General features: G+C 33.6%; 12 protein-coding genes, 2 long non-coding RNA genes, 2 other non-coding genes and 3 pseudogenes across 21 annotated transcripts; 7 read left to right on the top strand and 12 right to left on the bottom strand.

Annotated features, from left to right (window-relative positions):
• Window positions 1–308: 308 nt before the first annotated feature.
• On the top strand, window positions 309–3,125 carry LOC146908627 (pentatricopeptide repeat-containing protein At2g22410, mitochondrial pseudogene; annotated as a pseudogene). Its single transcript, XR_015017740.1, has one exon. The product of XR_015017740.1 is annotated as a pentatricopeptide repeat-containing protein At2g22410, mitochondrial pseudogene (transcript).
• Window positions 3,126–11,502: 8,377 nt separating this feature from the next.
• On the top strand, window positions 11,503–26,527 carry LOC146908626 (K(+) efflux antiporter 2, chloroplastic-like). 2 transcript variants are annotated; one of them, XR_015017588.1, is made up of 21 exons: window positions 11,503–11,695; window positions 12,103–13,746; window positions 14,028–14,199; window positions 14,285–14,375; window positions 15,361–15,497; window positions 15,600–15,659; window positions 15,769–15,888; window positions 18,158–18,226; window positions 19,416–19,481; window positions 19,679–19,768; window positions 20,929–21,033; window positions 21,730–21,858; window positions 23,027–23,236; window positions 23,562–23,711; window positions 23,901–23,954; window positions 24,028–24,086; window positions 24,504–24,676; window positions 24,749–24,925; window positions 25,096–25,152; window positions 25,688–25,762; window positions 26,120–26,527. XR_015017588.1 is itself a non-coding variant. In XM_085722881.1 (21 exons), exons 2-21 carry the CDS (start codon window positions 12,176–12,178, stop codon window positions 26,246–26,248), a joined length of 3,588 nt encoding a protein of 1,195 aa, XP_085579007.1. In that variant the 5' UTR covers window positions 11,503–11,695; window positions 12,103–12,175; the 3' UTR covers window positions 26,249–26,527. The 2 variants fall into 2 exon arrangements, 1 of the variants encoding a protein (XP_085579007.1); XM_085722881.1 differs by having other exon boundaries at window positions 24,610–24,676.
• Window positions 26,528–29,475: 2,948 nt separating this feature from the next.
• LOC146908625 (uncharacterized) lies at window positions 29,476–32,183 on the top strand. The gene is made up of 2 exons (XM_085722882.1): window positions 29,476–29,806; window positions 31,784–32,183. The coding sequence occupies exons 1-2, from the start codon at window positions 29,596–29,598 to the stop codon at window positions 32,005–32,007; spliced, it is 435 nt and encodes a 144-aa protein (XP_085579008.1). The 5' UTR covers window positions 29,476–29,595; the 3' UTR covers window positions 32,008–32,183.
• Window positions 32,184–34,123: 1,940 nt separating this feature from the next.
• On the top strand, window positions 34,124–37,511 carry EMB3127 (Amino acid dehydrogenase family protein). The gene is made up of 5 exons (XM_085722878.1): window positions 34,124–34,411; window positions 35,176–35,504; window positions 36,309–36,545; window positions 36,685–36,852; window positions 37,003–37,511. Exons 1-5 carry the CDS (start codon window positions 34,261–34,263, stop codon window positions 37,171–37,173), a joined length of 1,056 nt encoding a protein of 351 aa, XP_085579004.1. The 5' UTR covers window positions 34,124–34,260; the 3' UTR covers window positions 37,174–37,511.
• Window positions 37,512–38,611: 1,100 nt separating this feature from the next.
• On the bottom strand, window positions 38,612–42,735 carry PMM (phosphomannomutase). Its single transcript, XM_085722877.1, has 12 exons — window positions 42,429–42,735; window positions 41,982–42,077; window positions 41,508–41,552; window positions 41,308–41,374; window positions 40,912–40,988; window positions 40,735–40,770; window positions 40,579–40,634; window positions 40,404–40,503; window positions 40,205–40,300; window positions 40,025–40,114; window positions 39,001–39,052; window positions 38,612–38,828 (listed from the first exon to the last, which is right to left on the bottom strand). Exons 2-12 carry the CDS (start codon window positions 42,048–42,050, stop codon window positions 38,773–38,775), a joined length of 744 nt encoding a protein of 247 aa, XP_085579003.1. The 5' UTR covers window positions 42,051–42,077; window positions 42,429–42,735; the 3' UTR covers window positions 38,612–38,772.
• On the bottom strand, window positions 39,331–39,903 carry LOC146908623 (uncharacterized). The gene is given in 2 exon segments (XM_085722880.1): window positions 39,331–39,559; window positions 39,562–39,903. Coding segments are annotated over 2 exon segments (288 nt in total). The 5' UTR covers window positions 39,758–39,903; the 3' UTR covers window positions 39,331–39,467.
• A 3,163-nt stretch (window positions 42,736–45,898) lies between the features above and the next one.
• On the bottom strand, window positions 45,899–48,879 carry LOC146908621 ((+)-neomenthol dehydrogenase-like). Its single transcript, XM_085722874.1, has 4 exons — window positions 47,656–48,879; window positions 47,159–47,218; window positions 46,856–47,035; window positions 45,899–46,517 (listed from the first exon to the last, which is right to left on the bottom strand). The coding sequence occupies exons 1-4, from the start codon at window positions 47,920–47,922 to the stop codon at window positions 46,140–46,142; spliced, it is 885 nt and encodes a 294-aa protein (XP_085579000.1). The 5' UTR covers window positions 47,923–48,879; the 3' UTR covers window positions 45,899–46,139.
• A 111-nt stretch (window positions 48,880–48,990) lies between these two features.
• Window positions 48,991–51,492, bottom strand: LOC146908620 (short-chain dehydrogenase/reductase 1-like). Its single transcript, XM_085722875.1, has 5 exons — window positions 51,233–51,492; window positions 50,759–51,005; window positions 50,275–50,316; window positions 50,011–50,184; window positions 48,991–49,526 (listed from the first exon to the last, which is right to left on the bottom strand). Exons 1-5 carry the CDS (start codon window positions 51,250–51,252, stop codon window positions 49,149–49,151), a joined length of 861 nt encoding a protein of 286 aa, XP_085579001.1. The 5' UTR covers window positions 51,253–51,492; the 3' UTR covers window positions 48,991–49,148.
• A 1,008-nt stretch (window positions 51,493–52,500) lies between these two features.
• Window positions 52,501–55,686, bottom strand: LOC146908619 ((+)-neomenthol dehydrogenase-like). The gene is made up of 5 exons (XM_085722876.1): window positions 55,278–55,686; window positions 54,515–54,761; window positions 53,783–53,824; window positions 53,513–53,686; window positions 52,501–53,074 (listed from the first exon to the last, which is right to left on the bottom strand). Exons 1-5 carry the CDS (start codon window positions 55,295–55,297, stop codon window positions 52,697–52,699), a joined length of 861 nt encoding a protein of 286 aa, XP_085579002.1. The 5' UTR covers window positions 55,298–55,686; the 3' UTR covers window positions 52,501–52,696.
• Window positions 55,687–56,171: 485 nt separating this feature from the next.
• On the bottom strand, window positions 56,172–62,808 carry NAD-ME2 (NAD-dependent malic enzyme 2). Its single transcript, XM_085722873.1, has 19 exons — window positions 62,537–62,808; window positions 61,619–61,715; window positions 61,346–61,464; window positions 61,083–61,250; window positions 60,189–60,317; window positions 59,970–60,030; window positions 59,601–59,704; window positions 59,442–59,525; window positions 59,219–59,325; window positions 58,962–59,064; window positions 58,531–58,638; window positions 58,288–58,353; window positions 58,095–58,167; window positions 57,923–58,009; window positions 57,697–57,751; window positions 57,540–57,611; window positions 57,112–57,174; window positions 56,789–56,903; window positions 56,172–56,550 (listed from the first exon to the last, which is right to left on the bottom strand). The coding sequence occupies exons 1-19, from the start codon at window positions 62,657–62,659 to the stop codon at window positions 56,479–56,481; spliced, it is 1,806 nt and encodes a 601-aa protein (XP_085578999.1). The 5' UTR covers window positions 62,660–62,808; the 3' UTR covers window positions 56,172–56,478.
• Window positions 62,809–66,246: 3,438 nt separating this feature from the next.
• On the bottom strand, window positions 66,247–70,378 carry LOC146908616 (uncharacterized). Its single transcript, XM_085722872.1, has 2 exons — window positions 70,119–70,378; window positions 66,247–66,610 (listed from the first exon to the last, which is right to left on the bottom strand). The coding sequence occupies exons 1-2, from the start codon at window positions 70,302–70,304 to the stop codon at window positions 66,533–66,535; spliced, it is 264 nt and encodes an 87-aa protein (XP_085578998.1). The 5' UTR covers window positions 70,305–70,378; the 3' UTR covers window positions 66,247–66,532.
• LOC146908617 (small nucleolar RNA snoR135) lies at window positions 67,077–67,221 on the bottom strand. The gene has a single exon (XR_015021007.1). It is a non-coding gene; the product is annotated as a small nucleolar RNA snoR135 (small nucleolar RNA).
• A 4,475-nt stretch (window positions 70,379–74,853) lies between the features above and the next one.
• On the bottom strand, window positions 74,854–75,509 carry LOC146908615 (NAD(P)H-quinone oxidoreductase subunit S, chloroplastic pseudogene; annotated as a pseudogene). The gene has a single exon (XR_015017587.1). The product of XR_015017587.1 is annotated as an NAD(P)H-quinone oxidoreductase subunit S, chloroplastic pseudogene (transcript).
• LOC146908614 (uncharacterized) lies at window positions 74,854–79,252 on the bottom strand (annotated as a pseudogene). Its single transcript, XR_015017586.1, has 6 exons — window positions 78,914–79,252; window positions 78,730–78,823; window positions 78,410–78,531; window positions 78,161–78,310; window positions 76,699–76,791; window positions 74,854–76,495 (listed from the first exon to the last, which is right to left on the bottom strand). The product of XR_015017586.1 is annotated as an uncharacterized LOC146908614 (transcript).
• Window positions 79,253–83,705: 4,453 nt separating this feature from the next.
• On the top strand, window positions 83,706–87,662 carry DGD2 (digalactosyl diacylglycerol deficient 2). Of its 2 annotated transcripts, none has more exons than XM_085722787.1 (5): window positions 83,706–83,893; window positions 84,332–84,632; window positions 85,020–85,286; window positions 86,379–86,728; window positions 86,871–87,662. In XM_085722787.1, the coding sequence occupies exons 2-5, from the start codon at window positions 84,351–84,353 to the stop codon at window positions 87,364–87,366; spliced, it is 1,395 nt and encodes a 464-aa protein (XP_085578913.1). In that variant the 5' UTR covers window positions 83,706–83,893; window positions 84,332–84,350; the 3' UTR covers window positions 87,367–87,662. The 2 variants fall into 2 exon arrangements, with proteins under 2 accessions (XP_085578913.1, XP_085578912.1); XM_085722786.1 differs by having other exon boundaries at window positions 84,291–84,632.
• A 1,235-nt stretch (window positions 87,663–88,897) lies between these two features.
• On the top strand, window positions 88,898–91,077 carry LOC146908612 (uncharacterized). Its single transcript, XR_015017556.1, has 3 exons — window positions 88,898–89,248; window positions 89,388–90,103; window positions 90,193–91,077. It is a non-coding gene; the product is annotated as an uncharacterized LOC146908612 (long non-coding RNA).
• Window positions 91,078–96,952: 5,875 nt separating this feature from the next.
• LOC146908611 (uncharacterized) lies at window positions 96,953–97,750 on the bottom strand. The gene is made up of 2 exons (XR_015018996.1): window positions 97,642–97,750; window positions 96,953–97,034 (listed from the first exon to the last, which is right to left on the bottom strand). It is a non-coding gene; the product is annotated as an uncharacterized LOC146908611 (long non-coding RNA).
• A 6,560-nt stretch (window positions 97,751–104,310) lies between these two features.
• On the bottom strand, window positions 104,311–118,603 carry LOC146908609 (uncharacterized). The gene is made up of 4 exons (XM_085729283.1): window positions 117,293–118,603; window positions 117,009–117,187; window positions 106,638–106,734; window positions 104,311–106,188 (listed from the first exon to the last, which is right to left on the bottom strand). Exons 1-4 carry the CDS (start codon window positions 118,601–118,603, stop codon window positions 104,311–104,313), a joined length of 3,465 nt encoding a protein of 1,154 aa, XP_085585409.1.
• Window positions 112,967–113,073, top strand: LOC146908610 (small nucleolar RNA R71). Its single transcript, XR_015020756.1, has one exon. It is a non-coding gene; the product is annotated as a small nucleolar RNA R71 (small nucleolar RNA).
• Window positions 118,604–121,896: the final 3,293 nt, after the last annotated feature.

Here is a 121,896-nt window from a genome sequence, read left to right as displayed (position 1 = left end):
GCTCACTTCTTCATTTTCAGTTATAGATGTCATATTCTCTACTTTCATTCCACAGTTTGGATAGTTCATTTTGACAATCACTTTCACAACTTTTGTTTATGATTACTCCAAATTTACATGAAAAGGTGTGCACTAATTCAAGAAACTTTGGAAATGACATTTACGTGTGTACACTTGGTATTTCAATATTAGATAGAGAGTACAACGAGCAAGGGGAATCCTTTGTAACTAGTATTATTCCCCGGACATTTTCTTATAGTCAAGAGCTCAACCAAAACATGAATAAAAAATTGTGTTTTAGAACATTAACATTTTTTTTATTATTATAAGAACTATATTTTCAGACCTCACATATATTATTTGAACAATTATCCTTTTTTTATTTTATTTGTTACCTTGTTTAACGCATGTCCAATTTGAAAAATTGTTTCAAATATGTCATCATAACCTTTTAAAAAAAAAAACTAAATTGATTTTAAGTTCTTCAATTTCATAACTGAAGGTTAGTATCTTGCTCTGTCTCAAACATGATCAGAGAGTTACTTCCTACAGACCCTATCTCCATTTTCAACCTTCTCAAATCCTATGCACTTTCACCTACAAACATTCTCAAAGCCAATGAACTCTTCCGCCAAATTCCCAAACCCACTTTATCCCATTGGAATCTCATCATCCGTGGTTGGTCCCAAACCAATCAACCCATTGAATCCATTCGCAACTACAATCTCATGTATAGCCATGGCTTATTTGGTAACAATCTCACTTACCCTTTTCTCCTCAAAGCATGTGCACGCATTCCGAACGTTTCATGCACTACAATGGTTCATGCTCGTGTTTTGAAACTTGGGTTTGACTCTGATTTGTTTGTTTCGAATGCGTTGATTCATGGGTATGCGGGATTTGGTGAACTGGGTTTTGCGCGTAAAGTGTTTGATGAAATGTCTGAAAGGGATTTGGTTTCTTGGAATTCGTTGATTTGTGGGTATGGTCGGTGTAGGAAGTATAAGGAGGTTTTGGGTGTTTTTGAAGGAATGAGGATGGCTGATGTGAAGGGTGATGCTGTGACGATGGTGAAAGTTGTTTTGGCATGTTCGGTTTTGGGTGAGTGGGGTATTGCTGATGCTATGGTTGAGTATATTGAGGAAAATAAGGTGGAGGTTGATGTTTACTTGGGAAATACGTTGATTGATATGTATGGACGGCGCGGTATGGTTGATTTGGCTCGACGAGTGTTTGATCGAATGCGGGATAGAAATATAGTTTCTTGGAATGCTATGATCATGTGTTATGGGAAAGCAGGAAACTTGGTTGCTGCAAGGGAATTGTTTAATGGTATGCCGTGGAGGGATGTGATCTCGTGGACTTCTATGATCACTGGTTACTCTCAAGCGGGTCAGTTTGGAAAGGCAGTGAGGCTTTTCCAAGAAATGATGGTTGCTGAGGTGAAGCCAGATGAAATAACGGTTGCCAGTGTGCTCTCTGCGTGTGCTCATATTGGCGCACTTGATGTTGGGGAGGCTGTTCATGAGTATATCAGGAAATATGACGTGAATGCTGATATTTATGTTGGAAATGCTTTGATTGATATGTATTGCAAGTGTGGTGCAGTTGAGAAAGGATTGTCGGTGTTTGAAGAGATGGGGAAGAGGGACTCAGTATCGTGGACATCGGTTATTGCAGGCCTTGCTGTTAACGGTTCAGCAGATTCCGCACTTAATTTATTTTCACAGATGTTGCGGGAAGGTATTAGGCCTACTCATGGAACCTTTATTGGAGTTTTGCTGGCCTGTGCTCATGCTGGAGTGGTTGATAAGGGGTTGGAATATTTCGAAAGTATGGAAAGAGTTTATGGACTAACACCGGAAATGAAACATTACGGTTGTGTTGTGGATCTTTTGAGTCGATCTGGCAATTTAGAAAGGGCTTATGAGTTCATAAAGAGGATGTCCGTGGATCCTGATGTTGTTGTATGGAGGATATTGCTGAGTGCTTCTCAGGTTCATGGAAATCTACCCTTGGCTGAGATTGCCACAAAGAAGCTTCTAGAGACGGATCCTTCTAATAGTGGCAACTATATATTGTCCTCTAATACTTATGCAGGGTCCAATAGGTGGGAAGATGTTATTAAAATGAGAAGACTGATGGAGGAGAGTAATGTACATAAACCATCAGCTAGCAGTTCCATAGAAATAAACGACTCAGGCAGTTCTCAAGATACACGTTTTGAAGTTCAAGAGAAAACTAAATTATTGAGTGATATGTAGAAGAATCATTTATTGCTTTATGAATTGATTTCTTTTGTGGGACACCAGGATAAATAGAAGGGAAAAAACAAGTGGTCTTGAGATTTACACCTGACTCTTGATGGCCTAATCGTCTTCGATTTCTCACAAGTGACTTATATCCGTCGCCACATGGTACATGTTGAGTTGCTTGTTGTGGATTAGAGATTGAATTGCTAAACAAGCAGAGGATTAATGATGCCTGGTTGTATCTAACTGTTAAGAATGTGTCTTATTGTACCTTGCTCATACTGAAATCACCAGTGGCTGCTGTTACCTCATATTACCGCTTCATAATGACTCATCAAAGTTGCAGCAGAAGACGACAAACCTCTTAAAAAAGACTGGCCATATAGCAGCTCGAGATAATGACATTATGGATATCATCAAATTCATGAGGCAAAGGTTGTTTAAGCTTCTGCTTTCTGTGATACCATTTTATCCACTTGGGTATTGAAAGGGCAGACATCTTGACTCTTTTTGAACCCATATATTTACTTCCAGTCCAGTCCCATCTTTCAACTGTTAGTAACTAGACAATGCTGCCCTCAAGTTCCAGGATATATACAGTATGAAACTTATATAAATATACAATACTTCATAAGAGAAGAGATACTAGCACGTCCAATAACATGCTCCCCAAATTTGGATATAATTTTTTGTATAAGCTGTTCTTGGCACCATTTGAACAACGATTCTTGTTTTTTATTTTTGGACAAAATCATTCTTGGTTTCTTTTGCATGATTTGTCTTCTACAACTTATCAATGTTGTATTGTGATATACTAATACTAATACTAATTATGGACAAATGAGAGGAAACAAGTTATTATGTTGGCTGTAACTACTGCATGGTTTTGTTCCTACTTGCTTTTTTTTTCATTGTTACGTACACAAAACTAATGTTCACTGTTGAGAACATATCATTTCGCATAAACTTCTTCGAGAGTGGCTTATGTTGATGGTTCTTGTTTGGTTTACCGTTTAGGTCTGAGTGATTAGTTTCATAAGAGATGTGACTTGTATACTTGATGTTTCAAAATTTTGGATGAAGATGTGTCAATATTTTGATGGTCTTAGGCTATATTTGAATTGATGAAATGGAATGCAATAGGATGGTATGAAATGTTGTGACGAAGTATTTCATTATTTGGATATTTTTTAAAAATCATGAATGAAATCTAATGGTATCCATTCAGTCTCATTCCATTGTTTTTCCTCACTGTGTTCCCTCTCCTATTTGAAGGGTATGGAATGGAATCACTTACTAATTAAACTTTATAATTTTTTGGGTTAATTATGTTTCTAGTCCCTATAAAATAGCGATCTTGTAAGTTTAGTCCCTACTTAATTTTAATAGCATTTTTAGTTTCTATAAAAAAAAAATTACTTATAATTTTAGTCCCTGCTAAAACAAAGTTTGATTAATTATCCTTAAACTCTTAAATTTTTGAACGATTTTTTTGAGACAAGATTAGAACACTATGAAAGGTTCGTTTACTAAAATTTAGAATTTTCTGACATGAAATGAATTAAATATGAATTTTTTAAAACGACAAAAGTTAAAGATAAAAAGTAATAAAATCTGGATGTAGAAATCAAATTTTGCAATAATTTTTTGCGGACGAACTTTTAGTAATGTTCTAAACATGTTTGCAAAAAATTGTTCAAACATTTAAGCGTTTAAGCATAAATTAAACAGATTTGAATTGAGTAGGGACTAATACTCATGCAGAAAAACAAAATTAGGGACTAAAAATGCTATTAAAATTAAGTAGGGACTAAACTTACAAGGTCGCTATTTTATAGGGACTAGAAACATAATTAACCCTAATTTTTTTAAGGGTTAATTAAGTAAGTTTTTAGTCCCTGTAAATATTCACAGTTTTGTTTTTAGTCCCTACAAAATAAAATCACACTTTTTAGTCCCTGTGACATTTTTCTTAAGCATTTTAGGGACTAAAAATGCTGATGGAAAACTTTTATAGGGACTAAAAATGTTGTTGGAAAATTTTATAGGGACTAAAAATGTTGATGGAAAATTTTATAGGGACTAAAAAGTGTGATTTTATTTTGTAGGGACTAAAAACAAAATTCTGCATATTTATAGGGACCATTTACTTAATTAACCCTTTTTTTAATTACAAATTTATCCTTATATATTCTAATCCATTCTTCAACACTTGCTTTATTCAAGTTGAGACAAATCAAACAAGATGAGTGAGCAAACCAAAAAAAAAATTCAAGATGAATGAGTTCAACTAGTGTCTACTAAGTGATAATATTATAACGCAGTAATTAATACTTCATTATTTTTTTGTCAAGTAGTTTATTTAGAGCTGTCAAAACGGGCGGCCCGGCCCGTTTAGGCCCGGCCCGGCCGGGTAACGGGCTTTTTAGGGCCGGGCTTAAAAGCCCGGTTTGAATATGGGCTGAAAATATAGAGCCCGAGCCCGGCCCTTTACGGGCTCCCGGGCTAACGGGCCAGCCCTGGCCCGGTGGTTCCTCTTTTTTTTTTTTTTTTTCATTTTTTAAAGATTGAACATATTAATTTTTTTTGAATAAGCTAAGCACCACAATATACAGATACAAGTTGAATAACCATAGCAACCAAAGAAAACTACCAAAAAGCTTAAAAACTGTTAGGCACCTAGCACAAGTTGCACAACACATGCTGCAACAAACGCATGAAAATCTGCTACAATAACATAGCAGCAGCACAAACATTACAAAGTCAACAGCACAAATACTAATAATTAACATAAGAAATTTAATGATATTAATTAACAGAGTACAGCAGCACAAACACTACAATAACAGAGTAAATCTGGTACTATAGAGATTGAACATATTAATTAACATAAATATAATACCAATTATCCATGATTATCCAAAATGACCAAGATTCTAAATTCAAAATACTAATTATCCAGAATAACATAACAAAAGTTTTAATGATTCAAAAAGTCACTCCCAACAAAGTCACTTAATCATCAGTAAGGTTCACAACATCCACACTGTTTGATGCTTGTCCACTTCCATGAGTTTCTTCTTCTTGATCGTCATTGTTGTCATCATATAATTCTACAAATTAAGAAATTTGATTGTTAAGCATAATATTATTCCAACAAAATAGGATGTTCCAACAAGAAGTGCATAATATTCTTGAAGCAAATGGCCTAGAGGAATATTAAAAAAATAAATAAAGAAAATACTAATCTTATCAATACTCTCAAGTCTCTAACCAGTACAGGATAAGTGGTTATATTGATATTAATTTTTAAGTGATTAATTTACAATATAACATAACAGTATTCTATCATAATAATATAAACAATCACATAACATAACAGTATTCTATCATAATAATATAAACAATCACATCTAGCTTAAATGTGTTATTCATTGATTTGATTTAACATCTATAGACTAACCTCAATGAAAAAAGTGGTTTATTATTTGTATTAAAGTGCATCTATATCAGATCACAACCAATTTCTCATTCCTTCATTTCCAAGCAAAAGTTTGTGGTCAAACTACAGCAGCCTAATCAAATCCCATTTGTGTCACCTTTATCTTGATGTAGCACCTTAATCATCAACAAGACAGCTAAAATATACCCTCATAGTACTATTACTGCTTATGTTCATGTAGCCAAAAGCCTTGCACCTAATTATCACTCACTATTACCTACCATCTATAAAACCACTCTGCTACATTACACTTCCACAAACCAAACTCACAGCAATAAAATCTTAAACCTATCATTTGCATTTTTCCAACAACAGAAAAACTATCTAGTTACTTCCAAATTCAATCACAAACAAGAAGATGAAGCAAATCATCTTCTTCACACTCTTAGTACTTTTTGCTCATGTCTTTTTTACCACTACAGCTCAATCACCTGCTGCAGCACCTAAAGCCGCAGCAAAACCTGCCCTTGCCACGCCAGCTCCAGCAACAGGATTGGACTAGTTGTGATAGATTTGGATAGTTTTCATAATGTGAAACATTATATGATCTGGCAGCAACATTATATTTCTCACTAGGCAGCAACATCAGCTTTCAAACCATTGACTATATTAACTATAAAACAATTGTAAAAATGATAGAACTTTAAAAATTATACCTTCAAAACCATGTAACCAGCTACGTGCACACAAGAGAGCCTGAACAGAATCATCTTTCATTGAACTTCTATACTTATTCACCACTCGAGCGCCAATACTAAACGCAGATTCTGATGCCACTGTTGTTATTGGAATACTCAATATATCGCAAGCCATCCTTGCAAGATTTGGACTTCTACGACTTCTTTCCTTCCAAAAAGCCAAGACATCAAATTCTGCACATCGAGGCATCCGCGGCTCATCTAAATAAGTATCAAGTTCAGATTTTCCAGTGTTGTTGCTTGATTGGCTTTCATATTCCTCAAATTCCTACAAATCACCCAAACAAAAACAATTTGAGTTCATACAAACAAAAACAAAATAATTAATAAAAGAATAAAATAAAGAAGGAATATATGAACTTACATCATATGAAGATGACACAATTTGAGTTCCTCCTCCATGGCTAGTTTGGACTTGTGAAGAGCTTAGATTAGAAGGAATCCCATTCTTCACATACTCGGCAAAAAGCTTCCCCAATGCCATCCTAATATTTTTCAACTTCTCCTCAGTAGTGAGTGGGTCAAGTTTTTCATAAGCAAATTTCACAAAGTTTAGCTTTTTGGTTGGATCAAGAACAGCCCCAAATGCCAAAACATCACTATAGTCACTCCAATACTTATCAAATTTGTCCTTCATCCTTCCAGCCATTTTTTGAATCAAAGGATCTTGACTATTCAAATAAGATCTTATAAGGCACTCTATCTTCCATATTTCACCAAAGTACAAGTTTGATGTAGGATATGAAGAGCCGGAAATCAAGTTTGTGATATTGTAAAATGGCTTCAAAATATCACACATCATTTCAGCCCTTCTCCACTCCTCACTTGTAGGACAACACTTAAAGTTTGAATCGCGCAAACTTAAGCTATAAAAGGCACGACGATAAGCAATCGAACTCTGAAGCATTATAAAACTAGAATTCCATCGAGTAACACAATCTAATCTCAATCCGATGGTTGTATCAATATCACCAACAGTTCTAACACATTCATTGAAAAGTAATGTTCTACTTTCTGTTACCCTCACATAAGCCACACTTTGTCTAATCTTATGTAAAGCATCACTAACTACCTTGAGTCCATCTTGAACAATGAGGTTCAAGATGTGAGCTGAGCATCTTATATGAAAAAATTCTCCATCAAGCAACAAACTATTTGATAGCCCTAAATGTTCTTTCAAAAAGTTTTGCATACTGTTGTTTGAAGAAGCATTATCTAAAGTGATGGAAAAAATTTTCTTTTCAATGCCCCAATCATCTAAAATTTCCAACACCTTCAATGCTAAATCTCGCCCAGCATGTGGGGGTTCCATGTGAGCAAATGCCAAAATCTTACTTTGCAATTTCCAATTCACATCAACATAATGAGCAGTTAAAGAAATATAACCTTCATTCGTGCATGCAGTCCAACAATCAGATGTCAAGCAAACTCTCCCACGAACGTGAGCTAACTGTGATTTTAACTTTTGTTTCTCATCAGCATAAACATTCAAAATCTCTTTGGCTATAGTATTTCTACTAACAAAAACACAATCATCATTCAAAAACTTCTGGTATTCTCTAAAGACCCTCCACTCAACCATATTAAATGGCGCACCATGTGTAATCATGATTCTAGCTAAAATTTCTCGATTAGCCATAGGGTCAAACTTTTTCTTTCTCAATTTTCCTTCAGCATCAATCATCATTTCACCCACATCATGATTTCTAAGACTCTTTCTACAACTATCTTTATGACGCTTCAAATGACTAGTTCCGGCCCCTGATTCACAAGTCAATAACTTTTCACACCCCTTGCTTTTACATTTCTCTACTCCGTCTACAATACCAACTTTCACAAAATATTGCCACACTTCAGATGTTAGAGCCTTACCCTTGCCCGTAGCCTTGTCCTTAGCCTTGTCGTTAGCCTTGCCCTTACGCTTCTTATTCTTCGGTTCAGAAGACACTTCTTGTGCATTTTCATCAAATCGTGGTACCGGTGGAATTTCCTTATCTTGGCTCTCAATTACCCCATCAACGCACATTTCATGACTATCACTATCCGTATCCGCCATATTTCAAGCACAAACAGATTGTAATTCCTACAGTATTATATGACAAATTATAAGTCAAACTAAATGTAGAATAAGGACATCTAAACCAAATTATATGTGGGCCTTTTGAGTTTAAACATGGCATTGAAGAGCTGAGTGCCTCACAATAAAATTATGCAACACCTCTTAACATAAAATCTAAACAATACTTAACAAAACTAACAAACAACGACCCAGATTTCTAAAACTTGAAATTAACACAGATAAACTAAAATTAAAGGAAAAATTTAAGAAACAAAAGTTCAATACAACAAGTCCCAACATAAAATTTAAACAATACGTATTTAATCATCAAAAGAGAATAATTGTTTGCCAAAGGTAGCAGATTGATTATAACCGAAACATACTTAGCATTGAAATTAAAAACAAAAGTTCAATAAACCTTACATCCAAATCAGTTCATTAGAAAGCTTCTCTAACCCTGACCTAACACACAATAGAATGAAGAAGAAACAAAGAAGACGAAGAAACGGAGTTGTTGAAGAACCTGAAGAAGACGAACAAACGGAGTTGAAGAAACCTGAAACGAACCTGAAACGAACCTGAACAAGACGAACAAACGGAGTTGTTGAAGAAGAAGAAACGAAGAAGAAACGAAGAAGAAGAAACGAAGAAGAAGAAAACGAACCTGAGTGAGAGAGGCCGCCGTTCAATTCAACTTCAATGTTTTTAGGGATTCTACTTTCTACTTTCTAATTCTATCTTTGCCTCTTTGCCTTTGGTTTGTTTTGTTCATTAGGTGAGTCCGTGAGTGAGTATTTGGAATTGAATTGGGCCGGATCTTAATAGTAATTTGGGTTGTCCAGTCCAGTGATCCAGTCCAGTCTAGTGAAAAGAGTAAAAAATTATATTTTTTTGCGGGCTGCCGGGCTGGCCCGAGGCCCGACCGGGCTGGCCCTACCGGGCTCCGGGCTTTTTCGGGCCGGGCTAAAAAGCCCTGAATCGATTCGGGCTCCAAATTTTCGGCCCAAGCCCTACATTTAATTCGGGCTTTCGGGCCGGCCCGTAAGGCCCGGCCCGTTTTGACAGCTCTAAGTTTATTGCTAAGGATTTCACCCCATTAAGATGAATAAATGAAAAATTTAGGATTCGAACCATGACTTATGCATATTACAATGTCTTTATCAATTGAGTTATGTTCACATAACTAACACTCTATTGTCTATTATTAAAATAAAGTATTAAATAATTGTTGTATTGCACCTAAAACAAAAGTTTTTTCTTACTTTCAAAAAAAAGCTACAACGTTAATTTTTTTTTTTTTTAGGTAAGTTACAACGTTAAAATGTAAATGAAAGTTACATTTTTTTTCAATGTGCTAGACATGTTGAAGGTGGAGTTTAGGTGACCTAAACGATCAAACTGAGCTAGACACGCTGAAGGTGGAAATCATGTGACTTGAATAATCAAGCTGAGCTAGACATGCTGAAGGTGGAGCTCATGTGACTTGAATGATCAACCTGGAGTAGACATGCTGAAGATGGAGTTGAGCTTGATATGTTGAATAGTCAATGTATAATAAAGATTGCGTGGTATGGTCTTCCATACCTGTCCAATTATTCAAAAGACCATTAAACCTCGAATCGATAAGTAAATTGGTCTAATTACTTCCATTTCTCAATGGAGCCTTCCTTCGATGGACTCTTATAAATGCAACATTGATGTTATGGTTTATGATAACCAATACTTCATGTCTATAGAGATGCATATACGTATCAAACACACAAAAAATTATGACGATTTATCGACCAGTGTTCCTTTTTATTATTCGATACTAATTGACGAATTTAATGGATTGGACCTATTTTGTTAAGTAATCAAAATCTTAACACAAAGTTATAAAGTTGTTAACCAGTTAGCGAGATCAACTTAGTTCACAACTAGTCCTATTTTTATACTCCTACCTCCCACAATAAGTGAGTTTTTTTTCCTAAAATAAAAGTGAGTTTTTTGTAAAAAAAAAAATATTGTCTTAAAATAACTAACCCATTTCATTTTTAAATGCAATATTAATTACTTTTTTCATTTATAATTATAATTAATACTACTTTCATCACTCTTAATTCAATATCTTCCACTTTGCATTTATAATAATGGTGAATGCACCAATACTAACGTCAAAAAAAAAAAATGCACCAATACTTGACAAAATCACTTAAAACTATTCTTTTTCTATCATTCACTTGTACATTTCCCTTTTCGGGTCTTGTTAACGAGTGCCCCCGTGACACTAGTTAAGGAACCTAAAAAAGGGAATTTTAAAGTAAAAATAACACTTTTTATGCTTTTGAGGAGTTGACAGCACAAGTTTCAATGTAATATTTTCTACATTTGATTCCTTAACCAATGCCCCGGGGCACTGGTTAACATTTCCCTTTTCTTAATACTCTCTGCGGTCATAAATATAAGAGAATAATATTTTTTTAAGTTCATTAAATTATTAATGTATCTAGTCTATAATATAAACTAAATACATCATTTATTCAATGAACTTGAAAAAATAATTTTCTCTTGTATTTAGGATAAGACTAGATTGAGTATATGTGAAATAAACAAATGACTCAGGCGGAGAGAATATCATATTCAACCTTATTTACTTCATTATCTTAAATAAAAAGAAGAAGGAATTTTTTAATTTTGTACTCTATTTTCTTTCACTTTACAAATCCTTCCTATTTCTTTTTCTTTTCAAAATCAAAACGTAGAGAAGACAAAAGAGCTTAGGAATATCCCCTCATATACCCAATGGCCGTTTTTGCAGGTATTTCAAAAATTTAAAAAGGGTCATTCACCTTCAAAAAGACAAACAATATTGACTTATTATTATTATTGATAATATTATTATCAATTAATATTATCTATTATTACATTTTCCTTCACAAAAAAAAAAAAAATCTATTATTACATTTATTTATTTTTACATATAAAAGAAAGTTTCAGAGTTTTGATTCTTCTGACAGAAAGCAAATGTGTCACTAGCTTATTGCAAAACTAAAATTTCTGAGCAAAGGGAAAAGAAAAAACAAAAAATCAACTTAACTAACTCACAGCATATTAACCAGCGCCGTCGTCATCGTTCGTATCGTCTCTACGCCGGCAGCTTCCACCGCCGTCTCGCCGAGTTACTCCGTCGTTGCCGCCGTATTAGGTTCGTTCTCCTTCCATTTCTTAGATTTCGCTGAACTGAGCTCCGAACTTCGAACACTACGTCGTTTCATATTTTCTATATCTACATTTCTTGATCAATCTTCACACTCTTCGATGCATTCCTACACACTTGCAACGTATTCTCTCTCAATTTGTTTCAATTTCGTTTTCTCACCAAGTTCACTGTATTATTTGTTTCTGATGAGTGAGTGAATGAATGTTGAAATTCTGTTAGATTTGATAGTGTTTTTTGATAAATTGCTGATTTATTACAAAAAAAAGTGTTAGAAAACGTTGTATTTGAATTTTTCAGTTATGAAATTGTGATTACTGCATTACAAAATTTGGTGATTATTTTGCTTTGGATGAATTCGTACATATCTGACTTTGTTATTTTTTTTGCATTAGGTTATTGATGAATTTCTGATTGGTATTGGTGAAATTGTTTCTGTGAGAGTTGAGTTGTGCAAGGTTGAGAAATATGAATATGGATATAGGTTGTAGTTTGCCACCGTCAAGAATTTTACACGGAGGCGCAGAAACTAGTTACAGACAGAAATATGTAGGTCAAGTAGGTTGTTTTAACTTTAGAAGGAAGGGTTTTGGTTGTGGTTTATTGGGTAAAAGTGTTTTGAGGTCGCGGTTTAGTGTGGAGAACAAAGTTAGTTGTGTTTCTGCTTTGAATGATTCTGGTGGTGAGTTTAAAGTTTTGAACACAAAGAGAAGTGTGTCATGTAAGAATGAGAAACTTCTTATGGGATCTAGAAAGATTTGGTTGAAGTGTCAGGGTAATGATTCTTTAGCTTATGTTAATGGAAATGGCCGCAATGTTGATTATGTGGAAGGTTCGGGTGAGGATGTAGGGGTGGTACCTGTAGCTGGTGTTGAATTGGATGTTTTAGGGGAAGAAGAAGAAGGAGAGAAGGTTGAGAAGGAAATAGGAGTAGTGGAAAAAAATGTTGATGAATTGAAAGAACTATTGCAAAAGGCCTCGAAAGAGCTTGAGGTAGCGCAAATAAATAGTACTATGTTTGAAGAAAAGGTTAAAAAAATATCAGAGACTGCCATTTTTTTGCATGATGAAGCAACCCGATCTTTGAATGATGTTAATTCTACCCTTGACAGCATTCAAAAAGTTGCAAATGAAGAACATATAGCCAAAGATGCTGTTCAAAATGCTACAATGGCTCTTTCATTGGCCGAGGCAAAACTTCAGGTAGCTATAGAGTCTTTAGAGGCCACAAAAGAAGTGCATGAAAGTTCTAATGAGAGTGATGGCGATAAGGACTTGACAGAAAAGGAGAGCACACTTTTCGTTGCGCAAGAAGATATAAAGAAATGCCAGGATAATTTGACAAATTGTGAGGTAGAGTTGAGGCGCTTGCAAAATAAAAAGGAGGAGTTGCAAAAGGAAGTTATCAAATTGCAAGAAATTGCTGAAAAGGCACAACTGGATGCAGTGAAAGCTGAGGAGGATGTTACAAACATAATGCTTTTAGCGGAGCAAGCTGTTGCGTTTGAACTTGAGGCTACACAACGTGTGAACGATGCTGAGATTGCTTTACAGCGAGCTGATAAGTCTTTTCAAAATTTGAATGCTGACGCTGTAGAAACTATACAAGTAGAAGATGTCGTTCTTGTTTCCGAGGAGAACATGGTTGAAAGTTTTTCTGATGATGTCACAGTTGGTAGTGACAAGGATTTGGCCACAAGTGATGATGCATCTTTGCCTGCCAAGTTACCACCTGAAACACAATCTGAAAAAACCGGCCAAATTTTGGAAGAACCAACACAGTTGGATTATATAAGTGATAATGAGAATGGCGTCCAAACAAAAAAGCAGGAAACACAAAAAGATTTCACTAAAGATAGCTCACCATTAGCTCCCAAAGCATTATTGAAGAAGTCATCTCGATTCTTTCCTGCATCATTCTTTTCTTTTCCTGAAGAGGAGGCTGAGTCCACACCAACATCGGTTTTCCAGGGCCTCATACTATCTGCAAAAAAGCAGTTTCCCAAGCTAGTTCTTGGATTATTGTTAATGGGAGCAGGGTCCGTATAATTTTCATATATCTTATTCTTTTATTGTTATCTATTTCAAACTTTCTAAATATTAGGACGACTTTTTTAAGATTTATGGACAATATGATTTACAATATCAAGTACAAAAGGATTTCTCATATATATACGATACATGTCACCTTTAATTGAGTTGCTCAATAAATTTAAAGGAGACTATATTGTGCCTTATTGCCATGTATATTTATATGCAAAGATTATATACAATGAACATATCCAGTATTCAACATCTGATGGATTTTTTTTTATTTCAGAGCCGCTGTCTATGCCAATAGAGCAGAGAAAAATGCTCAGCTCCTTCAACCGGCAGATGTCATTATGACCAGTGCTGAAGAACTTTCTTCTAATGCAAAGCCTCTCTTTAGAAAACTCCAGAAAATCCCCAAGAAAATTAAGAAGATTATTGCGTCGTTACCTCATCAAGAGGTTTGCTTTTCTTCATTCTTTTCGCTTAATTTGATGATTTATTTTATAAATTTCATCTAACTGTAGCATAAAATATTTATCCCAGGTGAATGAGGAAGAAGCCTCCCTCTTTGACATGCTCTGGTTATTACTTGCAAGTGTTATATTTGTTCCAATATTTCAAAAAATCCCTGGAGGTAACTCAATTACCATGATTTCTGAGTGTTGAATTGAACATAGTCTCTTACAGTATTATCAAGGCTGCTTGTCTATGACCAGATGTTTTAGACATAATGTGATACGCCACCAAACTACACGGTTGCTTCGATGAAACTTCGATGTATAGATAATCTCCATTCTATTTGACTCATTGTTCTGTTTCTTGATGATAACCGATTATGAACATTGTTTTCAAAATTGGATTGGTCCTTGAACTGGTAAATAGACTTGTTTTTTATGGTTTTGAGCTCTGGTGAAGGTTGAAGAGGGTTTTAACATGCCTATATATATTCTATAAACATATACTAAAATATTAAGATTTATAACATACATACGCATATACATGTATGTAAGATTGAAGCATCACTGAAAGAGTACAATACATGTAAATATATACAATTGATAAGAATAGTACGCTACCTATACAATACATTTATATCGATAAGATATAATATTCTACAATAAATAATCAAGTTTAGCAACAGATAAATACAATAGTATTCTAAAATTTCCTTCATTTGAAGGATTTAATATATAGAATGGAATGTGATATTTAAACATCAGACATATTTGGCTTATGGCACCAACATTTTGTTTGGTCCTCATTAAACCATCTCCAGTTTGTATGGTTTGACTGGTTTTCTGGTTCAGAATGGTTTCCAAACACAGTTTCGGAGGCCTTATTAGACCTACCATTGGGCTGGTTCATGGGTTTCCTGCTCTAACTTTCTGATTTGGTCAGAGTTTGTAAACTATGGTTATGACATTATGAAACTGTTATATTTCGGGAAATTTTTTACTTCACTTAAATAGTAAATTGGTGCTTTCATCAGAAGGTTCTAACCATTATCTGGATGTGTTAAATATCTTTTTATTATAGCTGGGCATATACTAAAATTTCTTGTCCTACATTCACATTTCATTGTCCTGATGCTATGCTCTCTATCTTGCAACAATGTTTAGGTAGTCCTGTTCTTGGCTACTTGGCTGCTGGTATCTTGATTGGGCCTTATGGTCTCTCCATCATTCGTAATGTTCATGCGACAAAAGCAATAGCTGAATTTGGAGTTGTTTTCCTTTTATTTAATATTGGCCTGGAGGTGGGGTTTTCTATAAGTTATTGTTCTACCTTAACTTCGAACATCACCATTATCAACTAACCAGGAGTTAAACTGAAGATTTGAATTGCTTTGTTGTTTTAGCTCTCTGTTGAAAGGCTTAGTTCTATGAAGAAATATGTTTTCGGATTAGGTTCTGTGCAGGTGATTGGGACCCTCCATCTTCCATCCTTGTTATTATTGTTCACCTTAAATTTTTTGTTACACTATAGTGCCTGACGATTCATAGCATGTATGGCTACAACCAATATAGGTTTTGGCAACTGCTGGAGTTATTGGTTTGGTGGCTCATTATATCTGTGGCCTACCTGGCCCTGCTGCTATAGTTATCGGGAATGGTCTGGCTTTATCATCCACCGCCGTTGTTCTGCAGGTTAATAAACAAATCATTATGTGCTTTAAATTTTTTATTTTTCAAGGGGATTTTATCTCTGACCTTGTGATATACTTTCACACACTAGTTAGTTTAACATCGCTGCTTACCGTTTCTTGTCACGGTCTGATTTTATAATTTTATCATTACGCTTCCAATGTTTCAGTAGAATTTCCCCCAAAATTCATTTCAATTTAACCTGTTCAACAACATACATACACATATCTAGAAAGTAGAAACATCAACCAAAATTGATATCCTTAATCTATATATTATGTCAGTCTTAACTCTTAATTACCTAAAGGCAACTATGTCAAAGAACATATAAAAACTCTATTTTTATAAACATTTAAAATAAGAAACTATCCTTATCTATAGCCTCATTATACTGGTGTTGAACATAACACAAACCACCGCAAGCCATGAAGACCTGTTGATAAGAATAATGACTTGGTAAGATCATCAAATCTCACAAACCTACTACTTTACTACTTGCAAACCTAAAGGAGAGAAATGGGGTAAATCACACTAACTTGGTGAGGGAATAATAAATAAAGTTAACATACAAGAAGGTGAAGGTGCATGAGTATATACACCCTAACATAACTCAAGACGTAATGTAACTAAAGGAATACAAATTTATTGTAATCCGAATATATTATGCACTCCTATGTCATTTCGTTTCCTCGCTAATGACAAATGGCGTTCTAACATTGAAAGCCATCATGGATATTTGACACTTGTAGTTAGAGCAAAAGTGATAATTATATCAAATCCATCAATGCCAAGAACATTCCTTTCTAGATTTTGATTACAATTCAATGCTATCAGCAGTTAATTCCAATGAACAAACACAAACCATATACTCATCAAAACCACAAATTTTAATAATTTAGCAAAGTCAAAATAAATGAGAACCATGGAATATAGGTTGGTGAAAAATAAACAAATTATTGAAGTAATAAAGTAGGGTTTCAAATAAATATTAAGGGAAAAAGAATGAAGACTTCATGTTATGATTATGGTTTAACATAATTGGTGATTTGATGAAAACAACTAAACACTAGCTCTTATTATAGTAATATATAAGACTCCATATCCTAATAAAGTAGGGAAACAAAGCATTACAATAACCAATAAAACATAAGGAAACCAATCCTAAGATAATCTTTGTTACTTTAAAAAGATATTTAGATATTATTAGTTTTTTTTATCATTTAACATTCCCTCCAAGGCTAAAGCATACTAACCTTTTTGTATCATATAACTTAATTGAATAGAAGATCCATATTCTTGGAAATTTTTGTCTCTTTCATTAAGAGAAATAATCAAATAAAAACATCACTATGTAAATATTCGCAAAGCACTTTGAAGAGCCTACTTAATCTCTTCCAATGACTCGAGAAAAATAAGCTAAGTTGTTCCTGTTTGGAAATCATCCAAATGGAGGTTGTGGGCAACACAGTGATGTAGCTACAATAACTCTTGCATTTGGAGTTGGAATTTAATTCTATGGCGAGTAAACTTACTAATTCTTCTATAATTTTAAAATATCATTTGTAAATATGAAACAATTTTTATAACCTCAATTCTTTCAAAATTAATTCTTTTAAGCTTTATTCTTTAAAATGAATTCCAGTTTATGGAGCACAAACACTGCTAGTTTTAGGCTCCGTGTGTTCTTCTTCTTACACGTATTCAAAACAACACCCTTACAACGACGTGTCAATAGTGTCCACTAGTTTTGTTTTATTTCATTTTTGCTCTGACACACCTTCAACACAGGCGAGACGAGTAACTATTTTATGATGTATTGTGTCATAAGCATAATGTATGTAATGACTCTTAACTGTAAACAATAGTATATAATATTTATTATGCTATATAGTATTAGAAATATAATTTTTATAATCTAAAATTTTGATATGTATAAAATTTACAAAATAGAAACATGAGTATACACTAATTTTTAACATGCATGAAACTGTTCATTTGTTTCTATTTATTTTACAAGTCCTGTCAAACTTTTTAAAAAGAATTAAAATGTAATTTTTTTTTTTTGCTAATAAATGCTAACAATTTTCTTGTAGCTTGCATCTGCTAATAAATGCCTGTATTTGTAACAAATACTTTTTGTTGAAAGGTTTTGATGAGTAAATATATGCAATGAAGATTATCTTGTCATTAAATAGGAAAAGACACTGTACGTTCTGTCTATATTTTTTTGAGTCTGCCAAGCTGTAATAGTTTCAGTGAACTTGTTTTGCAGGTGTTGCAGGAAAGAGGCGAGAGCACATCACGGCATGGGCGAGCTACATTTTCTGTTTTACTTTTTCAGGTAATTTTGCTTCTTACCCATCTTTATGGATGCTTAAAAAATTTCTCGTCAAATGTTGTAGTAAAGTTTACAGAGAATTTAATTGTGAAACATAGATGGCGGAACTTTGTCTTATGAGTGAGTGGTTTTTGTATTTTGTTTCAATACCTCATACCGTTGTCTGTATCTTCCAGCTTAACAAGATCTCCCATAGTTGCAGGAGATGTTATTTGAGTGATCATATCAATATCATTGCACAGATCTGCCATACCGTTTCCGATCTTCCCATCAAGCTTTTCACGTTCTAGTTTATTAGCAGGGTACAATAGTGGCGCTATTGCGGCATCGCGCTTCGTTGCCACAGGTGGCCGCTATCTAGGGTTCTTTGCACCACATTTTGGTGTTGCGATGAAAATCACAACTTTTTGCGTGCTTTTGGAGAGAAAAGTGGTAGTGGTCGCTGCGAGATCCTTTTGCAGTAGCTACAATGGGGGTTTGGATCCTGTGGGTAAAGGTGAAACAGAAGTAGTCAAAAGAGGGGAAGTGGTTGCATGTGGGTGAGAGTTGGTGTCAAGTGCAGAAGAGAAAAAGGAGGAATTGTGGTTTCTAGATTTTTGGGACTGCTGAAGCAGGGGCTACAGCAATAGGGAGTAGGAGGTGTGACTGCTACACCTACACTTTTCTGAAAGGAAAAAATTAGAGTGAGGAGGGTAAGCTGATGGGGGAAAGGAGAGGGTATGGGTTTTTGTTTCTTTGATGCGAGAGGGATGTTGGGTCATTCTGCACCCCCAAAGTCTAGCTTAAGTTGTATTGCTATTGTTAATTATGAATATATGTCATGGATTTTGAGTGTATTTTATTTTATTTTTTTAATTTTTGAGCTTTAATATACAGATAATATTGGTTGTTTAATTGGTAACTTTTTTTTATTAAAAATAGCTGCCACCACAGTGTGCGCTATCTTGCTATAGTGTTTTTTGGGTCAGCTGCTACACATGGCTATCCAAGATTTATAACTAATTATTTTGTCAAGATCCTCAATAAGCATCCTTCACTTTGTTTCTCTATCTGGTCAACTGTTTTGTGAATTTGAAATTCCAGATTTTGCCTGTTTTTTTTATTAGATCTTGATGCCTTTCATTTCTTTCTTCAATCGTTGTTGCAATATTTTGACCCAAAATTTATTTTACTCTTATTTGTTTCTATTCAGGATTTGGCTGTCGTAGTCTTACTAATACTCATACCTCTTATTTCACCTAATTCTTCCAAAGGAGGGGTAAGATTTTTCTAGACACTCCCTTGTCATCATAAACTACTTATTTCCGATAGATACAATATATTGCTGTCATGAGGTTTAGCTGTTTTGAATATGTTTAAGTTGCACGAACCTCGGTGGAGAGTTAGAACATTTATGACATGAAAAGTTCAATGATTTAATTTGTCACGTATAAAAGAGGCAATCTTTGTTTTCAGGTTGGTTTTCAAGCCATTGCTGAAGCTCTTGGACTGGCTGCTGTTAAGGCAGCAGTTGCCATTACTGCCATAATTGCAGGTGGACGATTGGTAAGTGGTTTTCAAAATTGACATGTGAGATCTCATCAGTACGACTTCTAATTATTATTACATAATCCTAGTCTTGTAGCTGATGCTTTTTTATACTCGAAGGAAATATCAATTTTTCTTGTCCTCATGAATCGCTATATCTATTTTTGTTTTACTAATATTTAGTTGAAGTGATTTTCAAATCAATTGTGTATAGGGCATAAAGCTTGACCATCAATTCTACAGTTTCACATGAGATATAAATCCCCATGTGAAGCACCATTAGATATTGCAATAATATAATGTGCCTGGTTGTTTATAACGCATGACCTAGTGCTTTAGGCCCAGAAGTTTGCATATTATAAAATATATTTTCCGTATTATGACAATTCTTGTATAGTGCCACTGTGGTTAACCAATTTTTCAAAAAATAATGTTCCATGGGTTCGAATCGCATGTGTGACTATTTAACAATTTTTATTTAATCTTTCTTACTAAAAAAACGGTCCGTAAATACTAAATTGCATTTTGCAAGAATTGAACACATGATCTACATTAATAAAACCTAGTTGCATCCTTCAAAAAAAAAAAAAAAACCAGTGACATCACCACAATCACAAATTACAATTGAAGAAGTGTTATCACTATATCTTGTTTACATATACCTTTTTTTTTTGTCACATTTACTTATTAATAATAAATACATTATTTAACCATTTTGACATCTCAAATAATGGTTAAGTTCTACTATAGTGTGTGTGTGTGTGTATATATATAACAAAAATTTATATAACTTTAAAATTTACACATAAAATATCAATTTTATAACAAACAAATAATACAATTTTAAAAAAAATTATCATTAATTTAATAAAAAGGCCTTATTTAACAATTTTCTTTAGGCCTCCAAACACGTTGGACCGACCATGTTATAACGGTCGAACTTATGAGGCCGTGGTGAAAGTTTCTTTATAATTTTTGTGCCTTGTGTTAGTGGATTAATGCTGTGGCCATTTGGGATCCTAATGATAAAACATAAATCATAAAAAAGCCATTTGTTCAATGGACAAGTGATATTCTCTTGGGGTTCAATAGGAAGGCTTTGGATAGTGATACTTCATTTGCAGATATAGGTGTGGGCTTTGGACTGAGTTTCTTCATCTTCTTCTTCTTCTTTACAGCTCCTTCGGCCAATATACAAGCAAGTCGCAGAAAATCAAAATGCTGAAATATTCTCAGCCAATACACTTCTTGTTATTCTTGGGACCAGTCTTTTGACCGCCAGGGTACGTGATTATCCTATTGCTTTGCTTTTCATCCCTTCCTTAGATTTTTGACTAGCTGAAGAGTTTCTTCTAGTGTGTTTGTTCATTATAAAAGCAACTGTTCATGTTTTATGCAGTATTATCTTAGAATAATTTAAAAAAAAAAATAGAAGGCTAACCAAGGTTTGATTGTTTGGTTTAAGCACTACTCTGAAAACTGAACCAACTGGTCGGACCAGCTCAATGTGAACTGCTCCAGTAGCTTATCCAGTCAAGCCTGTGTACTGCTCCAGTAGCTAATCCAGTCAAGGCTTCATTATTGTAACTAGAGAACTAGTGTCATGACCGATCAAGCCTCTATAATTGAAACTGTTATAGAATTTGTCTCACCAGGCATTAGATATTGACTGCTTGAATTAATTACATTTTGAAAATTGAACTTGTTCAGATTTTTTAACCACAGGATGCACCAGTTATGGTGTTGTTTGAACCACAAGAAATTCTATATTTTTTTAAGGTTCAATACTGTTAAATGTTAATTATATATAGAATAATAATATAAGAAATGATAATATTCATGTGTGTGTCTTCTTGTTAGACCATCATACCATAAAATCCGATTCGATGACTGGTCTAATGCTCAAACCTTAGGGTTTAAGTTCATTATTTGTGTCCATTAGCCCGATTTTGACATTTTCTCCTTTTTTCTTATAACAGGCAGGACTTTCCATGGCATTGGGGGCATTTTTGGCTGGTTTACTACTGGCAGAAACTGAATTTTCCTTACAGGTTGAATCTGATATTGCTCCATATCGTGGCCTTCTTTTGGGGCTCTTCTTTATGACGGTAGGTGCTGAATATAAAAAATTCACAAATTTACTAATTGTTTTATTTTATTTGTTCATGTGACCAACATTGTTTTCATTTTGAACTATCCTTACAATTTCATTATGATGTCAATAGTTGCAGACAGTTACTATTGATGTGACTACAACTGTGGTTGTCGAGTCCATCATTACTGCAATGTTGCCCCTGTAATTGTGGCAGCAAACTTCATTTTAAAACCATCTCGTCAATTACCTATATATGTGAATTATTCTTATAGGAATATTCACAAGCAATGAATTGGCCGTTAGAGAAATCATACATTAGAGATGAAATCATACATTAAATTTTGTTCAAAGAGCAGAGTTGATTTTGTGTTATACGTGTCCTCTTCTGAAAAAAACCTTATGCAACAATAGTACACTAAATAATATTTCTTTCATTAGATAGAAAAATTATTTCCTGCATTTAATGCAAACTCTACAGTTCATCTGCGTCTTCTTGTTTCCTTTCCAGATTGAAATTTGAAAGATTAACCCTCTTATGTCCATTTTCATTATTCACCATAAATGATTATGATCAGGATTTCATGCCACTAAGTTATAGTTCAAAATGGAAACCAAGTTAGATCCTCCAATGAAGAAAAAGCGAAAAATTATTTGAAGTTGAAAAGTTTAGATATCAAACTTTTTCTTTTGCTGGGTCCATACAGAGTAACTAACTTCTCTAAATTATTTTATTAATTTAGTTTTGGATTCAGCAACAGTTTTGTGAAGAAGAGTTCAAAGTTTAAGATTATAAAGCAACTGAAAAAAGAATTCAAGTAGAGTATTTTTTAGTGCTAAATTCAATAAATTGTAAATGCTTCTTGTGGACTCATAGTCTCACAAAAGCAAAACATATGTAACAACATTAACTGAACTTCATCACACTTAAGTGGGATTTGTGTTGGAGATATAACTTCATATTATTACTAGAATGAAAACTGATCTTTTTAAAGCAAGCTGAAGGGTTGATCTAGAACCTAGATGTAACAACTATGTCGAATTGGCCAGAAAAATATTGATTTTTGTTGTTGATTTGTCTTTGGATTCTTAGTATTATTGTTGCAAATGAGTTAAATATCAAGTCAACTTCAATGTGTAAGTTGTGTAACCAATAGCAATTATTATATTTTGTGACTTTTCAGGTTGGAATGTCAATCGATCCAAAACTTTTTGTTTCAAACTTCCCAGTCGTCACGGGGACATTGGCACTCTTAATATGTGGCAAGACTCTCTTAGTTTCTTTGATGGGTAGAATCTTTGGGATTTCCGTCATTTCTGCTTTAAGAGCTGGACTTCTTCTTGCTCCTGGTGGAGAATTTGCATTTGTGGCTTTTGGGGAAGCTGTTAATCAGGTTTTTGTTTTTGAATACTGTTTTCCTTACCAAGAATCTGATTTATTAATACTATTTTGCTCTTGATCTTTATATTAATGTAAAATAAGTCATTTTTCTGGACTTAGTTTAATAAATGGATAAATAATAGGTGCTGGTCAGAGTGCCAGACAAGTGCTGAAAAATTAAATTTGGATATCGTTGCCTTTAGTTTTGTTTATTATCAATCATCATTGTAAGTTGAAAAATACAAAATTATTCGTGTATTAGTAGCTGCGGAGAAGTTTCGTTTTCTTGATGATATGTAAAGAAAACTATTACCTTTTGCTAATTGACATTTCTGCAGGGCATAATGTCTTCCCAGCTATCTTCTTTGTTGTTTCTTGTTGTGGGCATTTCAATGGCCATCACTCCATGGCTAGCTGCAGGAGGTCAGCTGATTGCTTCCCGTTTCGAGCAGAATGATGTTAGAAGTTTATTACCTGTAGAAAGTGAGGTAAAATCTCTTAAATTGGTTGCGGCCCAGTAACTTTGTTAGTTGCACATGGTCATAAATTTTTAGCCTTAGAATCTATGAAGCACCTACTCTGACACGGACACCTGTAGTTTTGCCATTTACATTTTTTTATTTGGAGTTGACGTACAAATTTAGTAGTTACTGAATTTCGGATGTCATCTTTTACAGACAGATGATCTGCAAGATCATATCATTATTTGTGGATTTGGACGAGTTGGCCAGGTAAATTCTCTATATTTTGGTTTGATTGGTTAGTTTACATAAGTGTGCTGTAATTTTCCTTTGTTATTTTCAGATCATTGCACAACTTCTTTCCGAGCGACTTATTCCATTTGTTGCACTAGATGTGAGAAGGTAACACAACATCCTAATTGAAATTTTTATCCTTTTCTTGTGATTGTTCTTATGGATGAATGATTTGATGTCTATTACTATGTTCTTAAGCTTATAATATGTTACGTTATATCTTGGGAGTTAGTTTATTGTGATTTCCCTATTTATTTAGGATCGAGTCTACATATCCCTATAAATAGGGATTAGTGTTTAAACTTTTTTGTATGAAGTTAGTATCAAGTTATTATCAATAATATTCGAAGTTCTTATTATTTTTCTCATCCTTTTATCTAAAACATATATCTTCAACACTTTTCGATACTTCTTTTATCTTAAATTTTCAAGTTGTTTTATAATAGGAGTAGTTTAGATAATAGATACTCTTCTTTAGTATAAGTCTTTTTGAGTTCAATTAACGCCTTTGACTTTCGTTCAAAGGTTTGCAGGAATAAATTTTCCATCTTCCCTTGATGTCTGTGCAATTTTGGATAGGACACAGAAGATGATGAACTAACTTGCTATCCATATTTGCCAATATTAACAGTGAAAGAGTGGCAGTTGGGCGAGCACTCGATCTCCCTGTGTACTTTGGAGATGCTGGCAGTCGAGAGGTAGTACTTGCAACTTAGGTACATGTGTCACATACTTGTCGTTACCTGATTTTCTTTTTAACGGATGACTAGGTCCTTCATAAGATCGGGGCCGAAAGGGCATGTGCTGCAGCTATTACTCTAGATACGCCTGGAGCAAATTATAGAACTGTTTGGGCTCTGAGTAAGTACTTCCCAAATGTGAAGACTTTTGTTCGCGCCCATGACGTTGATCATGGAGTGAATTTAGAAAAGGCCGGAGCTACTGCGGTAATATTTTCATACCTACTTCTAGTATTCATGTTTTAGTTACCTTACAGGGCAGTTCCAAAACTGTAGGAAAAGAGTCATGCTCTTAATTCTTGCTTTTTTTATAGCAAATTGAAAGCAAAACTGGCTTTTAGTGGAATGATTACTGTAGAATTTTCTGTCATTTGCAGGTGGTCCCAGAGACCTTGGAGCCAAGTCTTCAATTAGCAGCTGCTGTGCTTGCTCAGGTAAATCAAGTTTCGTTGAATGCTCTAACCAAATGCTCTGAATCCGGTGGAGCCAAATCTTGACCGTTAGATCATTATATGATTTGGATTCAATGATGTGGATTTGGCTGGACAGGCTGTACAAATTAAGAGGGTCTGAGTTGATTTTTTTTGCCACATAAATATTGACCAAATGAAAATATTTTTGTCTCACTGTCGCTGGTAATATGTGTTAACACTTTTATTTGATTATGACATTATTAAGAGATAAAAGATCATGGTCGTTTCTTCTTGAAATGAATTCCTGGTTACACTAGCTGAGAATTTCCCTTCTCATAATAATTTACTGAGGAACAATAGTTGTACTTCATAAAAAATATGAAGAGAAAAAAAAAAGGAAATGAATATGTCAGGTAATGTTTAATGTAGGCCTTCTGAGAATCAAATCATTCAAAGAACAAGTTTTGGTTATACCAGCTTATATGAATATATGAAACAATAATATAGCATGGAGATCTTTGGCCTTCCATTTTCTAAGCATTCTTTCTTTCTTCAGGCTAAACTTCCGGCATCAGAGATTTCAGCAACTATAAATGAATTCAGATGCCGACATCTAGCTGAGCTTTCAGAGGTATGCATTCTGAATCACCAATCTAGTCCTTGAAATAGTAGGTCGTTGTCAACTTAGTTCCTGGAACTGAAGAGTTTATGAATGATTCTCAAATTAAAATCCTCAATCACATTAGTCCTTGCTACTTGCTATACAATTTCAGTGTCTAAATTGACTGATCCAAAATGACTAATATGATCAGAAAATTTTAATTGTAGGGACCATTTTAAAATACTAATAAAATCAGGGACTAAATTGATTGCACAACATTATTTTAGAGATTAAATTAGTGATTCTCTCTTTTAAACTAGTTCAAAATCATGAAATACTCAAATGATGTATGAATGAATGTATTTTGTTCTTTTTTTATTTATGCAGCTGTGTGAAGCAAGTGGAAGTTCTCTTGGTTATGGATTTACAAGAATTATGAGCAAAACCAAATCTCAATCTCCAGATGCATTAGATTTAGATGATGCCCAAGTCTCTGAAGGGACACTGGCAGTATGAACTTACCTCACGAATACAAAGTAGAAAGCAGAAGAAAATAAAGGTTAGGGAAAAGGAAAAAAAAATGTGGGAAAAAAAGTTGTATAGCAGATTGTAAGTTTCATTATGTACAGAAATATAGCTGGATAGAACGAGATGCCATATATTTTCATCTCATTGTCATCTTTTCTCTCTTGCCGGAAAATTTTGGCTCCAAAATTTGTCAAATTCCTGTCGAGAAAAATTTCTCTGTTGCTGCTTTTTGTATATGCTGATAGCGTTTGTTTGCCTCAGTTTTTTTGGAAGACATTGTCCCCCATTTTTGTATTTTTATCACTTTCCAATTCGTTTCTTACAAATGGAGTTTCAATCATAGGAAATAATCGCAATTGATGAAGATGAAGCAATTAAGGGTGGTAGATCCACTGTAGAGTCTCTCAAATACTTGGATGTTGTCTGGCTCTCATGCCTTTCTTCACAATAGGTTTAGCCTTTCATGCTCAGGGTTTCATTTGCTTATTGGCTTAAATGTACTTTTGGTTCACCTATTTTGAGAAAAATGAAAATTTGATCCCCCTATTTTAAAAGAGAAATGATAACAAACAACATTTTGTCCCCCAATTTTGATTGAGTTTTGGTCTCCTACTACATTTTGGAGTCAACTTAGCTTATGTAGCATTGTCCATCAATGAAGTGGTGGTGCCTAATTGAACGGTTTTTTTTTACATGTCATTACTAATTTATTTAATTCAATAATAAATATTTTAAAACTACTCCCTCCGTTCCTTTATAATTGTCACTTTTGCATAAAATTTTTGTTTCTAAATAACTGTCGTTTTCAAAGTTCAAAGTATCATTAAATGTGGTTTTGCCTATATTACCCCTATATATTTATTACAGAGAGAAAAATGTATGAAATGAAGTATTAAATGATTAAGGTTATTATAGGAAAAAGATAAATTGTTGTATCAAAAGTAGTAAAAGTATTTGTTGTCTCGGTTTGTGTAAAAAGTCAAAATGCGACAATTAAAAAGGAACAGAGGGAGTAATAAACAATTATATTAATATTTTAAATCTAATAAACAATTATATTAATCTTGATCATCTTCATCAATTGTGTTCATCTTCAATCCAGAAAATTTATTTAAAATCCCAAATATTAAAAATCACCTTCATTAAAATCATTAAACTCAAACAATCAAAATTCTTCAAGAATCTTTAAAAACATCGCAAAAAATCAAAATCCCCAAATTTGTTTCCACTCATCTCAAGAACTTCAAGGTCAAGAGCTGATTCCTTAAGAGCATTAGTTATAGCAATCGCTCCTTCATGATTCAACTAGTTTGGATTTCGACCTATCCAAGAAATTGATCACAAAATCACCAAACTCACTAAGTTACAACTCGTCGCTGAATTCCACCTCACCGTATATGAAAACCAGAAGAAAATATGGTTGTCGAAGTTCTATTCATGTCATTATCATTTTGGAAAACCAAATTTCGACTCAGAGAATAAACTTCGTTTTAACTCGGTGTGCAACAGGAGCTAGTCTGAGTCAGTGGAAAAGTCAAGCTCGTTTGAGGGAACCGGTGGATTATGTTGCACATGAAGTTTATGTGGGGATTTTTATTTTTTGGGTTATTGAAGATGAAATTTTTATTTGTATGAGCTTATTAAATTTGATGAAGGTATTTTTTAATTTTTAGTTTTTTTAAGAAATTTCTGAATTTATAATTGAAGATGATGAACACAATTGATGAAGACAAGACAATGGAGATTAATAAAAAAAATTGAATAAGAAAGAATTGTTATTTAGTATAAAATAAAATACTTACTATTGAATTAAATAAATTAGTAATGACATGTAAAAAATTGTCCATTTAGACACTGACACGTCATTAATTGTCCATTTATTCTTTTGTTGCCCGAGTAAGCTGCCAAGTTTATCATTATCTTTTTAAGTAACTTTTAAATTAGTTATTGACTTTATTAATATTTTAAACTAGTCATTCTCTTTGTTAAAAGTTTCTCGATTGAGTCCATAGTCATGAGACAAAAACATAAGTCAAAGATTTAATTGAGAAACGTTTGATAAAGACAGAGAGTAATTAAAAACTAGACTTTTGATCTGTGCGTCGCACGAGTTTCTTCGACTATAATATGGACCAATAAATAATCTTTAACCTATAAGATCGTTGATATGGTAGAAAATATTTTCTTCAAAAAAAAAGGCAATCGGATAGGAATAAAATTGGTGTGCAATGCATTTTTTTAGATGAAATTTGTTAGGTTAAATAATTGCAAACCTAATAAAGCAAATGAGCGTGAAAAAGCTAGGTTAAGTTGTTGCAGACGTAACAAAATTAATAAATAAGGATAATAACATTGCGATGAATTAATATAAAAATATAAAAATAAAAATAAGTTACAAAAGACAATAAGCAATTTGATTTACTCAAATTTTATACATTGTGACAAAAAATTATTGGGAAAATAGTCACTTTAGTCCTTGAATGAGGAACGAATAGTCACAATAGTCCCTCAATGTATCGAAATTTCAAAATAGTCCTTGATTGTGTATTTTGTTAGTCAAAATAGTCCTTGATATTAAAATATTTCGTCAATATTGTCATATTAGTCCTTCAACAGACTTACTTATTATCATATTAGTCCTTATACATACTTACTTATTGTCATTTTAGTCCCTATATAAAAAGAGTTATTGTGAGCATTAAAAGATTATTTAAGCGTTAGGGACTATTTTGACTAATAAAGTGGACAATCAGGGACTATTTTAAAATTTTGATAAATTGAAGGACTATCATGACTACTTGCTACACATTCAGGGACCAAAGTGACTATTACCCCAAAAATTATTACACCCTTGTTCAAATAAATAAAAGGAGAATTAGTCACTTTAGTCCCTGAATGGGGAACGATTCGTCAATTTAGTCCCTGAATGCAGATAATATGCAAAACAGTCCCTGCATGGTCAATTTCAGGGACTAAAGTGACTAACGAAGTCTACATTCAGGGACTAAATCGACTAACGGAGTCTGCATTCAGGGACTAAATTGACTAACAAAGTCTACATTCAGGGACTATTTTGCAATTTATCTGCATTCAGGGACTAAATTGACGAATCGTTCCCCATTCAGGGACTAAAGTGACTAATTCCCCTAAATAAAATTCTTACACCAAGATTAGGAAAAAATAAAATAAAATAAAACCCGACCAAATTTTTTTGAATTGAAATTCAGATTCTTACAAAGCATTCGTTATTTGGTGGAGTTAATAACCACTTAGAAAAATAAGAACAGCGTCATTTCTGTGTTGTTATTGTTCAACTTGAGTATTTGAATCTGAATATGGCTCCAGAATTGTCGAAAATCCATGAAGCTGTTCGGAACTCCGAAGATTCAGATTCAGGTTCGGATGAGTTGGAGAGGTTAGAGTCTGATTTGAAGGAAATGGCGCACAAGATTCTTGAATTTCGCACAACTCTTCCGGATCAGCTCAAATCCACACTTCTTTCGGTTCTCGAATCCCAAAGACCTTTTCTTCCTCAACTCCATTCAGGTACATTACTCCCCCTTCTATTTTCTAGGGTTTTCTTTTTCCTTTCATGGGTCAACCAAAATTTGATTTTCTTTTTCTTCGTATTTTGGAAAAATCCATTAATAAAAAGCCGATTTTTGCATTTAAATGGGTGACCCAATAATTGATGTTTGGAATTTAATGTTGTCTTGAGTTTGATGATTTCTGTTTTTGGGCCATGACAGTTTACTTGTATTTGGTGTGAACTAAATTTGTGTATTCCATTTTAATACGATGAAGCATGTACCCGGACACGGCACAAACGGGTGCAAGTCAATGCTATAAAGTTTATGAGATTCTAAGTTTATTCAATTTATGTGTTTTTGGTTATGGGGTTTTATGGAAAATTTAACTGGTTTGTTTGGGTTTTATTCTTGAGTGGGTAGGTAATGCATATTCATTGCTTTCATTTGATCATAGCTACCAACAGCTTGTGCACATTCACATGAAAAAGTCCATAAATCTACTGTAGTATTTAGATTTTTACCATTGTTTGAACCTTTCTTAGAACACGATGTTTTCCATTAGATCCTAATGAACTAGCAATCTGTGAATTTGATGATTCAGAATTAGTACAAAAAATGGATGGACTTTTTTATCATCCCTACAAAGAAGTACCTCATCAAACATCTTTGATAGCTGAAACCTTGTTACTTCTAAGAACTTCCCCATCTAAGATATCAACACCATTCATCAAATGGCTTCTTTTTTCCATTCACGATCCTCTAAAATCCCCAGCCATAGTACCCTCGTCATTCATCCTCCAAGCATCACTTGGAGAATTGAAAACAACTTGTGAGTCTCTAAATGGACCATGAGGTATTTTATCATAGGTGTTGTTTTCTGGTGAATCATAATCAACTAGAGAATTATCAGTGGTGTAATTGCACACTCATTGCTGTTTTTAAAGTGCATGAAAAGTATAACACATTTAAGTAGATTTAATTCAACTGTTCAGCATATTATTTTTATTTTGTGCCGGTTTTAGGTTTTCTGCAAATCCCTAAATATTTTGATCATCTGTATGTTGGTAAAGCTAAGTTTTTTTATGTAAAGATTATGGTGGCATGTGTGATGAACTTGTTCTACATCTCTGCAAAGCTTATTTGCAGGGGATACTATAATTTGCTTTGAACCGAACATGAAAATTCTAAGATACTGATTTAGCAATAGTTATTTGAATGACCTGTTGGTTATTATCGTTTTAATCTTCCATATGAAAAGTAGAATAAAGTTATCATTTGAACTTGAAGTATCTTTCACTTTCTTAAAAGTAACCCTGCATTTTGTCACCGTCAACTAGTATGCGTAACCAAATATGTTATTGCCTTTGTCTGTTCTGAAGCAATACTTCTAATCTACCTACCTGCCGCCTGACTTCAAAACTTTTCCATACAAGTTTTGAGTGATAATGAGATACAATTTGGAAATTTTCTCTATTGGTACTTAATCTAGCATCTAGGGATCACTTGTTAATGGTAAGTTGTTGATGACTATAGTGATGGACTGATGGTTTAGACTTCAAACTTTCTTATATCTCTATCTGGTCCATATAGTTGACTCTATCTTGTTCGAAAAGATTTTGATTGTTGCTGTTAGTGTAGTGATGGTTCAAACTTAGTCGAAATTCCAAGTGCATTTTAAATGTTATCATTTAAACAAAAAGTTCAGTTTTCAAAATATTTGGAGAGTTGGCTGATTATATTTTGTCAGATTGTATATATAGACTTTCTGCATTTTTTTTCATCTTTCCTGCTACCTTTTTTTAATCTAAGTGTCTGCATTTGTTTAACTATATGCATATTGCATTCTATTATTGTTACTGTGATTCACTATATTGGCAGCAGAAATGATCTTGTGCCATTTGGTGGTTAAGACTTGTTCTTTGTGTTACACCTTTATTTAGTAATTTTTTTCCAAAATGTATTTAATATGTTGTCCTTATTTACATTATTACAGGTGCTTCTGATCAAAACATTTCTAGAGAGGGAAGTTCATCTACAACAGAGGATCCAGAGAGTGCTGAGAAAGTAAAATTACTTAAGGAAAAGATCTCAAGCAATTGCGCTGCTATGCCAATAGTTTTGAAAAGGATGAAAGATTGCATTACGAAAATTGAAAAGTTAGATTCATACAATGCTGCAAACATACATCAAGGCTTCAAAAGGAAGAAGACTGGATAAAGACCAAGGAACTTGCTAGTGTAGAATTGTACGCAAAATCACTATTTAATGAAAGCGATATTGTTTTGAAGAGGAAGATAGATATGTCGCATGTTTTTGTAATGAATGTAAATTTGGGATAATACAATGCGTGGTTTTGAAGAGTGAAATGTAAAAAGTGTGTTTCATTTGGCTAAGAGTATATCTAGTATGAACCACATGGTGGTTGCTGATTAAATTTCTTAGTTTACTACTATATTAGCTAGCAAAATTCCTTAACTAATATGCAACTATATACTCTGAAGTTTTGGAGAACCAAAAAAAATTCTGAAGATTTGGATTTATTACAAATTAACTAAGAAATTATATAGTCAACCATTATTTACAAAGAGTGGTATTCTATCATTTATAAAGAGTGGTGGTTTATGATAGAATCGCCCTTTTTTGAAGTGTCAATGTTTGAATGAAAACTAGTTTCGTATCTAAATGCCAACATTATTTTGAAGAAGAAAGAATAGGGATGAACAACTTACCTCCATTCTTTATTATTCCGAAACATTCGGAATCCAATTGAAAATACCTTTTCCTAGTAAAGATTCATTTGATACCTAAAGAGTTGTCTAAAATAATAATTAATTTGATTGAAGTAAAAGAGTATAAATTATATACGATGCATGCATTTGATATCGTAAAGTGGCATATGATAAAACACAAATATGTTGTTTTCTGAAGTGACATAGCTATCAATTTTAGAGTTATTAGTTAGTTTATAACTTGGTTTTTCGAAATAGAGCCAGGCGATTCAGATTTGTCGATTAATTTAGTTGATTTTCAAAAGACTAGTGCATATTGGTTTGAAGTTTACAAAGCACATTTATAACAAAAGTGTTTTTTCACATATAAATGAAGAGAAATGCTAGGGACACACTCTCTAACACTCTCTTTTAACACACACCAATAATAATCAAACACATCATCCCCTCTTTACCCACTAACCGGTTATACAAGTTATTAAATTTCAAAAGAAAATAAAACACCTGCAGCCAAATTGAAACCCAATCAGAAAACAAAAAGGAACCAAATTAGATTAGAGAACCCATGGACAGATCAGAAGGTGACACTAAGGTTGGAATTTTGACTACCGCATCATTCCGGTGAGAGAGAATCGTTTTGCAGCAGTGGATTTTCCGGCGACAACAATTTGGATTTTCTGTTTCATATTTTTGTTGTTGTTAACATAAATTATACACCACTGAGTTTGATTTTGTTGTTCAATATGCTTCAAAATTTGTTCTTTAATTTGTTGCGAACAATTGAGACTTTTTGTTGATGCTATTTATGCTTTGTAGGACAAGGGGAACAAAACAAAGAAAAGTGAGTGAATTCCAGAAAAATAATGAGAAAAATTAGTAGAAACTTGATCATAAGTGTAAGCAAATTAAAATAATAAAAATAACAACTTGAATGTTCAGAAGCAAGGCAAAATGCACAGCACAAACGAGAAAGAGGGTGAAAAAGAAATGAAAAGAAAGGCACCGAACAGGAAGAAAGAAAAAAAAACCAGTTTTTTGTTTTTAAAGGTTTGCAACTTATTCAACAGGTTGCCGGTTAAAATGATAAGTAAAGTGGATGATGTGTTTGATTATTATTGGTGTGTGTTAAAAGAGAGTGTTAGAGAGTGTGTCCCTAGCATTTCTCATAAATGAAAATTGATTTCATATTTGGTACACTCATTAAAGGTTTGTTTGGATTGACTTAATTAAGCTTATCTATCAATATAAATTTTGCGAGACTATTTGAGAGAACATTTTGAAAACAGCTTACGACATTTTTTCGTAAGGCTTTTTTAGCTTATTTCCATAAGTTCTTCAAAATAACTTATGAAAACAGCTTATATCATATACAAAGATAATTTAACTCTATTTTATCATTTGTTGATAAAAATAACATATGTCCGATTATACATAAGCACTTATCACAATAAGTGATAAGTGCTTATGTTGTAAGCTGTAAATAAGTTGTTTATCCAAACAGGTCCTATGTCTATTATTGGGCTTATGTAAAGACAGTCTACTGCTCTAGCAACAAGGCCCAGTTACATTGTTTCCCCTTTTGATCATCCATCGCCTGAGAGAGGGAATTGGATTCTTTGAGAGTGAGAAAATCGATACAAAGTTCGGAGAAGGAATCATTGCACAACAAAGCAACAAAACCTATAGATTATTATTATTACTGAGTCATTGTTTAAGGAGAAGGAATCACACTCACACAGTAATGGCTTCTTCTGCTTTGACTCATTGCTATTCTTCTCCTTCATCCACCACTGCTCTCTTCCTCCGCCGCCAACCCATTCATGTGGGTCCCACCTCTCTCCGCTTCTTCACCATTCACTCTTCTCCCTCTTCATCCCGTCTTCTCTCCATTGGTATAAAGCTCTCACCTTTACTCTACTCTTCACTTTTTAGCTTCTGGGTAATCTTATTATTTTCATTAATCTTTTGCTAGAGTCGATGTTAGTAGTTGTACATAACAAAAAATGGTTTTTTTTTTTTTTTTTTTTTTTTTTTTTGTGTGTCTGGAAAAGGGCATGATCCATTTAGTTCCAAAATTTGAAATCCGAAAGGGAGTACTTTAAATTGGATGGCTTTCTGGAGTCATAAATTATGAGTGCTTTGGGGTGTTTACGGAACACTGCATCCACTTCAATTTGGCCGCGGGCTGGTGTTAGTGTAAGAAGTCATATGTCTGAATTAACTGCTTATTAGATTTAAGATTATGACTTGTCAAAGTTGTAGGCCTTCTTATAGCATGTTTGGAACCCCGTCCAAATGCCTTTCATTTGCGCATCCAGCGGAAGCTAGGAATCCTGGCTTCTTATATTCACAGAAAATACGATATTGGGAAGCAAGAAATGTATGCCAAATGCGAAATCAAACACACCATAAATAGGTTGGAGTCAATATATTCAACTTAGTTGTGGATGAATGGGATTTGTTAACTTGTTGTCATCGCTTTGATATTGTATGTTCATAAGTCGCCCGATACAATGCTAATTGTTTTTTCCCGGTGCCTATATGTGTATATTTTATTCCCATTCATGCTCAAATTGTTGTGTTTTTCCTCTGCATGCTATTGACCAGAAAAAGGTTTTGTTAACTTGTTTATATGTTTTCATATGACTGTATGCAGCTGCTAGTGCTACTGAGGCTTCTTCTGCCAAGGTGATTGATGGAAAAGCGGTGGCAAAGCAAATCAGAGATGAGATAGCAGTTGAAGTCTCCAGGATGAGAGAAGCCGCGGGTGTGATTCCAGGGTTAGCTGTTATCCTTGTCGGAGATAGAAAGGATTCTGCTACTTATGTGCGTAACAAGAAGAAGGCTTGTGAAACTGTTGGAATAAATTCTTTGGAAGTAAATTTGCCCGAGGATTCCACAGAAGAAGAAGTTTTGAACCATATTGCAGGTTATAATGATGATCCTTCGGTTCATGGCATTCTTGTTCAGCTACCTTTACCATCTGTATGCTTCTAATTCTCTAACTTTATTTTCTTTTTAAAGCTGTTATAGTTATCTTCTTTTTTTTTTTTTTTTTTTTTTTTTTAATTTCCTTTATTCTTTGATAGTTTACGTATTGTTATTAATTTTGTTAATCTCAAGGGATTCAAGTAAGGTCCCCTTCCCTTGTATATATAGCTGTACACATTAACTTGTAAAGAATACAATCATTCAGAGTATTTGAGTAAGAAAAAGTATGCTAACTTGTGTAATTAGCCTATTTGTATATTTGCGCCAAATATTCAAATTGGTCACATGATAACATTAATAACTATTAGAATTTGTGTTGAGTCCAACTCAACCCATAAAAATGGCTTGTAAGGTGATGGGTGCCTCCCACTTGTAAACACTTTTTTAGGTCATATCTCATTCAATGCGAGACACTCAAAATTGATTTGAGTTAAATTCAACCCCACAAATTTGACTTGTAAGGCAAGATATGTCTCCCACTTATAAACACTTCTTCAAGTTATTTCTCATGTGGACCTGAGTAGCCTCATCCATATAGAATTTGGGTGGAGCTTGACTCAACCCCACAAAACCTACTTATAAAGTGAAGGATGTCTCTCACTTATAAACACCCTTTCATGTCATGTCTCATCCAATATGAGATTCCCAACAATAACTTACTCGTATATGAGATTCTCAACAATAACTTACTCTTCTAGGCTTGTAGCTAAGTTTACTATAACCTAAACCAAAACTTCAATTCATAACCTAAATATTTTCTTGTGGAAGTTGAATTGATTTTCATTGATCTTGTGACAGCATATGAATGAACAAAATGTGTTGAATGCTGTTAGAATCGAGAAGGATGTAGATGGTTTTCATCCATTGAATATTGGTCGGCTTGCCATGCGAGGGAGAGAACCCCTGTTTGTTCCTTGTACACCAAAGGGATGCATAGAACTACTCCACAGATATGGCGTTTCTATCAAAGGAAAGAGAGCTGTTGTGATTGGCCGGAGTAATATTGTCGGAATGCCAGCTGCTCTCTTGTTGCAAGTAATATCTCATTGCACCAAACTCAATTTTTTATTTAACAGTTCAAAACTAGTTTTGTTTGAGTATGAACATTTGTTCCTTTCCTTTTTGCTTCAAACGCATGCATTTCAACTTCTTTATATGTTTCTTATGTTACTAGAGGGAAGATGCTACTGTCAGTATTGTTCATTCCAGAACTACTAACCCTGAAGAGATCATTAGACAAGCAGATATCATCATCGCTGCTGTTGGCCAACCAAACATGGTTAAGGGAAGCTGGATAAAACCCGGTGCAGTCATTATCGATGTCGGAATCAACCCGGTTGATGTGAGTAAATTTTATTTCATGGTCTAGTTTATAGCATGCTGCTTGTACTGTTTCTAGGATGATAGGATGAATGAACAGATTCCACATTTGATGCTTAAATTTTAGGATGATGAACAAGTTATACATTGCGCTTTCTTGTGTTTGTGACAGGATCCAAGTAGTTCTCGAGGTTATAAATTGGTTGGAGATGTTTGTTATGAAGAAGCCGTAAAAGTTGCCTCTGCTATTACACCTGTTCCTGGAGGTGTTGGTCCAATGACCATTGCAATGCTTCTACAAAATACGCTCATCTCTGCAAAAAGAATCCATAGTTTTGAATAATAATCTAACAAAATGATGTATATCATTAAGAGCCATCAATTTTTGTTGGGAGTCTTGGATTTTGTCTTGCCTTATGATTTTATTCTACTTTGATAAAAAGTGGGAAGAGGAGGAGGGAGTTTACCATTACCATATAGGTTCATTTGTCCGGAAAAAGTCCCCGTCTATGTCTAGTTAGAGTACACAACTCAATAGTACTAAAGTAGACGTGTTTGTGGAAAAAGTTGTAATTTAATGAAAAAATTTATAACTCAAATCAATCTTATTGATCTGGTTTTGTTCTGTAAAATTTCTGAATGCAAGTATATCTAAGTACTGGGGTCTTACTCTTTTTTTCATCCATGCTCTTTGGTTATAAAGAAAAACATAAGTGTGTGCTCAACCGTTTGTTTATTATTTATTTACTTCTCTGAGATTTATTTAGTACGGTGTGCCTACATTGGCTGTGTATAAAGGTTGTCCTTTTGCCAAATTTCTAACTGATTTTGCTTGTAGTCTTTAGCTTCTTGAGCTTGACTTTCATCCTTTTCAACAAACATTTTGTGAAGTAATGGTTTTCAGTTGTCATACCTACGTACTTCCTAGTTGTGTACACTTTCATTGAAAATGCATGTTTTTTGCATGATCATCAAGTAGGCGTGTATTTGAGGAATTTTGATTCCTTGCATTCAAGGAAGCCTTCATTCATTACTCGGATCATTAGATTAAGAGTGAGGCTCTATCTGCCCCCAATTTGCTGCAAAAACATCTCACATATCGGAAGCTACTTGGCATGATTTTTGGAATCGGCTTTTCCCCGGCGGGGGGGTAGTACAAAAAAAAATTCTCCAAGATTAAACGGTTTGCATGGGCTTTATTTTTTGAATCGCATGGTGCTTGATATGGCCATCCAAATCGATACTCTGACTAGTCTATTGACTTGTGAACAAAATATAATTGAATGAAAACTCTTTTTTTTTTTTTAATTATATCGAAAATGTGAAGTGCTGCAAGAAAATACAATATGTGGTCCACTTTAACCCATGCATTTTGAGTGTGCTTCCACCATGTTGATCTCATAATGATAAGTTATTGCACAAATCTTAGTTTTCCAAATATAGATTTACATTGTTCAATGGTAAGTTTGGGAGGAGTATTTGCATTTTCGTCAACCGAAGACAAGTTATTAGAAACTAATGTCGACTATAGAATAATATATGTTTGATGTTGTAGAATTCATTTAAATATAATCTTGAGCCTTCACATGGATAGATGTTAATATTTTGCATGATATGGACCCAGTAATAGTATCCCACATATTACTACAACACTTAAACCAAATCAAACCTTGTGGAAAGCTTCTTTTGCATGTTTTTATCCTTTTAAACCAAATTAAACCTTTTGGAAAGTAGAGAAAACCATGACTTTGGGTAATTAACAAATTATTGAGAAACCCAAATTTAATTGAATGATATGCTTCTTATTAAATCCACAATGTGAAGTACCATGATAAAATTACAATCAGAAGATATAATTATATTCGAATCATGCGGCCCTCTCTGTAAATCATTGCTCCATGTTGTTTCCAGTATCAATAATGATATGCTGACTGCAAAAATCTTAATGTCCCAGGAATAGAGATGTACACTGCTTGATAGTATCTTCAGGGCTGGTAACTGAAAAACAATCAATATTAACGCATAAGGTTCGCATGGAAAACCGTTTTTAACTTGCATTTATCTGGTTTTTAGTTTAATTATAACAACAAAATCAAAATTTTCACCATGTAACTGAAATTCGGTCATTTCTACACAAGTACATATGATGATACAATTTAGAGCAACATACCTGTGTGCCCGATAGTCCGTTCAGATTCATAAATTTCATGGTCATTTCCACCCTGCTCAGTGCAAATGAAAAAAAAACAGAAGTTTAGGAAATTAATAGACGAATTTTGTTCTATATCCCTATACAATGATTAGGGAAGCTTTTTTATTTTTTTCTGGTTGCAATTTCCATTGACATCATAAAACAGACAACACACACAAAGATGCCAAGATCTAATTTATAATTCCAGTGATGGATAAATAGAAAATAACAGCAACTCCAGTTCTAAGTAGAAAGAAAATATGTCGAGTCTCACAACTCAAAGTCACAAAGTTAAAAGTTCTTAAAAAATTAAAATCATCCGGGCATCAGTATCATTCCAATACAATAATCTAATACGGTGGGGCAGATGGATGCTGATCCTTCAGCAATACTGCAACACAGAAAGGATTCTAAACATTTCAGCGATACTTAATGAAGCCAGTTTCCTAGGCATTCCTTGGAATTGCTATAAGCACTGCCTGCAACACACACGAGAGTTCCCACACACACGACAGGTGCGAGAACCAGGTCCATAGGTCTTGGGGTGAGAGTTCCACACATTGGAGTGACCCATGGCTGGCCTTTGATTTGTTCCTCGGCGATTAGGGAAGATGGGAATTGAATAAAGAACCCTATTCACTTGCGCAGTCATATATAAGATGAACTGCTTGTAGAAGCTAGAAATTGAGCAGTGAAACAAAAATGATAAATCGCTTACAAAGTGAGCGACCGTCATCAACTAACTAAAGTTTTGGAGATATTTCACCATTATATTATTAATTATCTTTAGAGTCTCCTCTAGAATGAAGGGTTCATTCTAAAAGATAATAGAGTGAAGTGATATAGCCATAACCATTGATTGATTTTAGGTAACTAAACTAAATTGCCAAATACATTCTTGTTACACAAATTTCTGCCCCAATTCATAGGAATGCACAGAGGTAGGAAATGTAACAAGACAGACATTGATTTCGAAGTATTTCACCATAAATTATGGACTGACCTTGTAAGTTTTGTCACCAAAAAAGTGGATCTCATTGAAACCATCAAGGTATCTCAAGCAGTATGTTTTATCCCAACCTTGAGGGAAAACCTGTAGAGTGCATATATATAATAAGACCTGTTGGCTTATCACTTAACCAAAAAATAAATTCACCATATCATTATGAAGATCATCACTTACATCAAAGCTTATCTGTCCTCCAATGGAAAATGTCAAGTTAAGATGAGCAAACTTCTCGCGAAGTATAGAAACCATTTTTGAGCGTATGTTCTGAACCTGAGAAATCATTGCAAATTTTCAGGACAAAATTAAACCTTCAGAATTTCAAATTAAAGAAAGCAAAAGTTCTTGTATGATAAAAACTAAAATAGATCATCACCTTGTCATACTTCTCAAACTCATCTCTTTCTTCTTGGCTACAGTTTCGCCCAATCGGTGACACATTCAGCATCCCACTACGGAACTCTATAAATGTTCCCCTAAAATTTTTCTTACATAGATCAGGATTAAGAAGCTTGATATAACAATGTGATTAACCACTGAATCTCACTAACCTCTTAATAGGGATATCCAAGTCAGCAATGTAATGAAGAGTAAAATTAATAAATTCCTGCAAAATACCCTCTGTTATTAATGATTCATCAATATTAACAACTCATCAATTTAATGATGTCTAATGTTTTGAATAGGAATAGAAGTATAGGCCCTACCTTGAGCTTTTCGTCCCCAACGAACGTCTTCAAGCTCTGAAAGAGAGAAATTCACAACTCATCATGGTGTATTGCACAAAACGTTAAGAACATAGGGCATTAACCGAATCTATTTGAATACATCCCTGGTCATGGTGGCAATTTTATTCAATTATGGATTGAGTTTGTGTGGTGTACCTGAGTTCCAATGAGCTTTCCTTGCTTATGAGCCACAAGACCATTCTCAGAAAATACATAATCATAGTCAGTGGTAACTGCAACAGTCAAATAAGGACAGGACATTCAAAACTAAAGATAGTAGATCATCTAAGATTTATGTTTTCTCAAAGATGAGGAAGAAAAAGGAAGTAGGGTATGTAAAATAGAATTGTAACAATAATTATCAGCTTAGATCAGCGTACATAATTCCAACCAATTTTGGAGATTGGAATAGAACACAGAAGAACGAGAAAAAAAAAAGAAGATGGAATTAATTAGTAATTTGTAATGAAAAGAAAAACTAAAATCAAGAATTTTCAAAAAGTGGCTTCCTACACTGCAGCATCAGAAACCAAAGAGATACTTATCGCTAACCTGTCTGGCCAAGTTGCTCAGATATCTTTACGAGATCAGAACCCCCAACAACTCCAACTGTTACAACCTGTGTGACGAAACAATGCAGGATTCAACAACAAAAGCAAACAACTTTAGAAACAGGCTTTTGCATGATGGAGAAAAAAGGCATCAACAAACTAAAAACATGTAACGAAAAAAAGAAATCCCAAATCACATACCTTTCGTAGGTCTTGCATGAACTTCAACATCTCTGGAGTAACCACCTAACAATTGAGTAGGCAACAGTAAGTAGATGTGATCCAAATCCAAACAATAAGAAATAATAAATCCACATTTTCTAGTCTCGTTCAGCAAGGAGAAATCACAACATTTTAAGATGAGCGGACTGACGAGTAACGTTAGATGACTTAACAGCAATGTTACCAATTACGGATCATGCAAAATAGCAGTTTGTTCAAATTCTGCTATGCTATAGTGTTATAGCACCGCTATAACGTGGAACAATACTAATTTGTAAAAATTCTGGTAAGTTATAACGCTACAGCCGCTATTTGATTTTGACAGTACTGCTTAGCAGACAATAGATCTGATAACATTTCAGAACCATATAAAATTGCAGCATTGCTAAATTGATCACAACAAAATAACTACACTAATGGAGTGTCAATATCTGTAGTAGAAGAATGAAATACCTTCCTTGGAGCTGTAAGAGTCCCATCAACATCAAACAAAGCAATCACACCAGGATTCAGGGAAGCCATTGTAACTTGTTAATCAAGCACCTAAACCTGCAAAATTTTGAAGCTTTTTCATCAACCTTGAAGCAAAAAGGAATTTTAGTACGAAAAAACGAATCAGAAAATGTGATTAGGAAGCAAAACAATAGAACACCACTGTGCAAGCAACTAAGCAATGAACACTAATGGAGTGTCAAAAACAGAGTGAACAGTTCCATAGATGAGACAAGAGATCAAATTTCAAAGTAGTGAAACAAAAAGGTTGAACATTGTTCAAAATTTGAAGACACCCATGAGAAAATAAAAATGACCCAAGTTGTGTTTGTGATAAAAAAGAGATAAAATTGGGGAAAAGGTTGAAACTTTGCAAATGAAGAAGTAGAATTGAAAGGTAAAAGTTACCTGGAATGAGAGAAGGTAGAGATTGAAGAAGATGAATGTTGAATGGGGTTTATATAACAGAAATTGGATGAGATGAGATCTGATTCTGATATGAGAGAGACAAACAGTGGAAGAGAAGATTCAAGTGGGTCCCAACAAAGCGGGAAAAAAACATGTGCCTACGTTGTCAAAAGGAAACGTGAAAGAAAATAAAGTTGTCGCTGTTTTCTTCCATTCAGAGCATATTCGGATGAAAATTTAGGATATTTAGGGAAAGTTTTCAATTTTGACAGGTTTTTTTCCATGATAGATTAGAGGTTGTTTTTCATAAAAGCTTCTAATGGAGTTAACAACTAATAAGGTTTTAAGAGTGACATGGATTGAATAATCCACTTGTTAAATTATCAGAGGTTAAGTTGCATCAACACAGCATTATATGTTGACAATATTTACTACAAATAATATTCAATATTTATGTATTTTAAATCAATGCTTAAAAAAAAAAGTATTTTAAATCAAATGTATAAAAAATGTCACGTACTACTCACTCGTTTCATTCAATTCAATTTAATATAAAGAAATTTGCTTTCACTTGGAGGGTGTTATTGGGAAATGGTAACCGGTGTCCTGGGGTATTAGTAGACCATCCCCAATGGTGGTGTCTTTACCAATTAAGACACCGTACCTAATAGGTACCCTCATTGGGGAATTTTTTTTTGGGGGTCTCTTAAGACCCGGGGTCTTATTTAAGACCCCCAACTTTAAACGGGACCCGCACGCTTTTAATATTAAAAAATTGAAATGTAGTGATATAAAGTTATTGATAGTTGATTAGTGGGTCCCATTTAAGAACTTTGTGTGAGATCTGGGTTGGAGGAATTGAGTGCTTATTAGGTACTACTATTAAAAAAATAATAAAAGAGTGATGTGTACGTGTGGGACCCTTTTAAGTACCAAAAAATGGGTGTCTCCATTGTGGATGCTCTAAGAACATTAAAAAAAAAAGAAATTATATGTCCTCGTAAGCTTAACCCAGTTGTTGATAGGAACAATGCATAATATATGCAAGGTTCAGTTTGAACCCAACGACCACAAAAAAAAAATTATATAGTAGTTAATGCATTAAATTTTGTGAAATCAATCCATAAAAAGTAAAAAGAAAAAAAAGTTTCCTTTAACTAGTGCTCCGGCCTCCGGGGCATCGGTTAGCATGACCTTATTATATACAAAGGACGAGTTTGAAATTAGAAGGATTATCCAGTTATTTATTTTAGGAGGTGAATTTTTTTTTTTAAACAAGGAGGTGAATTTACTTTTGAGGATCGAAGGAGGTGAATTTATAGTAAGTAGATTATTGACAAAAATAATAAAGAAATTTTATATAGAGTGATTAAGTTATACAATTGAGTCATTTGTTTCAATTGAGTTAAGTGGTTCAATATAAATGACTCAGTGGCCTATCAGGTTGGTCCTGTACCAATTTGTAAAACATTGATCATGCTATCATGTTAAAATTATTTGTTTATTTTTAAATAGTCTATTGGATTCAGTGGTATAGCTTATAAATAAACACTATAGAGTCATGAGAAAAAATTATTATCAGATCGGTTGAGGGGAAATATTTTGCAATTTCAAAACTCTATGAAGTGTAGTAACTTCTACATGAAGTAAAGTTGGAAATTTCTCATTTTTGGTGCAAAGAAAAAAAATCCTAAATTTCTGTGTGTAAGTTACAAACCTCATTTTAAAAAGTATTGATTTTATATCTACAAAACTTACACCTCTATTTTAGACATCAAACTTATTAGAGACGCCTTTAAGCGGTGTCTAATTATACTTGTTTTAACTCGAAAACCTATTAGACACGTCTTAAACATGCGTCAAGAGACTAGATCAACTCTTGTAGACACTTCTCAGACATTTATAACTCTAGATTGGATCTCTTACTATCTTTTGAGACAAATAGGAAAACGACACCTTTTATCATTTTTTTTAGGCTCATTATCGTAGGATTAATTAGTTCTTATAAAAGGCATGATTCGTTCCTTTATTTTCTGATCATTTATCTAAAGATTGCATTATAAAGTATTCATCTTAGTGTTGGTATTCTTTTGCGGCAAAGTCATTATCATTGCATAATAATAATAACTTTGTTTTTAGAAGGCTTATATAAAAAATACTTTGTTTTTAGAAGGTTGATATATTCATATATAATTGTCAACATTGGTTTTTGTCATGTTAATGTTAATTATATACATACACACACATGATTAAAAATATGTATGTGGTGTTTCAGTGTCCTATATTTTGAACAAGAACACAATGTCCTTACATGTTTCATATTTGATGTTTGTGCCAGAATCTATGTTTCATAGTTCTATATTAACTTTGAAAAATAACAATTAATAGAGAATAAATCCAAACAAAATTAGGAAAGAGTTTGCTAAAATTTTTAGACTAGACTAAAAATAGAGAGCGTATTTGACAAGTAATAAGGTAAGGGAAAGTAATTGTAGCATTTGGAAGGATTTTCAAAAAGCCAAAAAATGTTGCGTGCATTAAGCCAAAGGGAAGTTTGGATGAATCATGACGCTAGTAATAAGCAGTTGCATCTTAACAAGCACTTTTGGCTTTAAGTAGGAAAGCAACTTCTTAGCAACTTCACTTCATTGTCTTGCTTCACATTAAGCCTCTCCTTTTTGTCAGTTTTCTTACAATAGTGGACATTCATATTTCTCACAAATCTGTTGGAAACAAAGATTGTGTGTGTTTGATTTTACACAGTAAAAAAAATAAGGCTATTAAAATTGATTTGTCTTGATGGAATTTGATTTTAGTAGAATTTCATATCTTTGATTATAACTAGACAAAATGGATTTTGTCTTCAAATATTATTTTAACTAGCAGTGGTACATTCATCAACAAAAAAAAAAATAGAAGTGGAAGAAAGTAACTTTTGGATTAGATGAAAAGTTTACTATAAGTTTTACATTAAATTTAGTCTCTTTAAAGTTTAGATAAAACTTTAAACTTGGTTCTGAGATCAGTTGTCATCCTTGTGGTTGTCGATTCGAGACATGGCATCATAAAGTGTAGAGTAAAACATTTGCACATAAATCACTTCAATTTAAAGTAATTAATTTTACAAGTGAAGTATATTCAAATTCTTGTACGGTAAATGCAAATTGAAAAGTGTATGTTTAGATGAGCGTGAGTTTAATAAAATTATGATGGTACCATGATTTTGTTAAAACTCTAAAATGTAACTTTTACTACAATCGTGGTGAACATCGTAACTCCCCTCCCCAATGAATTATGGTGTGGTACCATAATTTTGATAAAGGTCTAAAATGTAACTTCTACCACAATTGTGGTGAACATGTAACTCCTCTCTCCGATGAATTTTCTAATTTTTACTCACTGTATGCATTATATCTAAAACTAAGATATCTCAAATCAATAATGTCACTATGTAGTTCACCAATCACAAATACTATTAAAAACACATTTAAACATTTTGTATTAATATCTGCAATTCACTATAGTAGAGGATTGTTCCCATCAATCAGCCATTTTATTTTTGTTGTGCTAGGTTCAAACTTGATTTCCTAGCTAGCATGAATATGGCCAATTATTCATTCTCTTGAATACATAACCTATACTTTTGATCAAAAGGGTGTCCCTTCATTTCTAGCATGGAAGAGCACTATTAGGATAATAATCAAATAATGATCAAAAGGATATTACTTCACCCTTAGTAAAGAAACAACCAGAAGGACCATTATTTGACAAAAGTGCTAACATTAAAGGAGTTTCAACACCTTCATCAATGCTTAAGTTTCCAATATTGTTATTCATATCAGTCTTGACAAAACCAGGACACACAGAGTTTATGTGGAAATGAGGATATTTCTTGGCCATTATCCTTGTGTAAGCATTTAAAGCTGCTTTTGACATTGTATAAGCAGAAGCAAAAGTTGGCCAGCCTTTAATCTCTAGTGATCCTTCTTTGTAATCTTTCTCAAACTCTTTTAGCACCTCATCTATTTTTTCCTTTGTTAGGTTGTCAATGTCATTAAACACTTTTCTAGCCCACTCATTTGATATATTCTGAAACAGTTAAATAATAATAACAATAATAAATCACAATGATTATAGTGAAATAATCAACCAGCTTTTAGACATTGATCATCATGTGTCTCTATAGTTCATCTGACCATAGCTCAGTTGTTAAACTATCGTACTTTATATTAATTCAACGATTGAACTATGATCCGATGATCTATAGAGACATGAAGAATCCAAACAACATATTCTAAAAATAAATAAATTAATCATGAACATTGTAGTTTAAATAATCAACATTAAAAAATGATGCCAGTGAAATAATTTTATCAATAATATCAAAAGACTTTTGGAGAAAAAAATATCTATAAAAAATATTGTACTTTCAATAGTCCTGCTCTGGAGGAAACATTGACAATTGTTGGAGAAGTGGATAGTTGAAGAAGGGGAACAAGAGCTTCAGTTACTCTTTCTACTCCATAGAAGTTTGTTTTCAAACATTTTTCAGCTAACTCATAGGTTTCATACCCTATTTCCTTGGTATCAACTTCTGCTCCATTCCTCTACAATAAATTAATATTATGTTTCACTTTTTAGTCCTCCATCATATATAGACCTAACAATTTTTTATTTTTTTTTATAAATAAAATACTTGTTATTTTTAACTGGAAGGGAAGAAAACCAACCTTTCTAAGTAGAGCATCACCATCTATTAATTTGCCCCCAGGAACACCTGCATTATTCACCTGCATCAATATATAAATAGTAAGTTTTTTATACTTTTTTTAGCTAGGATAACTTTTGTTCCTTCATACCCAATTTCAAGATTTCTTGTAACTTGGTCAATAGTGTGACACAACATGCAAGATGAATAAGTCATTAAATAATGTGACAATAGTGTATAACATTAATCACTATATTAATTTTTTTTGTTATATTGATTCTATCTTAATTTTTTTAATCCAATGTATCTCCGCATACAACTGCAGAGACTAATCTTTCGAAATAACTGAGATTCATTTAAGGGTTTGAAATCTCCTAGTAATTTTTTTTTCATATGCATTGGCCAGTGATCGAACACTGGACCAAATGCTTATGAGACCTAAGCATCTACCACTTGTGTCGACGAGGTTGGTAAAATGCATCTATTTTTTATTGTTGTTCAAAACTATCATATTCATACCAAGATATCAAGTTTCCCAAACATAGTTTTAATGAAAGAAGCTAAAGATGCAACACTAGCAGGGTCATCAACATCAAGCTGATGAAAAACCACAAAGTCATAGAGATCAAACTCATTTTTGAGTCTTTCTACAGCTTCCAATCCCCTCTCTTCATTTCTAGCTGTTAACACAACCATAACACCACTTGAAGCCAGTTTCTTACATATTCCATAACCAATTCCCTTATTTGCTCCTGTCACAACAGCATACCTGACAACAAATTTCATAAAAGTAAAATTAACTATGTTGTTACAAAGTATTTGCTATTTTTTTATGTATACAAAGATTTCAATTAAACCAAAAAAAAAAAAAAAAGGGAACCTTTCTGTCCCCATTATGTAACACTTAGGAGGTGATAGTTTTTCCAAAGTGATTGATGAATCTAAATTTGTTGTATTAGCACCTATTTCTTACAAGCTTGTCCCTTATATAGTATCATCAAAATGGTGAACCTTCTTTTAAAAAATAATTATGTTAGTTGGTTACAATGACATATGTTAATATGGTTTTTAAAAGAGTATATATATCTGGAATCAATTGCCGTTTGCATAAATATTGGTAACGGAAAGATTGAAATGTCATAATAAAGAAAATCACAACTGGGACTAACTTATGGAAATTAGAGTAAGAAAATTAATTAACTATGATTATATTACTGTCATATGTACTCATTATTCCAAGGTTATATTTGGCCTAGGTGATCATTTTCCTTTTGGATTTGGATATTTTGGACGGCAATTCTCTCCCAAACGAGTAGTCATTTGAATTTTAAGGCTTAAATATTTTTTGGTCTCTTAACTTATATGTGAGGTTGGTCTCTCAATTTTTGAAAATATCAATTTAGTAGCTACAAATCATACCTTAAACCCTCAAATCCTAAATGTATGCTAGCTACAACCATATTTTTGGTACTTGTTTGTGGTAAATGTTTATGTGTATTATATTGCATATTTTAAAAAAAAGTATTACAAACATACTTTTTTTTTTTCTTCATGAAATAGAATTTAAATTAGGGGAGACAAGTCCTCATGTAGGTTTTAAAGAGCTACCAACCTCATTGAAGATTTACAATAAAATTTCCGTATAATCTACCAATTGCAGAATTTAAGGTCAGGGAGATATGACCTTATTATACCGCCTCATAATACAGGCTTAATTATCGTATCACATATGTATATACGAGTATCTGAATCATATCACACCTGTATTCATAGCTTTAAAATTAATTCGGATTGGTTTATAAAATTTCATAACTGAGGATGTGTTCATCTAATGTCCTAAACATTGCAAGTCCATTAAAACATGGCAAATATGAACTATGATCATGCAAAAAGTGAACAATGTAAAATGTCAAACATTTACACTTGTCCACAATGTACTATGACAAGGGACATTCTCTGATATTTTATTATTCTATCTGCATGATTGTAATACACTTCATATACAAAACCATTCAAAAGTTTGATATTTCTTCCCTAATAAAAAAGAGGCCAGAAAGGGAACCTTCAGGAAGCAGTGCTAATCTCACAACACTAGCAGCACCTTGGTCAACAGGTAACATGCCAGTGTTTTTGTTGATGTCTGTTTTAACAAAACCAGGACACACACAATTGATGCACATGTTTGGATACTTCTTGGCTAAAGCCCTTGTGTAAGAATTCATTGCTGCTTTTGAGACAATATAGGCAGACATGATTGTTGGCCACCCTTTGTTTTCAAGTGAACCTTCTTTGAAATCTTTGATAAACTCTTTTAGTACCTCATCTATTCTCTCTTCTGTAAGATTTTCAATATCATCAAACACCCTTTTAGCCCATTGATTTGGTATATTCTGAAACATCACCAAAATTTTGCATATGTTAAGAAGGTAATGTAAAAACATATTTTAAAATGGACTAAAGTTAAAAAAAATATGTTAAGGACTGAATCATCGATTTAGTCCCATCAAGCTGTACAACATTGTCAATTTAACCCATAAAATTGTTAATATTTCAAAATAGTCCTTGAACTTTGAAGTCTTTGATCATATCAGTCGTTTTGGAATTTAGTCCCTGAAATTTTCTACGAAAGGCTAAGTTCATGTTTGGATTGGTAGAATCATGACGAGCCATTACAATTTTGACAAAAGTTATACTTTGAATTTCAACAAACTCACTGTGCCGTTGCGATTAACAAACTCACCAACAATCCAAACATACACTATCAAAATTATATTGATATTGTGTTAATTTAAGAGACTAATTGACAAAGCTAGCAATTTCAGAAACCAAATTGGTGAATCATTCAAAAGATACCTATGGTACTCTTGATTGTACCTTCAATAATGCTGCTTGGGAGGAAACATTAACAATCTTGGGAGAATTGGATAACTTGAGAAGGGGAAGAAATGCCTCAGTTGTTTCCTTAACACCATAGTAGTTTGTTCTTAGGGAATTTTCAGCCATCTCACAAGTTTGTGTCAGTTTCTCCCAATCAACTGTTGATCCCACCTGCATTCATGTTGAAGAAATTCAAAGCTTTGATATAGAGGCTTCACATACACCAATGGTAATACTAGTAAATAAAATAAGAACACTAACCGTTTCATATGGATTGACACCACTAACTCCAGCATTGTTCACCTACAACAGAATTTAGAATACTTAAGATTCAAAATATTCACTCATATAAAACTAAGGATAAGCTGGCTTGTCATGTCCTTTACTTTACTTTTTGTGATATCATAAAACTTATTACTATTTTGCCATCTATTATGGACAACTTAGGGAAGTGTGTCTTGAAAATCGTTCGAAATTTTAAAAACCATCTGTGCTACTCGCTGTAAGTAGAAACTCACTAAATCAGTTGTCCTCCTCACAACTTAGGTGGTGACCCGACCCAATCGGGTGTCAGGTATGCAAAAAACAAGGAAAACAAATATTAGTGCTTCAAAAGCTATCTAGCTTATATTCTTTTTCTCTTATATTCTCCGTGGAATTCACCAAACACAAGATTCTCAATTTTAAAATAAAAGCCATGAAATTAACAGTTAGAATATTCAGTATATGTCTTCTTGGTTCTTACCAAGATATCAAGTCTCCCAAACTTTGCCTTAACAAACTCTACAAGTGAAGTAACACTAGCAGGGTGAGTGACATCAAGTTGGTGAAACATAAGTTGGTCAGAGAGATCAAACTGTTTCAATTTCTCAATGGCTTCATGCCCTTTTTTCTCATCCCTAGCTGTAAGCACCACCTTGACACCATTTGAAGCCAACATTTTAACACTCTCAAATCCTATCCCTTTGTTTGACCCAGTAACTACAGCATACCTGAAAAGCACAAACCTTAATTAAACAATTCCATATATATAATGCTACAAATTATGCAAACATACATAGGAAAAGAAGGATAAATTGAATCTTTGCATGTGTGCTGATTGATATATATATGAATTTTGTAAAAAAAAAAAAAAAAAGTTATTTAGGAATAATTAATATAGCCCCCAGAAAAATGAAGTAGTTCAAACTGGTGTAAGCAGGCTAATATTAATACTAACCTTAGTTTTGCTGCTGCCATAGATGCTGAAATTCAATGAATGCATGAACCAAGGAGAGGGGTGAATAATGTAATCTAATCAGAATATAAATAATTAAAATGAAAATCCAATTTAGTCATGGACAATTTTGTTGTGTCAGTCTAATTTAACCTTGGACTTAAAATAATATCAAACTAATTTGTCTTTTGGAAATGATGAAATGTTAAGAGACTAATTTGTCTTTTCAACAACTTCATTGTTCTTGATATACATGTGAAAATTTGGTAGTGGTTGTGGCAATACTTGATGACAAGTTACTAGACTAACCACCACACGTGAGGAAATAGACGACACAAAATCCAAATTAAAGAATGTTCCACCTAATCTCATTGAGATTTTTATACTCATTTTTTTCTACTTTGATATTGTTTTCGTTTTTAAATGAATATTTGTTTATTAGAAATATGTCATTCCAACATAAATACACTATTGACTAATTCTATCTTATGTGTTTATGTCTCTCGTTTTAAATAAAAGTGTTCATTAGATTAACCATGCATTTATACAATTTTATTTAGAGATATATTATTTGAACAAATATTTTAAAATAATTTATAGAATAACAAAAAATATATAATGTAATGTAGGTATTGACATAGACGGTCAGAAACTAAATTAATACAAAGAGAATAAGAATATAATTTTTTTTTCCAAAAGTTATCCTATAATAGTTTTAAAGATATCATTTATTTTTTATTTATCACATCTATATCAACTTAACAAAATATTCAAAAAAGTACTCATTATTTCAAGGTCGTATTTGGCTTAGAACCTAGGTGATCATTTTCCTTTTCGATTTTGATATTTTAGACGGTAATTCTCTCCAAAGCTAATAATCATTGGAATTTGAAGACTAAAATGTTTTTTGGGTCCTTAACTTATACTTGAGGTACAAGCTAGTCCCTCAATTTTTAAAAATAGCAATTTGGTCACTCATCATTTTTAATTTAATTTATAAACCTTTGACAATATGTATGTTATTTGTATGATATAATTATCAAATTTTAGAACACCACCTAAATCATATCTTAAACCCTCAAATCCAAGATGTATGCTACAACTAAAGTTTTTTTTTTTTACTTGTTTATAGTTAATGTATATGTATTATTCCATATATTTTAAAAGTTATTACAAATATTTAAATTAAGGAAGACACACCCCATGTAAAGTTAGAGAGAACCACCAACCTCATTGACGATCTAAAATGAAATTTACGTATAACCTATAAATTAAGAAATTCAAGGTCCTGACCTTATTATATCTCTTCATAGTACATGCTTAATTATTGCATAGGGGCAGATCGAGTCCCTATGAACCCCCTTGACTTAAAAAATGTAAATATACCCCTGTATATTTTGCAATTTGAACTCCTCAGTATTGTTTTTGCACCCCTAGATATGGTTGCAATACATTTAATAAAACCATTCAAAAGTTTGACATTTCTTCCCTAATAAAGAAGAGGCCAGAAGGGGAACCATCAGGAAGCAGTGCTAATCTCACAACACTAGCAGCACCTTGGTCAACAGGTAACATGCCTGTGTTTTTGGTGAGGTCTGTTTTCACATAACCAGGACACACACAATTGATGCACATGTTTGGATACTTCTTGGCTAGAATCCTTGTGTAAGAATTCAAGGCTGCTTTTGAGACAATATAGGCAGACATGATTGTTGGCCACCCTTTATTTTCTACTGAACCTTCTTTGAAATCTTTGATAAACTCTATTAGTACTTTATCTATTCTCTCTTCTGTAAGATTTTCAACATCATCAAACACTCTTTTAGCCGATTGGTTTTGTATATTCTGAAAAATTACCACAATTTTGTCAAATGTTGAGAAGGTAGTAATGTGAAATCATACTGTATAACATTGTCAATTTAGTCTATAATATTTTTAAATATTTCAAAGTAGTTCCTGAAATTTGAAATCATTTATCATAGTGGTCTTTTTGGAATTTAGTCCTTGAAATTTTCTGAGAGACCAAGTGTATGCTTGGATTAACGGTGAGATTGCCAGAAACACGATTAATCATTGTGATTTTGGCAAAAGCTAAACTTTGGAGTTTCAACAAAATCATTGTACCATTGCGATTTTAACAAATTCACCAACAATCCAAACATACACTAATATTTTATAATGATTTTGTTATTGTGTTAATTTAAGAGACTAATTTGACAATTCTAACAATTTCAGAAACTAGATTGGTGTCTCATCCAAAAGTTTTGGTACTCTTGTTTATACCTTTAATAACGCTCCTTGGGAGGAAACATTAACAATCTTGGGAGAATTGGATAACTTGAGGAGGGGAAGAAAAGCCTCAGTTGTTTCCTTAACACCATAGTAGTTTGTTCTTAGGCAATTTTCAGCCATCTCACAGGTTTGTGTCAGTTTCTCCCAATCAACTGTTGATCCCACCTGCATTCATGTTGAAGAAATTCAAAGCTTTGATATAGAGGCTTCACATACACCAATGGTAATTACTACAAGAGTAAACAAAATAAGAACATATACCGTTTCATAGGGATTGACACCACTAACTCCTGCATTGTTCACCTGTAACAGATTTAGAATACTGAAGATTTCAAGAGATTCACTCATATAAAACTAAAGGATAACAAAGAAGTTGGCTTGTCATCTATTATAAGAAACTTAGGGAAGTGTTTCATGATCTACTATGAGTCGATACTTGAAAATGGTTACTCTAACAATGACCTGCGCCGCTCGCTGTAAGTAGAAAATCATGATATTCTTTGTCTTCACAACTGAGATGGTGACCGAATTGGTGTTGGTTCTGCAATGCCTCAAAAATCAGCTTATATTCGTTTTTCTCTTATTTTTGTTGAATCAACACCAATATGGAGAAAGAAACTTCTATTTTAAAGAGGCAGCGTCGATCAATCGAAGTTTTGAACAATTTTCAAGCATCATTCCACCGTAGATCACATGTGACACTTCTCCATCCAAACAATTTTCTCTATTATAACCAAATAGCAACACACATTTGTGTGTCCTTTTTTTCTATTGGTGGCGAGATTGTCAAAATCTATCTCGATGAGCAGTGTGATTTTGGCAAAAGTTACACTTTGCTGTTTAAGGATTCCCTAAAGATTCACCAAACACTAGATTCTCTCTTATTTTCAATATACAAGCCATCAAATTACTTTTTTTTCCTCTGAAAAAAGAAAAGTATTGAAAATGAAATCCACAGTTAGATTACTTAGTATATGCCTTCTTGGTTCTTACCAAGATATCAAGTCTCCCAAACTGTGTCTTAACAAATTCTACCAGTGAAGTAATACTAGCAGGGTCAGTGACATCAAGTTGGTGAAACATAACTTGGTCAGAGAGACCAAACTGTTTCAATTTCTCAATGGCTTCATGCCCTTTTTTCTCATCCCTAGCTGTAAGCACCACCTTGACACCATTTGAGGCCAACATTCTAACACTCTCAAATCCTATCCCTTTATTTGAGCCAGTAACAACAGCATTCCTGAAAAGAACAAACCTTTATTAAACAACTCCATATAAAGCTACAAATTATGCAAACATAAAAAAAAGGGGCAACCCGGTGCACTAGAGCTCCCGCATATGCAGGGTTCGGGAAGGGGTCCCACCATTTGGTGTATTGTACGCAGCCTTACTCTGTTTTACATTTTACACAGGGTCCGGGAAGGAGTCCCACCATTTGGTGTATTGTACGTAGCCTTACTCTGTTTTACATTTACATTTTACACAAGAGGCTGTTTCCAGGACTTGAACCCGGTGACCATTCAGTCACATGACAACAACTTTACCAGTTGCGCCAAGGTTACCCCTCAAATCTTTGCATGTAGGAAAAAAATTATGCAAACATACATAGGAAAAAAAAAATATTGAATCTTTGCATGTAGGCTGATTGATATGAAAGAATTTTGTCCAAAAAAGAAGAAAGACATGTAAGAATAATATGGGCCCCAGAAAAATGAAGTAGTTCAAAGGAGTGTAGTAGACTAGTAGTCATACTAACCTTAGTTTTTCTTCTGCCATAGATGTTGAAACTATGAATGCATGAACTTAGGAGAGGGAAAATATAAATAAATAGAATCAAGATCCAATTTGGTCATTGACCAAAAATAATATCAAACTAATTGTTGATATTTTCACTCAAACTAATCTTACATATTATTTTTTGTAAAGACTATTAGGCCGCGAGAAAATCGTGAGAAATCAAACTGGATTTTCACTCAAATAATTAATAGAAAACCAAACATTACAAAAAGGATCTAAGCAACATCAGAAAAATATAACATTACATTGATGTTGGACAACTAGCTAATTTTTCTTCTTATGTCCCTTATTTTAGCCAGACCGAGTTATATTCAATTCCTTTGAAGTTAAACATCTTGGCATTATAAGGTATCATACTTGTCTCAAACTTTGTCCATATTGAAGTATTTTATGCCCAACAGGAATAATAATGGTCACAACCTACTAGTTGTCTGTTCCTTAATATTCTTGAACTAAAATATTGATATTGGTCAATTCATGCGACTCCTTAATATATATTTTTTCAATAAAACATTCAGTTTGCTTAAAAAAAAAAAAAAAAAACATTCAGTTCTTATTTTTTGGTTTGTTAACATTCAGTTGTTTAATTGTAGTTTTTTTATTTTTATTTTATTGAGAGTCAAATAAGAAGTGGATTGCTGCACTCATGTATCAATCTTTATTTGTAAGCAAGCCTGTAAAACTGTTTTCAATCAAAATTAAGAAGAAAAAATCTTAAAAAGAGATGAAACAGCATTGAATTTTTTACAACTAGGGTGACTATGTAATATGCCAAAAAAAAATGTATATTAATTGGAATCTAATATAAAGTCAATAGCATGGTCTATTCCTAGACAATAGTAGTTGTGTTTGATTTTGTTTTTCAATGCACTTACCATTAGATTGAAATTGAAATATAACTAAACAACTGTGTTTTTTTTTATGCTAAACAACACTGTCTATCACAGTGTGGAGCTTCTAAAATAAAAAGAAAACCAATAAATATTAAATCAAAACTTCATTACTGATTACACAAACAATTTACGGCTGCAACAAAGGGACACATTTTTTTTCTTCTTCCTTCCCCTTCCCCTCCATTATTCGACCTTCAACTCCCTAAACCTTGTCAGTCATGAATTGCTGTGACTAAATATGAATAATGCAAGGCCTTCACAGAAATTTCATTTTTCATGAACGAGAGGGCAATACTCAGGGTACCACATATTTCCTCTGACGTACTCCACAGTATCATCCTGAAATGCAGCCAAAGCAAACAACAATGAGTTAGCAGCAGCAGAATATGAGTAAAACCAGGGTAGTATTGACATAAGAACCATATATAAGATAAAATAAGAGGTTTGGTCAATTTTGCAATGGACTGTTTCTAATCATGTTTGGATTCACTCTTCCCTGATAGAATACAAATTATATCAGTCCACTCAACCAGAATATGCAATGCATGATTAGTGAGTAATCTGAAAGTTTTCATACTTCTGACATATGTTCAAGTTCTTTGGACCCAACACCCCCGTGTCCTTCAGCCAGTCCTTCAGCAATTGCTGCACGTAGAACAGCAGCCCCGACCTCTGCTGTAACATTTCGTATACTGCAGTGCAAAAGTAGAAATAATTTATTAGCTTCCACAAATAACCATATACATACCATTATTTCTTTTAAAAACTTGTGTCGATAGTTTTGTTTCTAAACAAATTGATTTTTATTTTTCTAAGCAATTCAGAAACGTGCTAAGGAAAAGGAGAGCCAAGAAAAAAAATGAAAATCAAATGATAACAAAAAAAAAAATGGAACATTACCTATCAATGGATGGATACAAGATTCCTTTTTGGATATCTTCCTCTGTCATGTATGAAGCAAGGCTGTCAGGATGACAGTATGTTAGTAATATATTTAAAAGGCATTGAGTGGCATCGCATCAGAAGGGTAGACAAAATCCACAATTAATCTAAAAACTAAAAATATTAATAAGCTTTTCATCACATAATTTTAGAAGAAATGTGCTGAAAGTAGTGTAGAGCTAGTGGCAAGGGACTGCCGTGTATGTTAATATTCTTATTTATTACTTCATACAAACAAAGTCCCCACCACACATCAAGACATGTAGAGAAATTTTCAAAGAAAGGAGGTAGGAAACAGATAAAAATGATTAGACAATAAGTGAGAAGGTCAGAGTGCTCAATTTTTTCAGCATAATGCCAAGCCCTACAATGGCGCCAAACTATACCATTCAGATGCTGCCTGCAACATTCCATCTGTTATATGATGAGCACCAGACAGAAGTGATCCCAAGCCAATCCTGAAATGGAAGGTTACAATAGAAATTACCCCAACATTTTCATTCAAAGGCATGATTCATGAAAATTTATAAGCTCACACCCTACCCTGGAAACAGGTACATGTTGTTGGCTTGATTTACATGGCCAACTCTTCCATTTCCTGTACAAAAATTATTTTGGAGGTAATGGTAAAAACTAAAACATAATTCTGAACAAATCAACCAAACTTTGTACCACAAGATGTATATCCTATATAGCCTCCATATCTGAGAAATATATGAAAATGACAAGATACTTCCAAGCCAAAAAAATAATATTAAGAGGTAATTACCAAGATCTACATTTTCAAAAGGGCTTCCACTTGCAAACACTATGTTTTCTCCAGCATGATTAAATGCATCAATAGCAGTGCACTCAGCTGTACCAATAATAATAAAAATATCAGAATGAAATACATAGACATTAGCAATTGTGAGTGCTGAATAAGCCTTGTACAAACAAACCATTCATAGTGGGATTAGACATGGCAAAGATAGCCGGTTTTGTTGAAACAGATTCTCTCATTGCCTTAAGAACCTGAGTTGAATCCCAACAATTAAAATAAAGAAATCCAAACATGTCTATTGCATTTAATTGTTGAATATACTTCACTGAAGAAGAAGAAGAAGACACTGTCAGAGTATAAAAGGTAATTACCTGCTCATTAAAGACACCACCAACCCCAGACAATCCAAGCAGCACATGTGGCTTAACCTTCTTAACCTAAAGATAATTGGCATAAAAAACAGCATGCACATGAGTATCTTTAACTAGCATTATTTAAGTATCTTCTTATACAAACATGATTATCTATGGTGTCATAAATTCTTAATTTATTTTATTCATAAATAACAGACTTAAGCCAATGGAGTTTTCCTTAAACAAATTCAGGAGCATTACCACTTCAATGATACTAGCACCCTCTGCAAGCCCTTCAAGGTCTCTTGGATTTTTAGCAAATGGAACTGCAGCTGGATCTAGATTACTCCTTTCTGTCGTGACAAGACCCTGCATTTAGGTATCACATCATTATTGACAACTTAGATGATGAATCTTATCAACAATGGCTGAATAGGATAGGTACAATGAAATAACATAATCCAAAACAGATATGCCAAAATGCATATAATTATCATGCCGTCAAAACTATAAATGAAAACAAATTAAGACAGATTTTGACGATAAAAAATTGAGGATATTTGGATTACAGAAAAATGAGCTAATAATCATGAGGTAACATCATATAGAATCATGAAGATTATTATGGATTAGGTTCTTCAACTTGAAGCAATAGCAATGCAACTGTGCAAAAAAAGACAATGAAAACATACATTTTTATCAATTAAGAAAAATTGACTTTTTGCTGCTGTTTCGCTGCACCCAGACATCCTTGAAACTGCTTGGACAGCCATGTTAAGAACGCCAAGCCCTGCACTGCAAGTCGGGCAAAAAAATATCATGTAAGGCAGGAGCGAGCAGTTTTTTGGCAGCCTTGTTAGGCAGAAAGTAGCGATAACAAGAAGCATGACGGAACAATAAAACAAACTGGACACAATAAGGATTGCATCACAATAAGTTTTGCAAGTACCTCCCAGCTCCAACTATAACTATCTTTTGTTTCGTAAAATCAGACAACGGTCGACCTTGGGATCTTACAGTTCCCAGTAGTCCAGCAAGTGCAACGCCAGCTGTACCCTATTGGACAATGAAAATGATGGCAAATCGAGATTTCAGTAGTTACTTCAAGAACACGGCTCCATCACTTAAATGATTGAACATTTTCAACATTAACAAATATATCACTTATTCACCTGTATATCATCATTAAACATGCAAAACTTATGGCGATATCGTTTCAGGGTTTCAAAAGCCCACTTCATTTGGAAATCCTCAAACTGAAAAAATAAGTCATTATCAACCAGTTGCTAATGTAAACATCAAGAGCAACATGTTCTAAAAGAAATGCATACCTGCACAATAGCCTTCGGCCATCGTGCGTGAACAGCTTCCATGAATTCATCCACAATAGACAGATACTCTTCACCTTCCAACCTAGGTTGTCGAAGTCCTAAATCTGTCACATGAAAATCATGTCAGAATTTTCACACAGTAAACTACGAAGAATTAGCATGTTTGCTTTCTTCTTGCTCAAGAGACAAAATAAGTGGCAGAGCCATTATAAAATATTATTTAAATGCGATCACATAATCTAGGATGCTGAAAAACATGAAACCTTCCTCCAGTTTGTAAAGCAAATATGTCCCCCAAAAATGAGAGATGAGACAATATAACAATAGAAATACGCAAATTAAATATCTAACAGAATGAATTCAACTCACAAAGGCGATCATCAAGTAGCTTTTGATTGTTTGTTCCAACATCCAACATGATCGGAAGTATCTGCCACAGTTGGGAAAAAAGCATACAGCATTAGTTAACGAGAGTTGCTGGCCATACCAAGTTCCAATTAAAAATGAAAACATACCTAAAATAAAATACACAGGTTGAGGAGAAATTAAAGATACATGGAGAGTGAGTAAGGGAAAAGAAACACATACTCTTTGTGGGTTGATACCGGCAGCTGCAACATACATATCAAGTTTTCCTATAGGTATTCCAATGCCTTGAACTCCAAGGTCACCTAACCCAAGAATACGACTACCATCTGTCAAGACAATCATGTCTACCTGAAACAGGGAAACATGATAAAGACCAATTCTAACAAATGAATAACAAAAGTCAGGAACAAGAATGTTACTCAATGAACCAGAAACTTCCTACGTTGCAACAAGGCATATAGTCACATAACAATGCATCCAGTAACTGGGACATTTACCAATGCAGTCACATAAAAAGATAAGAAATGAAGTAAACAGATTCAAAGCTAAATACCTAAATCGTTGAAGAAGTTCTATAAGTTTTAAAATGAGTGCCAATTTTATGCATGATAGGTGTTTTGAGAGTACAGAAGAACATATTTACATAAAGAAAGAATAAAATAAACTAACCTCCTCTATATTTTCCTATATTTACCTACCTCCCCTCTATTCTTACCTACATGCACCTTACTCTAGGTCGGTATATTATACAAAATTCAAAAAAATAAGAATATAAAAAGAAAGTATATCAAGTTACATGTCTAATAGAAGTCCTCAATTCCACTAATAAAATAAAAAATATTTGGCGCAGCTAACTGGATCCATAACAAAAAGGCAACATCATGCTCATTTGAATTACACTGTATCCATCAGGAAGTTAAAATTTTACTAAATTCATCGACAGAATTAAAGTAACTGCAGAATTTGTTATATTCCAACCCGCACAAACTTGAACAATACTATGTAGATGTTCCAGCCCGTAGAAGGGAGTAATGAAAAGAATATGTCACTTCCATTTCAATTAAGAACTGAAAGAAAAAAGATATACAGTATTTACCAAGATCAATTCATTACCTGAGGAGCTGGCCAGTTATAAATCATCGACATCATCTCTCCTTTATCTTTGGCACTAAAATACATTCCACGTGGACGCCTATACAACCCACAATAGTTTTGACACACTAACCCAACTGTAGGAGTGTAAATTATTGGAGCAAATTCTTTGATGTTATCAATAAGTGCCTGAAGAGAATGAAAGGTAACAACATAAGAACCATTTGGAAATAAATGTTACAAAATTTTGTCACATAACAACCTAATTTCATCATCAGACTCACTCTGTAGTACAATGTCTCATTCCTGTCATGTAGTCTATTTAAGATCCTCCATTTGGATAAGGAAACAATTTTATCTGACTGACCATGGGTATTCTTCTCCAATGATCTATATGAGCTCACTGGAAAATTAAAATAATAATATGTTATGGCTATCAAACAATAAATATTAAAAATAAACATGAAGATAATGACACTAGCAATGTAGATAATGCAACTTTAAGATAGCCAGAACATAGATGCATATAGTATTAGAAGATGATGAATAAAACTTACTAAAACGATCATATTGCTCCTGAAATGAAATGATACGAGGAGGAAGGAGGCCTCGAAGCCCCAAACGATCCCTTTCAGTTAAAGGAAATCCGGTATCCTACATTTCGAGAATTCAAAAAAAAAAAAAAAAAAAAAAAACAGTATTAAATCAAAACCAATGGTTAAGAACAGGCATCAGAAACTTGAAATTCTACGCGGATAGTACATATTTGTTTATCTAAATCCTCAGTATCCAGGACCAGAAATGACAATGAACCTTAACTAATTTGAGGTGAGTTGAATGGACACATATAATAGCAGAACTTTCCCAGTGTCTATTTTCTCATGCATAAAACTAATATCAGTGTTCAAACTTCAAATCAGCTGAATCAAATCACAAAATCATCAAATTTTGGGACTTCAAATGAACATTGACAAAAAACAAAAGTGATTATCGACAAACAACACTCAGAGCCCCATTTGTTATAGCTTTTTTTTTTCTTCCATAAAAACATCATTTTTTTAAACAAAATAGTCATTTTTAGATGCTTTCATAATCATATGTTTGTTTTAATCTAAAAACTGCTTCAAATAAACTGTTTTGAATAGCTTCTCCAGAAAAACACTTTTTCCATAACTGATTTTATTTTTTAAATAATAATTTATTTTCATAGTGGTAAACAAACACAAAACAACTTCAACATTCTAAAAATCTATCAAAATCACATTTTTTTTTTTAGAATCTGCAACAGACAAACCTTCAAAATAACTACTACATTTTTCTATCAAATCAATTAACAATAGAAATTCATTCATCAACGTAATCAAGAACTAAAATTAAAACAATTACAATCTCAAAACAGTAATCAAAAAATAAAAACGAAGATAGAAACATAGTAATGGAGAACTCAAAAACAAGTGAAGTTAAAGATGATGAACCTTATTGAACCAAGGATCATGAAGAATATCAGCACCACGTTTATGAACCATACACGGAGCAGGTATCGCCGTCGAGAACAACCGCGATCGCGATGATGCAGCCAAACGCGTCACCTTCCACATTCTTCCAAATCAAAGAGATTTCGCACCTTTTTCACGTTGCAGGTGAGAATTGAGGTAGGTGAGGTGTTATCAGAGAGAGAAAGCGAGAGCGAGAATTTATAGAATGAGGAGTGAGAAACTTTCTCTCTCTGCGTGTTGTGTGTGTGTGTGTGTGTGTGAGAGAGGTGAAAAAAACAGTTTGATTCAGTTGCGGCAGGTGCTGCCCGATATTGATACGGGCAGCGTTGAAATGTAAAAGAGGAAACTGCCCGAGAAGATACGGGCAGAGGAGAATAGGGTCAGTGTTGTAATGTGAAAGTGACTAACCAAATAGTAAAATGATTGCAATAACGTGTAACTATCGCTTTTCTTTCTTTCGTCATTAACTATTTAATATTGATTTTCCGTTTTTAAAATGATTTTATATAATATATAAATAAATTGTCAAACCGTTTTTTAAGAGAAATAAATAGTCAAATTGTGTTTAGGAAAATAATTAATATTAAACAAAAAATGATGGAATGATGGATAATATATAAAAAGGGCAGTTCATTGAGTAAAAAAACGTGGATGATAATATTTAGAATGTTCCTCTAAAATATATATACATATATTTCAAATGTTAAATTAAGTAAGAAAATTTAGAGATATTATCACTAACATAAATGGTCAAATAATTTTATATATGTGTAAATAAATTGTCAAACCGTTTTTTAGAAGAAATAAATAGTCAAATTTTGTGTAGGGAAAAAAATTAATTTTAAACGAAAAATGATGGAATGATAGATAATATAAAAAAGGGAAGTTGATTGAGTGCTTGTTTGCTTCTGCGTTTTGCAAACCACGACAACTCACCACGTTAACTTAAAAATTTCAAATGATAGCTTTTAGAAATCACTGCAATTTTGCTTTAAAAGTCTTGCAGACGTGCGTTTGTGGTTGCAAATTCTAAACCAAACAGGAGTTGAGTGAAGGAAAAAAAAATGAATGATATTATTTAGAATGTTTCACTAGCAAAATAATATTTAGTAGTATATTGACTAATTACTGTCGCCGTAAGATTAACTTATTGGTAGGAACAATACATAATATATGTAAGGTCCGGGGTTCAAATCCCGGCCAAAAAAAAAATTGACTAATTACTATGACTATTGAAACCTTTTTTAGAGATAGATCATTGGAATTATAAAATATTAAATTAAATGAAATTTTTTAGAGATATTATCACTAAATATAATAGATTTTGTTAACTTCAACATATATATATATATATATATATATATATATATATATATATATCGAAACAATAATATTTTTTACTTATATTTCATTTCATTCCAGATGAGTGTTGTAGTTAATTTTTCTAGTATATAGTTTAAACAATATACTAGAAGAAAAAAAAATTAGCTTGACATATAGTTTAAAAATTGTACTTTTTTATATTAATGCAATACTATTGGTTACCAATATAGTTAAAAAAAAAGGGAGTAATATTATTATTTTTTTTGAAGAAAAAATGGAGTAATATTATACAACAGTGATTTTTCATAGAACCTTCGTACAAACACAATCTTAAACAAATTCATACCGATAAAAACAACTAAGCGGCTACGGCGCGATCCATGGGGAGGTACATTGGGTAACACTTTTTTGAGGGATACATTGTGTAACACTTGATCTTAAGTTTTCATCCTAGTTTCATTTCGGTTCCTTTTCTTCTTTTCTATTTTCATTTTATTCAAATCAAATATGTTGAAATCTGGAAATATTGATGCATCTAGTGTATTACATGAGCATATGTACCACATATTTTATTTCAATATAAGGTAAATTTGTATGAGGCTACGATATTTGATTTTACATAGACAAAACATGTTGGTTTAAACTCTCAATTTTGACGACAATTTTGCTATAAGCTTCTTTTTATGAAGAACTACATATATTATAGTTAGAGTTTTAAGTCGTCTTAAATTTTTAATTAGTTTCGTAAGTACAATTGAGATGATAAAAGTATACTGAAAATGTTTAATACACTTAGACGTATGTATGAATCTACAATTCTTTATTTTCCAAAACTAATTGTGTATAAATTTTGCCGCTAAACATTTAGATGAAAAAAACAATATTCTTAACCATTTTGATCCCTAGAAGTATGAGACATTTCTCCACCTTAGAAAGCATAAACTATTCAAAGCATAGTTTGATCACTTTTTTTCTTCTTCTTCTAAATTACCTATTTTAGAAATATGATATCACTGTCAAGCACTCAAACTCATGCCAAATATGCTAACCAACATAAGTAGCCTCTAGTTGTATTTTTGTTTCCTCTAATTTTCAACATCCTTCCGTTTTATCAACTTTGTCAGTCTAAGAATATGCCGTGTCCACAATAGATGGTCAACAAATTAAGGAATCTGTCACATTATAGAAACACTTGCAAAACAATGGTCGCTTATAAACCACAAACAAGTAAGAGACTATGAAACAAGACGATATAATTTTTGTTGGAATGTGTTCCATGCATATAAATTTGATTCGAAGGGGTAAAGAATTTGTTCATAGAATAAAATCCATTTATCTCTTCTCGTAGTAAAGACATATGGAGATAGGATGAATTTGGTTGAGAATTATAGAATTTGATTCCATTAAATGCAATGAATGGAGATAGATTTTTAACCTTTCTAAAATCATGTGGAAATTGGAACCAAATCTGCACATATTCCATAATGTTAGAACTTTCAGCTCTTTCGATTAGTAGGCAACTGGTCGTTACCACTGGTTTAATTTAAAGTTGGAAAAATACCTTTTACCACGTACCCATAAAACAACAAAAACCAGGAATTTCAATTACCACCACCCATGTTTTCCACTAAAGACCAATTTATTTATTATTTAATTAAAAAGAAATTGTCACATTCTTGTGTGTATCATATATTTTGTGGTTTGTTCATTTGTGGTATATATTATCCTCCTTGTCCCTCTTGAATTTAACTTACTTGGTTGGTAGGAATGTTGTATTATATATTCCGAAATCAGGGTTCAAATACCGAACTCTCCACTTATTTTTCTTAAGGGTGAAACTACATAAAAAAATAAAAAAATAGCATCATCACTTTTCTCATAGTATAATATAATCAAACAAATTAACTACACATGCATTTTTCAGTCCACAACAAAAAGAAAAGGCAAGCATACATTATAAACGGCGCTAGCAAAATTATGGACTGTGTATTATTATTATTATTAGGAAAATGTTAACGAGTGCCCCCGGGGCACAGGTTAAGGAAACTAAAAGAAGGAAGTGAAAGTCAAAAAAATACACTTTCTTTGGGGAAGGAGATTTTTAATTATTTTTAACCCAAATCATGAGCAAGATAAGTAAACAATTCAAGGACGGGGTGTGTGTGTGGATTAAATCACAATCTGTTGAGATTAGTCATAGCTAGCCTTGCGACACTGATACCCGTTCTTTTCACATAAGAATGAGAGAAGCAGTCTCTACTGTTGGATTTGAACCTAGGACTTAAATGTGAAATATCGCATGAAATAAGTTTTGTAGAAACTCAACTGCCGAGTACAGAAGAAAATGAGGACCTATAAACCAAAAGTTATATGAACAAAATCGATAAAGCATCAATTACTATATAGTAACCAGTAATGCCAATTTGAACAAGCTCTCCAAAGAATCCAGGCATGAGCAGCTTATTTAAAATTTCTTCAGTTTTCAAATGAAACTCAATGCAGCAAAAAAAAAAAAAGTTCTATTACAATTATCCTAGACCCAATTCGTACATAACATTGACAGCAGCAACTCTTCAATGCTGTTCATAACAAGGAAATTTTGTTTGACAAGACTTGAAAACCCACACAACTGATGCAATTGATAGTTTGAGATTATTCGTAGTCTTTGGTTCCAAAGTTCTTGCACCACATTTGGGAAGGGATTGGACGAACAGGGTGATGTGGTCGTTGCTGAAGAAAGAGTTCAAAAGATATTGTTAGCCAATATAATATATACTAGTTATGGCAAAATGCTACTAGTAAACATCATAACACTACCAAAAAAGAAAACATGATATACAAAAATTTCTGGCATTTCAAAAAGTTAAAACAGAATAGCAGCAGCAACTAGGAAAAGTAGAACTAGATTCTTCCAGAAAGAAATTCAAGTCGTCCATCTATTTCCAAAGCAAATAATTGGTAAAATTTCTGGTTGTTGCAAAGCGAAACAAATATTCTATTTATATGCACATAACTTGGTATAAACCTGACATAACTTGGTAGATTCAACAAGCACCTATTGATATTATACAGATCATTTTTAAAAGCAGAAAATAAGGTGATATTTTTGCAATTAAACAGAAGAAACACCAAAACAAATAGGTCACTCAGCAATTAGTTTCTTTTCCTTTTAAAAAATATGAAATAATGATATGTAAGGACTAGGGCAGATGATTGTTGTTATTTTCAACCGTAAATATGAAACACAACTGCCCCATCTTCCCCAACTTTATGCTGCAGGGAACTCTTTTGGAAGAGTGCAATAATTGCAGCACAACATCAATACACACAATCCCTGCTCAGAACAAGGCCTTCTTCCTATACAACACTCAGAGAAATGCTAAAAACAACCTCTGACACACTCTTTTTACACTTGCTCAACTAATATTATGACAGGCAATCTGGAGTGTCGATTTAATGTATTTTTTAAATAAATTCTACTAATTTTTCATTTCGTCACCACACAACGTTTTCCCCCAAGGTCTTCAAATCACTGTCTACAGGATTCACGGCAAGACCGCCTTCACCGTCAACCTCACCAAAATTGTGGGAAGCAAAGAGAAGATGACATCCTTTGCATTGCAAATAAGGCAATGAGAGCACACAAATCGTCGAAAATTTGTTCCAGTATTGTGTTAAAGAACACTTAAATTGGGACTAAGAAGTCAAATTCTAGCACATTTCTTCTGGTCGGGGTGTGGGGTTGTTGCAGGTGAGAAAAAGATGGGATAGAGTAAGGCAAAGAACCATTTTTTGAGGGAAAATAAAAAAAATAACCATTTTTTTGAATAACCGTTTTTTCATGGACTAGCATCCTCACAAATATGTAAGGCAGCAGCATCGGTTTGGCTTGTTGAGATGTGGTGGCTGTGTTTGTGTTTGAGGACGACTAGCTTTTTGTGATTCTCAGAAGTGGGGATCTCTACTCTCACAAGAGATAAGAGTCAAAGCAGAGAACATTTAAGATTTTTTTTTAAAAGTTGAATAAAAAAAAAGTGTGATATAGCTGCATAGTCGGTTAGCCTGTAATGCTTTTAAAAAAATAATGCAATGGTTGAGTGTTCAAGAGAGTGTGTGAGAGAGACTGTCCATAGAATTGCTCTACACTCCAATTGTTTCGACCTAACTATTTGGAATTAATTTACACTCTACAGCTACATATATCACACATGAATAAGAGCCTAACTAATCTCTTTCTTTGGGAAAAAGAAGAGAGGGTGGGGGATACTTGATAGACAAAATACTGACAAACGTGTGCTACGAAATAATGTTCTTTTGAATTTGACCTATATTTTTTGAAGGAAAAAAAATTCTAACGATAAATATGTTTTTCTTCGCTATAAAAATTGAAATTTTTTTATTTGGTCTTCATTTATTTGTTTTTAATCCCTACAGTTACAAATAATAGTATGTTTTTAGTCCCTCACCAACAACTAAAAAAGCACATCATTTTTGTATAGTACAACGTATTTAAAATTAATATGGACCAAAATCAAAATTTGCCAAATTCACAGGGGTTAATACATATTTAACCTGAAATTTCCATATCCTAAAAAGGTTCTCTTTCAGTCAAGACTTGCCAAAATATTCCTAAAAGAAGAAGCTAAACTCTTCAATCCTCATTACTATCAATAAAAAAGAGGTGGGCAGATCTACTTAGCATTTACAAATTTAAAACAACATCCATTTGCTCTCCCGTAGAGACAATGTGAGAAAAGAACCAATAAAAGCAAACAATGACAATGGAGAAAACAGTTTACACCATTTGAAATTTTGAATTCAACACATCCACTACTTATCATAGGTGTGTACTTATGTACTTAACTCATCAGTCAAAAATCTCAAATCACAAAGGATAGCATAAAACCCCACCCCATAACAACAAAGACAACTAAATTCTTCCACACTACGTGAGAACAGCTACATGGATCAAACAAAACCATAATGCCCAATCATGAATCATGCCTAAAGATAGACATCTAAAATTCTTTTAATGTTCTGGCATAAATTATTTATGGTCTCTCCCTGCCTCCAACAATTGGACTATTCTCCATTTTTTTCTCTGAGTCCTCTCCATATATGACAAAATCACTAAAAACAAGACTCACACCTTTTGTACAATGGGAGAAACCTCAATTTTCTCTTTAATAATTTGATTCCTATTCCTATCTTGTTTTGTGCGCACAGTGCCGACTCATTTGCAACATTGAGCTTACTTTCTAGTTTGCTCTTTATTGCCCAATATTCAATTCCATATTACATATGATTGTGCAGTAAAATTTTCTTATAAGTTGTGTATTTCTATCACAAATTCCACCTTCTCCATTTCATCCACCCAAATTGGGTCCTTTGACTAACATCTCTCTCCATCTCCCTATCATACTGTATAATGGAATCAACGTACTTAAACCATGGGACTGGAGGCATGGTATAAATTCTCCAATTTTCACATCTAAGCTAGAATTGTGTACTTCTTGCTAAACCTTCTAACTCTGAAAATCAATGATCTAGTGCAACAGAGTAACTTAAAATCCATTTCCACGAGATAAGCTAGAAAATAATCATACACCACTCAACCCATCTTTGACATCCATGCAGTGTACCCTAAAGTCTATTTCCAACTCATAATTCAAGGAATCACTCCTAACTCAAATGCCAACCCTTACATGGTTTAGCAATCATCAATTTTAAGAACCACATATGAATCTAAAACACCACGGACTTACATTATGGTATCCAATCCCATGCATCGGTGAAAATCTCACTTCCCCTTTGATTAAAATTGTCGCTACTACATAACTAACAATTCAGAACCAAACTTTCCAAACACAAAATCATCAATAAATAGCAGCACAGAACAACACTCCAGCATATTAACCAATGTATCAAAGTAAACATTGAAAAGATCTTCATATGCCCAGATCGTCGTTAACATTAACATTAAAATTAGCCCAAAACATTCTTAATTTTGCCAAATAATAATAACAACAATAATAAAATCCAATCAAATTAAGATTCCGTTATCAAGTCCCTCATTTATTCGCAACGAAAACACATCATACAAAATTAATCAAAAACATAATACAAAAAACACAAAATTTCCCTAAAAAAATTGATAATAACTTGGAGAAATAAAATCAAAACATGGAAATCTGATAAAGAAAACAGGAATTAGATTGAGAAAGAGAGAATGAAGAACCTCAAGTTTAGCTGAGAGTTTGAAGATGGGGATACAAACGAGGACGATACCGAACATAGCGATGGCGGTGTTGCGTTTCCAGTGTTTAGGGCGACAGTGAGGGCCACCAGTCATACTCCAAACCTTGTACCTGAAATCTCCTCCATTGGCTCCGCCATTACCGTGATCTGCTCCACCACCTCCCATTTTTGTTCTAAAATTTCAGTATCGAAGATTCGAAACCCTAATTCGATCAATCGCGTTTGATTTTAGACAATTGTATTTGGGATTGGGAGAAAGTGAGGAATGAGAAGGAGGAAAGGATATAACTCAGTGTGTGACTGACCACGGGATTATCGTAGGATTAACTAATTTCTAATTATCCTATTGGTTGGTAGACTCATCTTCTTATATATAAAAGTTAACCCGAGTGATTATTTTAGCCCTAATTTTAACCTAAACCCTATTGCTTAGATTTACTATTTTAACCCTAATGCTTATTTTCTGATTTGACCTTATATGCTTCCTTATATATCTTCTTATATATAGAAGTTAACCCGAGTGATTATTTTATCCCTAATTTTAACCTAAACCCTATTGCTTAGATTTACTATTTTAACCCTGATGCTTATTTTCTGATTTAACCTTAATGCTTATTTTCTGATTTAACCTTATTTGCTTCCTTATATATCTTCTTATATATAAAAGTTAACCCGAGTGATTATTTTAGCCATAATTTTAACTTAAACCATATTGTTTAGATTTACTATTTAAACGCTAATACTTATTTCCTGATTTAACCTTATCTGCTTCCTTACATATCTTCTTATATATAAAAGTTAACCCGAGTGATTATTTTAGCCCTAATTTTAACCTAAACCCTATTGCTTAGATTTACTATTTTAATCCTAATGCTTATTTTCTGATTTAACCTTAATGCTTATTTTCTGATTTAACCTCATCTGCTTCCTTATATATCTTTTTATATATAAAAGTTAACCGAGTGATTATTTTAGCCCTAATTTTAACCTAAACCCTATTGCTTAGATTTACTATTTTAACCCTAATGCTTATTTTCTGATTTAACCTTATCTGCTTCCTTATATATCTTCTTATATATTAAAAGTTAACCCGAGTGATTATTTTAGCCCAAATTTTAACCTAAGCCTTATTGCTTAGATTTACTATTTTAACCCTAATGCTTATTTTCTGATTTAACCTTATCTGCTTCCTTATATATCTTCTTATATATAAAAGTTAACCTGAGTGATTATTTTAGCCCTAATTTTAATCTAAACCCTATTGCTTAGATTTACTATTTTAACCCTAATGCTTATTTTCTGATTTAACCTTATCTGCTTCCCATATTTCTGCATTAGAATATAGAAGCCATAACCAACTTTTGCTCTCCAAACTTTTAATATGCAAGTGCATAATTAAAAATGATAATATTTATAATATTGGAAATATTTTTTGTCAAGAAATTCAGCTGTCATTTTTTTTCATCGATATAAACAGAAATTGTTAAATAGTTACTATTTTCTTTCATGCTTATCAAGATGTCAATCCTTAGTAAACAGAATCTCCTATTATTTTCCGTGATACATAACAAAATTGTTCAATGGTTACTAATTTGTGTCATGTGTTTCATCGTTATCAATATGTCAATCTTTAGTTAACAGAATGTCCTATTTTTCCATGCTTATCAGTATGTCAATCTTTAGGAAACAAAATGACCTATTTTTTATGCAGGGAAGTAAACACAATGTGCATAACAAATTAAGCTATTTTTAATGAAAATCAGTAAACAAATCGTTTTCTAAATCATCATGCCCTGCCCAATCGTTTGTTAATTGGCTTTAGTAAACAGTTAACCAAACTGTGATGAATTGGTAACTTCATTGCAAAAAGTATACTATTAATTTAGAGACTTAATAACAACATTTTAAAACTTCTAAAGAAAAGGCTAGACAAAAGCTTAATTGGATTAATACTTCTTCAGGTGACCATAAGAAAGAAATTGCTTTGATAAATATGCAATGATCAGCAAATTTATCAGCAAATTTTGTTTTTACCACAATGTGTAGCAGTTCTTCTATATGATAAGGTTTACAAGCTAAATTTTGTTTTTACCCCATTGTAGCAGTTCTCTTATTTATCAGCAATATTGGTACTATTTTTATGTCGACAGACGTTGGATTTTCTTTTCTTCAATAAACTATGTCATTAAATTTATGTGTTATATTACCGTAACAGGGTCGATGTCATGGAAATTGTTTAATATGGTACATTACAAAGGTTTCTGGCAATTTATTTTATGAATTGAACTATACTATTTTTTCGATTCAAGTAAAATGTTTACTTTCATATTTGCGCTATATTTGTTCTTTCGTATGACCCGTGCGTCAGCACGGGTCAATGGTCTAGTATTAATAAATGAATTGTAAAATCACGAAAAATACAAATGAAAATAATTTGTATAATTTTACAATTTTTATCCTTTTCTTTATTTTAATCATTCGTAGACCGTAATTATCTTTGACATCTAGATGTCTTAAAGTATTTCCATGACTTAGGTCCTTTGAACCCGCTATGAGATTAATCATTAAGCCAACGGCGAGACATATGCTTTTTTTTTCTTTCTTTTTTTACTAGGGTTGGATAACCTTTCAAATAGACAACTTAAAAACTCAAGATGGAGTTCTTTTTTAAGGTTTTTTTTTGAAAAATATGTTAAATTAAATTAGAATTTTGTTTTTTATTAGATTGAAAGTTGGTATTTATGCTAACCACTACAATTTTAAGTTCTTTTTGGTTAAAGCTAGAGTTTTAACTCTTAACATCCTTTTCAAACCCATTTTAATATCTTATTCAATCACGTGAGGTGTGTCTTTGTTTTATGAAAAAAGATAAATTAAATTGGGGAATAATGTTCCAATCAAAGTTGAGAAGAAATTCTTCTTTTTTTTTTCTTTTTTTTTTAACTTCTTTTTTTTTTTTCTTTTTCTCTTGAAAAGACCTTAAAACTCATATATCGCTCACAAAGAAAATTTATTTATATAAGAGATTAGCAAGGCTTGATTCTTGAACTCTCAACATGCATATCGAAAACCTGCCTTTTACTCTTTAATCAACCCTTGAGGTGCAGAGGGTGATATCACTAAAAAAAAATGAGTTTATGACCAAATTAGTCACTCAAATATAAATGTTGGTCATTTGGTCCCTAAATTATTTGGGGTTAAATATGTTTTTGGTCCCTATAAATATACCAACTTTTCGTTTTAGTCCCTCTAAAATTTTCCTTCAACTTTTAGTCCCTATAAAAGTTTCCATTTTCACTTTTGGTCCCTCTTTTAAAGTAAACTCATATGTCGAATACATATTTTTGAATAAAATTTTGCAGAAAAATTCATAATATTATAAGAATCTCTCCCAAAAAAAATTAGAATTTTTTAACAAAACATGAATTTAATATGAATTTTTATATGTTTGATGGTTAAAAATTCATAATTAATTTATGTTTTGTTAAAAAATTTTAATTTTTTGGGGGAATTTTTTTGACAATATTCTACATATTTCTGCACAATTTTATTAAAAAATACAAAAATTAACTTAAAAATAGGGACCAAAAGTAGTGATTGAAAATTTTATAGGGACTAAAAGTTGAAGGAAAATTTTAGAGGGACTAAAACGAAAAGTTAGTATATTTATAGGGACCAAAAACATATTTAACCCTAATAGACAAATAGTATTTCCTTTAATTTTTAGCTCTTGGTCAAACACAAATATTTTCGTTAGAAATCGTCACGTGGATGTCAATTATACTCTAATAAACTGTTTAAATTTGTGGTTCTAATCACTTTTCTAAAATCATCTTTGTTATTGGAAAAATCTCCCGACGGGATTGATCATAATGTTCTATTTCGATCCTATACTCTAATAAATTGGAAAAATGAGTTAAATGGACCAGTCCCCACAGAGATCTCCACTTACATGTGCAAATTCACATCCCTAAATTCAATGATCATATATAGTGCATGTGGTTTTTTATAATGATAGTAATAATCAATTGTAGATTATTATATTGGAAAAATTGAACAAATCATAATTTGGATTAATGAGCTTGAGCAGGAAATTGTTTGTTTACAAATACATGGACAACCCTCATCTTGGACAATCCAACAAAAGAACTATGTTTCAACTTGTTGTGCTGAACAACAGAATATAGACATCTTGGAAGCTGTCAAAGCATTTTTGGATTCTACATTGAACTTGAAATCATGGCCACTAAGGATGTTGATGCAATTTTTGATATGTCGATGGATGCTTCTAACCAAGCACATGTTCTAAAAAAAGCACATTATTTTTCTGTGGCCATAATTCATCAAAATTGACCAACAATGTTGTCTCATTTTATCTCTCAAAATTGACTACAAGTTAAAAAGTACCAATTCCAATTTTCATGTAATATCTGATTTATTCTAACTGGCAGCTATGGACTGAACACAGGATCGAAATAGAACATTATGATCAATCCAATTTATCCCAATAATAATACTAATGGTTTAGAGTAAATTCCATTTTGGATTTCTCATAGTTTTTTGGAATATCAATTTTTATTAGTCCGACAAATGTAATCCTTTGAAAACTATTTTTTTGTTAATCTTACAATCATATTAAAAGGTATTCTGAAAACAAATTTAATAAGTTACTTATAACTGGCCTCATTAAAAAATGTCCTATTAACAATGAACAATGATAAGCAAAACATAACATATATAATTAGAAAGAAACCTAGATACATATAGATACTGAGAGAAAAGAGTATTACTCTCCACAAAAATCTTGTCTCACCTCATCCATGTTTGAATTGTCAGAAATCATATTGGAAAACATATACATCAAATAAAAGTGGACAGAAAGAGAGTTGAACTATGTTGCTTTGGATTCTTCAACAAGACTTTGATTTATTTCTTCAATAGTAAAAGGTTGAGAAGAATTCCTTGGTGGATTTTTCTCAATGAACTTAATCAACCCTTTTTCACCACCAGGAAACCCTCCAGTTAGCCCCATCATTTCCTTCTCAAAACCATCTTTAGGAATTGCAGCAATATCACTAGTCAACTTTTCTGATCCATCTGTGTTTTCTTGCACTTTTTCATTGGATGATCCTGTTTCATCTTTATCAACTTGCCTTTTCAGCTCTTGTTCAAGTCCTTTTTCTCCATTGCATAGTCCTCTTCCTCCCATCATTTTTAGTATGTTGAATTCAGCACGTGGTTGTAGTTGAGAAGTTGGTTTTCTGTGATGTGTTGTTGAAGATTTCATGAGAGTGAAGTGGTGATCTTGGCCTATGAACTGGGATCGTAGGAGAGAGCCATGAAGGCCTTGAAGAGGAGCAAAAGCAGCCATTTTTTTATTATAATAAGTGGAGGAAGTGAAGTTGGGTGCAAGAAGGAAAGAGTTTTGATGTAATCCTTAAATATGTTAATGAGTTTTGGATGTATAGTTCAAATATCTTGATGAATAGATGACTCATTTAATTCTTTCATAAAAAAAAAGATGACTCATTTAATTCTAACCACAAATTAATATCTTACATAGTACTACATCCTATAGGTGGTTGGTTGTCATTTTATCCAAAATATAGAAATGGACAAAAGTTGTCTGAATTGTTGGAAAGAATATCAACATTATGCACACGTATCCTCCCTCTACCACCCTTTCTGTCTCTCTAGCAAAACCAGTCATTGGATTAATCTAATGGTTGAAACTTGAAAATAAAAAATCAACTCAAAGGAGTCTTATATGACTTTGCAAAAACAATGCTTAGATTTAGAGACACGCACTCATGCAAGGTCAGATAGAACCACCAATCAGATTAAGGATTGACCGTCTAATATGACTTTTGAAAATTTGAGTCCTTAGACAAGTTTTCAAAGTTACGAAACATGTAGTTTATTTTGTTCAATTTTATCTCTCATAGAGATTTTATTATGATCATTTTTGCACAGAAATGAAATTAATTTGAACATGCTTTCAAAATATACATGGCAGTGATCACATTCGGAGCCATTGTTAACTCGGTTGTCAAGTACTTAAGTAAATCAAATGGACCACATACAACACAGAATAAGAAAAATAGAACTAGGACAACTATTATGCTATCACAACTTGAGATTCAAAACATCTAGTTCCTAAGCCATCATTCTATACAATCAATCAAAATTGGGACTAATGAACACAAAAATAAGTACAAATATTACTTCATATTTCCATAGATATATACAAGTTATTACTGATTCGGAAACTGAAACTAGATTCTTGCAGGGCTGGCCTGTGGTACTTTAGCTGGCGGCGAGAGAACCATGGGACTTCGCAATAAGCAGCTCAAGTCTCTGGTCATTATTATAAAGGAAAAACACAATTAAAGTACGAACGCAAATAGTCAAAAACAAAATTGAATAGCATAGTTCACAGGCCTGTTGTTCTGTTATGTAAAATAAATATATTCAACAGGAGCATGCTGAGAATTTGGAGCCAATAGAAAATATACAAGTTCTTCAATAGAATCCATGTTCTATTAAACTGAGATGCAAACCTTTACTGATTTATTGACTTCTTCGAGTTTATTAAGAAGTAATCCTCCGCCTATTCTGCGCTCTACTAAAGAAGAATGTGACGAACCTATCATCTGCAGATTAGAGTAAGACAGAGGTTTATATGCCTGAAATTCAAGTAATGCATTTGATACTATTGCCATCTGTTTACGGCTTGAATTTTAACAGCAAAATGTCATAATGAATTATCTTTGTCTCTCTCTAAATATATATTACTGTCAATATTATGACCGAAGAGTAAAACCTTGCAAAATTTCATTTCTATCAAAGCTGATCAGCTCAATTACAAATCTAGCACCTAACCTAACTGATACCATACTTCATAGAATGATTATAGCATTTTTAAATAAATAATATGAACACATTACTGTGCTTGTCCTCCAATATATTTTGAAATTTCTAATTCTAGTAGCAGGTGCATATATGGATTGCTTTCTTTCAAAAGTAAACATTCCAATAGATAAGTGATTTATTTTCTGTGCCCCTCAATTACCAGATTAGTAGAAAGATTTATCCTACTATCAGATCAGTTATCATTGGGCCATGATAACCTAAATGTACAACTACAACAACGGCAACAACCAAGCCTTATGCTACTAAGTGGGGTTGGCTACATTGATCAAATGACATCATAATGTTCTATCATATAAAATATTTTTATCCAACTTATTTCTCTAGATCTTTCTTAATAGTTTGTCTTATAGTTTTTCCAAGTCTTACTTTGTCTCTAGTGATTTGACAATGCTCCATCTGAATCTACTCTTCTTACCCATCACAAGGCCTCAAATTATTCTATGTTAATAGAGGGCCTTAGGTTAAATTTGTACCGGCTTGAGCTCAGGTAGCTCTGGGAATGATGATTTAGACTAACTAAACATTTTAATGGTCAAAGGAAAAAAAAATCAATCTATGATAATACTAACTGAAGTTGTATTGCCTAGTCTCTTGTCCCCCATTTATCCAGTGACTAATTTTAAAATCAAACATGGTACAGCTAGAGTTGTGATGTCCAGTCCCTTACTATTCAGCAAATCAAACACACCCTAAGATTAGATTATGGAGAAACTATTTCTTCTCTGCATTTATTCAACTGATTTAACAGCATATATATAGGCTAAACAAAGAAACGGAAACGGAAACAAAAAAGTTCCTATAATCAACTAGGAACCCCTAAAAGTTAGCAACAATAATAAAACAGAACGATCGACTACAATCCCTTGGATTACGAGATATAGTTATTTTTTTCATCCAATTTGCGATTCCTTTCTAACGCACACAAGTGGAACCTAATTTCCTTCACAAGGGTTACTTCATACCGTTATAGCAATAACAACATTCTAGACCAGATCATTTATAGTATGTCTCTGAGAATTACAAGTTGTAACATTTTCTGTACTAGGTGCGGCTCTTTTGTTAGGATGCATGGAGGAGGACTATAATTACCTTATGACTTCTTGATAGTGATCTCAAGACAGCTGGTCCCTCGGTTGTTGCAGGCATACGAGCCATGTTTTCCACGTCTATGCTTGGAGCCATAGCATTCCAACTTTTCCTTAAATCTCTTGAGATCTTTGAAGCTTCTGTTATGATCACCTGCAAATCAATTGCAATATTTTGTATGATGATAACATCCTCTTTGCTAGCACTTGGGTAGTATAATGTAAAGAAACATCCCCTTTGTTATGATCAGACCTTTCTCAAAAGATCAGGGTCAGAAATTCCTTGTGCTTGTAGAACATCTACTGGAGCAGCCTTTCCATGAGCAATACTTTCAACCCGAAAAATGTGGACGCCATATATAGACTGCAAACAACCTGAAAAGGAAATTAGGAAATCAAAGAAGACATAACAAACATCATAAAGTGAGGTTTTAAACTTTTAAACAGTAAGATGAGGATGTGCAGGCGTGTCTCTCAATTCTCAGGGAAAAACAGAATTAAATACAATCACTTTAAACAAAGGATGTTAGATTAGGATGCAAGAAAATAATCTTGTAAGGCCTGCATCAGTACCTTGTTCAATAATAATATCAATCACCAAAGAAAGAGGTAAACGTCTCTCAATTGTTATGGTCCCCCAAAACGGTATATATGAAGGCCTTGACACCTTGACCAAGGGAAAACGGAAATTAAAAAGTCAGTTCTCAATCAAACACGTAATACAACACTATGTACAAACAAAACTCTTCATATGTACCTTGTAAACTACTTCAGTATGTGTAACACATAATCTGCGAGAAGACAAATCCTTTCGAAGCACATATCTCCTAAAGGGAAGCTAGAGCAACATTAAAAGGCCAAATCCCCAAGCTAAAACCAGAAGTAATGATATAGAAAGCCATATGACTGTATCATATTTAATACTACTGCTTGCAAGCTCTTCGAAGGAAGCTGAGTAAACTATCTGTTCAGAACAACTTTCCTCTTCATCCTCGCCAAATTCAGACACGGGGTCTGCAAGTATTTGATCATTTGTTGATATCAGTTCTTCTGATAGTTGATCGGTGTGACCCATCATCCCTCAACTACAAACCATTCAAGAAAAAAGGAACACAAATAACAATATTAGCCCCAAAATATAAAAATTAAAAGCCTTTATCCTAGAATAAATACTACTGACATGAAAAAAATCTTTCATCGTGTTATGGCAAGTGTGAGGTGAGTTAAAAGTCTGACATTGTTTGAAAAAGTGAAGGTTGAACACTTTATAAGTCAGATGACTCATAAATCTAACGTCTTAAGGTTTTGGATAAAGATGTGGTGTGTATCTGACTTGTGTGGTTGCTCTGAGCCCAATGTGGATGATCCTCGAGCTCCTCTCGTGACCCAACACAGCGAAATATGAAAACTCACATGGGTAGAATTGAAACAACAACCAAGTCTTACCCCATTAAATAGGATCGGCTACATGGATCAAACAACGTCAGAATGTTATTTCATGTATCATATCTCTAACTCACTGATCTCTAGGTCTTTTCTTTAGTCTTTCCTCTACTTCCAACAATTCGAATACCCTCAATCTGATAGTCTCCGTCCATACTACATAATCTACCTGTCTTCTCTCCACTTGCCCAAACCATGTTTATATAAATATATCCTAGTGTGTACCGGTCAACTCAGTTTGACATAAATATATCCAAACATGAATAGTTTTACATTTAATTCATTTTTAACCAAAATTATTCATTTAAAATCAATTTTAGTCACCATATTTATTCAAACATATGAAACTTTCGAACTTTGGCACCCAGCAGAATATGAAGAAAAAAGGAACCAAACAAAACAAGACCGGATATCTCTTATGAAAACATGCGACGAAGGTTGAACGAAACAGAAGAGATTAATAAAATATAAGATAAAGTGAAACTTTTACCTCGTACTTGCAAAATATGTGACGAAATGGTTTGATGGGTATGTGAAAGGGAGCTTCAAGAGTGATGACTGATTGGAAAACACTGAAAATGGCACCAAACGTTCAATTCAAAGGATGGTCAACAACCTGCCGGGACGGTTTTCTGTTTTCGCTGATCACCACACTTTGAGACTAACTACAAATACTTTCATGAATAAAATACTATGTTTCTATAATATAAATATTTTATTTTAAAAAATTTGTATTAATTTCACTTGCTTTAATATATATATATATATATATATAACCAACACACGTTGGCTCAGTTGGTAAGGAACGGGCAACTTCCTTGCAGAAGGTTGTGTGTTCGATTCCCTCTGCCGATGTGAGGGCAGTGTTGGTGGGTGATCTGTAAGTACCTCTATAAGTGCCCTTTGGGCCCGGAGGCATGCCCTGACCCTGGTGGTGACCGGAGCCGAACCCACCTAAACTTTTTGTAACCAAAAAAAAAAAAAAAAATATATATATATATATAGAGAGAGAGAGAGAGACACCACAAAACAAGCAATCCCAATAGCACAAGGCGTGCCAAATAGATTGTGAGGGCAGTGTTGGTGGGTGATCTGTAAGTACCTCTATAAGTGCCCTTTGGGCCCGGAGGCATGCCCTGACCCTGGTGGTGACCGGAGCCGAACCCACCTAAACTTTTTGTAACCAAAAATATATATATATATATATATATATATATATATATATATATATATATATATAGAGAGAGAGAGACACCACAAAACAAGCAATCCCAATAGCACAAGGCGTGCCAAATAGATTACTAAAGATACACAGAGTCACTCAGGCAAAACAAAAATCATTTGCCGATGCCCAGACATTGAAAAGGGCTCGACCACCACTTATCGGTGCCGAACATAAAGGTGGGTTTTTTAGCTTTCAGCCAGCCTAAATACAAATATTTTACTTTATCCAACAACTTGGGAATAGGAGTTGCAGAATTATTAAACAACCTATTATTACGCTCAATTCATAAAACCTAGACACAAAGAAGCCAAATAAGCCGAAGGAAAGACCGCCTAGCTTTACCACCACTTGTTGAGTGAACAAACTGTAAAAAATGATCGGAGAAAGAGTTGGAGTTCACCCCATGAAACCGATCCAATCACGCACAAGAGGCATTAAAGATGCAAAAGTAAAGCACGATAAAAATAAGGGTTAATTATGTTTCTAGTCCCTATAAAATAGCGACCTTGTAAGTTTAGTCCTTACTTAATTTTAATAGCATTTTTAGTCCCTAATTTTGTTTTTTTGCCCTGAGTATTAGTCCCTACTCAATTCAAATTTGTTTAATTTATGCTTAAACTCTTAAATTTTTGAACAATTTTTTGCAGACATGTTTAGAACATTACTAAAAGTTCCTCCGCAAAAAATTATCGCAAAATTTGATTTCTACATCCAGATTTTATTACTTTTTATCTTTAACTTTTGTCATTTTAAAAAATTCATATTTAATTCATTTCATGTCTGAAAATTCTAAATTTTAGTAAACGAACCTTTCATAGTGTTCTAATCTTGTCTCAAAAAAATCGTTCAAAAATTTAAGAGTTTAAGGATAATTAATCAAACTTTGTTTTAGCAAGGACTAAAATTATAAGTAAATTTTTTTTTATAGGGACTAAAAATGCTATTAAAATTAAGTAAGGACTAAACTTACAAGGTCGCTATTTTATAGGGACTAGAAACATAATTAACCCTAAAAATAAATGTTGCGCCCCTTCTACAAAACTACAATCAGATACACATAGGAAGGCTTCTGAAGAGATGACCCCTCTATTTACCAAATTTGATTTAATGGGCAATCTGTCACGAAGCAGCCTTCACGCAAAAACTGGGACCTTTAACGGAACCTGGTTATGCCAAATCATCTCCGCTGCAGAATCCGCAAGAGGAATATCTTTCATTGTTAGCAAGTGGTACATGCTTAGAACTTGTGAAGCCCCGATACTTCAAAATGGATGACGTACCGTATCCCCTGCGTATCCTGCACCGATACCTGCCCGATACTTCCCGATACGTATCCAAATATTAAATTTTATTTTTAAAAAAATTAATTATCCGATACTTTCCGATACGTCCCGATACACACGGATACTTGTGTTTTTTATATTATTTTGATTTCTGATTTTTTTTAAAAAAAAATAAGAATAAAAACATTATATTACTATAATATATATACATTTCCTTTATCTTTCTTTGGTGCCAGTACGACCCACACCACACCACACAAACAATTGCATCTTTCCCTTTCTAAGAAATTAGGGTTTCAACTTTTTCTTCCAAAGTGGTCGCCGTCCACTTTGGCCACCGTCGAAGTCTTGGTATTGGACGACTTTGGTATATATTGCGTATGTAATTGACTAATGACCACTCTCTTAATCGTCAATATTATTTATATTTATGTTAATGTGCTACGAGCCTGGTTTCTTGTGTTTGTTAATATATTTGCATATTAAAAAAATGGTTATAATTATATTGTACATTTAATTATATAATTTTTTTATTAACGTATCCCAGCCGTATCTATCTTATTTTTGAAATTTTTCCGTATCGGTGCAGTATCGTATCCGTATCGTATTTCGTATCCGGGCTTCACAGGACGATAAAAATAAATGTTGCGCCCCTTCTACAAAACTACAATCAGATACACATAGGGAGGCTTATGAAGAGATGACCCCTCTATTTACCAAATTTGATTTAATGGGCAATCTGTCACGAAGCAGCCTTCACGCAAAAACTGGGACCTTTAACGGAACCTGGTTATGCCAAATCATCTCCGCTGCAGAATCCGCAAGAGGAATATCTTTCATTGTTAGCAAGTGGTACATGCTTAGAACTGAGTAACCCCCTGGAGGGTCAGGAAACAACAACCACTAATCTGAAACATTAACATGCAAAGAAATATCATGCCGTAAAGTTCTACACTCCTCTAACATCTCATCCTCCCATGCCCACAATCTCCGCCCACTTCCACGCTTCCCTGCTCCACGCCAAGTGAAAACAATGAAAATATTATATGCATTTTTTAAAAAACAATGAAAATATAAAAAAATACCATCATTTTTCTAAAAGTAGTAGATTTGTTTTGGTCTCTCATAAAAAATATGGAGGACATATTAATACATAACAAAATGATCATTTTTAGTCTCTTACAAAAATAAATCGTGATAATTTGGTTAAATTATAAAAAAATCCTAATTAGTTTTTTATTTTTGAATTGTGGTTAGAAATTATAAGTTCAAATACGAATAAAGGAGAATGAAGGATTTGTTAAAGAAAATATGTTATAATAATTTCTCTTCGATGATTCCATATAATTCGTAGAATCCTATGAAATCTAATAAATTCATAGATAGAATCCTCTAAAATCTTATAAATCATTAAAGTCATTTTAAATCTTTAAAAATCCACACACTTTTTAGACCAAAATTTTGTTTTTATAATACACATAAATAAAATTAGACTCAATTTTGATAATAGATTTTGTAAGAAGAAAAAAAATAAATTGACAATTAATGATTCTAAAATTGGATTGGTCGTTAAGTCGTTTACATTTTTTCTTTGACTCACAAGATTGGTCATTTCTCTTTCTTTTGTTTTCATAGATTGGTCGCAGAATTATCAAACCAGAGAACCTCGGAACTTGCGTACACGAAACGACATCGTTTACTTCAGACAAACACAGAAAAATATTCCTTCTCCTCATCTTCCTTCGTTTTACTCTCTTCACCACTCTTTCCTCTTCTTTTCTTCAAGGTACATATATTCAACAATTTCCCATTTTACGCCTTTGATTTCATTATTAATCTTTCTTTTTTGTTATATTTGTTTGTAAAGTTTGAGTTTTTAAGTATTCAAGTTTGAAATGACAGAAAGATGTTTAAAGGGTATATGAGATTCAATTCTGTAACTTTGTTTAATAAAAAAAAAATTACAATTTAAGCTAAGATTGTTGTTTTATTTTCAGATTCATTGAATAACTGATCTATATTATAAACCAGATACATTAATTATCTAATGACTTTTAAAAAAAAAAAATCTTTACTTATATATGAGACAGGACGGAGTAATTTTTTTTAGGACTAGGATTGTCTTAATTTGAAAGTTATTCAGCTAATGTTTAGTTTTTATTCTTGTTTGTTTCATAATGCAGTTAAAGTGATCAGTTAGTTGTTCTTCTCAAGCTGTTTTTAGCTGGTGATTCACTAAATAGATGGATCGGAAGCGGCATATTGCAATTTTTACTACTGCTAGCCTTCCATGGTTGACTGGAACCGCAGTGAATCCTCTCTTTCGTGCGGCGTATCTTTACAAAGCTGGGATAAGTAATGTCACCTTAGTGATCCCTTGGTTATCTTTGAAAGATCAAAAAGTAGTATATCCGAACAATATTACATTTGATTCTCCTGCTGAGCAGGAGAAATATATTCGTCAATGGCTTGAGGATAGAGTTGGATTTGCATCTGGTTTCAGCATAAAGTTTTATCCGGGAAAGGTGATAACTTCTCTCACTGTTTGTACATTTGCCATTAACTGGAAATATTGTAAACTTACACATGAAACCACTGAAATATGCACACATGAAAGTGAATACCCAAGTTTAAGTTTGGCCGTCAAGGAAAAAATGTTATTTTGGCAACCTGGTTTGCTAATGAATGAGGTTTTGCAACTTCAAGTTGCCAATATTTGAATAGTAATGTGTTTTTCTTTGACATACTTGGGTCTATAGTTTGAGCCATTTACCTGTTTTCAAAATTCTCCATTTCTGTTTTATTTAGTTTTGTTTACTTGCAATTATATGCGACCTGAGTGTTTTCCAATTGAAATCATGATACCTTTTGTTATATAAGTAGTGCTAATTGATGATATGCTTACAATGCAGTTTTCTAGAGATAAAAGGAGCATTCTTGCTGTTGGCGATATTTCAGAAATTATCCCCGACAAAGATGCAGATATTGCTGTTCTAGAAGAGCCTGAGCACCTGACGTGGTTTCATCATGGGAAAAGATGGAAAACTAAATTCAAGCTAGTTATAGGAATTATTCACACCAATTATTTAGCATATGTGAAGAGAGAGAAGAATGGAAACCTGCAAGCATTTTTACTGAAATATTTAAACAACTGGGTTGTTGGTATATATTGTCACAAGGTAAGTTAATTTTTATTTTTTTTTCCACAAACAATATTTATGCATCCAGTGTTTACCTTGGCATACTATACTGTCTTTTACTTCTGCAATGAAAGAAGCTAGAGCCATGAAATTATTGCATTTTTTTCTTCACCTGCAAAGTTAAATTAAATGGTCATCTTATCTGCCCCATTACTAACAATTAGATTATGAGTTGATGCTATTGAATCAACTGGTTGATAAACATTAGCACAATGGTGTGATATTGACCTGCAGGGAGGATCTACTCACCCATTTTTCATACACTACTGGATAACTTTTTAGACTTTGGATTTCATCAATTATATTTCGTTAAATTTATCTAGTTGATACTATGGCACGCTATTTTTTAAAATACAAGTACATGTTGACTATAACATACTTTTGAATATTCAATTTATCTAAAGTTTAACGTACATGATCGAGATAAAAGTATGAAATCCAATGACTATGTATTTCATACAAGGTTATTGAACAATGCAATCCCCTAACTCCCATATATATTAAATGATTGAAGAGTGTGTATATCTGTGCAATATACAATTTATTCTACTACTTGGTTCATTTGGTTGGTGTGTAATCCTTATATCATCACTGAGCTTTCATAATGTTTTTTGGTGTATTCATCTGTGTGGGTAAAACTAACACCTTATCTAAAGATAACATGAGTTTTTTTCTTGAGGTGGGAGCTTTACATTCTCAAGCTGTATTCATAAATATCACCGCAGTGGGAAATGAAGCTTTGTTCTTATGATTTGTTTTGAAAATACTCCCTCCAATCTTGATTAGTAAAAATAACCAACTTCACACCAATTAAGAAATTTAGTTAAATGAAATTAATCTTCTTGATCTCATAAAAAAATATCAGTGCATTCTCAAAAGTGTCCTTCACAGGAACTTGTTCCATGAGAATAAAAGAGTCATTGGAAAATTAAACATATTAATGAAAGGGCGTTTTAGGATACATGTCATTGAATAGAGTCAAAGTAGTAATAATGTTTACCGCTTTCATGAACTTGTTGCAACCATTGCATGCGCTTGCTCTGTTTGAACTGATTACCTGTATTATCGCAGGTAATCAGACTCTCTGCTGCCACTCAGGATTACTCTGGGTCCATCGTCTGTAACGTTCACGGAGTTAATCCAAAATTCCTTGAGATTGGCAAGAAAAAAAGGGAGCAACAACAAAATGGAGAGAATGCCTTTACCAAAGGTGCCTATTTTATTGGGAAAATGATATGGAGCAAAGGCTACAAGGAGCTGCTCCAACTTCTTAATGATCATCAAAAGGAATTATCTGCTTTTGAGCTTGATTTATTTGGAAGTGGAGAGGACTCTGATGAAGTTCAAGAAGCTGCTAAAAAGCTGGAAATGACAGTTAGAGTGCATCCAGCCCGTGATCATGCTGATGATCTATTTCATGAGTAAGTTTCATATTTATCTCTTGCGCTTTGTATTTTGTTTTTGTCTGAATGGCGTGTTAAAGTTTGTTTTTATCTCTTCGACAATGTACTGATGGGAACATGTGTATGTTTACTATTTAACACTTTATTTCCTCTGCTCCAGTTTCAAATTGTTTATTAATCCGAGCACAACAGATGTGGTTTGCACGACAACAGCAGAAGCTTTAGCAATGGGAAAAATTGTTGTGTGCGCGGACCATTGCTCAAATGAATTTTTTAAGCAGTTCCCGAATTGTTGGACGTATAATAACCACAAGGAATTTGTTGCACTAACACTTAAGGCATTGACCGAAGAACCCGGCCAACCTACAGACGCTCAGAGACATGACCTTTCATGGGAGGCTGCCACAGAACGGTTTCTTAAGGCCGTTGACCTCGACAAGCCATCTGAAAGAAAATTATTATCAAGAACTACTTCAAACTATCTGTCTACTTCGTTATATTTGCAACAGACAGTAGAGGATGCATCAGCATTTGTACATCATGTAGCTTCTGGGTTTGAAATATCACGAAGAATATTTGGTGCCATTCCACATAGCTTGCAACCCGATGAACAGCTGCGCAAGGAACTCGGGTTTGCTAATACTTCCGGGACATAAGGTTTGAAAAATTATGTGTTATTAACGACAGTAGTTAAAATTTGTTTAATTTATTCCTAAAAGGTTGAGAGTGGTTTGCTCATTCAAATGCTCTCTTTCTAGTCAGGATAGGAATTAAAAAGTTTAGTGCCTTGAATAGATGTATGTTAAATAAGGCATCTTTGTTTAGCATCAGTAAATGTTGGAGAATTTGACTATTTCACCTGAGTTGAGATGACTGGTGTAATCCATATTGTTTGTAGTAACAAGTTCAACTCCAAACCCATTTAAATGAAGTAAGAACTACACCACAGATAACATAACAATTGAAAAACTTTAATTTGTTAACAAAATGAGCTATGGATTACATGTCAGGTCAGCTCATCAATGTAGCTGGTTCACTAGTTGGCAGTTGTTCTCCTAGTTGTTCTGTCAAAAGTCGTGGGTAACACGTCATTGTCGAGTTCCACTATATCTTTTGACTAAGTTTTTAGCCTTTGAGGACCCACGTTCTATCTAAGTAGTGGCATTGAGAAAGTTGGCTGGTCCAACATCGCACATCCTTCACTTGGTTGAACGGTCTCCTCGCCTAATTGTTCGATCGCCTATTTACCAAATTCAACTATAAGGATAATTCTTTTTAGTGTAAACAACTATGTTACAAGAAAAAAAATCAGATTTTAATCTCACAAGAAAAATTCAATTTTAGTCCATACACATACAAAAAAAAAAATCTAATTTTAGTATCAATATAGTCTTTGACCAAAAAAAATTAAGGTACCAATTTGGTTTGCAACAACAAAATGAAACTAGCAATTTGACCCCTGTAAAAAAAAAGCATCAATTTTTTTTTTAAAAAAACAATATTAATTTGATCTCTTAAATTTTCACAAACTACAATTTTAATATTTTCATGAAGAAAACAATAAAATAAGGGATCATTTGTGTAGGAATCTTAACGTCCCTTATTTTTGTAAATAAAACATGTGGTTGCCAATAAGAGAGTTGGATTGCAACATAAGCTCAATCACGCTAAAAATAAATGAAAAAGAAAAAGACTATTACTTTTTCTATTCTATGAGGTTCTCATGTGTCCTATTTTTTTCCTTTCAAAAGTGCCCTTTGGATTTTAGATTTCGAAACCAATTTGAATTCTAAAATTCGAAAACTGTTTACATATAAAACGAAAACAATAACTTTCCCCATTTCTTCAGTTTTACATTTACCCCATTTCACATTCTCTCATCCTTTATCCCAAAATCCAAAATCCACGAATTGGTCGAATCTTGGAGTTTTTTTTTTGTTGCTCAAAATCATCACATTTGAAGCTTTATAAAACATCAAACTAAAGTTTAGGTCTCATTCTCTGTGCATGCAAATGTTTGGGTTCGTTTTTTTCTCTCTCCTCTAGACTGCATTTTTTCGGATTATAAAATCCGAACGGGATTGTTGCTGTTCGGATTTTATAATCCGAAGCGCACCAGCAGACCATTTTTATGACAGTTTTGTGGATTTCTGTTGATTGTGTGCTACTTGATTATGCATGTTACAGGTATGGAACACACCAGGGGTCATAGAGAATCGATGCATGCTTATTTTAGGCAAGATAGTATGGAGAGGGCTAATAGTGGGGTGGGTGGGGGGGGGGGGGAGGGGGTGCTCAAGAGTGGTGGCAGAGACAGGGGCAAGGGAAGATGTCGAGGGAACAACTCAGGAGAGCGATCCTGAGCCATAGTACGTGCCCTATATGGAGGGTGATGCTGAGCAGCAGGAGGAGGGCGATCTTGAGTAGTAGGTGGGTGTGGAGTCAGAGCAACTTGATGACTATCCGGGTGACCCACACGACTTGGCTGTGCTGACCATGTATCATGTTCACGTGGTCAGGATGGCGGCTGATGGAGTGGTAAGACGCTACATCTTTTATTAAATATAAATTGAATTCCTATGTTGTTTTAATTATCGTAAGCTGTTGTTAATTTTTTTCATTTATTATTCTGATTATTGTGAAGTTGATGTTAATCTTTTGTTTTTAATTTTTGCAGTGGCGTAGCAATTTAAAATGTGTAAACAACATGAAGAAGATTGCGGCGATACATGATAAAGAAAACATGGCTTGAATGGCAGCCCAATGGTTTAAGGATGACTTGAGTGCCACCTGTCTTTAGTGGCTGTAGGATACCAACTACAGTCAAATTGACCACGGGTTGTGTTCTGTCTTTGTTGAGAGATGTTACTAAGAGACATCGAGCTTCCATCTTCCATTTGGGGAGAAGATAATGACACTTAATGATGTGTCCAGTCTGCTGCATCTCCCCATTGAGGGCATGCTTGTGGCCCAGTGCCTAGGACTGAGGCTATTGAGACGATGGTGTAGTTGTTGGGGGGCTGATGTGGACCAAACATGGTATCAGGTGGAAAGGACAAATGGTTCCCATGCACGATTTAACTGGTTGAATGATATTTTCAAGGAGCTTCTTCGGAAGGCACAACAGGCCTACATGCAGGTCATTTGGCTGAGATGCAGGAGAAGCGGAAACATCCTCTCCACATATATTTGCTATACTTGATGGGTATCACGCTCTTCATTGACAAGAGCGCCACATATGTGGATGTCACTTATTTGAGGAACTTCAGAGATTTGAAGCCTGTCTCTGATTATGCATCGGGAGCTGTTGCCCTTGCACACCTGTACATGGAGCTTAACAATGCCTCCCATTATAAGACCAACCATCTGGTAGGATACTTATCTTTGTTGCAGGTATAAATAATAATGGACTACATGTTTATTCATCCGTATGTCTTGGTTGTTTGTATACTTATATGTTGTTGACTTTGTTGCATGCTTAGGTGTTTCAGCACTTCAAGGGTATGTGAGTCAAGGATGCATGAGGTGGATATCTGGACCAACAACATCCATGTGCCTTGATGTATCTACCGATGAGAGGTATGGCTACACCAGACGAATAAAGAGAGCATATGGATCAGTTGGATCTAGCGGATGTTATCATGTCCCCGTATGCTGAACACTGTCAAACATGTTCGTTCGAACGGGTCATCCTTTATTATGGATAGCTCAGATACGATACTCGTAGGGTGAGATATCTTCCAGTGTAAGTGCTTCGCCAGTTTGGGTTTGTCCATACCGTCCCCAGACATCCATGTGAGAGTGCATCTCCTCAGACAACCTTATCGAAGATCAGCTACCACTATGCGCACCATCTTGATCATATGCTGTTAGGTTAGGACTCAGGGCTTGCTGCTATGACTGATAATGAGACGTCACAAGGATACATCTGATGGTTTTATTCCATCTCACATCCACGCATCATACTTCCAGACTAGGTTGTTCATGTCCCGAGGCCACCCGAGAGGAGGCCCTTGATGAGATCGCTGCTGAGCAGGAGGGAAAGCATGAGTACCTAGACCTACCCGGAATGTTGGGCAGTACAAAAGACCATGTCTATTCCGTCATGGTTAGTGGTGCGGTGGCACAAGGTATTGATGAATGGAGTCATTTGGAAGCAATTCTAGCGGAGGTTCATGAAGGACGGGTTTATCGCCGTAGACGTGGTGGTAGGGGTGAGGGTGACACAACTTAGTTTTATGGTGTTGTAATATTTTGACTCATGTTTGATGTTTTGCATTTTATGTTTGAACATTTGGTTTGTAACCTTTGGATAATTTCAGTTTTAAATTTATTGTTTGAAAATTGTGTTGTTTCTTATTGTTTTATTTGAGTATTTATTTTATACGAGCACAAATGTATGTTTATATCATTTGGAAATAGTTTCTTACCATATATATGTCCCAACCAAAAGACAAAACTTCTGTCTATGTGCTGAGACAATTCATATTATATAATCTGAAAGGTACCTTTTTTTACTCCAAAGTTAGACTTTTCTGTGGTGTTTGTCACTTTCCGTATTCTATAATCTGAAATGACTAAAAGAGTTTCAGATTATACAATCTGAAACATAGTTTTACAGAGATTACACAAACATCTCCAAGGTGCTCTAGGTTCCAACAATTTATGAAATTCGAATTTTAGAATCCAAACTGGTTTCGGATTCTAAAATCCGAAGAAAGAGTATTTTTGAAAGAAAAAAAATAGGGTGGGTGAGAATGCAATAGGGTAGGAAAAGTAATAGTAAGAAAAAATTGGGTGGAGAAAAATATTGCAAGAGAAACTAATGTGGCCCAATTTCATTTTATGAGAGTAAATATGGTTTTCGTTTCAAGGACTAATCTAGGCTCCACACATATTGTCGAAAATTAAAATGGATCTTCACTCTTCCTAAACATTTGTGTCACACTGTTTTGGTGCAATTAAAAAAAATACTATTATCTTAAGGGAAACATACGTTTGAAAATCTTATAAATATATTTAGATAATTATGAATTTTTTAAAGAATAAATCATTTTTTTTATAATTATTAACTTTTCCTTAAAAAAAACTTTAGTCAAAAGAAAAAAAAATTATTCTAAGAATACTATTAAAATATTTCGTAAAAGAAAAAGTATACTATTAAATAAAAGAAATAGATAAATGTTGTAAAAAAAAGTAAATAGTTTTTAAAATTCAACTGCAATATCCAATACATTAATTAGTTTATCTTTAAATAAAAAATGATAAATTTTTTATTAGAGTTTTAATTAATGTTTTTATATTTTTTTGTCAAAGTACTTTATTGACTAAAAATTTACTATTAATATGAATAAGTTGGAAATAAGAGTTCCTATCCTAAACTCTGCATATTACTTGCAATTTTTCTACCAATTGAGTTTTTACATATTTTAAAACATTATAAAAAAATTTAGATAAAGAATAGAGTCCATATTCCTTAAAAAAAAATAGTCTACAATGTATCAAATGACTTTTGGCCTTATAACTTATGCAAACCGCACTGCAAACACCCTTAAGTCGAAGTTTATTAAATATTGTGATTTTTGGACAATGTTGTTGTACTACCATCAATACTACTTTATCCGATCACATTTATAAGCAAAAAACAATTGTTTATGTTCATTAAATAAATAATGTATTTGACCATATTTATAGCTAGATACATTAGTTATTCGAAGAATCTAAAAAAATTGTATTTTTCTTACAATTGTGACCGTAGAGAGTATTAGCTAAGCAATGTAAATGAAACTGAAACCTCGAAAACCAGTTTTCAGTTGCTTTCTCAAATTCCGTGTTGTTCGTTATGGCATGGTTGCCACATCACAAAATCTAGAAAGACAACCTCAGTTTCAAGCTCATTCATTCACAAAACAACAAAACCCTTCACAAGGAAAAACACCCTTTACAATTCTACAACGTTTGCGTGCAGTTCTTCACTCCAAAATGCCTGCCACATGGCATCATAACAAACGTTACTCACAAGCACTTTTGTGTTCTTACCATGTTTGGATCATTTCAGCATTATAAAATTTGTTTTCTTTCATTTCTTAAGGCTTTGTATTCTGCTGTTTGTAAAAGTTGTTTTCTTTCAGTTCTTGAGAGGCTTTGTATTCTGCTGTTTGAGAAAGCAACATGGCAGAAGAAGGTTTTAATCCCCATGATTATTTTACTCTGCCACCAAACTGGAGGGATGATCCTGAAACTAGAGTAATATTTTTCATCACTTAATTTCTTCAAATCAGTTGAAGGGCCTACTTTCATATTACCTATCTTTGAATTAAGTTGTAGTTTGTAATTTTCTTTTTTTCTTTAATTCCTTTTTCTGATGTTCCTTAGATCCTTTTTGTTCTTGCTTTTGCTGAATTATTTTCGAGAAAATAGATTTGTAGAAGCTATGACTAAATATTACAATCAAGATTGCGTTCGTAGCTTCCCTCTCTTGCGCTCAAGTGTGCGTTCACTTATGGGTGAACATGAGTCATACTCATACACAGCAAATCAATTAATTTTTGTTATATATATTGAATAGAAATTTCATTCTGTTTGAATTCAAAGCTCAGATCCAACTCTTTTTTTTACTGAATCAATGCTCAGATCTATCCATCAATTATGTTGATTCTCTGATAGGTTTGAAACGTAATTAAGAACGGTGGATATGTTGCTTAAAGAAAGAAAGCACTATATTTTGCAGGTTGCTAACAAGTGGTCATGATTATGTGTTTGATGATATATCTGTTTCAGCCCTTAAAATTGTATGAATGTTATATAAATTTTTTAATATTGAATTTGAATTTATGATTGCAGTGTTTCATAAATTTGGACACAGGGAGAATATTCCGTTACAGTGGGGATTTTGTTGGCTTTGTTGACGCCTATCCGAATCAATATGTGAGTTTCTAGCTTCTTTTTTTTTTTTTTTTTTTTTTTTAATTTCTTTTATGGTCGAATAATTTCCTTGTGCACAACCAGTATTAACACTTGACCTAAGTGCTGTATGTACCTCTAATTTACTCTCTTGATCAGTAATTATTATCTAATAATCCCTCAAAAAAAAAATTATTATCTAATAACTTTCCTGTTTTGAAATACTTGTGCAATATTAAACGTGTTCTATCAATTTTTGAGATTTCTTGCTCTTTTTTTTTTTTTGTTTTTGCAGTGTTACTCCTTTTGAAACTAAGGTCCCGTTTAATTTCTGAAAAAAATTTCACTTTTCATTTCTTAAAATATATGTTCGTTTTATATTACCAACAAAGGGATGGAAGACTTATGTAGTGAATAGTTGTGATAGGGAGAAGCTGGAAGGGAAACTATATATTATCAAAAGTTGTAAGAGAAAATGATGAGGAAAGTATTCCTGCATTCTCTTATGTTTATTATTTGAAGTAAAAATGAAAACAGGAAACATGAGATTCTTAGTTAAATGAGTACATTGTTAACTCATTAATTACTTCTCAAAGCATCTTTAATTACATATCTAGCATAAATCATATGTAATGCTTGTTTTTTTTATTTTTTTTTTTTATTTTATCTCATTAGAAATTAATCATCAGAAGTAACATGTCATGTGATAGAGGAAGTGGCAACTTTGACAAATCAGTATTAAGATTTCAAAACTTCTTTTGCAATTTTTACAATATCTTTGTACAATGAGAAATATGTCTCAAAAGGGACTTTGGTACATTAAGTGCACCATAACCATTTTTCTATTACTACTGCTCTTTTTTGTACGTGTATCAAATTGGAAAACAACGAAATGTAACTTTATTAGTCCAAAACTTAATTCAAATGAAGAATTGTGGTGACCATATGCGGATAAATAGAGAGAATAATACATTCTAAGAACACTTGTATTTGATCTATGGGGATAGCTCTTAGCTGGTACATGCTGTATGATATTACATTTCTGAAAAATTGTAACTAAATATGTAATCTGTGGTTGTAGGCTGAAACTAAAATAAAATTTGAGGAGAAACCATCCACAACTAAGGACTCTTCTGAGGAAGCAACTGTAGCAATGGAAATAAAAGTGAGTTTTAAATTATTATTATTAATATTTTTCTGTTCATTTTTTTGTTTATTACCACTAGGTCAGAGTCTGGCCTATGGTCTGTTGTAGGCCTTTTTTCTTTGTCTAGTCTGATCTATTTAAAAACCTAGTCTGACATGAAAGCCTATTCAATGTTTATTTCATTTTAAGGTTATTAAATAGTCCATTTATTTTCCCGTTTTCTAAATAGGCTAAACAAACCTTTAAACATATTAAAAATACTATTTCACTTTAAGGCATGTCTATCATCGTAAAGCCTTAAAGACCTATTTCACTATAAGGACTTAAAGAATATTTAAATAGTTCATTGTTTGAGTTTTTTCTTTGAAGGGAGTCCATTGTTTGAGTTGTTTCGTGATTTTTATGTTTAATATAAATTAAAAAAAAGTTTTAATAGATATGCATAACTAGGATGACCTATCAAACTTCATAGGCTTTTTTTTGTAGGCCTTAAAAAGCCTAAGCGTATCCTTTATAACAAATAGGTAAGGTCAGGCCGTACACCCTTGTACGTCGACCTGACCTATTGCCAGCCTACCACTGACATAAGAATTACCATATTGGCTTTAACTGCATGCAACATATAAAACCTTGTAACCTATTTCTCTTGGTAATTGCTTTTCAAGGTGTATGGCTTTAACTGCATGCAACATATCAAATCTCATATATAGTCATTTTCTACCATTTATTTCTCCCTCTTTTTGAATATTGAAGCTCTTAAATAGATGATTAATAATAACTATATATATATATATATATATATATATATATATATATATATATATATTCTAAGCTTTCCATTCAAATGAGAAGTTTGATAGGAAATATATTTCCGTTTGTAGTTTTTTTATTCAGTTATATCAAAACTGTCAATCTATACTTGATAGAGAAATGTTAGCAACACACTATCTAATCTATCCCCCAATTTTTTTTAATACAAACACTCATATTGGTTGATATTCATGTGGGTCCTTTCAAATTTAAGTAGGGCACAGATGATTTAGAGGTATATGTTTCCAAAATAGTATATTCCACTTGAATTTTCAACAAATAATAGTGTATATGTTCAAGAGTGTTAGAGAGGGTGTTTTTGATTGAGGAAGTACTCCAAAACTTAATAGACTTTGATGGTCCATTCTAAGAAGTCTAGGATTTGATCTCTGACAATAACTGGAACATGTGGTAAGTTATTCATTTATGAGAAATTGAAACTATTTAATTTGTGGTTGTAGGAAAAAATTAAACTGAAATTGGCATCATGTGCAATTGTAGAGGATTCATCTATTTCTCTTGAGGTAACAACTCTAACAATGGAAACTGTTCCTGAAAAAGTGAGCTTAATTTTATGTATTTCTCTATGTTTATTCAAAGAATGGTGTGTTTCCTTGTAAACAAAGTCACTGCTTCTCAAGTGGCGTGGCTAACAAGTAACATACCAACCTTATATTGTTTCTTTCTTCTCAAGTAGTTAAGCCCTCAAGCACAAAGGTTAATAAGCACAAAGTTAGTCTGTACATTATAAATGATGCAGCCGCTGTACATTAAAACTCCTCCTTCTTCCAATATAGGAGATTAGAATTTAATGGTACATATGAAAATTTAATAAAATGACTAAGGGACATGTTTAAGGGCAGTGACGGACCCAGAAAATTTGAGTGGTGGGGGCCGTATTAATTTAAATTAATGAATAAATAAATTCAATTTAAGTTTAAAAATATTAGACAGTATGTTTTAAAAAATGAAACCAAATAAAAGAAAAATAAAATATGAAATTTTTTAAGTAGTATACTATGTCAATGTCCTATTTTTTACACATGCATCAAATAAGGTGTTGTCATATGAGTTAATGTAAATAAATAAAACACATGAGTTGTCATATTCATTAGTTGATGTGGAACACATCATTAGATTCATATGCAAAATAATTGTACATTAACGAATCATACTAGCTAAACTTATGAAAACATAAATACTCCTTTAGATCCTTTTTATAAAAGATAAATGAGTTGACAAAAATTCATATATTTAGTTTATATTATGAATGAGATATTTCAACTTTTGTTAACTCATTTGTCTCTTATAATAAAGATTAAATGGAGTATTATTTATGGTATATTTTTCTAAACTTATCATTAAAGAAAGACAAAAATAAAGTGGAAAATGGCTGACTTTAATACTTGCATACATTATTACAATACTTATAGTTATATGTCATTGAAGAGTAAAATACCAACACTACGGGTATGTTTGGATGAGAAAAGAAAGTGAAAGGAAAAATAGTAAGAGGAAAGATTGTTAAAGGAAAGAAAGTAAAAGGAAAGTGAGAGGATTTTTGTGGTTGTTTGGAATGAGTGAAAGTAAATAGAAAGGAAAGAATGAGCTATATTTATTTAATGACATTTATACCCTTATATAATTTTTTTTTATCTATTATACGGTAGCAATCTAATATAAAAAATTATTTTATTGTAGCATATGTATATATATTAACCATTTGCATGTAATTTTTCCGGTACGTGCAGATATATTTTTTTGAAAACCGTACGTACAAATATACAAGTATTATATTATAATCTTAGTTAATATATATTATATAAAATGGTTTTGGGTTTTTTCTCCCCTAAAAAATGTTTTGGGCTTTGTGTCTTTTCAACAAATATATGCTTTCTGTGGTCTTTCTCACCAATTTGAAGAGGATAGAGAGAAGATTGCTTTTTGACGTGGGACCCATGAAAAAGCTTCTTTCCTACCTTGTTTATAATCAAACCAAACGATGGAAACACTTTCTTTCTATAACCTATATCTTTCCTGGTAGGTTTCCTTCCTTTGTTCCAAACAATGCCTACAAGTCAGGCAAGGAAGAAACATGTATATAGCAGAAAAATAAAATAGAAGTGAGGGCCTTGGCCCACAGTGTGGTCTATGTGGGTCCGTCCCTGTTTAAGGGTGAAGCTTCTCATCAAGATTATATTACATTTGACTTTGTTGGTGGAATGGACTTTCACATGCATAATATAACATCTTATTCTCAACCTGTAGGATGAACGTTTTACGTCAAGGAAAAACCGTTGTGGAGCTTGTGGTGTACGAGGACATAATCGGCAAACCTGCTCTAAAGCAATGTGAAATCGTTTATGAAAACAATCTTTATGTTTGTTTGTTAAACCTTCTAGAGTTTTGGATAGTTTTATGTTTGATTTTCGATTTTTTAAGGTATTTTTGCCTTATCCTTTGCTACATCTGAAGTTTGGTGTATGGTAATTTGTTATGATATGCATATATATACACATGCAACATACTTGGGGCATCGTTTATATAATTTACAATTATCTTAATATATAGTTCGTCTCTCTTTCACACACACAAACATAAACAATTTCATTTCCTCCATACTTCTTAAACAAGCCCTTACACCGAGGTTTGTTACTAAAAATCTTTTAATTGGTATATGTTTTATTTTATAATATTTTTTTTTTCACATAAAAAAGTTTCTAAAATTGTGGTTTCACGTTCTGGATTACATAAGTCTCCAACCAGTTCAGAGTCAGACTTACCCATCTTAAGGTTCAAGAGGAAGTTTTTTTTTTTTTAAAAAAAAAGCAAAGAGAGCGATTTTGTGGATAAGTTGGTTTCAAAAACACAACACTAATATTATGATATATTTTTGCACGTTCTAATTTATTCTAATATCTATTAGTCCATAGCATTTTTTCATCTCATTTTTTTAAAGAAAGAACCAATCTTCATCTTCTTGTTTTTTCACTTATCCTGCTTGTGTGTTTCAACAAGCTGGAATCTGTTGAGATATATCTTGCAATTTCATTCGGAGTTTGGCTTCCGCCCCAAGCGCCTATATGCAAGGACTATTGCGCTAGGCGCAATTGTGAGTTGTTTTTCAGGAGCCTCAAAATCTATATGTTGCACCACGACGTAGGTAAGCTGGGTGAGGAGCAAGATATTGTGTAGGAGGCACATGATCCATGCCGGAAACATTGAGGCAATGCATTTTTCAATTTAAAAAGGCCACAAAAATATGAATCTTGGGGAATGAAAAGAGGGGACAGTTGACAAGGGGCTGGGGGATTTTGGGAGAGATATTCATGAGACAGGAAACACCTGAGACAATGAGAAATTTGTTTGCAACTTGGGTGAATCTTGAGAGATCTTTAGGTTACAAATAAGAATTTGTTTAATAAAAAAGAAGCTTCCTATCTCAACTGACAAAAATTTAGAAATTGATAGGTTGGATATCATAACTGGGGTACGGACCCTGACTCATCCAGTTGCGGGTGAGTTTTCAATAACTATGGTTATTTCTTGTATCTACCAAAAAATAAAAATGAAATGTAACAAACATTTCTTTCTCTGATACAACATTGTTATATATATATATATATATATATATATATATATATATATATATTTTAATAGCAAATGTTAGTGTGTTAGTTCTTATATTAGTATTTTCTCTCCAGAATTTGAACCATGGACCTTTAGTCTTTACCTCCTAAATGTTTCTTAGTCACCCTAAAAAATTTGGGAGATAGTTCCTCGAGGGCATTTTTTTTTAATTATAACACCTTCGGTAGATAACACCCAGAGGGTATTTTTCAGCCAAAAAAGATATTAAAGGGACCTAAAAAGAAATCTTCTAAATAATTGGGTGAGAGTCACTAGGCCTACATAAATAATTTTTTTTTTAGGCTCCAATATTTTATAGGCACAACTCAGAAGAGTTGTTTGCACCCGTCAAGGACGCCCATGTCGTTGTCACTTCAAATATATGCAGAGTAACCAAATTCTACACTATGTAATATGAGTGTTACAAAAATACCCTTTATTAATTCTCATATTTTGTTAGATGGGGATCTGATTTTGTTCAATGTTGAATTCGAAATGGTTTACGAATCAATAGTGTGATTACTTGGAAGTCGCTATGCTAAAAATGGGATTTTCGATAATTTGATGTAACTAGATTATGGAATGTGTGACATGAGCAACAATCACAATTTTAGTTAATGGAGGTCCCAATGAAGAGTTTAAGTTGGGTAGGGGGTTGCATCAAGGTGACCCTCTTTCACCTTTCTTGTTCCTTATTACAACAACGCGTTTGTATGTAATGTTAAATGCATTTGTTCATGTGGGAATTTTTACTGGTATGACCTTTAGGCACATTCGAACTTTCGGGTCTCCCATTTACAATTTGATAATGTGACATTAATTCTGGTCGAGAAAAGTTGAGGTAAAATTCGATCTTTGAAGGCACATTTAATTCTTTTTGGAATCATTTCCGGTTTAAAAGTGAATTTTCACAAGAGTCTGTTGGTAGGTATTAATGTGGAGGAGTATTGGTTCTTGGAATCTGCCGCGGTTTTTAATTGTAAGGTGGGTCAGTTACCGTTTATTAGGAGCCTCTGCTTGATAACATTAAGAAAAAATATCGGTTTGGAAGAGTAAAAACTTGTCTATGGGCGGTCGTCTTGTCATGATCAAACATGTCTTGTCGTTTCTTCGAGTTTATTTATTCCCTTCTTCAGCGCTCCCACATGTTTCATGTCTTATATAGAATCGCTATTTAAACCTTTTTTGTGTGGTGGTGGTGAAGGAAGAGGGGGGATTAGTGTAGCTGCTCACAAAATAATTTGGATCCATTGGGGTAAAATATGTTCTAACAAGTAGTTTGGAGGTTTAGGGGAGCAAAAGAGTAGAGAATTTAATATGGAAATATTACGAAAGTTACATATTGGTCAAGGTGGGCTATGGTTAGAAATTTTGGTAGCGAAATATGGTGCGGAGGGTGGGTGTATTAGGTGGGGCAGTGCAAAGGCATTTAGTTGATGGAAAGATTCATGTGGGGTTAGAGAGGGTGTAGGTGTGCATGAGGTTGGTTGGCTTAATGAGCTTGAGGCAGGTATTGGGCGCCGTTTGGGTGGGTAATGGTGAAAGTTCATCCTTTTGGAACAATTCATGGCTGTAAGGAGGAATATTTCGAAATAGATTTTTTCGGTATTATGATATTCATGTCAATAATAATATCTCAGTTGAGGATATGACGAGATTACGGTGGGGGATGAGGAAGATTGGTGGAGATGGAGGAGGAGTATTTTTTTCCTGGAGGAGGATTATTTGTCTGTGCAGTAATTTATTTTCTAGATAATATCGTTTTACATTACTCTGTTACGGATGCTTGGTTTTGGAAACTTGATCTAGCATATGGTTATTTGGTTAAAGGAGTTTACAAACTATTGCCTACTGATGATCAGCAAGCTCAACCGCCAATTATAGATATGCATGCTTCTTAGTTTGGTGGTGTTCGTCTTTTCACGAAGGACATTAACATATGTTTTCAGAACAAAGAGTCGTCAATCTCTCAAAATGGTTTATACTTGGATAGTTTGAAAGGAGTGTAACCTTCGAATTTTTCAGAACATAGTCTTTAATATCTCAGCATGGTTGCCAATGTGAAACTTCATTTTAGGTGGTGGTTTAAAGGTTTTAGACCCAATTTTATTTTTTGATTTCCATGCTTGGTGGAGCAATTTACCTGTTTGCATTGGTTACTCCACCATGTAGTGTCGTTTGTTGGCTTTAAGTACTCGTTGCTTACTCTTTTTGACATTTTCTGAAACTTGTTCTGATACCTTGTGGTTACCTTGGTATCCTTTTTTCTATTGGGTTTTTCTCTTTAATCTAATTCATTTGGCTTATTAAAAAAGAATGTACAGTTTAAATGTAATTTTGATATGATGAACATAACATTTTAAGTTATTTCATTGAAAGGACTTTTCCATGAACAAAATACTATATATCTTCCCTTTAATCTTGTCTGCCGCTCCAATTTTCTTTGTCTATATTACTCTTGTTCTTCTTCCATCCATTGATAATGGGTGGTTTAGAATCATATTCAAATAAACACACACGATTAAAGAAAATTATTTTGACCCAAATCCAAACCCATAATTTCACATAAAATATACTCTAAGCCAAAGCATACTAGGTTGTAACAACGAGAATATTTTTCTTTAGACATACACTATATGTAATTCTTCAATCGTGATTTTGTCGTCGTAGTATGATGTTGTTTTGTTCGTCAATCTTGTTTTAAAATATCGTTTTTATAATAAAAGAAAGTATGAGATATTTTAATAATTATAACTTATTTGTTATATTCTCTAAAAAAAATTTATTTTATATATAAAATCCAAATTGTTAAACTAGTTTTTGATTATAACCTTTTTCCATTATTAAGCCAAACTTTATCTTTTAAAAACTTATGTCATTTTTGTAGTAAAACACAGTATGAGATATAAGATATTTAAATAATTATATTTTATTTGGTTATAAAATTAATATTATGTAAATAATTTGATAACATAAAATCATATTTATTAATATAAATTATTCTCATTTTATAGTCTAATTTTATTTTTAAAATATTGTGTAATTTTTTATAGTAAAAAAATGTATATGATAATTTTATAATTATAATTATTAATATAACTTTTTTCCATTTTGATAGTCAACTTTTATCTTACGATAATTATTTAAGTTTTTTATATTAAAAACAATTATAAGATATTTTAATAATTATAACTTATTTGTTAAATAAATCCAAATAATTAGATTAATTTATATATAAAATAAAATTTCATTATACAACTTTTTCCATTTTATTGATAAATATGAAATTTAAAAAAAAATTAATTTTTATAGTAAAAAATAATATAGACTATTTTAATAATTATAAATTATTTGTTATATAAAATCCAAATAATTAAACTAATTCCATAATATTACCTTTTCCATTTTTGTAGTCAACTTCCATCTTTAAAAAATAAATTATGTAATTGTTTATTGTAACAAAATAGTATAAGATATTTTAATGCTTATAATTCAACTTTGTTCTATTTTTATTATCAATTTCATCTTAAAAAAAAAACTATTTACTATTTTATAGTAAAAAAAGGTATAAGATATATAAAATCAAATTTCATAATATAACGTTTTACAATTTTATGTTCAACGTCTATCTTTAAAAAATTATGTAATTGTTTATAGTAAATAAAAGTATAATATATTTTAATAATTATAACTTATTTGTTGTATAAAATCCAAATCATTGAACTAATTTCTTAATATCTAATCAAATTTCTTAATTTAAGTTTTTTTTCCATTTTGATAGTCAAAATTTATCTTAAATTTTTTTATTAATTTTTTATATTAAACAATTTTGAAGGATTTTGGGCATTTTTTAAAACGGATCATTTTTTTACCCGTTTTGTCCCTTTACCCAAGTCGTACCATCAACCCGGTTTCCTATATAAAATTGAAACCCATTCTACTCATTCTCACTAAGCCTCACCAAAACAAACCCTACCCAATCGGCAACCCTAAATCGACCCTTCCAATGGCTTCAACTAGGCAATGCACTGTTTCGCCTAATGTAAAATCAAGAAGGGTGAAGTGTAAATCCTGCGAGTTAATAGTTACAGGACCTGCTTACAGAAGGAAGCATCATTTGGCTGGAACTTATAGAGATGTCCAATCTTGTCAAATGGTACCTCCGGATGTCAAGAAAGCTACGCAGTTTTTAATTAAGCTGGATGAAATAGAGAGGGGACTAACAGAGATGAAGAGGGAACTAGTAGAGATGAGAAATTTATTTTCAACTTAGTGGTTTTTTTTTAGTACTTATGAACTTGATGTTTTGATTATTTATGAACTTAGTCTTATGGATTTGAGTACTTCTGAACTAGATATTTTGAGTACTTATGAACTCGGTCTTTTGGATTTTGAGTTACTTTATCAACTCATTACTTTGTTGCTATGAATTTGAAGAATGATGATTTATTAATTTAGTTTAATGTACATTTATAAATTATTTTGCTCTTGTATAATTTTTAATTTTTATATTTGTGTGTGAAGTTACAATTGTGTGTATATATGCTTGTGTGTGTGTGTGTGAATTATTTGACTAGAGCAATTGTGTAAAATCCTTCAAGTTTGATTGCAATTTTTCAATTTTGCTATCCCCTTTTAATCCTACAAAAGCAATTGAGTGAAATCCTTCGAGGAAAGAACTCTGTCAAAAAACTGAGATGGGAATAGATCATATTCAACTAAGGATTCATCTAAATCTTCTATTAGGAAACAAGTAAAATGAAGAGAAAATGAATTGTTATTATTGAATGAAGTGTTTACAACTGATATATATACAAGAAGCTAAGGCTATGGTAAGCTATCATGAACATGCAGTAGAGTATAAACACTAACTACAATAACTTGCGCAGCAAGCAATAGAAAAACTAAGTGATATCATCACTGTGTAATATCCCCCCACAAGTTGGAGGTTGATAGATGTTTATCAAGCCCAACTTGGATAACAAAACATGAAAAGTCTTGGGAAGTAAAGCTTTGGTGAAGAAATCATCTACTTGATCTTGGGAAGAAACTGGAAGTAGCTTGAGGATGCCAGAATTCAACTTCTCTCTGATCAAGTGACAATCAATCTCTAAGTGTTTGGTTCTTTCATGAAACACAGGTTAGAGGCAATATGAATGGCACTCTGATTGTCACAATAAAGTACAGGAAGCTTGGAACAAGAGATATGCAGATCCCTGAGAAGGTAAAGAAGCCATTGAAGCTCACATGTGGCAGATGCAAGAGCTCTGTATTCAGCCTCAGAAGAGGATCTGGATACTGTGATCTGTTTCTTTGTCCTCCATGATATTAAAGAGCTTCCTAAGAAAAAACATTGACCAGAAATGGATTTTCTAGTGTCAAGGCATCCATCCCAATCTGCATCTGAGAAGCCTTGCAATGTAAGGGAAGCATTTCTGGGAAGGAACAAGCCATTGCCAGGACACCCCTTAAGATATTTCAAAACTCTTAAAGCTTCATGATAATGAGCTTGAGTAGGTTTAGAGAGGAACTGACTCAATTGTTGTGTAATGAATGTGATGTCAGGTCTTGTAGTATTGAGATAAAGCAATCTACCCACCAATCTTCTATAGGCAGGAACATCATCATATAATGGACCATAATCATGATGAAGTTTAATAGATAAATCAGAAGGAGTAGAAACAGGTTTGGAACCTATAGTGCCTGAATCATCCAGTAAATCCAAACAATACTTTCTCTGGCACAAAGAAATTCCTGATTTGGAATGTGCAACCTCAATACCCAAGAAGTATTTCAACTGACCTAAATCCTTGATTTTAAACAATGAATCCAAAACACATTTGATGTGAGTGAATTCCTGAAGAGAGTTGCCTGCAAGGAGGATATCATCAACATAAACCAGAAGAATGGTGAAAGAGGATGATGTTTTCTTCACAAACAAGGAATGGTCAGAGGCAGCCTGCAGGTAGTCATGAGACAAGAGAGTGGAAGTTAATCTTTCATACCACTTTCTACTAGCTTGTTTCAAACCATATAAAGACTTTTGAAGTTTGCAGACTTGATTTAGTTTGTCAGTTTTAATGCCAGGAGGAACTATCATGTACACATCTTCTTGTAGTTCTCCATGAAGAAAGGCATTATTAACATCAAGTTGATGAAGATGCCAATTGTGGATTGAAGACAAAGCAATTACAAGCCTGACAGTTGTAAGCTTAGCAACTGGAGAATATGTGTCAAAGTAGTCCAAGCCTTCAATTTGGTTATAACCTTTGGCCACAAGTCTAGCCTTATATCTCTCAATAGAGCCATCATCATGAAACTTGATTTTATAGACCCATCTGCAACCAATAGGCTTGACATTGGGTGGTAAATCCACAAGCTTCCAGGTGCCAGTTTTCTCATGAGCATGAAGTTCAACTTGCATAGCATGCTTCCAACAATCATGTTTACTGGCTTCAGCATATGATTTTGGCTCAGGTTGTGAATGAAGGGACAACACAAAAGAAGAATGAGCATTAGATAATGAATGATGAGATACATAATTGGAAATGGGATATGTAGATGCATGAATGTTACTGCAAACATAATCTTGCAGATAAGAAGGAGTAGTAATGTTTCTAGATGAATGTCTGGGAACAAAAGGGGCAACATGTGAAGTAATAGGAGTAGGAGGGGAGACAATAGGTGAATACACTATATCTTCAATAATAGGAGGCTGGGAAGGAGAAGTGTCAACAATAGGTGAAGGAGACTGATGAGAGAAATACTCCCAGTCAGGTGAGGTTGAAGAAGGTGAATGATGATAAGGAAGATGGTTCTCAAGGAAGGTAACATGTCTAGAGACAAATATTTCTCTAGTATGCAGATCATAAAGAGTAAAACCCTTGTAACCCGTCATGTATCCCAAGAAAAGAGACTTTCTAGCTCTAGGTTGTAATTTGGTTCTGTGAGAATGAAGAGTGGAAGCATAACATAGGCAACCAAAAACCTTAAACAAAGAAATATCAGGTAGTTTATTATGAAGCATGAAATAGGGAGATTGATTTTGCAATATAGGTGTAGGGACTCTATTGTAAGGAAAACAACAAGATGAATAACATATGACCAAAAAGAAGGAGGTAATTTTGATTGGTACAATAAAGCCCTACCAACATTGAGGATATGTTGATGTTTCCTCTTAACCCTACCATTTTGTTGTGGGGTTTCAACACAAGATTTTTGATGAATAATACCATGAGATGCATAAAAAATAGGTAAATGAAATTCAGGACCATTATCAGATCTTATAAATTTGGGAGTTGTATGAAAATGGTTTTTAATCATAAGAATAAAGTTTTGAACATGATGAGACACTTCAGATTTGGTTTTAAGGAGAATAATCCAAAGAAATCTGCTATGGTCATCCAAAATAGTAAGAAAGTATCTATGACCATGTACAGAAGCAACAGATAGAGGACCCCATATATCTAAATGTATAAGCTCAAAATTGGCAGAAGCATATGAAGAACTTGAAGTAAAAGGTAAATGCTTGTGCCTGGCAAAATGACAGAGATCACAAGTATCTTTATTATTAGAAGTAATATCAGGATGTTATACCCTAATTTTGGACCTAAAAAATACCAGCTCAATTCTTCTTTTCTTGCATTTTAAGTCATCCAAAACATTTTTTCTTGCATCTCAAGTCATTTGAATTTGTCTCTGATCAATTGCATATTCCTCTTGATAGAGCCAAACCGCAAGTGCACGGCCTATCGAAGTAATAGTAGTAAGTAAGAGTATCGTTCCGCTAGGGAGTTGTTCAACTTAATTAACTTTTAGTGAATGATTAGAGGAGAGAAAGTTAGAAAAAGGGAGTTTTATTGCTGAAGGTAAAAACAATAATAATAAAGGGCCTCGGGATCATTGGTTCATCATAATGACAAATCCTTCACTAGACAAGACCTAAACATCTAATTTCATGGCTTACACACTAATTTCTAAAGACCGGTTTCCCTTAGCCCCTCACCTTTCCGATGAAAGTCCGGTGAGAGTTTACTTCTAGCAACCAAGCCTATTTCGCTGACATGATTACTAGAAGATGCATAGACGATTGAAACTACTCTTTGTCTCAATAATTGCAAAGACTATTTCACTGTTTTGCAATTATTGTCTAGATTCACTTGTTCCAACATCAAGACTCCGCTCTCGCTTTATGAATTGATGTTTGGGATGATGGATTAACGATTATCAAACCGTCCGCTTTCGCTTCCACAGTTTGATAATTGTTAATCCACGTTAAGACGGTGAATCTAGATTAGAAATTAGGGTTACATAGAAATTAGGGTTTAGGCTTGTTTTGTTTAGGATTGAGTCATTAGACTCCCCAACAATCCCAAGACGAAGAAGTCTACTCACTCATGTTCATCGTAGACATGGGGGAAGAAGAGAGATAAACAGTAAAATAAATTGCAAAGAAAGTAAAAAGGAAATAAAGAATTTTTATTGAAATAATACTTGAAATAAACAAAGTAAAGGGGTGAATGTTTATGGTGGAGAGCTACTCTATTTATAGCTTTACAATCGACTTAGAAACTAAGCAACTAAAAGGGTAAAACAGTAAATCTGCAACAGGGTAACTTGGGCCCGAAGAAAAAGCAGCAAAAGAGGTTTCTGGAGGTGGCACGGCCGTGCCACATGTTGGCACTGGCCGTGCCAAGCTTCTGACTTGGTAGGAACATATTTTTGTTCCATATCTTCGTATTTTCGCACTGTATTTGCTCCAGTCCTCTTTCTTTTGCTCCAAGACACCCTCCACCATATATTCGTTCCTAAAATAAAATAAAAAGCAATTTAAAGTAAAATATTCTAAAAGGAAATAAAATGCAATAAAATCAAATCAAATCTTATTTAAAACTAAACTAAATAAAGCATTAAAATATACTAATCTATGACTCATCAAACTCCCCCACACTTGAATCTTTGCTTGTCCTCAAGCAAAAGGCAATAGACATAGCAGGCAACAAAAGATTTATTCATGGCAATATTAAGAACACATGTCTCAAAAGAAAGGCTTTGCTTCAAGTACACTAATTACAATTTCAAATGCTTCTCATGAACCTATTCTACCCAACATCAAGTCTCAAGCGAGTGTGTGTGTGCAGTCCAACCCTTTTATTGCTCCTGTATAAGACAGATATTATGAGGAATAGGTTCTATTCTTAACGCTAAAGTAACCGAGAAAAGTCCTTTCTTCATTTCATATAAGAGTGATGGGAATTTAAGTTAAGATTGAATTAATTTAACAATTAAGCACAAGGGCTGCAGATGCTTAGGGGCTATCTATCCTCGTAGGAAGTCTTCTCGGATGTAATTGTCCTTTCCCCCTAGATTCAAAATCACCCTAAGCAGTGCTGCAAAATTATTATTTGTTTCATCTCCGCGTAGGAAGTCTTTTTGGATGTAATTGTCCTTTCCCCCTAGCATTGATGAATTTGTTTCACTTTAGGTTCAAATTAGGGAGTCACCACCACAATTAGGAAGTTAGGGATTGTCCTTTCCCCCACATGTTGGTGCCATTCTCCCGCCCCATTTTAACTTTAACAATTAAGGATATAACAATTAAGAACATAGATTAATTTCCCACACAAACTTATACTACTTTTACTCTTAAGACTTTAAAGGGTCTAAGTTAACACTAAAGATAGAACGTGTTCCTTAAAATACCTATTCATACATTTGCTCAAGGATTGCAACCGAGTGCTTTTCTCATTGGAGATTTTCACAATAAAACAAGACATGGGTATAGCAAGATCATAAGGACACAAGAAACTACTTTCATGTATAAGAAGCAACCTAAAGAAGAGACAAAACAAAAATTTTCATGCCATTTTTTGCATTAAAAACAAGCTACTAGTCATGCCTTTCACTATAAAAACAAAACAAAAGAATAAAGTTCAAGGGAGTTTGGACACTACGACTCTAGACACTTTATTAGGCCTCCCCCCCCCCCCCCCCCCCCCCACACTTAGGGGAAGCATTGTCCTCAATGATTCAAAAGAAAAAGAAATTAAAAGAGAAGAAGAAGAAGAAGAAGAGAGAAGGAGTAGAAGAAGAGTAGTAGAGAGAGAGGAGAGAAAGGAAGAGAGGAAGAGGAAAGCTCACAATTTATTGAGGTCCATATGGAGGACCTTGAAGTTGGAGGTGTTGCATCATCCGACGGAGCATCTCATTATTTTCATCATTGACACGGTTGCCCCTTTGAACTTCATTGCGAAGGCCGGAGATCTCAACACCTTGCCTTTGTTGCTCGGTGCTCATCCTCTCGATTTCATTGTGAATCCATGTCCATCTTTGATTTTCATTAAGCTCACCGGCTTCATGGCCATGGTGCCCCTCTTGGTGCAAGTTAGCACCGTCTTCTTCATCATGGTGCAAGTTAGCACCTTCTCCCTCATCATCATCTTGCTCACCTAGAACCTGCACATCATTAACATACAACCAATTTTCTTCCACCTCGGTGGTAGTCCGAGATGGGTTAGGCAATAAAAACATGATTGGCACATTTAGCTTAAGTTGGTAATGAAGAGATGGACGATGTTTGATGAAATTCATAGCAATAAGGGTTTCTATGTTAAGCCTATTGTTTCCCTCAATTGGTTTGATCCCCTCATCTTCACCTACTCCAAAACACCTAGCTATATATGTAATGATGCCACCCACCACTATGTCTCCTCTACCGGCCGGTCTAGTACCGACAAAGTCTAGGTGATCAATCAAATAAAAACAAGTATTGACGGCGTGGTTGTAGAGCATTGCCCATAACATGAACAACTCATCGGTTCTAGTGTTTCCTAGCTCGGTTCTACCCCAAATAGTGCAAACCATTACCCTCTGAAGGTACCTAAGTACGGGGTTGTGAATGTTGCTAGCTTTGTTCGCCCTAGGGACGTATTTGTTAAGACCGGTGATTTGTTTCCAAAAGGCAGCTGGGTCATAGTTAACCGGTTTTAGACTAGGATCCCAATGATCATGAATATATCCTTCATTTGCAAAACCTAAGGCCTCACAAAAGTGCTGAAGTGACATGTCATAATCAATATTCATCAACCGGAAAACAACTCTATGGTTAGGGTTATCATAATCCAATTTATCTTTGGTAAAATCTATTGAGCTCAAGAATTCATAAGTGAAATTTTCATAACCCCGCATAGGTTTCAGCAAATCAGTCCAACCTAACTTTCCTATCAGCCTAGAAACATCATCAAAAAGCTCTAGCACATCCAAAGTATTGGGATCAGGATAACGAGAAGGATGCAAGTGTTTAGAGATGAGATTTTTATACCTGTCCCTTTGTTTGTTGTTTTTGAACTGGATTCCATGATTCTTCACTTGTGCTTGCTTCTTTGGGGGAGGTCCTCCTTGAGAGCTTGCTGGTTCCTTACCACTTCTTCTTGAAGCCATTGACCCTTGTTGCAATTGGTTTGAAGTTTTAGGGTTTGGGAAGATTTTTGGTGGAAAGGATTGGTTTAGGGTTGGGGTTGATGTTTTAAGGAAGGTTTGTTGGTTTGGATGTGGAGATTGGTTAAAGTTTTGTGGTGTTTGGGTTATGTTTTGAAAGATTAGGGTTTTGGTGAATTATGGATTTGAATGGATGAAAGATGTTTTTGATTGGTGGTTTTTGTTTTGGAGGAAGTTTGTGGTTGATTGGTGAAAGAATTGAGTGATTTGGTTAAGAATTGAGGGAGATATGGGGGTTTGAAGGTTTGAAGGTTATGGAGGTTTAGAGAGAAGTTTGAAAGATGAAAGAGGGTTGTTGTTTGTGAATGAGGAAGAAGAAGAAAAATTTGTATATATGGGGGTGTAGAGCTCGGGCACGGCCGTGCCACCTATTGGCACGGGCCGTGCCATCTTTCTGACTTCAACATTGCTTTTTTTTTTCTTAAAAACTTGGCACGGCCGTGCCAAGCCTAGCACGGGCTGTGCCACCTTTCTGGTCCTGGGGGCTTCAGAATTTTTCAATTTCTCGATTTTTTTCAAATCACACTTGGACAATTACCTACAAAACAACTTAAAACAAAGAAAAACAAAACAAAAGCGATTAAATGCGTGGGTTGCCTCCCACGAAGCGCTCTTTTAATGTCATTAGCTTGACGGTTAGAAAGAGTCCTTAGAATGGATCAAAGATATCATATTGTGTAGATGACGCTATAAAACGTTCTTTCACAACATGATCGTTAAGCATGCAACAAGAGTAAAGAGCGGGACCCTTCATAACATTTTCCAACTCAAATCCTACCATCTTATCACTTACTTGAAATACTATCCTACCGTTCTTAACATCTATGAGAGCTCCTGCGGTGGCTAGGAAAGGTCTACCTAGGATTATGGGGACGTCTTCGTCCTCCGCAATGTCAACGACTACAAAATCAGTTGGGATATATATCCCTTCTATCTTAACGGGTATGTCCTCGACAAATTCTACAAGTTTCATGGTAGAACGATCAGCAAGTTTCAATTCCATCTCGGTAGGTTTCAATTCTCCTATCCCTATCCTTTTGAGAAGAGACAAAGGCAGCAAACTAACACTAGCTCCTAAGTCACATAGGGCTTTGTTTATGGTTTCATTCCCAATTTCACATGGTATGGCAAAGCTACCTGGATCTCTAAGCTTAGGGGGTGCTTCTTGAATGATTGCACTAGTGTCCCTAGCCAAGGCTATTGTCTCATTATGCTCTATAGCCCTTTTCTTTGAAAAAATTTCCTTCAAAAACTTGGCATATAGAGGCATCCTAGACAAAGCTTCAGCAAAGGGAAGTTTAATGCAAATTTTCCTAAGTATGTTAACAAATTTTTCAAACTTACCCTGTAGTTTAAGCTTATCAAGATTTAAGGGGGATGGAGTTTTGTTTTCTTCAAGCGGTTTTGCATCTTCTATCACAATTTTATCACCTAAATGCTTGACACTTTCTTTCCCAATGTTTTTAACCTTAGCAAAAGTTTTGTTTAACTTACTACCCCCAAAAGATATGACATTAACTTGGGCTTTGGGATTGGCTTCGGTTTGACCAGGAAAGACTCCCGGTGTTTGGGAAGAGGTAGCCACTTGTTGGGCTATTTGAGCAATTTGAGTTTCAAGCATTTTAGAGTGAGTAACAATAGAATCAACCTTGGTATTGAGCTTGGAAAGAGAATCATTCAGAAATCTGGTTTGGTTTTTAAGTTCTTGAAGTTGTTTGGTTTGGTTGGCAATAGAGTTTTCCAACAAAATTTCCAAATTGGATTTCTGAGTGAATCTTTGGTTGTTTACATAACCGGGTGGTGCTACTTGTCCATAGGGATTTTGGTTTTTATAAAATTTTTGATTTTGTCGCATCCCTTGGTTGTATTGAGCATAATTCATTTGCTCAACACCATTAATAGCACTACCTAGTTGGCAATCAACACCAGCATGACCAGTTATACCACATATTTCACAAGAAGGAGTAGAAGCAGAATTGATAGCACTAACATTGAGTTTTTCAAGTTTTTCGGTTAGTGTATCAATTTTAGAAGCAAGGTGGTCATAGTTAGAGACTTCGTACATACCTGCCTCCTTTTTGGAGGATGAAGAACTAGTGGTGGCTCTCTCGTCGATCCATTTGTAATGATTTTGAGCCATGTCTTCAATCAAGGCATACGCCTCCGTGTAGTTCTTATTCATAAGTGCTCCACCTGCAGCTGCATCAACAGACATCTTAGTGGTATAAGACAAGCCATTATAAAAAGTGTGGACTATAAGCCACTTCTCTAGGCCATGGTGGGGACAAAGTCTTAGCATTTCTTTGAAACGCTCCCACGCATCATAGAAAGATTCCCCATCTTTTTGGTTGAACCGCGTGATTTGGTCTCTAAGTTTAGCGGTTTTAGATGGTGGAAAGAAACGGGCAAGGAATGCTTGCCTCATCTGATCCCATGAAGTAATGGAACCGACTTCGAGGGAATGGAACCAAGCGCTAGCTCTATCCCTTAAGGAAAAGGGAAAGAGATGAAGTCTTACGGCTTCTTGGTTTTCCTTCATGGTTCCACTAATTCGTAGGAAAACAGAGATGTGAAGAATGGGATCCTCAGTGGGGGATCCCGAGAATTGGTTTTGCTGCACCAAGTTAAGTAGGACAGGCTTAATTTCAAAATTGTCATCCTCAACCGTTGGGTACACAATAACAGCTTGTGGCTCAGCCGTAGACGGCGTTGCATACTCTTTGAGAGTGCGATTGGCCATGGCGATGTTATTTTGTGCCGCTCTCCTTCTTCTATGTAAGAACCTTTCGATCTCGGGTATGAATACCGCTCGATTTCTAGTTCTTCGCATAAAAGGTTGAGAACCCAAGAAGTTGACGATAACAGAAAAATAAAAAGTTAAAAATAAAAAGAAAAGAGAAAGAAGAGAGAATTCTAATCACTAAGAAAAAGCTAATTAAATTAGTTAACTCCCCGGCAACGGCGCCAAAAACTTGATAGAGCCAAACCGCAAGTGCACGGCCTATCGAAGTAATAGTAGTAAGTAAGAGTATCGTTCTGCTAGGGAGTTGTTCAACTTAATTAACTTTTAGTGAATGATTAGAGGAGAGAAAGTTAGAAAAAGGGAGTTTTATTGCTGAAGGTAAAAACAATAATAATAAAGGGCCTCGGGATCATTGGTTCATCATAATGACAAATCCTTCACTAGACAAGACCTAAACATCTAATTTCATGGTTTACACACTAATTTCTAAAGACCGGTTTCCCTTAGCCCCTCACCTTTCCGATGAAAGTCCGGTGAGAGTTTACTTCTAGCAACCAAGCCTATTTCGCTGACATGATTACTAGAAGATGCATAGAGGATTGAAACTACTCTTTGTCTCAATAATTGCAGGTCAGTCCTTTAAGTTCTGAAAATTGCAGAATGGTCCAAAGAGTTAGTTGCAAGCTCATGTTCACGTGGCAGCACCTTACAGGCCAAGGCATCACATGTGTCAGCTTATAAATAGCTGAATAGTGCTAGTACCATTCGGATTTGGCCAACTCAACAAACATAAGTCCATTTCTCTCTCATCTCCTCAGAGATCAAACGCCAAAAATTTCCAGAAATTGGTATGAACACCATGAATGTTCATCCCCAATTCCAACCCTAACAGAAAATTCTCCACTGATTCTCACAAAATTCATCATCAATCATACAAATTCAACATGAATTTCACAGAAACCTAATCAAAATCGATCCAATTCAATAAAATTTCGGAAGAAGAGTTTGTTCGATTCGCGTCGGTTCTCAGGATTTTCTGTGAAAATCTCATCATCGAACCTTCTTCCCTACAATTCGAGCTCAAATTCACCACTGAAGTAGTGAATCTGAACGATCACAGAAAATACGAGAAGAAGAGAGATCGAAGTAAAAAGAACCGGTTCAGTACAATCACAGGGAAGAAGCAAAGAACGAAGGAGGAGGAAGACTTTCACCGATTTATTTTCGGTGAAACATAGCAAGAACTCACTGATTCAAGGAAGAGTTCAATTTTTCGGACGTAATCACAAATCTCCAAACAAATCGAGGTAAAAGCTTCCTCTCCTTTCTCTTTATCTTTCGTTTCAGGTTTAACCGAATCAGAAAAATGTAGATCTACTCCGATTCCGACCTTTCCTCAGAAAACTAGTTTCAAAATCATGTAGAGGAGAGGACGACGAACACAACGGTGTAAAAAGATCTCGAAAAACATTCTGATACGGTGGCGCCACCGGCGAACCACCGTAGCTGCACCGTTAGGTTCGTCGGAGAAGACGACCGGTGAAGAAGAGAGAGTTGCAGAGCTTCTCTCTCTAAAACAGTTTAGTGAGAGAAAGAAGGGGAGAAAATGCACCGAACCGGTAGCTCTGTGCTTATATAAGCACATGAACCGGTCCGGTTCGTTTGATCCCTTCTGCCTTGATCTTAGCCGTTTGATCACCGATTCGCCACGTGTACAGTGTAGATCTACTCTTCCTGTGGACTAGCTGTGTGTTATGGTGCGCTATATGTTATGGACCCTTGGATCTAGGGTTTTGATGGAGCCGGATCAATCCAACGCTCCTGATGCGTTTGGATAGTCCAGATCCATCAAGAACCTTGGGCCTGGGCTTGTTTCTGCAGATTTCTTTATTTTCTCTTGCTTTTTGCTATTTCTTGACACTGTTTTGTTTCATTATTTGCAGCTCTGATCATGCTCAAACTTGTTTAGAAAATTCTGTAAAAATTTGTGTATGTTTCTTGATAATTTTGTAACGTTTTTATGCAATTTGTTTACTGAAAATCTTGATAAAAAAATATTAGTACATTTTCTTGCTTTATTTCTTGATTTTATGTGAAAAATCTTATAAAAAAAAATTGTCTAATTCCATTTTAAATTCTTGATAATTGTTTGTGGTACATGTTACTTGAATTTTGTGAGTTTATTGCTACTGTTTGTATTTGATCTTGCTGCATGTGTGTGAATCTTGGTTAATTACTTGGTTTGCAAGTTACATTTGTGAATGAATAATGCAAATATGCCTAAGTTTACTTTGTAAATGTCAAGTTCATCATGTTGCCTTAATTCTCATTTTAAGACCTGATTCTAAACCTTTGAAAAATTTATTAGAATGTGAGAATTTTAGGCAATAGGATTCTTGCATTTTGTGAGTAAATTTTAGTTATATTTTTGCACTTTTTGGCTTTATTTTGTGAAGTTTTCTATGCCTTTGTCTTGATATTTTTACTTGCCTTATTTTCTTTGATATTACCCTATGCTACAAACATTTTCTTGTTTCATGTTTCATACATCATAAGCATATTCTCCATCACACTTCCTCATCTCATTTCTTTACTTTTCTTTTGCTTTTAATTCATTTATGTGGGATTAAGTTCCCACAAGGAAGTAGTGTGTATGTAGGAAAATGATGTAATATGGACTATGGACTCTAAATATGTACACCGACACTCACACCGACACTAGCACACACCTCACATGGTTACTTTAGATGTATGCTTAGGTTATGCATGTTTAGATGTATGTTTAGGATTGCATGTTTAGATGAATGCTTAGGATTTACACTTAGAAAAACTCTCTTTTCCAAAAAACATGAACAACATCATTCAAATCATTTTCTAAATAAACCTTGGGATCAAATCCCATTGAAATTTTCCTTTTCTTTTCTTAAATAAAATCTTAATGAATTTTAACCATACAAGACTCCTTTTGCAAAATAACTAATTCAACCTCACAATTTCACAACCTTATGCCCTTGAGGCCTCTCTCTCTCTCTCTCTCTCTCTCTCTCTCTCTCTCTCTCTCTCTCTCTCATTCTTCAAAATTCCAATTTTCCAACTTAAAATCAACCAACAAAAAACAAAAACATCTTTTGGAAGAGAACTACGGTGGATTTGATCCCTTAAAAGGGTACGTAGGCAAGGAAACAATATTCCTTCAATTCAAATAAAATAAAAATTCAAACATCTTCTTCTCCCTCCAATTCTTCACTTAGTAAACCGTTAGGTGTAAATATCATTTTTTAAATAGCATTTAAAAATAAAGCGCGCGCGTAGAAAATAAAGACGGTTCCTATAGGATACTATAGTCGTTATGGGTGCCTAACACCTTCCCGTAGCGAAAACAACTCCCGGACCTCGATTCTCAAGGGTTTTGCTTATTTTTTCCCTTCCCAAGAAAAAATGAGATATCAACGGTTAAAAACGTTCAAACGTAATCAATGTTTGACACCCGAAAACCAAGATAAAACACATGATACAAAAGAGACATTTTATGGAGTCTCTGATGAGACAAATGACCAAGTCTAAAGTGCCACAAGGCATCATTAGGAACAAAATGATCATGTTTATTACAATTTGAAAGAGAAACATTATTACAAGAAACACTAGAAACAGAAGGGAACTTCATATGTGAAGGTTGACTTGAAGGATAAAACTTGTATAAGCCATCCTCTTGTTTAGCCAAACCAATCATCCTCAAAGACTGGTGGTCCTGTATGATACATTTATCAAGATAAAATTGAAAGAAACAAGTCATGGATTCACAAACTTTGGCTACAGAAATGAGATTGAGTTTAAAATGGGGTGAATAAAGAACATGAGAAAGAGTAAATTTGGAATTGAATGAAACTGTGCCAGCATGATGAGCTAAAACCAAGTTACCATTAGGTAAAGAAACATGCATAGGGTTAATTCTATAAAATGAACTAAAATATGAAAGATCACAACAAATGTGCTCATTAGCACCTGAATCAATAAGCCAAAAAGAAGGTTTACTTGTGAAAGAAGAAACAGAAGCAGATATACATGCAGAAGTATCAGGTGTTGCAATGCTGGTGGAAGTGATATGATTTGAAGTAGCTTGTGAAGGAGGGGTTGCTGAAACCACCAAATTTGATTGTTGTAACATGGATACAGGCTGAGCAAGTTGTTCTTGAGAAAAACCAGCAGAAGGAGAACTTGCAGAAGCACCTGAACCAGAAGAAGATGTGGCACCAGTTTCTATATTTTCTTGACAAGCAGCATTAGCACGAGGCATAGATTTGTTAACATTGGGGTATCCATGCTTCATGTAACAAAAATCCACAGTGTGATTTGTACGGTTGCAAAAAGTGCAAAATCTAGTTGGTTTGTTACCATAGGAACCCTTGCCACGACCTTGGGGTTTCCTTGAATCAGAAGCATTGATCTGAACAGAGGAATCTTCAGTAACACTTAATGAAGTGAGAGAAGCATGATTACTCTCTTCTTGAACAACCAAAGAATAAACTTTGTTCAAAGAAGGAAGAGGATCTAGAAGAAGAACTTGAGTTCTTACAACAGAGAATTGATCATTTAAACCAGTTAGAAACTGCATTATTTGATCTTCATTCCTATGAAATTTAGCGGTTCTTGAAGCAATACAACGGCAAGGATGAACACAAACACAATTGGGGATTGGTCTGTGTGAAGATAGTTCTTCCCAAAGAGATTTCATTTCAGTGAAATACTCTAAAACACTCTTAGATCCTTGCTTCAAGTTGTTAATGGAGGAACGTAAATTTGCAATACGAATACGATCAATTTTGGAAAATATTTCTTTCAAATCAAGCCAAACCTCAAGAGCAGTATCACAAAACACAATAGTTGGTGCAATAGATTCTGACACTGAATTGATAAGCCAAGATTGAACTAGATGATTGCAACGTTCCCAAGCTGAACGGTTCAAGTCATCTTCATCAGGCATAGGTATTGAACCATTGATGAATCCTAGTTTGTTCTTCGTGCCCAAAGAACGCTCAACAGTGCGACTCCATGCGATGTAATTGGAACCGGTGAGCTTAGGAGTAATAGAAAGAGAATTAGGATTCTCACTAGGATGAACAAAGTAAACTGATTCAGTATCAGGTGATGAATTACGAGGCGCCATAGAAGATTCAGTGAAGAATTCAAGTTGCAGAAAAACAGAGTATGAAAAGCTTCAATGAAGAAGATGAAGCAAAGCAAGAAAAAGGTGAATTTGGGAAAATCAAAGGCGCAACAAGGTTGAAACAACCACAAGCAACGAGAATCACGGTGGATAAACAAGAATCAACACCGGAAAACAAGAAAGAAACGATCAACAATGGTGATCGGAGAAGAAGAAGCAGCGGAGAAAAACGGTTACAAAACCGTTATGGATCGTAACAACCTTTCTCTTGTGAAGAGAAGGCGCGTGATACCATATTAGGAAACAAGTAAAATGAAGAGAAAATGAATTGTTATTATTGAATGAAGTGTTTACAACTGATATATATACAAGAAGCTACGGCTATGGTAAGCTATCATGAACATGCAGTAGAGTATAAACCCTAACTACAATAACTTGCGCAACAAGCAATAGAAAAACTAAGTGATATCATCACTGTGTAATATCTTCTTAGGAAACAACTCTAGCAACACCTCTGGCAATGGATAAATTAATGTACCTTGTTGCGGATAATATATCTCTCATTACCATTTTTCTGTAAAAAAAGGAAATGGGGATAAATAATCTGCAACTAAGGATTCATCTGATTCTTTTCGGGGAAACAACTCTTGCAACAACTTTATAGCAATGGAAACTGCTTCTGAAATGTGAGTTTTTATTTCTTTCTTTCTTTCTTTCTGTTTATTCATTTTGTTTTAACAGACAAAAGAATTATAAAAATAGTTTCTTTCTAATTGAATGTTTTAAAAGGAGTTATGTTTTATATGTATAGTAAATGCATGAAAAATCAAATCCATTTATGATCATGGAAATAGATTTTATTGCTTTTTTGGTGAAAATATTAGTCTCTTCGAAGTAATTCTGACAAAGGATGCATGTTTTTCATCCATAATTATCGCAACAGAGATTCAACTTATATGAAAATATTTATGCTTTTCAAATAACCATTATGGATATATACTCTCATATTAGTACTACTTCTTGCAAGCAGGTCACACTCCATAGACAGATGACTATTACTCAGATGTGGTATAAAGATGGAAATCTTGCATGCTTTATATCTTAGCTCTCCCCAAGTTAGGGATGGCAATGGGTACCCTATGGGTAGGGTACTACAATGCCCTTCCCCATACCCGCATTTATAAAAAATACCAGTACCCGTGCCCGTACCCTCGTGGGCAACAACTTTAGTCCCCTTCCCTATATCCTATGGGTACCTAAGTGCCCATACCCGCACCCATTACCCGCACTTTAACTATGAAAAGACAATAAAAACATCACAATTGAAATAAAACTACATTCCAAATTTTTTAAAATTAACTCATAAAATAGTACGAATCTTAGTATTTAGTCAAATAAAAAACATCCAAAATATCCCTAAAAAATTGTACACCGGCATGATGGAGTTGTTATTGTATTAAGAAGTTTTTTGGTTTAAGTTTAGGTTTAGGCTTAAAGAGCTAAATAAATTAATTAATTATACACCAAAAATAAATAAATTATTTTATGATATTATATAGATAAGTATATGCGGGGTTGCGGGTCTGGGCAGTATAGTACCCTTACCCGTGCCCATACCCTTTCAAATTTTTGGGTATTACCCGGACCCGTGCCCAAATCCATAAATGCGGGGTTTTACCCTACCCATTGTGGGTATTTTTTGCGGGTACCCATAGGGCCTGGGTCCAATTGCCATCCCTACCCAAGTCACCAAATCTATAATGATAATTATGTGAGTCTAGCTTATGATATTTTGTTTCCCTTATTTTATTGAATTCTTGTTCTTTCTGCGATGCTTTGTTCCTGTGTATCCCAAATGGATACTTTACTTGAAAACATGGACTGTTTTTTCTGCCCTTTCTTTTTAGCAGTTGCTACTCTCTTCCCCTTATGATCTTGTGTGTTTAGAATGAAATCTGTTATAAAAATACATAACACAACGGAAGAATACATGAAACGCAACAATAGTATAAGCAATAAATGTGAAATACGAGTACTTTATGAAAGTAGAGTCCTTTTGAGTTTCCCTTTAACAAAGAAATAATGTTTATATAGAGCGGGTATTATATTTATGGGTTAATTATGTTTCTAGTCCCTATAAAATAGCGACCTTGTAAGTTTAGTCCTTACTTAATTTTAATAGCATTTTTAGTCCCTAATTTTGTTTTTTTGCCCTGAGTATTAGTCCCTACTCAATTCAAATTTGTTTAATTTATGCTTAAACTCTTAAATTTTTGAACAATTTTTTGCAGACATGTTTAGAACATTACTAAAAGTTCCTCCGCAAAAAATTATCGCAAAATTTGATTTATGCATCCAGATTTTATTACTTTTTTATCTTTAACTTTTGTCGTTTTAAAAAATTCATATTTAATTCATTTCATGTCTGAAAATTCTAAATTTTAGTAAACGAACCTTTCATAGTGTTCTAATCTTGTCTCAAAAAAATCGTTCAAAAATTTAAGAGTTTAAGGATAATTAATCAAACTTTGTTTTAGCAGGGACTAAAATTATAAGTAAATTTTTTTTATAGGGACTAAAAATGCTATTAAAATTAAGTAAGGACTAAACTTACAAGGTCGCTATTTTATAGGGACTAGAAACATAATTAACCCTATATTTATATATATATATAATATACCAAAGGAGCAAGAGAAAAATTAGTTCCCAACACATAAACATCAGGTCTTACCCAACATCTTATTCTCAATTCGTAGGTTGAATATCCTATAGTAAGGAAAAGGTGTTGTGGAGGAACCTTAATGTTCCTTGTTTTTGTAAATAAAACATGTGGTTTCCAGCACGAGAGTTGAATTGCAACATAAACCCAATCACGATAAAAATAAACAAATAAAAAATTGGCAGGAGAAAAATATTTTTCTATCCTATTACTTTCTCGCGCGTCCTATAAAATTTTCAAAAATACCATCGGTTCGTAATGGTGCAACATAAACCCAATCCTATTACTTTCTCGCACCAGACTGTGTTTAAGTTTTATTTTTGGTAGGTTTTCATGGCCAATGACATAGGATTTTTTTTTAAAAAAGGTACAAAAATAATTAAATAGTTTAAATTAAAATAAGACAATAACAAAAGTGATGAATCTTCTGGGAAGGTGTTCGAAGAGGTGCTTTTGTACTTACTGGCATGCTAACTGACATATTTCGATCGGCATGTCAACTTGATCAAGTTCTTAAGAACCTCTTCAGAATCAGATCTGCAACATAATGATGAAAGACAAGGTGTTTCAAGTG

This window comes from Medicago sativa, chromosome 7 (genome assembly GCF_051527215.1).
Source record: "Medicago sativa cultivar Bolivia chromosome 7, Bolivia_mono, whole genome shotgun sequence".
NCBI lineage: Eukaryota > Viridiplantae > Streptophyta > Magnoliopsida > Fabales > Fabaceae > Medicago > Medicago sativa.
Note: the sequence above shows the minus strand (reverse complement) of the source record. Positions and strands in the feature narration are given on the sequence as shown.

Bases quoted from the DNA above. Each gene is read 5' to 3' on its own strand.
- LOC146908616 (XM_085722872.1), bottom strand. From the start codon at position 70,304: ATGGGAGGTGGTGGAGCAGATCACGGTAATGGCGGAGCCAATGGAGGA. The intron at 66,611-70,118 runs GTTCTTCATTCT...CTCTTTCTTCAG, and splicing joins AACTCTCAGCTAAACTTGAG to CAACGACCACATCACCCTGT.
- DGD2 (XM_085722787.1), top strand. From the start codon at position 84,351: ATGGATCGGAAGCGGCATATTGCAATTTTTACTACTGCTAGCCTTCCA. The intron at 85,287-86,378 runs GTAAGTTAATTT...GTATTATCGCAG, and splicing joins TTGGTATATATTGTCACAAG to GTAATCAGACTCTCTGCTGC. The intron at 86,729-86,870 runs GTAAGTTTCATA...CCTCTGCTCCAG, and splicing joins GCTGATGATCTATTTCATGA to TTTCAAATTGTTTATTAATC.
- EMB3127 (XM_085722878.1), top strand. From the start codon at position 34,261: ATGGCTTCTTCTGCTTTGACTCATTGCTATTCTTCTCCTTCATCCACC. The intron at 36,546-36,684 runs GTAATATCTCAT...TTATGTTACTAG, and splicing joins CAGCTGCTCTCTTGTTGCAA to AGGGAAGATGCTACTGTCAG. The intron at 36,853-37,002 runs GTGAGTAAATTT...TGTTTGTGACAG, and splicing joins TCGGAATCAACCCGGTTGAT to GATCCAAGTAGTTCTCGAGG.
- LOC146908626 (XM_085722881.1), top strand. From the start codon at position 12,176: ATGAATATGGATATAGGTTGTAGTTTGCCACCGTCAAGAATTTTACAC. The intron at 21,034-21,729 runs GTACGTGATTAT...TTCTTATAACAG, and splicing joins CCAGTCTTTTGACCGCCAGG to GCAGGACTTTCCATGGCATT. The intron at 25,153-25,687 runs GTAAATCAAGTT...TTCTTTCTTCAG, and splicing joins CAGCTGCTGTGCTTGCTCAG to GCTAAACTTCCGGCATCAGA.
- PMM (XM_085722877.1), bottom strand. From the start codon at position 42,050: ATGGCTTCCCTGAATCCTGGTGTGATTGCTTTGTTTGATGTTGATGGG. The intron at 40,989-41,307 runs GTTAGCGATAAG...TGACTGTTGCAG, and splicing joins TGAGCAACTTGGCCAGACAG to TTACCACTGACTATGATTAT. The intron at 40,635-40,734 runs GTAGGGCCTATA...GGTATTTTGCAG, and splicing joins TTGGGGACGAAAAGCTCAAG to GAATTTATTAATTTTACTCT.
- LOC146908621 (XM_085722874.1), bottom strand. From the start codon at position 47,922: ATGAAATTTGTTGTCAGGTATGCTGTTGTGACAGGAGCAAATAAGGGA. The intron at 47,036-47,158 runs GTTGGTTTTCTT...AATTTATTGTAG, and splicing joins GTGATGCTCTACTTAGAAAG to AGGAATGGAGCAGAAGTTGA. The intron at 46,518-46,855 runs GTACAATATTTT...TAACTGTTTCAG, and splicing joins CCAGAGCAGGACTATTGAAA to AATATATCAAATGAGTGGGC.
- LOC146908609 (XM_085729283.1), bottom strand. From the start codon at position 118,603: ATGGCGCCTCGTAATTCATCACCTGATACTGAATCAGTTTACTTTGTT. The intron at 117,188-117,292 runs GTTCTTTATTCA...TGTATCATACAG, and splicing joins CCAAATTTACTCTTTCTCAT to GACCACCAGTCTTTGAGGAT. The intron at 106,189-106,637 runs GTACATGGTCAT...TCTTTGTTTAAG, and splicing joins GTCCTCTATCTGTTGCTTCT to GTTTTTGGTTGCCTATGTTA.
- LOC146908620 (XM_085722875.1), bottom strand. From the start codon at position 51,252: ATGGCAGCAGCAAAACTAAG. The intron at 51,006-51,232 runs GTTAGTATTAAT...TGTGCTTTTCAG, and splicing joins ATGGCAGCAGCAAAACTAAG to GTATGCTGTAGTTACTGGGT. The intron at 50,317-50,758 runs GTAAGAACCAAG...ATTCTGTTGTAG, and splicing joins TTGGGAGACTTGATATCTTG to GTGAACAATGCTGGAGTTAG.
- LOC146908619 (XM_085722876.1), bottom strand. From the start codon at position 55,297: ATGGCAGAAGAAAAACTAAG. The intron at 54,762-55,277 runs GTTAGTATGACT...TGTTCTTTTCAG, and splicing joins ATGGCAGAAGAAAAACTAAG to GAATGCTGTTGTTACTGGCT. The intron at 53,687-53,782 runs GTATATGTTCTT...ACATGAATGCAG, and splicing joins GTGTCAATCCCTATGAAACG to GTGGGATCAACAGTTGATTG.
- LOC146908625 (XM_085722882.1), top strand. From the start codon at position 29,596: ATGGCTCCAGAATTGTCGAAAATCCATGAAGCTGTTCGGAACTCCGAA. The intron at 29,807-31,783 runs GTACATTACTCC...ACATTATTACAG, and splicing joins TCTTCCTCAACTCCATTCAG to GTGCTTCTGATCAAAACATT.
- NAD-ME2 (XM_085722873.1), bottom strand. From the start codon at position 62,659: ATGTGGAAGGTGACGCGTTTGGCTGCATCATCGCGATCGCGGTTGTTC. The intron at 61,251-61,345 runs GTGAGTCTGATG...CATTCTCTTCAG, and splicing joins ATGAGACATTGTACTACAGA to GCACTTATTGATAACATCAA. The intron at 56,904-57,111 runs GTAATGTTCCAT...TTTGCACTGCAG, and splicing joins TTGTATCCATCCATTGATAG to TATACGAAATGTTACAGCAG.